Raw genomic sequence first — 130,342 nt, 5'->3', positions numbered from 1 at the left:
TTCCTCTTACTTTCTAACAAGTCCTACAAAGTCTGTGTAGCACGGCTTATCTACTTCTTTCACATAACCTTTGCTGACAGCTTTCTAAAGACTTCTACAATGCATTTAGAGGCCAGGTGGGCGGGCAACTCCTCCACCCCAGGTTAAGGCCTGCACTGTCTCTCCTGCTCCCTTTCTAATGTTGAACAATCCTACCAGAATATTATTCCTTATAGCCAACCTAAGTTTCCCACACTGCAGTTTAAGAACATTTCCCCCTCCTTTTCTAACTCTGGTGGATGTGGAGCACAATAATCTTCCTCTGTATAATTAGGGGAGAAAAAACTTCAAAGTATGTCCCAAGAAACTCTTTTGATATTATTTTGTCTTTCTCTTGGACAATATTGCCTTTTGTATTATTTATCCACTAGAAAGACAGAGTACATCAAATTTTGTCTCTGATGATGACATCCTATTTCTTTTATCCTTCCGCACACTTATCTTGTCTGAGCTGATGGCTCCTCTTTTAAAAGGTCTATGAAGGATTGAAAGAGTCAGCTTTAAGCTTGGTCAATTGTGGTTGCTAATCCAAACTCCACACAACATGGTAGTGTGGCCAACTCCCCTTAAGATATGCATGATCTTAATGGAGAAATCCAAAAGAGCTTATTAGCTGAGAGGATTTACATGTATTAGCAGCACACTTGAAGTGTCCGATTAGCACTGTGTTCTCATACTATATACCAACCAAGCCCTGATAAACAGTTCACTCACCTGAGACTGGAGCTCTGTCCCTCACAACCCTGGACACTGCAGAGGGCTCACAAAATGCACACGTGAGAGGGAGAGGTGGTTAAAGGAGACACTCAGAGAAGTCCCTGATAAGCGCTATGGAGGACCTACAACCAGGTCTAGAAGCTTCTTGCCTTATGTGCCTTGAACACTTAGAACAGTTCAACTGTTCTAAACTGTCTTCAACTCTCTTCCCTCAATTTCAGGAACAAGGAAAAGTTAGCTAGAGCTGGGATTTTTCTCAACAGATTATTTAGAATAGAACAAGGAGCAACTTTGCTAATGACTCCCATAAATTAAAACAGCAAATAAAAATCCTTAATGGACAGTCTAAGATCTGCTTACAGCTCCTGAGATCCATTAGAATGGAGTACATGTTTTATTCACTTGCTGTGTCTTGATCACAGTAGTGCCCTGAAGATGAGCTCCTGTAATCGTCCATCCATCTTCTCAATAAAGAACAACGCCAGTTTGACAGACTTAAGCTCCTGAAAAACAACTGATATATCTTCTGCAACTAAGCAAAGAGATCATTCTCCAACTTAACGTTGCTCTCGCATATCAAAAGGCCCCCTCACCCAATTTGGAAAGTCTGTTCAAGACAGAAGCCCTGATGTTCGCACCACCACCTCGCGTACTCCGCCTGATTGGCATTTAAGTCAGAAGTACCAATTGAACACTGACTTAGAAGCCTAATTCCCTTTCATTTTCAACCCACTCAGACAAGTAAGAAATTTCTGTACATATTTGTGCTTTCATAACCAACCCCAGACACACTGCTTGTCATGTTGTAAAAAGCACTATGAGATAAAAATAAAAGATTTATGATTTCTCCAAAGTTAATAAAGCAAAGGGTATCTCAATGAAGTAATTATTTTCAACTTACTTGCCACATAGCAATTTATGAGCTGCATCTAGAGGAAACTATACACACACACATCACACACACACATTTTTTTCTCCATTTTAGCTACTGGTGTTATAGATGTTATACAAGAAAAAAGGCAACCAATGGCGGCAATCTAATATATTGCTGGTGGTATTTTAAGCTGGTGTATTTTTGCAGAAGGACAACAATTTGAATTATACACACACACACACACATATAATTCAAGAGCCCTGAAAATTTGACTCAGTAATTCCACTTCCAGGAATTTATTCTCAAGAAATTATGAGACTTCCACTCAAAAACTGAGGTACAAAGATGTTCATTATATTTTATAATCATAAAAAATTAGAAATAACTCAAAATAGCAATGATAAGGAAACATTAATAAATTATAGCACAACTACAACATAAAATACTTTGCATCCCTAAAAGCATATTTTTAAATAATATTTGACATGGGGAAATGCTCATGATTAATGCAACAAATACAAAGCAGTGGCTAAATAGGATCCCAACTTAAAAAAAAAAAACAAGATATATGTTCCTTACTGTACATGAAGATTCTAGGTGGAAATACACTCACCCAAATATTAACAATTGTAATCTCTAGGAAGTAGGGTTACAGGTGATTTATATTTTCTTATTTATACTTTTTGTATATTCCAACTGGTCAACAGTGAATGTGTTTAATGTTATTGATTTTAATCAATCATTTTTCCATCTCCCTAACCTGTCACACACTAGGATTCCTGAACCTGTTTATACCCAGACTTTGGGAGACTACACAAGAAGTTTGCCCAGGAGAGTCCCTTCCATTTTTGCTTGTTGTTCTGCCGTTAACCACTTCCATACTCAAAGGTGTCCTAGTTTACGTAATAAATTAATGGTGACCCTATCTCAATGGAATTTGTAGGGATATAAAATTTCTAGGAGGTGTCAAGACTCTAATGCGTGATCAGTCTTCGGTACAAAGACATGCTGGAGCTCCATTCCAATTACAGAGGAGAGACTGAGAGAGGCCTCATCTTTACTTATCTATCTGTTGCCATTTCAGAATAGACTATAGATAGCTTTTTATCCACCTTGAATTATCTTTAACTCTAAGGAGAGGGAACAGGTGTGGCTTCAGCTTCACGATATCAACATGGACACTCAGTTATTGATGCTTATGTGAAACTTGCATTTTTATACATTGGAAGAATGAGGGTTAGCAAAGCTGAACAAGTAGTCTCTACTGGTGTGGAGCACGGCTGTGTTTTAGTGTCTTCAGTTTGTTGTAAATAATTAAATGAACGGATACATTTTCCATTTCCATAGAAATTAGAAAAATAATAATTCACCTGTATGATGATATACTGTTTTATTTTCATTATTCCAGGTTGGTCTAGGAACCTAGAATCCTAGGTGGATTTAAAAATACATAATTTGTTCTGTTTTCTAGCCAAAGTCAAAAATAATAGATTATGAATTAGTATTAACTACTCAAAAACTAAAATCAGCATCTTTAGAAATTTTTCTTCAAAAGGCAATTGAATTTATTTGTGTTTTTTTTGCCCATTTCCACAGCCCTTTTAGGAGGTACACCATGCAACTAATTCATTTAGCTATATCTTCAGAAAAATAAACCAATCCATGACAGTTTATTGTGGATTTTTTTTATTGCCATGAGTAATTAGACCAAAATCACTACAATCATGCAATATGGAAGCAGTTTTCCAGTATTTTTAAGCAAAATTATTTCTTTCACTGTTTGACGTATAGTCTTTTGTAGAACACCGATGTATAAAAATAAGAGAAGCTGAGCTGCTTAATCTTACCCCACAAGTCTTTCTCTTCCCTGACTCCCTCACCCAACCAAGTGCCCACAGCACCTCTGCTGAACCCAGAGCTTCAAGACGTGGTGTATAAACACACTGTGGTTTTTCTCATAGGAGGTTGACTTTATCAGCTTCCTAGCTTATTTCTAAATCATAGTGGTCCCACTAAAACTCTCAATCAAAAGGATTACTCCTGTCCCTTTTTGAACTAGAACCTTTAATCCAGCTCCTCTCAAACTCTGCTTAGAGAAATGATGCTAAAGAACATTGTTGACGGGTTGGCCTGGTGGCTTAGCAGTTAAGTTTGCACGCTCCACATTGGCAGCCCAGGGTTCACCAGTTCAGATCCCAGGTGCAGACCTATGCACTGCTTATTAAGCCATGCCGTGACAGGCATCCCACATGTAAAGTAGAGGAACATGGGCACGGATGTTAGCTCAGGGCCAATCTTCCTCAGGAAAAAAAAAGAAGAAGAAGATTTGCAGCAGATGTTAGCTCAGGGCTAATCTTCCTCAAAAGAAAAATAAGAACATTGTTGAAAGACAATGTTAGAGTCAATCTCTACACTTTGCATCAAGTCAGAACACATCAAATTCACCTGCACAGATCACATCAGCTTAGCCTTTCACGATGGTGCCTTTTCCGAACTGACATTTAATGATATTAGACATTTTTCCTAAGGTTGCTTTAAAAAAGAACATTTGCTTCAAAAAATAAAGCTGAAAGAATTGCTTGTCAAATCAGTGTTCACTATTTATGGCCCCATGGGATAAATCTCTTTTAAAAATCAGTACTAGGAAAAATTTACCCCTGAGGAACCTATTTACTTTCTTCTTTTGGCTAACAACAATAAGATAACTGATCATATCTCCTCTGTCATCTTGGCTGCCAAGAAGCTCTGAGTTAAATCTGAAGTTCAGTGCTAAGATATATGTTGGGAGCTTAGATTTCATACTTGGATTCTGCTGCACCATGGAGCCAATTTTCTACTTTTACTTACATTTTATTTTTCTCATTGTGAACTCCTTCAAATTCCAGATCGGACAAAAATTGCTCATGACCCACTAACACTGTAATGGTATTAGTCAAAAGCTGTAAATCCAGCTAATATAATCAAGTCAATATGGCTTCATCACATCCATAACGACATCATTAGGTTTTGTTGGACGCTTTTTGAAAACATCACTTATTTCTTGCCTGATTTCAGAAATATCTCCACGCTTCCATGAAAATTAGCAAAACTGGTTCTATCCTAACATATGCACGTTATCTCAGTAATCTATAATGTTATTAGTCTAAAATTAAAAATCTCAAATTGAGGCTTTCTTACTATCTCCTGACATCTTCAGATATCAATTTCCTCACAACTATTATTCTATCCTTTCCAGTCTGAAGATCATTTTCCTCTTTTAAAGGTAAGTCTAATCTAATAACAATTATTTAGTGTTTACTATGCACAGGCACTGCTCCAAGTATCTTACAGGCAACACCTCACTAAATTCTCATAACCAGTATTACCCAATTTTAGAGATGAGACTACTACAGCCAAGTGAACTGAAGTGTCTTACCCAGGGTCACACAGTAGTAAGTGGCAAAGCCACGATTTGAACCCAGGTGGTGTGACTCCAGAGTTCACGCTCTTAACCACTATTTTATATTGCTTCTCCTGAACAGGATATAAAAATAACTGGCTTGAATTCTGCTGTAAGAGATTAAGTAAAATATTAATAAGAAAGTTCCAATAGTATGACATATTTTGGAAGGAAGATACCAGGAAAAGTTTTGAAAACAATTTTAATGGCTTCCAAGTAGGGCAGCATTTCATTTTCTTGAGCTGTCTTAAGCGTGAGGCTGCCTGAAGATAAGAATGGGGAAGATATTCTAAAGGTTCCTTCTTGCTCTGTCACTCTAATTTTTACACTTTTGAAAGAAAAGAGTTTTATGCAAATGATGAGCAATTCCCAAGCTTCTGTTTCCTCAACTACAGTCCTGTGTAATTTTTTAAAATAAGTAAGTCTGGTAACTATAGGAGATTGTAAAATATTATTACTACTCAGATGCCGTCTTTGTGCAGGGGCAGGGATGGCAATACAAGGCAATAAAATGGAAGAGGGACATTCTCAAGAGAGAAAATCCTTTTGAACACATCTTCAGCAACCAGGGAAAACACACCAGCACCCAAAGGAATATGGGAAACTTTACACTACATTTAAGCACAAGCACATTTTCTACTTCTTAACTTAAAAAAGGAAAGGACAGCATTAAAATGTGCATACAAATAAACAGGCCATTTATTTACTTCTGCTAATTAACATCTCTTGAGATCTCCAGGGTCTCTTAACATCTCCAGGGCCTCTCTCAAAGGATGTTCTCATGGCAGGAGAACCAATGATTCAAAAATTTGCTGAGTCTAAAGGGAGAAATGTCAGAGAAGAAAAGACACCCTAAAAACAAACATGTTAATTAAAAGCATGCGATAAACACCAACATCTTCCACCTCTACCCAGTACCCCTGGGAGGCCAGGGAAAATAGCCTTTCTGCTTAAAACTTTTAAAGGGCCAAATTAGTATGAATTCTTCAGAAACAGTTAACATTTGCTCCACACAGTCATTAACTCCAGGAAAGGCAGCTCATAAAATGAGAGCTAAAGAGCAGAAGTAGAAACTTCTAATTGCTCAGATTTAAAATATATGAGATGCGATGAGTGTCACCCTCAAGAAAGTCTGGAAATGCCCTCGTCTATTTCCAGTAGTCTCAATGGAGAAAGAAGAAACTAAGACAGGTGGGAGGCATCCAAGAGGGAATGGCCAAGGTTGGGAGAAGACCAGTCAGGAACAGGATGGGAGACTGGGTGAGGCAGTGATGCAGCAATGCCCCAAAGCACAGTCTTGGTAAAAATATGAAGTGAAAGTGATGGGACTCAGGACACATTACCCCAAAATACCCCACCTTGGCGTAATGAATATTTTATTTAAGCTGAAGGAGTTTGAGAAAACAGCAGAAGCAGGAAGGTCTCTCTGACCTTCCCTCCCACCTTCCCTTGTCCTCAGGAGCAGGTTATCAGACTTCATGTGAGAGGAGCCCTCGCGATACCCCGAGGAAAGGAGCATCTTTATCTCCAAGGCAGAGGGACACCAAGAAGACTCTGAAGGAATAGGCTATACTAAGTGTCCCCCAGTTTACTACACTTACCTCCTACTCTTTGTCTTATGGTATCTTTCCACAGTTGTCTACTTTCCGTCAAACCTAGCATAGAAACACTCAGGTTTAACTGTTTCTTCGGGTCTTCATTTCCTTATGAAGACTCTTGTATCATGTAAAACTGATATTAAATAAATTTCTACACTTTTCTCCTGTTAGTCTCTGTCAGTCTAATTTTCAGACCCAGCCAAGGACCCTAAGAGAGGTGAGGAAAACTTTTTCCTCTCCTACAAAAGTATGAGGTAAAAAAGAACAGGAAAGGAAAGGGAAGAATTAATAAGGAGGTATGGGGAACAAATGAAGGTGGAAAGAAAATTAAAGTTGAACAAATTAAGTCAAAGAAAAAATTTTTACGGTACCATTCTGGATTTCCCCTGACTTTTTTCTTATAATATGTATCTATATCTTAAATGTATAAGCAATATTGCTATTGTTAGTGCCATAGAGTCAATTCCAACTCCTATCAACCCTGTGTACAACAGAGCGGAACCCTGTCTGGCATTTTTGCACCATCTTCTCACCTCCCAGCACTGTATCAGACAATGCTCCACTGATATTCATAGGGTTTTCATGGCCAGTTTTTTTGTAAGTGGGTGGTCAGGTCCTACTTCCTAGTCTGTCTTAATCTAGAAGCTCTATGGAAACCTGTCCACCATGGGTGACCTTGCTAGTAATTGAAATACTGGTGACATAGCTTTCAGCAACATGCAGTCACCACAGTATGACAACCAACAGATGGGTAGTGTGGTTCCCTGACTGGGAAATGAACTTGGGCCCCAACAGTGAGAGGCCAAATTTCAACCACTAGACCACCAGGGCTGGCTAGAAGCAATATTACAAGTTTAGTATAATGTTAAGCCATGGTTTTAGAGGCAGACGACCCTGGGATCAGGTCCAGCCTCTGTCACTGAGTCGCTGTGTGAACTTAAAAAGTCACTTCAATGCACCAAACCCTGGGTTCTTCATCTATAACATTAATAATAAGAGTAATCAAATGACTGTCATTTTTCCATAAATCCATTTTCAATACATATTTATGGTAAAAATATAATAAAGTTATCTGCAATTTTATCTTCAGAAACTAATTTTTCACCTAACATCATATCAAAGCAGTTTCCACGTTGCTAAAATTTCATAAGTATAACTTTTAATGCCTGCAAAAATTCTCTTCAGTGGATGCATCACATCCTATAAGGTAGCTTTCAGTTTCTCCTTTTTATAAATAACGCAGTTATGAACATCTGCATGCTGATGGTGTTTCTCCATACTTTGGATTATTCCTTTAGAGAAGAAGAGCTTCCCGGTAAAGGAGTGCTGAATCAACAAAGGGCATGAATACTGCTCTTCTCTTTTAAGAACAAGGAAAGGAAGTAGAAATCTAGTTCTACCCTTACTAATCGAGTATCTGATCAAGCTGGTATTACTAATTACCATGATCTGTAACCAGTGCTTCAGTTTATGTCATTCTGTCATCTTTACAGAGGCTCCTGTGTTCTTCAAAAATTATCTTGAGTGATGTTAGCATCATGGTGGACTGAGTTGTTCCCTTTTTCTCTCCCCTCTAAACAGACACCTTTAACCAATAGAGGCTTCCCTACACAGCACAACAGGACACCTGAGAGATCCGTGCAGCTATACATGTGAAGGTGGGTGGACTGGATCCCTAGGAAGCAGTGGAACTAGGGGAGAAGTCCACTCCCCCTCCCTGCCGGCAGGGAGGGACCCAAGACGTGGATCTTTACACAGCAGCCACCAAAACTGTGACTGAAGGCAGGTGCAGCTCGCCCCCATGCGTGAAGACTTGCAGAGCAGTGGTAGCACAGCCGTGGGACCACCCACTGTGCTGCAGCAGCCCCACCCATGCCAATGGTCCCACTGAGTGATGGTGGCTCAGCCTGTGCAAAGGTGCCCTATCTGAGCAGCAGCCCCACCCACGCAAGCAAGACCCACATGCTGAGTGCAGTGGCCTGGCCTTCACGCACAAAGTCACCCTGCCAAGCACCTGCAGCCCAACCCACACAAATGTAGAGTGGCTGACTGGCATAACTGCAAGCAGATGGGGCAGGAACAAAAAAAAAAAAAAACAGCCTCTGCCACCCCCAATGGTGGCAGAGGGAATCTGCAACCAAAAGCAACAAGATCTATAGCAGGACCAGTGACCCAGTCCCCAGCAGCAGCAAGCCCAACACCAGTTCCACCACTAGCAGAGGCTGTATATAAGTCCGAAGGTCCCTAAGCCCCCACCAGTGACAGTGACACATTTGAACCCAGCACCCCTGCCAGTGGTGTAACCAGCACTGCAAAACAACCTGGGAACAGCAGTGTAAGCAGTGCATGGGACAGCAGCATCCACAGCCACAGAGAGCCAGTGGAGGAACACAGACCCAAGTGACCATAACCAAAGTAATCAAAGCTGCACCCAAATAAGGAAAGGTGACTATGACTGCAAATGTGCCAGCAGAGGAACAATTCATCAAACACCATGAAGAACTACAGTAACACTGCAGAGCAGAAGGAAAATGACAGCTCTCCAAGAAACCAAACCTGAAGTCACAGAAGACTAGAACTAACTGACAGAGAATTCAAAATAGCTGTCATAAAGAAACTCAGGGAGTTACAAGAAAACTCAGAAAGATAGTTCAATGAGCTCAGGAATAAAAGTAATGAACAGAAGGAATACTTCACCAAAAGGACCGAAGCTCTGAAAAAAAAACAACAGAAATTCTGGATATGAAGAACACAATTAATGAGATAAAAAAATGTAGAAGGCACAAAAAATAAAGTAGGCCTTATAGAGGAGAGAATCAATGACCTTGAAGATAGAAACCTAGAAATACTTCAGGTGAAGAAGGAGAGAGAACTAAGATTCAAAAAAAATTAAGAAATTCATTGAGAAATATCTGACTCAATTAGGAAAAGGAACATAAGGATTATAAGTATCCCAGCCAGAGAAGAGAGGGAGAAAGGAGCAGAGAGCTTGTTCAAAGAAATAATAGCTGAGAATTTCCAAAAACTAGAGAAGAAATTGGACATACAAATACATGAAGCCAACAGAACTCTTAATTACATCAATGCAAAAAAGACCTTCTCTAAGGCATTTACTATTAAAACTGTCAAAAGTCAATGAAAAGAAAAAATATTAAGGGCAATAAGAGAGAAGAAAATAACCTACAAAGGAACTCCCATCAGGTTTCATAGGATTTCTGAGTAGAAACCTTACAGGCTGGGAGAGAATGGAATGAAATATTCAAAATACTGAAATACAAAAACTATCAGCCAAAAATACTCTATCTAGTGAAATTATCCTTCAGATATGATGGAGAAATAAAAGCTTTCCCAGATAAATAAAAGCTGAGGGAGTTCATCGCCACTAGACCTGCCTTATAAGAAATAATGAAGGGAGCCCTTCTACCTGAAACAAAAAGACAAAGGTTTACAAAGCTTTGAGCAAGCAGATAAGTAGACAAAATCAGAAAATTGCAGCTTTCTATCAGGACAGGTTAGCAAACACTCAATTATACCATAAAAGAGAAAGAAAGCATCAAAAATAATGATAAATACTTCAATTTAGTCAAAAACTCACAACACAAAAAGGAATAATTTGTGACAACAAAAACGTGGAAGGGAAACAGGAGAGGGATGGAATCTGCTTAAGTTAATGGAGATAAGAGGCTATCAGAAAATGGACCATTTCATCTATGAGATCTTTTATACAAACTTCATGGTAACCACAGTGCAAAAAAATCAGAGCAGAGTCACAGATCATAAATAAAAAGAATATTGAGAAAACCATCACAGAAAACCACCAAATCGAAATGGCATTCAGATATACATGGGCAAAGAAACAATGGAAATATAGAGAATTGGAAAACAGGAGATGAAATGGCAATATTAAACCCTCACATATCAATTATCACTCTGAATGTAAATGGACTGAATTCTCCAATCAAAAGACACAGAGTGGCAGGATGGATTAAAAAACAAGACCCAGCAATAGGCTGCCTTCAGGAAACACATCTCAGCTCTAAATACAAACATAGACTCAGAGTGAGGGGATGGAAGGTGATACTCCAGGAAAATGGTAATCAAAAGAAAGCAGGTGTAGCCATACTTATATCAGACAAAGCAGACTTCAAGATAAAAAAGATGATGAGAGATGAAAATGGGCATTATATAATGATAAAAGGGACATTCCACCAGGAAGGCATAACATTTATTAATATATATGCACCTAACACAGGAGCACCAATGTATATAAAGCAGCTATTAACAGACATAAAGGGAGAAATTGAAGGCAACACAATAATAGCAGGGGACCTCAACACCCCATTTATGTCAATGGATAGATCATCCAGACAAAAAGTCAACAAGGAAACAGTGGCCTTAAATGAAACACTAGACTAGATGGACTTAATAGATATAGAACATTCCATCGAAAAACAGCAGAATACACATTCTTCTCAAGTGCACATGGAACATTCTCAAAGATAGACCATATGTTAGGAAATAAGGTAAGACTCAATAAATTTAAGAAGACTGAAATCATATCAAGCATCTTTTCTGACCACAACACTATGAAACTAGAAACCAACCACAAGAAAAAAGCTGGGAAACTCACAAATATGTGGACACTAAACAGTATGCTACTGGACAATCATTGGATCGACAAAGAAATCAAAGAAGAAGTCAAAAAATACCTGGAGACAAATAAAAATGAAAGCACAGCATATGAACTCTTATGAACTGCAACAAAAGTGGTCCTAAAAGGGAAATTTACAGCAATACAGGCATAACTCAACAAACAAGAAAAATTTCAAATAAGTAACCTTAAACTACACCTAAAATAACTAGAGAAAGAACAAACAAAGCCCAAAGTCAGTAGGAGGGAAATAATAAAAATCAGAACAGACATAAGTGAAATAGAGACTAAAAAAACAACAGAAAGGATCAATTAAACTAAGAGCTGGTTTTTTGAGAAGATAAAAAAAATTGACAAACTCTTAGCCAGATTCACTAAGAAAAAAAGGAGACTCAAATAAATAAAATTAAAAATGAAAGAGGAGAAATTACAATGGATATCACAGGCATATGAAAGATTGTAAGAGAATACTAAGAAAATCTCTGGGCCAACGAATTGGATAACATAGAAGAAATGGATAAATTCTTAGAATCACACAATCTCCCAAAACCAAATCCAGAAGAAATAGAGAATATAAATAGACCAATCGCAAGTAAAGAGATTGAAACAGTAAACTAAAGCCTCCCCAAAAACCAAAGTCCAGGACCAGATAGCTTCCCCAATGAATTCTATGAAACATTCAAAGAAGATTTAGTACCTATCCTTCTCAAACTACTGCAAAACATTTAAGAAGTTGGGATTCTTCCTAACTAATTCTATGAGGCCAGCATTACCCTGATACCAAAACCAGACCAGGACAACACAAAGAAAGAAATTTACAGGCCAATGTTGCTGATGAACATAGATGCAAAAATTCTCAATAAAATACTAGCAAATTGAATACAACAATACATTAAAAGGATCATATAGCATGATCAAGTGGGATTTATTCCAGGGAAGCAAGGATGGGTCAACATCTGCAAATCAATCAATGTGATACACCACATTAACAAAACGAGGAATAAAAATGACATGATCATCTCAACAGATGCAGATAAAGCATCTGACAAAATCCAACATCCATTTAGGATAAAAATTCTCAATAAATTAAGTATACATAGAAGGAAAGTCCTTCAATATAATAAAGGCTGTATATGACAAACCCACAGCCAACATCATACTCAATGGTGAAGAACTGAAAACCATTCCTCTAAGGACAGGAACAAGACAAGGGTGCCCACTCTCACCACTCTTATTCAACATAGTACTGGAAGTTTTGGCTAGAGGAATCAGGCAAGAAAAAGAAATAAATGGATTCATTTGGAAAGGAAGAAGAAAAACTCTCACTCTTTGTGGATGGCATGTCTATATACAGAAAACTCTAAAGAATCCACCAGAAAACTATTAGAAATAATCAACAACTATGGCAAAGTTGCAGGGTACAAAATCAACATACAAAAATCAGTTGCATTTCTATACACTAATAAGGAACTAGCAGAAAGAGAAGTCAAGAATACAATACCACTTAAGATCGCAACAAAAAGAATAAAATACCTACGAATAAATTTAACCAGGGAGGTGAAAGACCTTTACACTGAAAACTATAGGATATTATTGAAAAAAATCGAAGAAAACATAAAGTAATGGAAAGATAGTCCATGCGCATGGACTGGAAGAATAAACATAGTTAAAATGTCCATATTACCTAAAGCAAACTACAGATTCAATCCAATCCCCATCAGAATCCCAACGAAATTCTTCGCAGAAATAGAAAAAAGAATCCTAAAATTTATATGAACCAACAAAAAAACAACAATAGCCAAAGCAATCCTGAGAAAAAAGAACAAAGCTGGAGGCATCACAATCCCTGACTTCAAAATATACTACAAAGCTATAGTAGTCAAAACAGCATGGTAATGGCAGAAAAACAGACACACAGATCAAGAGAACAGAATTGGAAGCCCAGAAATAAAACCACACATCTAGGGACAGCTAATCTTTGACAAGGGAGCCAAGAACATGCAATGGAGAAAGGAAAGTCTCTTCAATAAACGGTGCTGGGAAAACTGGACAGCCACATGCACATGAGTGAATGTAGACCATTATCTTACACTATATGCAAAAATTAACTCAAAATGGATTAAAGACTTGAATGTGAGACCTGAAACCATAAAACTCCTAGAATAAAACACAGAGAGCACACTTTTTGACATTGGTCTTAGCAGTATCTTTTCAAATACCATATCTACTCAGGCAAGGGAAACAAAAGAAAAAATAAAGAAATGGGACTACATCAGACTAAAAAGCTTCTTCAAGGCAAAGGAAACCATGAGCAAAGCAAAAAGACAACTCACCAACTGGGAGAAAATATTTGCAAATCATATATCTGACAAGGGTTAATTTCCAAAATACATAAACACATACGACTCCACAACAAAAAAACAAACAACCTGATCAAAAAATGGGCAGAGGATATGAATAGACATTTTTCCAAATAAGATATACAGATGGCCCACAGGGACATGAAAAGATGTCAACATCACTAATTATTAGGGAAATGCAAATCAAAACTACAATGAGAGTTCACCTTACTCCCCTCAGAATGGTAATCATTAATAAGACAAGAAATAGCAAATGTTGGAGAGGATGTGGAGAAAAGGGAACTCTCACACACTGCTGGTAGGAATGCAAACTGGCACAGCCACTATGGAAAGAGTATGGAGGTTTCTCAAAAAATTAAAACAGGAATATCATAAGACCCATCAACAGATGAATGGATAAAAAAGATGTGGTATATATATACCATGGAATACTACTCAGCCATAAAAAAGAACAAAATTGTGCCATTTGCAACAACATGGATGGATCTTCAGGGTATTATGCTAAGTGAAGCAAGCCAAACAGAGAAAGAGAATTATCATATGATTTCACCCGTATGTGGAAGATAAACAAACACATGGATAAGAACAGATTAGTGGTTACCAGAAAGGAAGAGGGTGAGGGGAGGGTGAAAGGGGTAAAGGGACACAGGTATGGTGACAGATAAAAACTAGACTACTGGTGGTGAACATAACACAGTCTATACAGAAAATGATATATACATCTGAATGTACACCTGAAATTTACACAACGTTATGAGCCAATATGACCTCAATAAAACAATTTTTAAAAATTATCTGGAGCGAATTCCAGATTCCAGATCAATAGTTAATTCATGAAGCCTTCCCAGCACTCTCACCGTTGCTTCACTGATAAACACACTTACACACACACAGTACTGATGCAGTTTCTCTAGAGAGTCATTTTCAGCCCCTGTCTGCAATCACTAGGCCTTCCAATCAATATGAAGTGAAAAATTGCAGGCCAGCATATTCAGCCAGAATTCAACTATGAGATGTTTGTCCATGGCATCTGGTATATTATTTAATCAAGACCTTTGTGACAACTTTTTCCATTGTGGTTTGTGATAAATGCAATCAATCAGCAAATATACACAGATCAATCATCTAACTACTTTGAATTGTCTGGAAACTTGGTTGAAGTGCAAAGAAAAAGAAGAACTATAATCAATGTAATTAGTAATGCTGGAGGGAAATCAGACTTGGATGTTTTAAGTATGCAGGTGTGAAACATGATGTCTTAGCTATTCTTTACTGTCCCTGCAGGCCTGCTGTATTAACTTTAAGTCAAAAGTTCACTTGATAGTTTCTAAAGACACTGCCATTTTTCATATTACTATCTGCTACTTTATATTACTAGTATTTATCTGCAAAGATTACATCTACCTCCTGTCATATATAAATCTCATACTAATAGCTTCTTAGACAAATAACTTCAGGAGTGTGTTACTCTGGGTTTAACCACAAACCTTTGAAAGGTCATGATATGCAAGAGAGAACTCAAAAATTGAACAGAAAATCATTTCCTAAATTTGTAAAATAGTTGTGCCCATCTGGATTTTGCATGAGATCCTCTATTCTAAAGCACTTCAAGTTACTCAGTGAGATAGAGCGGTATAATCCCATTATACAGATCAAAGAAGAATAAAACATAAAATGTGGTTTAACATGCATTTTAGAATATTATTAAATCATACACCAAAGCATTTTGGAATAGGAAAAAAAAAAGATACGCAACAAACGATATATAACTCATTTTTGCAGATTCCAAGAATGGAGAGCGCAAATCAGAGGCATACATATTCTTAATGATGCAGAAGTCCAATATTTTGGGAAAAACATGGTATAGTGGAAAATGTCCAGGATTTGGAATCAGAAGATCTTAAGTTTGCGTGTGCCTCCATAATTTAACTGTGTGACTTGGTCAAGTTCATAGTTATCCTAACCTCTCTGAAGATTCCTCATCTGTAAAACGGGATTCCCTCTCTCTATCTCCCTGAGTTTTGTGATAATTAATAATATTTGTGAAAGCACTAGGTCAATTATAAAGTAATCCATGGATTCTAACTATGAATCATGTTTCTTCGACCTTCTCCAAATGTCATCAGCATTTCCACTTTAGAAATCAATTTCCCTCACATCTTGTCACTATCCAGTTCAGCATGGATGGTTCACAAATATCACATGACTTTCTCTGGTCTGGAGATTAAGAATGGTTATTTTCATCCATGCAGTGGGTCCTTTCTTTGGATTTATGGGTTGAATTGTAGATTCCTTCTAAGGATTTGTTTCCTCAAACATCTTCAAAGGCATTGGGCATGGAGAGATAATCAACACAAAACTTCCACCTTTAAAGTGTTCCCCCATCTGATAAACCAGATATTTAAATAAAAATACATTTATTCAAATATCCAAATTAATAAATATGTAAGCAAATACTGTGGGTGCATAGAAAACAAAGCATTTAAACTTTGCCTGGAGGTCACAGAGGCTTCACAAAGAAGACGACCCTTGAAGGATGAGTCTCTAAGGTCCCCGTTCATGATGGCCTTGTCACATTATTTCAGAACCTTCAATGAGTAGAAACAATTAGGTTCATTTACACAATCACTTCTCCCTTCAGATCTTTAAGCTTAAGTCTCCTAGAAGCACACACTGTCACCTGCATCCAGGACTATCAGGAAAGAAGCAAATAGACATCTGTAAAGAGTTAAACATAACTTCCCATATGGAGGTAAGTTGGCATCTGTTATGTCTTGGGCTTTAACTAGACAGAGCCAGTCTTAACATGCTACCCTACAGGTTATACAACATTGGGAAATTTATTACCTCACTGAAGCTGACTTTCTTCATTAGAAAAACACGAGAGTAATGGTGAGGGACAAGCAAGGTGCCTGGCATATCATAGGTTCTAGCTAAACATGTATACCTTTCCCCCACAGCCTCCTAAGCTTGGTCTACCACAGCACTTACTGACTGCCTCACTCCCTCCTCGACCACAGGCTCCCTGTGGACAGGGCCTGCTTCTTACTCATCTTTGTATTCTAGTCCTGGTGTTAGAGGTGATGCTCCACCATTTAGGGATTAATATGCCATCAACACTCGAATAGAAACAGAACAGCTATCTCCAAAAGAAATGGATACTATTATGGAGAGTATACACAGAAATATAGTAATATAATTAATTTTAATATAGCAAAATTAAGTTCATTCATTTATTCAACAAGTATTGATTAGCAACTACTGCATGCTTGGTACTTTGCCAAATGCTGGGGATTCAGCAGTAAACAAAATAGACAAGATGCCCTGCCCTCATGGAGCTTCCGTCCTCATGAAGAAAATGTACCATAAGTAAATAAGATAAGCAAAATACACAGTATATGAAATCATGGCAAGTGCTATGGAAAACACGGAATGAGGAAGGGGGAGAAGGAGGGTCAAGATCTTGGGGAGTTGGAAGCTTCCCTGAGAAAGCGACGTTTGAGCAAAGACCTGAACAAGGTGAGGGAGTGAGCAGTGCATACATCTCAGGGAAAAGCATTCTAGGCAGAAAGGACCGAAAGGCCCAAAGCCCTGAGGCAGAATTCCCTGTAACTGTCTGAGTGTGGCTCTAGTAGGGTGAACACGGAAGAGATGACTGAGAGAGACAGGCACGGGAGCCGGTGGGCACTTGATCCCATGAGGCCTTGTGGACCACAGTGAAGACACTGGCTTGTACTCTGTGAGGTGGGAGCCAATGGAGGGTTTTGAGTAGAGAATTGACATGATCTGAGTAATATTTTAACACTCCAGGGACAGGGTGGAAAAAGGGGGCAACGATATAAACAGGGAGGCCGGCTGGGAGGCTCTGTCCACAGCCCAGCTAGGACAGGATGATGGCTTGGACCAGGGTGACCACAGTGAAGGGGTCAAAGTCTGGATATGCTTTGAAAACAAAGCTCACAGTTTGGATATGGGGTGCAAAACAGACAGAAGTTAAGAACTAATGCCTAAATATTTTGAAAGACAGAATTAATTTAATGTAATATGAGTTATTCAAGGTTCTGAAAACTTATCATGTAAGTGGCAACTTCTGAAGAACAAAGGATGCCTGCTGGCTAGGATCTAAAAGGGTGAAACACAGCACTCACCGTGGAAAAATAACCCTTTAACCACAGCCTAAAAAGCATAAAAGGTATAAAACGGAGGTGTACTCAGTAGAGTTTGGTGTCCCCACCTCCCTAAGAGAGCAGGTAAGAAGATGCTCATGCTCAGATGAGGAACAGTACCAAGGGTGGTGGGAGGGGCAATACAAGGAGTCAGAGTCAGGGTGTGAAGGGAACTACTGGAAGACAGGAATACTCCCAATCAGTCAAACAAATGGAAGCCTGGAGCTCCCTAAGGTTGCTAGACACAGTGTCCCTCGGTAGCAAGGGCAGGAAGAAGCAATGAGGAAATAAAATCCCCTCCCTGGAAAGGTGACCAGTGACTCTGGACTTGGAAGCAAAAAGGGTCTGGCACTGTTTTTAAGAGAATCCCAAGGAAGCTGGTATCCACAACTCCCCTCCCCGCCATCCCCAACCCCAAACCCCACACACCAGCATATAACATTCCAGAGAGAAAAAGTAACATTGTATATAATCAAATCATCAAAAGTCTCCATAAATTGATAGTGATGTGTGTGTGTGTGTGTGTGTGTGTGTGAGTGTATGGAGAGAGAGAGTCTACTTTTCCTGTGACCATGGGAAAACAATTTTTCATTAAAAGAGGAAAAAAAGGAAACTTTGAAAGAGCTGTGATCACTTCAAAGTAACCTCCCCCTTTCTCAGCATTATCGTTACTTTGTGCCTATGGGAATGGGATAGTGGAGACACACAATAAATGTGAATGAATGAGGGAATGAAATGTTACATCACACACTCCACAATTCACCTAACAAAGGTGTATGTTGCACTTTGTTTACTATAAATAGATGAAAAACAGATTCTACTCCTTCCTTCCCCAAATGGAAGAAACACACACACACAGCGTTGCAGTCTCCAGGGACCTAAAATATACTAATTTTCAAAATTTGATAATCCAGTTCCCATAGCAACCATAAATCAGACTATGGAAGGACACCTGAGAAGGAGATTCTGGCTGGAAACATTCTTTGACCACTGAGAAAAATGAAAGCAGAGCCAAATCATAGTAACCCAAGATGGCATTGTTTTAAAGGCCTCAAGCTTCTTCTCTTTGACAGTATTGATGCTAAAGTAGACAGCAGGTCCACATGCTAAGGAAATCTGGAATTCCAAGGAGAGCACGGCAGAGGAGCAGTGCCCACCCGGATTGCCTAGCGTCCTGCCCCACAGCCTCCACCGCACCTGCACTGGGGAGGTCAGCAGTGAACGTGTACCAGGTGCTGGCTATGCTCTTTTGGGCAAGCCCGTTTCCTAACAAACACAGCACGGTGCATTTTCACAGCATCTTTCATCTCTTTCACAATTCAAAAGCACATCAAGAGAGCTAAATTTCCACTCACTTCGACTTCAAATAATTGCTAGAAAACCTTCACAGAAAATTCGAGTCTCCCCTAACTTGCTCAGGAACAACCCTATGAAGGAATGTGAATCTCTCCTTCTATGTTACTCCAAACAGACTATGGGAAACTTCAACCCTTGTTAGTATTCATAAACTGGTCATAAAAATTAAATAGATTGAATTGGCTCTAAAGTTACCAGAAGAATAGAATCTTTGACTTACCAGGTATGCTTTGGCCAGTCACAAACACACTCTGGAGTTCTTTACTTTTAAGCCTAGAATTTACCCAATTAACTGGATTGAAAAGAGCTTGTATCAAAGGAAAGTTAGAGTTCAGTCTAATTTGTTACAACACTCCCTTCTAAAATTCCTTGACATAAACACATTGAGTTCTCTCTCTGGTGCTGTACCTTTTGTATCCCTTCATTGGCTTGCCAGCTCCTGTCCCCTGCTATCTTCTTTAAAATTTTTCCCTTAGAAAATTCAGTTCACTTTCATCATTTCATGGTGATCCTTCTCAAATGAGCCACCTTCCAGGAATTTCCATGTCATTGTCCAGCCCAGTGTCACCTGTTCTTTAGCAAACTGGTTTCTTCTTCCAGCTCACTCCTTTCTCCATTCACGTTTCTAGCACAGTGGTCTCATCAACAGGTAACTTCCCAACAGACCACTCTGAGTCCTCAGAGTCATTTCCCACATTTCCCACACATCCTGTATTCATGTCTGCATTCTGAGAACAGTAGCCTACAGAGGCATTCTTCTGCCCACTTCTGGCCTTAAAGAGAGGAAGATAGACGATCAGAGTCATTGTTTCTAATATCACTTCACTAATCAGAGGACGGCACTCTCCATATTCCAGCCTAACCAAAGCTCTTTCAGGTCCTGTAAAGTGTCAGACTCTCACAACTCCGAAACTTCCACACCTGCTGGCTCCTCTACTTAGAAAGCTCTTCTCCCCTGTTCCCTGAACCTGGCTAATCCCCATCTATCTCCCACCTCTGTCTTGCCATCTCTTCCCCCAGGAAGATGCCATGAACTTTTGCACAGAGTGTGGACCTCTACTCTCCGTATGGGAGCATGATTGCTCCTTTAGTTACTGGTGTCCCTCAGTGGAATGCAAGCTCTTTTGGGCAGCCATCCTACCTCTACTGGCCCCACTCTAATTCCAGCCTGTAGCATATTGTTGGGCACATAGTAGGTGCTGAAAGAATATTTTTGAATGAATGAAACAAGTTTTCTATTATCTAGCTTCATGTTCTTTCCAAGACACTGTTCTGCCTTTGAAAGCATTCAAACGAAAAGTGTTGTCAATGATCACACAGCGAATAGCTTGGTCAACATGACTACTGAGTAGCCAAGCTTGTAGGGATTTCCCTCACTGAGGAGGGTCTCTAAACTGTGGTCTGACCTGCTGAAGAAGCTACTGAGATGACCACATATACTCCAGGTCAACACCATCACTCACCCTGACCAATATTTTCACGCACACTCCTGACCCAGACCAATATTTTAATGAGAGTGTCTCAGCCAAAGGAGGCAAGGTACCTCCCAATGCTTTACGTCATGGTCAGCCAGAAGATATGAATGGAAGAGTTGTGGCCATCTTGCTTCATACACAGTCGCAGACTGGAGTTCCTTGAGAGTTTACTCGGCTTGTGGCCCAGTGCCAGACACAGGATATACTGAAGGAAATGTGATAAACAAATGAGGGGCTCTTTTAATTCAGTGCCTAGTTCTGCCCCCTGTGCTGGCTCTTTCCTCACTAATATAAAATGCTTCATATTCACCCATATTTCACAATAATCCCACTCACTCAACCCTATGTCTCCCTCCAAACATCGTCCTAACTCTTTGAATTCAGTCAAGCCGCCTGAAAAAGTAGTCTCCACTTGCTCACGCCACTCTCACCTTCTATTCATTCCTCAGACCACCGAACCAGGATCTGGGCCCCATCGCACCAGGACCACCAGCAAACTCTTGTAACGAAAAACAAAGGACACTTTCTAGCTCTTACATGGCCTGTTCTTCCTGAAACATTTAATACAACTCATGTCCCTTCTTAAAATTCTGGCCCACCTTAATCTTTATAATTCCCCTCAGACATGTTTTCCTCCACCCCTTTGACAACACTTATTCTATGTTCTTCACTGGTTCTTTTGTTTGTTTGTTTGTTTTCCAAATTCCCCTTAATCATTATAATATTACAGTAAAGCTAAAGCTAAATCTATTGAATTTTTACTACACGTCAGTCCTATTATATATACTTTAATATATTAACTCATTTTATGGTTCACAACCATCCTATGACTCAAATATGTGTCATCTCCATATTATGGATGAGGAAATTGAAAAACTTGCCCTAGTAACTGGTGGAACTAGGATTTGAACCCAGACAGCAGAGCTCACACCCTTAATATTCCATACTGGTTCCTTAAATGATGGTGGTCCTCAAGAGTCCCTCTGAATCCACAGATAGTACCTGAGTAATCCTGCCTCCATTCCCTGGGTTCATACTTGTATACCCAGGCAGTCCCCAAATCTATTGTTCTAGTCCACTGCTTCCTCTCAGTTCAAGATCCACATATCCAACTGCCTGCTGAACACATCCAAAATAAACTCTTCCCCTTTGACCTAGCCTCTCAATCGGCTTTATTCAGAGCATTCTTCACTTGCAGAAGAAACCACCATGCACCCAGTCACCTAACCCAGAAATAATGATGTCATCCTTTTCGCCACCCACTCTCTTGCCTCCCACGTCCAACAATCAGCAAGTTCATCAGTTCAACATCTTCATCTCTAACACTTAGTTCAGATCCTGATCATTTCTTACCACAATTTAAGGCTCTTCACACAGCTGCCAGAGTGACTTATCAAAACCACAGCTGTTCTCTTCACAGCTCCACTGACAATATTTCCAGTAACTCCTCATTCCTTCAGGATAAAATCCCAACTCCTCAGCATAGCACACAATGTCTCCTTGATAGACCATGGCTATTTCTCAAGCCTGGTTCCACATTATACCCTAACCTCCATGACCCGAAACATAGCATGCTTGTTCTCTAGTCCCCAAAACCTTTGTACATGCAGCCCCTCCTGAAAGCTGCCTCATCACCCTCCTTGCCCTCATCACTCACTTATCTTCTTAGGCTCATACTCATTCTGCATCTCCGCTCAGGTGTATATGCCCACAGAGCCTGGCCCACTTCCCACATGCCCCTGTAGACCCCTAAGCTCACTTCTCTCCCTGTATTCATCATACTGAATTGTAATTACCTTTTTAGTTTTTTCATCATTAGACTGGACTTCTCTGAGTCCAGAGGGCACATCCCATACCTCTTTACATTAAATAAGCATCTAACACTGGATCCACACAAAATAGGTGCTCATTAAATCTCTATCAACTGAAAACAGCTTTTGGAAGCTGGTCCTGCTCCTCCCTCTGAATTAAACAGTCTGATGGATACAAAGCTAACTGCATTTCAAGTGAAATAAGCAGATGGCTTTGAATCACATCAGCGCCAGCCAGGGAATATATACTCTTTTCCTTTAAAAACATCCTTAAATGATCACTCTGATTATTGATCCTTTCTTCTTTACAAAGAAAAAAAGCTTACTTTAAAATGGTCAATCTAAAGAGAGGAGAATAATGAGAGCTCTATGGCATGAAGATAGCTAAGGTATACTAGTTCCTCTTTGATATAGCATCAAGAAATACACTGAATCACAGAAAATAATTTTCTGGATTAATATGTATTTTTCCTTAAATCATCAAATAAATGTTTTTTTGTCCTTTCTGGAAACAAATCATTCTCAAATATATTATACATTTCTCTACTTTTATAATCAAAGAATATTTTAAAATATGCTCACAGCATAGTGAGTGAAGACGATTTTAAAAAGTAAAGTATGATAACATTTTGTTGAAACATAAACATACATATTTACATTTGCAATTATATTACGTAGCTCTTTCAAAATGTTAACAGTGGATATCTCTGGTTGTGAGACTACGAGACTCTTGTTATTTTATCTCATCTCTATATTCTAATCTTTCTGCAATAAAATGTATTAATTATATAATAAAAATAGATGTTTGTAGGGGCCAGCCCAGTGGCCTAGTGATTAAGTTTGTATGCTCCACTTTGGCAGCCCAGGGTTCATGCATTCAGACCCTGGGCATGGACCTAGGCACCACTCATCAAGCCATGCTGTGGCAGCCTCCCACACACAAAATAGAGGAAGACTGGCATAGATGTCAGCTCAGTGACAATCTTCATCAAGCAAAAAGAGGAAGATTGGCAACAGATGTTAGTTCAGGGTCAATCTTCCTCGCTCCCCTACCACCAAAAAACCCAGATATTTGTAAAAATTAGGACTACATTTAATCTAAAATTTTATTGACAAGATAAATCTATCATAATCAAGTTCAATATTTACTGATTGATACACTTAGAGGCCAATCAAGCGAACAAGATGTCCTAACCTAATCAATCCAGAACATAATGCTTTCCAAGTTCTTGGGAATATATTTTAGTGTTTTTAGCCCCTCTCTCTATCGGTCAACAGCCATATCTTCTTTTTTGCTATCAATTCCTGCTTCTAGAAGTCCCCTTTCCTTCTTTACAAGTAAGTTGTTTATAAATTTGCTTAAGTCATTTGAAAAATATAGTGATCCTTTCTCGGGACCTTGAAGTATAAAATCCAGTATTTTTTGCATGCATACAGACTTTGTGACATCTATTTGCACTGTTTACTTACTGTAATAGTTAGAGGATGTTTGGGCTTTTGAATGTGGTTCATATTCAAGTTCCAGAGCAACCAGCTATGTGATCTTGGACAAGATACTCAACTTTCTGAGTCTCAGCTTTCCCATCTGTAAATAGGGAGAGCAACAACAATTGCATGGAGTTGTTATGAAGATTAAATGAGATAATGAGGTAAAGTACTCCACATAGAGTTTAAAATAATAGCCAGTACCCATAGTGCTAGCTTTTGTTATTTATGTCACTATTATTGTTTGCTTCTTGATTCTCAATTATTTTCCAGGTATACAGTCAGCCAGATAATTGAGTTCTAGGTAAGCAAAATATTTCTATCTGTAAACAACTGGTTACAGAAATAAGAATCACCTAAAAGCCAAGTCAGGTTAATCTCACCCTTAGGAGTAGAAACAAGATGATAAACATTAAGGTGTTTAGCAATTTACAGCACATTTAAGATCTAGAAATTAAACACAAGACTATAACTCTCAATCACTAACTACAGGCCTGAAGAAGCCATGTTTACGGCGTACTTATTCCTGACTATGCTTTTAGCAGTTAATTTGGAGCCAAGTTACAAGACTGAAGCCCACATGGTATGGCTAGCTCTTCCCCCGACTCTGGGATGCTTCAAGAACCTTTAAACAGAGGAAATTGTTATCTTTTTTTTTTTTGATCATCACAGGAATAAATAATAGCAACCCATGTAGAGAGTACACACTGACACATTCTTATTGAAATACAAACGAACCATAAAGATTCTTATTAAATATAAAGTTTGGTGGCACTGGTGGTCTTAACAGTGGCCTTACAGAGTTGTCTTCAAGTGGCTCTGGTCAGTAGCATATTATAGGTCAGAAAACTATTTCAGAAGTAAATAGAATTTTTTTTTTAAGATTTTATTTTTTCCTTTTACTCCCCAAAGCCCCCCTGTACATAGTTGTATATTCTTCGTTGTGGGTCCTTCTAGTTGTGGTATGTGGGACGCTGCCTCAGCGTGGTTTGATGAGCATTGCCATGTCCGCGACCAGGATTCGAACCAACGAAACACTGGGCCACCTGCAGCGGAGCGCATGAACTTAACCACTCGGCCACGGGGCCAGCCCAGTTAATAGAATTTTTTAAACATACTTTTCATAAGAAAAAAGTAATCAATGTTCATTATAGAAAAGTTGGTAAAAACTGAGAACTGTAGATGAGAGACTAAAAATTATCCATAATTCACCACCAAAAGATAAACACTATTAAAACAATTTGATGCATTTCCCTCCTTTTGCACTTATGGTCTTTATATTTATACATTTATATATAAAATCATGCTGTTATAGGCATTTGCATCCTGCTTTTTTGACTTATAAGCATTTTATAGAGCATTAAAGTTCCTTGTAAACATTGTTCTTAATAGCTGCATTGTTCCACTGTAAGTTCCACTGTAAGGATATACCATAATTTACCTGTTTCCTCATTGTTGGACATTTAGGCTCTCGCCAATTTTTTTGCTAACACACAAAAATTTCAAAGATGGTTTTCAAGAGAAAACAAGTTTTATTTTGTAGGCAAATGAAGTACACAAGGAAAGAGACAGTGATGATACGTTAGTATAACGGAGTCACTGCTAGTCTTGGGTTCAATCAGAACAGACATTTATCTTTCCTTCAAGCAATAATTCATTTTAATTCAGACTTTCTATTTCTAGCTGCTTCCTCACAAATATGTTTTCCATCTAACACAATTGCAAAGACTCGTCCATAAAGCTCACTTTTTTGACAGGTGGCATTTAATTTGTCTGTAGGTCAAAAGCCCTACTATCTCTTGTTGCCACACTGAATGGAGGCAGACAGCCTCACTTACAATCCCGTCTGTGTGTAACTCTCCTCCTTTGTGAGAACAGTTACTTCTTCAAGTTCAACTCTCAGCCAGATGGTCAAATGCAAAAGTGTCTTCTGTGGGCTTCCAGGGTCCGTTAGAATTAACTCTTCTTCCCAGGCTCCTAGGCTCTCTTGAAGTGTCTGTATCCATGGGGACCAAAACTCCCCTCTCAAGGGACTCCACTCCACCTTAAGAGGACCTCTAGTTCCTTCAAAACAACCTTTTCCCTTTATACTAGAAAGTCATGCCAGAAACATAAGTACCCCACCTATGCCACCAGATGAAGAGCTTAGAGTTTGAGATAATTGAAGTAGTCACAGCAAGAAGCAAAGCATTGGGGAGGCCATTAATAATGCACCATGTGGTCATGCAAATTTCACGCACGAAAGAGAATATTATAAGCATATTTAATAGGAAAGGGAAGGACTTCAGCAAAGTGAGTTAGACATTTCAGTTGACTCTCCTTGGAAACTAATCCCTCACGAGAGTCAAAACAGCTCTGGGTCTATAACAAACGCAATCTAGAAAATACAGCAGCTTGTTAGGTCAAAATAGGGACTTCACAAAACAAAATAAAATTTATGAAAACGTTAAATAGGGAAGTTTGTGAGGCAGAGGAAAGCAAAAAGACTTCAAAATCTACTTCTATTAATGTTGAATCTGGAACTAAGGGGTCCAGCAGACTGATCCTACCCAGGCCATCATCTCACCCTTCAAAGACCAGGACACGCTCTGGAATTAGACATCATAGAAAGTACCCAAGAGCGGAGCCAAAGAAGTTTTATCCTCGCTGCACAAAGAATGAAATTAGAATGAATAAAACACCTAAATTGTAGAAATGGGTTTGTGTTTTTTTTGTCTTATCACTTTCCCTAAATAATGACTTTTCAACCTTAGAGGCATAGTGCAATTGCAGTGTTTGTTGCTCAGATGGAATGAAATGAAATAATACAGAAAGCCCTTGTCATGTTGCCTGGTATGGAGCTCTTCTTCAATGATGTCAACCGATTCTATTTCTTCCATACAGAAACAATGGACTTAAGAGAATACAACAGAACTCATTTTTTCATGCATTACCCTTAATGGATCATCTAGTCTCTATTTTCTGATTAAGATGGGAAGTTTCTAAAATGATTAAATCTAATTACTTTTGTTTTTACTTTTGATAAGGGATGTTACAAAATGTTGGGATTTCAGATTAAAAGAATCCATTAGTATTATGATAAAGCTCTTTTTTATTTTTTGAGAACACAAGAAGCTGACCTTCTTTTTTTTACACTAACCAACATCCAAAATTTAAACAAACAAAAATAGATGAGTACTTCTTTGCTTAAAAGGAAGTCCTATTTTATAAAAGAATTCTGTTGAAGTAAGCAAACTCCTAAAAGTTTAAATTACCTTTTGAAAGTCAGTATGTTCTTCAAATATACTATTTAGAAATACAAGGTAAAACTATCTGAATTCCTTGGGGCCAAATTGTTTTAGAATTCAAATTTTCAGATTTTAGAAAGGCAATGTGGTGCATATGTGCCCGGAAGCATCTGGAGAGTCACATCCTAATCAAACACATTAAAATTTTTCAGGGAAACTTAAAAGTTTTCATATTGAATAAAATAAATAAAGTCTATAGTTAGACACATGCCAGCTTGGTGTAGGTTTTGCCACCAAATTAGTTTGTGTCAAATAACAACAACAAAAATGTATCTGCTGGTGTTTAGAGCGTTTGGACTTCAGAATTATGGATAAGGGAATATGAAATTATTTTTGATTTGAACACACACTGTCAGGTAACTTAGTCAACTGTGTAAAGTGAAGAAGGGTAAGTGATTTAAGAAATAAAAAGGACAACGTGTATGCTGATATAATGTAGATAAAACACTAGTGGAAATGGAAATAGCTTTTATGAAAATTACAGGACAAAAAGAGTTTGTGAAATTGTATGTACTTACTCAAAGAAAAGTACTTCAAGAGCCTCTAGTTCAGATTTGACCTGCAAAAGCAACATCTTGGCATAAAATGCCTTAAAATATACTCTGATCATTATTTATTACCCACTAACCAAAATCTTCTGGCTATGAGTCCAAAGCCACATTTTTTGAAGGCAAATTCAAGTACTTGAAAATTGAACACACGGTGTGTGCAAAGGCCATGGAGGCACGTCCAGAAACTGACAACCACCAACACAGTTCACCTCACTCTTCAGGTTTCTCAATGCACAGAAATCACATGGCAAAAAGGGTAAGGAGATATATGCTTCCAGTTACCACTGTTTTCATATAATCCGCATCCCATTATCACTGCCAAATCCCAGGATTAAGAATGGCTCCTTAACACCCCGAATAATTTATCGTGAGATGATCTTGGGTCTTCCTGGTTTTTAACGCACTTTGATGGTACAAGGCTCTTGGATCATTTTGATGTTAGTCTTTGCCCCTCTCCATCTCAGTTTTCCCACAGAAAATCAAGTATTTTCTCTCTATAAGCAAATGAGAGGGTTTCATTATTATCAACCAAAAACGTTCTTTAGAGAAAAAGACCTTTTAACTACATCTTATCAGGGAGGGCTTAACACACACTAGAGTCAAACAGAGAAACTGTTGTGCTGGGCAGACAGTCCCCTACATGCAAGTGTTCAAGTTAAATAGCTGTATATATTGAGTCACATTAGGGACGTATTTTAAGACTGGTTAATCCTTGAAGCACTTGTATCTCTTGGAACATATACCAAAGTTTTAACAGACAAATGAGAAACTAGGGAACAGAGAGGTTAGAGTCTCACCCAGCTAATTTGTAGCACAGCCAAAACAAGAACTCCTGATGCTTATAAATAATTTAAGTTTGGGGAACATTTTTTATCTAAGGGGGCAATACAGCGGGAGCAGAAACGTGGGTTAGATTATCAGTGACTAGAACAACTGATATCACACTTCGACCTCAGTGAAATTGAAATCTAGCTGTAGAATTAATGTGAGCCACTAAAGAAAAGTTGGCGGAAAATGCTCAGCAGGACTTTAGGAGACCCTAGGATCCTGACGAGGTAGAAGAGGGGGATTTCTCTGGTGGTATTGAGATGGGGCCGTGCAACAGCTTACCTGGGCACACACTCAGCCCCTCCAAAGAATTCCTCAGCCGTTCCGTGAGCCAAAAATATATTTAGAGCCTTTGCAACCATCACTAGGTCATTAGAGTAGACTATGAACTTCCTGGTCCCTTAAATTTTAATGAATCTGAGCCCTTTAAAGGTGGCGCTGAGAGCAACTTTAGCTGTGAAACAATTAAAATGTTAATGGGGTTTCTGCCTTAAATAGATTTATGAAAGACAGAGAATGCTGACTGAGTTGTTTCCTGGCCCTGACTTGTTACTGTCAGTTGAATTCAAGCGAGATGTGCTTTATGGGAGATGCAAGGCACACCTTCTGACAGCTGCTGCCTATTGTGTTTCCTATTTCAAAATTCATTTCAGTATTGCATTTAACATGCCTGAAGCCCAATACAAATTCTCTTCTGTTATCTCATAATTGGCCACCGTGTATTGCTGTGTCTTGAGTTTCTATTTGTTTTATTTTACATGTGGTATTCCAGGACATTGAAAGGAAACCCGTGTTCATTTTTTGCTCATCTCGATAAAGAGAGAGTTCAAAAGTTCAAAAGATAAGAAGTAGTTCTCAGAGTGAGTAAACCGTGAAATGCACTGGAAAATAAATTTTTGATGTCAAGATACATTCCCAGTTTATTCATGCTGAGAACAGTTTTCTTATCTTTTGGACTTCGTAAGCTGGGATAGCCAAAATTTGTTTAAACTCCACAATAAAGAAGCAAAACAATTTGACTATTATTTGATTATCACATGCTTTTGTCTATAAAAACTGTAAGCAAAAATCTGGAAGTACTGCGAATGAATACGAGTATTTTGAGCTCCAGAAAGGAAAAATTATTCAAAATTAGGTTGCCTTTCTCCTGGTTGGAATCCACTACACTAAACCATGAAAATAGTTTTCTTAATAATTCAGAGAAACCAAACCTCAGGTCTCCTGGGATTGCCTCCGCCCTCAAGAGCCAAATCCAGTAAAGTTCAGAATTACTGTCAATTCCTAATTAACCATATCAGTGAGGAGGAACATCAAACACCATGAAAACTGTCCACTGAAAAGTGACAGAAAACATTTCCCAGATCAGGAGTTGACAAGCCACGTAATTTACACACATGTAACTGATTTTACAAACAGCTGGCCGGAAACACCTTTACTAATTCCAAACACGTCCTCATCATTATTACATCATTATCAAATAGATTTCTTTAAAGAAACTAGAGATCTTCAGATACCTATGACAAATAAAAACGTCAGTTAGGATTGCTGAGACAAACAGACATGCAGTTGATCCAAGCCGAGGGACCTGGGAGTATTTGTGAAATAGATGACTTTTGTGCTGGGTCTAGAGACTGGCCTGGAAGAGATGGGGGAAGAAGTTCATTTATGGTAAGGAACCATAGCTGGAAAGCGTGGAGTGCATTTGGGGACCCTTGGGTATCCTGATGAGGGTAGAACGGCAAGTGCGTGGGGGCACTGATGGCGATACCAGTTAACTACAATGTATATCATTCCCAGAGGATACCCTCCCTTCTAACAGCCTCCAACGCCTTGCTGTGCTCTGCTCTCTTCCTGTAATGAATGTTCTGTTCTCAATCCTATCTCACCTTCAAATGCCACCACTTCCATGAAGCTTTCCATGATTTCCTCTCATGAATTTGGTTTCTCTTTCCTTTTCAATTACAGTAATACTTTGCTCTAAGTCCTTTATGGTCTTTAACTATCCTACAACAGAGAACACAGTACTTGATTAGAAGCTCCTTGGGGGTGGACACTTTATCTTATCGAACTTTACAGTCTCTACAGAACCAGGGAAAATGCCTTGGTGATTGTGAGTTGAATTTAAATTATGCCCCAACTGTAATTAATTCTGCTGGAGTAGGACAGCAGGAACTCCCTTCTCCTATCATTTCTGGTGATGGGAATAACAAGGTTGAGAATGATAGAAGATACACAGTAAATGCTTAGTCACACAAGAATGCAGACTGCCAACACAGGCAGCCACTCTATAAGAGTTTCCATGTCTTGTCACCATGACCAAAAGTGATGGCTGCTAGAATTCAGTTCTCAACCAAAACAAGGTTCTTCCACTGGGTCTGTTTAGGTAACTCTAAGTCAACCAGTTTTTTATTAGTGACACTGTCTACTTTCCAAGTTCCTATTTTATTCAACTTTCCTAAGACCTTCCACAGCACTTGCCACTCCCTCTTTCCTTCTTCTAAGGTAGTTTATTAATCTCCTCGTTAGGTGATTTTACATCTGTCCTCTTCTCATATATTAAAATTTCCCAGGTTTCCTTCTTCAATAATCTTTTCTCTTCATTTTTATATATACTTGTCTCCTGCCTCCTGTCTTCAACATCCACATAGAGCTCTCGCGCAGACACTCTCCCGGCCCTGGACCCATACGTGGAGTTTCTCCAGCACAGCTCCATCTGAAACCCCACAGACACATAAGTGCCCAAGTGGTCACTGCTGACCTCATTCTCTTCTCCCCTAAAACTCTTCCTTCTCCTGTGTTTCCGATTCTCTCTGTTACTCAGAAGCCACCACCAGTCTCTCACTCCCTCACTTCCACACATTCATCAACCCCTCTTGCTACTAATCTTTCGAATATGTTCCTTTCATCACCACCACTATTTCTTTATTAGACTCACACCACTCCCCCCTCTACTATAGAAACAGCCTCTTAATTGGGCTCCCTGCCCCTAGCTTCTTCCCTCTCCAGCCAATTCTTCATTCCAAAACACAAGTCAGATTAGTTACTCCTCTGTTTTCCATCGGTCACTTCCAGGCTTCTCATTGGTCCACTTCAAAGTCCAAATTTCTCAATTTGATATGCTAGGACCCTCCTGAGCTACCCTCTCTCAGCTGCCCTAAACTCATCTTCTGCTATGACCCCCTTCATATTCTTCCCTCCAGACATAACATTAAGAAAATGATGTCCTAAAAGGGAGATCTTGCCTCCTCTTCTTGCACATGCTCTTCTCACCAACTAGAACCCACTGCTCCATCACCACCTTTACCACCCACCTAACCTCTCCTCAAAAAATCAGGTTAAGAAAAATAAACTCTTGAAAACCTACACTGAGGCCCTGGACTCTTTCTTTCTTCCAGTTAGGTTACATGTTCCAGCTTGCCAACATTTTTTTGGTAGGCTCTGGTATGTTCTTTGGTCTCCCCTGGGATCTATGAGTTGATCAAAGACAGAGGATCACCTTATCCTCTCTGTATCCCCAAAGCCTAGCAACGTAATTGGCCCTGAATAAATATTTCTAGAATAGAAGTAACAAGAAAAGAAATCAGCCACATATTAAGCAAGTGGGTTAGTGATTTGATTTCAGCTTCAGAAGAGAAAGGACAGATACCTGGGATTTAAACACAGCCTCTGAGGTCAGCTCACCAAACCTCTGTGTTCATCTAGTTCCACAGTCTTCTCAACAATTGAAACAGAATGGGAAAATCAATGCTGGACTCAACAAAATAGAACAAAACTGGATTTTAGCCTTAGCAAGCCCATACTGCTGAAATTGGGAAAGAAAATATTAGGGGTATTGGGAGACAATTCTTCAAGTCTCTTGCATTTCTACATATCTTGTGAAGAAGTTTTGATGGCTTTTCTTCTGGAAGGATGTTTGTATAGCAAACAGCCTTGGAAGATTTAGAGAGTGTCTCCTGACAGGGCTGAGAGCAGAGTTGTTTCCTGAGCAGGATAATAAAGATGATGTCTCCCTCTAAGGGCAAAAGTTGGGCAGGTTTGCTAGCAATCCCCTTATAATTGGAGATTTTTTTTAAGACCTTGGCTCTTCAGTTGTGACATAAATCAACTATGTGCACAGTATCCATTTGGGCCACTTCTAAATGCCCCCATGGAACTTAGGGGTGGGGAGGCAGGGGCAAGGGAAGCCAATGCAAATATGAAGCTCACACTACCTGCTGTAGAGTGACTAATAAAGTCCTTTGTCTCTGACCCAGGAGTCTCATGTCTTCTATTAGCACCTATGAACTATGGCAGGCTAACTTGTTAGCTTGCAGGTAGAGTAAAATCTTAGACACATCATAGTTCTTGACAAGGAGAAGAGAACTAAAGACAAATTTTAAAAATTGCTCAGTAGGTGTTTATAAATTGAATATTGCCAGAAAGATATGATTTTGAATACAATGTAATAGTTATAAGTACAGATTCTAGAGTCTAACAGCCTGGGTTCATATCCCAGCTTTTAGTCTTATTAACTACATAAACTCTCCTGAGTTACATACTCATATGCAATTTCTCCAGAAAACCTTAACTTCTCTGAGTCTCAATTTTCTTATCATGAAATGTGGATACTAATATTACCTTCTGATGGGGTTGTTCTGAGGATTAAATGAGTTAAAATATGTAAAGTACTTAAATTGTTCCTAGCATATAAGTGCTATTTAAGAATAATATTTTGATGCTTGAACTTCATTCTACAGATAATCAAAAGTTTTTTGCTTTTTTTTTTTCCGTGAGGAAGATTGTCCCTGAGCTAAGATCTCTTGCCAATCTTCCGCTTTTTGCTTGGGAAAGATTATCCTTGAGCTAACATCTGTGACAATCCTCCTCTATTTTGTATGGGGGATGCCGCCACAGCATGGCTGATGAGCAGTTCATAGGTCCACACCCAGGATCCAAACCTGCGAACCCTGGGCCACCAAAGCAGAGCCTGCAAACTTAACCCCTACACCACTGAGCTGACCCCTAATCAAAGCTTTGAAGAAAGGAAATTATGTTACTAGGTCTTTGTTTTAAAAATCAACTTTGAGTTCGAATCCTGGGTGCGGACATGGCACCGCTCATCGAGCCACGCTGAGGTGGCATCCCACACGCCACAACTAGAAGGACCCACAACTAAGAATATACAACTATGTACCGGGGGGCTTTGGGGAGAAAAAGGAAAAACATAAAATCTTTAAAAAGAAATCAACTTTGATTAAAATTAAATAGTCTAGGCAGCCAGCCCAGTGGCTCAGTGGTTAAGTGCACACGTTCCACTTCGGCAGCCCAGGGTGCGCAGGTTAGGATCCTGGGTGCGGACATGACACCGCTTGGCAAGCCATGCTGTGGTAGTGTAGCAAAAAGAGGAGGACTGGCAGCAGATGTTAGCTCAGGGCTAATCTTCCTAAAAAAATTAAATCGTCTATATAATAAAAATAAAGAAGACTGAGAGAATATGAAAGAGAAAACAAAGAGACAATTTAATAGTCTCAGAGTGAAAATAGCACTGCTGGGCTTGAGTGTTGAAGAGAGGAAAGAGAACCAATTCAAGAGATGTTTCATTGCTAGTGTTTACAGGACTTGGCAACTGAAAGGAATATAAATGTTAACTTAAATTTATTCAATTGTCATATACAAAGGCCTTTTCACAATCATCTCACCTAAAGCTCATGATGTAACTACAAGGTAAACTGGGAGAAAAGTGACAGATACAGATTTCAAATATGAAAGAAGGGGAAGATGAGCAAAGTACCTAAGAAGGAGAAAATGTAGAGGGAGACAATGATGACTAGAGATGATCTATGGATGTTCTGAGTCTGAAACCCATGGAGATGATATGTCTATAGTTGAAAATGTAAGTCTGAGGCTCCAAAGAGAGTAGGGGTAGATGTACAGATCTGGGTCTCATCAGAAAAGAGCACATGCTGGAAGCCAGTGGAAGGAAAGAGATAAACCAGGTTAAGGGGTGAAGAATGGGAAGGGGAATAAAGGTAGCAGGTGGGAGAATGCAGGGGACAGTGGAACATGAGAACTACAGATGATACCAAATGTGCAGAGGAGAAGCACAAACGAAGAAGCAGAAAAGTACGAAATAGGAATAGCCAGGAATATCACATACTACAGAAAAATGAGAGTAGGGTGAGTCTGAAAAGAAGGCCACTCTGAGAAGGAATTTTAGTAGAGGCCAGACTGTAGCAGGTTAAAGGATCAATGATAAGAAAGGAAGCAGCATCAAAGAGCTGGTCTTGCGAAACTACAGGCAAAGGAGAGAAGAAGCAAGGTCAAGACAGATCTACATATATAGACACAGACATACCACAAACATGGAAGAGAGAGATGCAGAAAGGGAGACTTGGATACATTGGGGAGAAGAGGCAACAAGAACAGTAGAAAGGAAGGAATTGGCAATAAAAGAAAGAAAAGAGATGACGGACAGAGAAAAGTTTTTAAAGACAGGATCTGGAATGTACAGGGAAGGGATTACCTTGAAAAAAGAAAAGATTGGGAAACTTATTCCCAGCAGACACAGAAGAAAGAAAAGTAAAAATATAGGAAAAAAATACTGAAGCCAAGGATGGAAAGCCTGACAAAGTTCATATAATATAATGCCAATTTCATCAATAAACTACAGATTGAAGTTGATTGCCGAAACCACGTGGCAAAGGTGAGGTTCAGGTCTACTTAGGGCAACAGGAAAAAGTGCTACTGTTAAATGTAAGTAAACAGACTCAGACTAAGTAGGAAGAGCAGGGAGCCTGGTAATCTGAAAGCCCAGGAAAGAGAGGTCAAGGGCAGAGGGACACCACAGGGAACAGGGATTAGAACGAGGCCTCTGGAATCAGACAGACTGGACCCAAGGCCCATCCCTTCTCAGCTACGAAACTTCACGCCAGTTCCTTAACCTCTCTCTGCCTTGGCATCCTCATCCGAAAAACAGAGATGATGGTATTATCTACCTCATATGATTGTTGTTATGATTAAGGCTTTAAGAAATACAAACTTCTGGAAATAATGCCTTACCCATAGAGAGCACAGCCTTCTCTAGCTCACTTTATGCTCATTTTAGTGTGGTTGATCTCACAAGAAAGAAAAATATTTTTGAACTAATTTAGACAAATGGGTAAATGATGGACTACCGGCCATGCTTAAATTATTTGTAAATTTAAAAGTGGACTGTTATTAGCCCCAGACATCTTTAATTGGCTCAATTTCAGGCTTTTTCATAAGGAAAGTAAAAAACAAAAACAAAACAAAGTGAAACAAAGTCCAACATGGTGTGCGGTGCAGGAGACAACTTTGTCATTTCCCCTTCACAGGTCTGTATTATTATAGCTTCTTGCCTTTCTCTACTTCTAAATTGATCGATTCTTCAAAAATCTAGATCTCTGCCACTCTCACCACAAGCTCTCATATCAGCTACAGACGGCCAACGTGAACCATAGGTCTATATACAGCTGAGGGAAGCAGGAATGGGATGGATAAACAGCATCACATCAGACACATCTGGGATTTGTATGTCAGACTGCCTATGTTGGATACTTGCATTAGGGAATGGACGTGAGAAGTCCTAAACAGTATAGGAGACTGCTGAGTCACCAAGTGGCCACACCTTTTTAAAATTCCCCTCAAGTATCAGAGAAATCTCAAGTCCCTGAAGCTTAAGCCACTGGATCTGCCTTTACGCACTTCTGCTGGCATGATACCTGCAACACTTCCATGTTGACTACTTTTCATCATGTTGTATACAATAACTATGCACGTGTTTACAAGAGAGCATTACAAAGGATAAATTTTAATAGAGTATGTTACAGCCAGTCATTTTCCTTTGATGTCTCAAAGATCTGGAGTAGAGTTTATTTCCTTCTATGTAATCCTTCAGAAAACATTTGCAGAGTACCATTAACATAAGTAAACTCTTCAATATCCCTTTATCAAAATGCCATCACCAGTTACAACTCTCCAATTCATAATGCACTTACCAACGATAGTTTTCCCCACTCCACAATTCCCAGTTTAAGCCTAGCCCATCATTTTAATAGCCTACAGCCATGAAAGAGCAGGAGAATTTCTAATGAAGAATCTCAATGAAGAGGAGAATAATCAGACCTTCCTTGCGAGGAACTATCCTACCCATTGCACGATAACTGGCACCCCAACCCCCTCCATACCCAGCACCAAATGTCAATAGAGCCCTGTAGCTTTTAAAACAATCAAAAAGGCCCCACATTGGAGCCAGTCAAGGGCCTAGCGGTTAAGTTTGGCATGCTCTGCCTTGGTGGCCCAGGTTCCAGCACAGACCTAGACCACTCATCTGTCAGCAGCCATGCTGTGGCGGTGGCCCACATACAAAAAGAGGCAGATTGGCAGTGCATGTCAGCTCAGGGCAAATCTTCCTCAGCAAAAAGAAAAAGAAAAAGCCTCACAGGGTTCTCAATACCCGTTGGGCAGAAGGTACCAGGGCCACTCCAAATGAGAACCTCTAGTAATGATAAAAAGAAGGTCTGAAAACAGAGGCTGGGCCTGGGTGTTCTGAAATGGACCATATTTGTTAAGAACTTCAGCACTGGAACTCAAACTACCTGGATCCAAATCTTGTGAATTCTGGAGAGTGAATTTAACCTTACTGTGTGTCTTTCTTCATCATAAATGGAGACAATAATAGTTCCTGCTTTGTACGGCTATTTCCAAGATAAAATGAAACAATACATGTAAGTTAGCTAGAAATTTGCCTTGCATCTAAATAGGAATTCAAATGAATTAAGTATTATCTGTGATTTCCAATGTCTACTTACATAGTAGGTACTTAGGTACTCTTTGTGGAATACTGATTTCATGAATTGCCCTAACCTTAGTCATACAAGGTTTCCTAAATGTGTTAAGACATGGTCACCAGACAGATCAATTATCATTAGAGTTTGAGTATCCATTTTGTCACACATCTTTTGCTTTGTTTATAAAATTCCCTTTGAAAATGAGCTTACCTGTGGAGGAATGTACCATAAATACAACGCCTTAAATTTAGGCTGACCGTTATTTATTTGCACAGTCATTTCCTCTTTTCAGCTGTCACCCACGCCAGCTCCAAAATTTGCTGAAGTACCAGATCAGCTGCATAAAACTTTTACCTGTGTTAATGACCTATAAGTGCCAGTCAGTAAGATGATGCTTCCTCATTAGTGGTCCTCACCTCATTAGAAGCCTGCTCTCACTGATAATGGACCTCAGAGGTCAATAAAAATCTCAGGAAGAATTCTCTTTAATTTAATAGATGGACAGGTGTGTGGAAGCCCAGTGCCATACGTGGTTATATTCCACATGCCCACAACAATTGCAACGGCATCTGCAGAAGCCTGGCACGAAATCCCAACATGGTTCCTGCTGAGGAAACCATTAAGTCTGATACCTGGGAGGACTAAATACAAACTTGATTGGATTTTTCCCATCCAGATTTCAGGAAGTACTAAGAATCATCAGAGCGATCTCAATAATTCCCCAGAAAGAGCATTGCTATTAAATATCCAAGAATTTATATTGGTTTTAATATGTGATCTCATCTCACCTGATAAATAAATGAGCTGAGGCGGCAGTGTCCTTTAGAAAAAATGCAATGTCATCCTTCCAGCCTTTTCAACAAAAGTATCAATATTGAAACACGAGGTAGAACAGTTAAGCAATGTCAAAAGTGATGCAGTATTTCTGTTATTTCTCAGTGCCCCCCACAGAGGTATTATTTGGTCTCATACGCATGGGTGTCTTTGTGACTACCTAATGCCAACCCAGAGTCCACTTGAATAACAGCACTTGTACGGCTAAGAGCATTGCTAGCAGGCAAGCTTGCTAAAATGCAGTTTCTAAGAAGCGAAGGCTTAGGTATGCACAAGCTATCCAAAGTCAGATGTGTTTTCTGAGATAAACTGGAAAGGAAAAGGCTAAACCAACCTTCTCTTCAAAATAAACAAGACACATCTTATCAATGCAAGAAAAATCGCCTACCCAGAAACTCCGTGCATTTCTGCCAAATACATATTTACAAACTACATAGGCAAGAACTTGTTCCGTGATGCCACCAACACCCTGGCCAACTCTCAAGATTTATAGTTAGTGACATTTGCAGGAACCAGGTAGCAAATTGAATCTCACAGAAGAAGTATGAAATATGGAAATACAAAGCGAACCCAAAAAAGAGTATTTTTCTTACAAGAAAATGTAAAGCCCCAGAAAGGTGTAGATAGCTTTGTGTACTTATCTAAACCATTTTTTATTATAAAATGTTCACATTTCAGAAAATCAAAGATGATGCAAAGAAGTAGCAAAGATGTTTAAATGTTCAAAATACTCTGGTGTCTATTCATAACCGTTCGAGAGCAGAAAGGAGAATCAGAATTCGATGTCTTCTCTCTCAGACGGTTCGATGATGATCCCCCCATGCTACAGAATTCAGTGAAAACTTCACCAGCCAATCAAGCCGACCAGGCAATTTGTAAAGACCTAGACTTCCCCTGAGCTTCTCATTATGTTCGACACAGTGACCAAGAATTAATATCTCCTAGCCTTCATCTCTTCTAATCTGGAAATGAAACCATGCCCCATTCTCCGAAGACGTGCTTCAGTCGTCTTTGCACTCCTCAGTTCTCTCCTAACGAGGCTAGCATCTAAGTGGCAGCGCATTCACTCCCTGACATCCTCGTCTCCCCAGCTCCTCACTTCGGCAGATGAGCTCTCATCAAACCTGTGGAATAATCCACTCCTTCGGACTCGGAGATACTTCTCAAAAAAAAAAAAAAAAAAGTACACGAACTCATCGGTCTCCGGAAAGAACGTGTCAAGAAATTCCCTGTTCAACATGATTTCCTTCAAAACCCTTTCAAAAAGTGAACCTGTCATTAGCCAATTACTCTTCCAAACAGGAAATTAACTGAAACACACACATACACTCACACACCAAGCACACACCCAAATCTGGGGGAAAATTCTGTCAGTTGCTGAGAAAGTATCAGTCAGGTGGAAAGCACACAGTCCCGGTCCCGGTGTCTGCTCCGGGGCTGGCGCTCCCGAGGACGCGCTGGGGACAGCGCTCCCTCTGCGCTCAGCCTGGGACAGCCCGTAGCGCCCGCCCGGTGCCTGCCGGCAGCTCCTGCCCTCCATCCCCTCCCGGAGGGAGAGGCCCCCGCCGCAGGGCCAGCAGCGCGTCTGGGGTGGGGCGGAGGCGCACGGGGACCCGCTCTCCCTACGCGTCCCGGAGCGCGCGGGCGCCACTTACATGCCCGGCCGGAGCTGTAGGGCGCTGCCTGGCGGCCACCCGGCGGCCACCCAAGCACAGAAGCCCCGGAGCCACACTGGCGAGGTCATCTCGGCGGGGCGGAGCAGCTCCAGCCGCAACCCAGGCTTCGCGCCGCGCGCCACGCCGGCTCCGCCAGTCCGAGCCCGCCGCAGAAGTTGGGCTCGCCGGGCAGAAGTTGGTGCGCGGGGCTCTCGGGGCCGGCGAGCCGCGTCTGTCTACGGAGGGCGCGGCAGCAGCTCGGCCCACCAGGCATCGCCGGCTCCTGAGCGCGGGAGGAGCGGCCGGGCGAGCCCCCGAGGCGCAGTGGCCGCCGAGCTGCGCGCCCCTGCTCCGCCGGGAGCGACTGGAAGCCAGCGAGCCCGGCGGCCCGCAGCCCCCGCAGCCGCGGTGCCATGGAAACGCGCTCGCCGCCCTCCCGCCCCGGCCCTCCGGAGCGCTTAAAGAGACAGCCCCGCCGCCACCACGGGCTCGACGCGTTGCTGGGCGTCCCCACCCGCCCCCTCCTCTCCACCCCGCGCGGCTGGGAGGAGGCGCGGCGGGGGCCGGACGCTGCGGGCTGGGGAGGCAGCGAGATGCAAAATCAGGGGCTTCGCTCAATACTCCCTCTTAACTCTGCTCCCCACCTCTTCCTACCCAACCCCCCCCCCACCTACCCATCCAACACACACACCCAAACCCCGCCAAAGAGGAGAAGCAGCTCCAGCGTTCCCCCTGTACACCAACCTGCTCAGAACCAAACCAGCTGTGCATCTGCCACAAGCAGAGACCAAAGGAAGGCGGACTTTTGATTTTCATTCCGCTCGCTGCCACCCCGAGTCTCGAGAGTCGCTCAGAACACAGGCTGGGGGAGGTGTGTTTGAAGTGGGAACCAAACGGCAGTTGATTGAGTCAAATCTCCTGCCAAATCGACAGTTGCAGGACACATCGTCGCCTCGTCCAAAAATCCTCGTTACTCAATGGGATAATCTCCATGCATTTTATTTGGCCACCATCTCACGCCCTTCAGGCACCAGAGTTATAAGGAGAAGGCAACGCTTTTACAAACCTACTCCCTCCTTGCCTTCGAACCAGCTCCTCTTTCCCCAAATTTACGGAAGAGCAGCCAGTTGCGAGTCCCCGCAGCCCTCCCAGAAGGGACAGCGTCTGCTCGGAACGGGAAGCTCGGCTGCGGTGCTGGCCCGGCTGCCTGGGACGCGCAGCCAAGCGCAGCGCGGTCGCCAGCAGCTCCGGCCGGAGGCAATGCCTCTGCCCGGCGCCAGCTGCTGTCTGGAAGGCCACAACCCTCTGGAGTCTGTTTCGAGAAAATAAAAATCTATGGTGCATCGTGCCCTCCAACAAGGTCGGCCCAGGCTCCGAAGCCATAATCTGCAGTTGAGCCCCGCAGAAAATGGATCAATCTGCAGTGGCACAACTTTTTTCTTTGATTCCTAAACTTGCTAAAAGTGGCTCTCCAATGACTCATGCATTGTCAGATACTTAAAGAGGTACCACCTGATTTCCTCAGTCCTGGGAGCCCTAAAATGGTCTTTCCCAGTGGTCCTGCGGAATTAACCATCTGGCTCTTAGTTTCAGTCTTCTGAGGCTTTGTTCGCCTTTCTTTTCTTTCTGCGTTTTCTGCAACCAAAGAAGCGATTGGGCATTTGCAGGAGGAACTGAGGAGCAAACTTCTGGGCTTCTCTGAAAAGAAAGAAAAAGGGGAGGGCGACACAGAACCACCACTCCTGAATTCCTTAGCGTTCTGGGACTGAGCCCTTCTGGGTTTGTGGAGTTGGAATTCACACCACCCTGCAGTGTCTTCTATTTCTCTTAGTCATGTCTATATTTTTAACTTTTGTATTGAAGTTTAACTTAAAGTGAAAAAATCATAAATATACAACTAAATGATATCTCTATCTTTTGGCAAATATCTTTAACAAACAGAATTTTAGAGCCATTTGCCCAAGAAGAAATCATTATTTCAACTCCCTTAGTTAATGAAAGAGGGATTCATTCCTTCTTCCTTTTCTAAAGACTGGTTCTACATGAACCAGGCCTTCTCCAATCCCAGAGAGAGTGGACTTGGGGACATTGCTGATATCTGTCATAGAGATGCGTTGTCACTTGGCTAACTCTTAATTAGTTCTGATAATGGCAGGCCCAGCATGGGATGCTAAAATACATTGATAATTTTAAAATCTATTTTTAGCTTTTACTTTTAACTTCCCATGAACCCCTTTGCCACCTTTGTTAACAAGTAACTAAGTTTACTGCTTAATTTCACCTCCTTTTATTTTTCTTCTCCCTCTTCTGGTGAGGTACTAATGAAGAGAGAAATGACCAAAGGCAGGCAGGGCAAGGTGGGGGAGGAAAGAAAGAAAAGGAACCTGAATAATACACAATAACAGTGGCTCCTGAACTGAGTGTACTGACTGTGTAAGATGGGGCTGTTTTTCTCCTCTTCTGGGTGTGAAGTATCAGTGGAAAGATTAATCCTCTCTATTGATTCGATTTCTAATTTGTCTTTTGGTTGAAATCTAAAACCTCCAGATTATGCCAATACAGTTTCATATTAATTGTTCTAATGAAAATGTATAGCACACCTAAAGATGACAGTGTAGATTAACGGCACCCTGAAATTTCCTGTGACTCGCTAAGCCTTTCTGTGCTTCCAGACTAGTTTTAACTCTGCAGGGCTCTATCTGCAGCTAATCTCATTCCCTCCTGGAGCGGAAAAACTTTCTAATCATTTTCTTTCTTTACATGACATAAAGTCTTGCATAAATAATAGACCTCCTTTATTACAAGGCTAAATTTTTATGTAAGCCACAGCTGAAACTCAGAACTGTTTTAAGAGCTAAAGAATAATGTGGAAACAAAGGAATGTGTGTAAATTATCTGACTGTATGGTTGTTTATTTAAGGACAGCTTAGGTGCATGGGAAATGAATCAGTAAACTGAAAATCACAAATTAGGAAAGTTTCCTTTTCGGTACATTAGTTTGAAAGCATGTTTCTTATAGATGAACATTTAAAGCACTTTGAATATGTCAGGCTAAATATGATTAATATTTATTTCATAAAATATGGTTGATTACACATGATTCTAGGATGGATAATAATAAGAACACAATGCCATGTAAGCAATTATCATTAAATGGAACATGCTCTTCCAGTATAAGGGTTTAAAATTTTGCCATGAGCTAGGAAACCTTAACTTGAATTCAGCTCTCCTTTTGCAGTCTGTTCATACACTTTAAAAACAATTGGTGATTTGGTTTGATTGGTTGGTTATGCTATTCTCTAAAACAAGGGTGCATTATGAAATGTTAGTTACAATCTTACGCGTTAAAAGAGCAATGCAAGTGATTTGGGGATGTTATGAACACACAAAGTGAAGCCAGATACAGTCAAAGCAATTCACTCAGCACTATTGCCCAACGTGAAAGAAATTTTAAAACTAACAAGGCAAGAGAATGAGCCAGATACACAAAGAATCGATTTTAAAAATTAAGAGAGAGAGAAGTTTTGTGTTGATTGCATCCCTTGCTCAGACAAGAATTTCATGGGGGAAAAACAAAACATCATGAATTGGGTTTTATTTTTGTGAATGATCTTTAACACTGTCAACCTGGGCAGGCTCTTAAAAATGGATTTGAAATGGCAGACAACTGTTCTCTCTGAGAGGAGTCCAAAGGATTTGAGGGGACCTCCAGTGGGAATGCCACATGCCACCCCACTCTTTCTAGACCTGCATCAAAGGAGTAATAAATCTAACCAGCTTCTCCCTTGTTAGGAGGAGGCGGGGTAAGCCAATTTCATGCTTTATGTACGCTGGTTGTAAAAAGGAATGCTTACCTAAAAAGAAATAGATTCCAACCAGATGTTCTCAAATCTTCCTCAGCTGCTGCTTGAAGCTGTACAGTCACTGCATACTTTATCTTCTCGTCTATCTTCTTCTAATTGAGAAATTGTTGATCCATGCAGTTCGACAGGCAGGCTGCTGCAAAAACCTTCCTGCCAAAGCTTTTCAGCCCTGCTCTCCTTCTGCACACAAAAACTTCCAGTGTCTGTGTGGGGACGGGAAAAGAGAGCAGGCCACTTCATTCGGCAGGTGCTGTGGGTTGAAAGAGGAGGAGGTCAGAAAGCAGTTCTTCAAAGGACAGCTTCTGTCACCTGAAAGAGTAATCAATTGCCATTATAGAAATGTCTACAAGCACGAATGAGCCATGTGCATTGAAATCTTGATGTCAGGCAAAATAGAATGAGACTCACCCAGGAACCAACTGGGATTGTCACACCAAAATGTGAATAATCATTCTCACTTTGCTTTCATCTGCCACTAAATTTTGTCCCTACAAACCAATAGCTCTCTCTCTTTTTAAGGAAAATGATACATTCAGCATAAAAGCCCTAAGATATCTGCCTAGTGATTTATACATAATTTCTTAGTACTGTATTACTTCTTGGCTATAAAGAATTGACCAGTCAGGTGTGAGTTATAACAGAATTACTAACTCCAGAATTTCATACATTTATTAGAATAAAATTAGAAGATTAGCCCAGATACACATTGACTTGAACTTTTTGAGAAACCATGCCATGCATAGCTAATGCATGTGTGTGTGGTAAAAAAAAATGTAACATTAAATTTACTATCTTAACCATTTTTAAGTATACAGTTCACTAGTAAGTATTTCACATTGTTATGCAATAGATCTCAAACTTTTTCATCTTACAAAACTGAAACTCTATTCCTATTAAACACTAACCCCCCCTCCCCGTCTCGGCCCAGCCCTTGGCAAACGCCTTCCTGCTTTCTGTGTCTAGGATTTGACTACTTTAGTTAGAGAATTGTCTATCAAATCCTTTGCCTGTTCCCGATCAAGTTATTTGTTTTGTTGTTGTAGAAGTTCTTTATGTATTCTAGATATTAACCCTTTATCTGATATATGATTTGAAAATATTTTCTCTCATTCCATACATTCCCATCACTCTATTGATTGTTTCCTTTGATACACAGAAGTTCTTCAGTTTGATGTAGACTCATTTACCTATTTTTATTTTTGTTGCCTATGCTTTTGATGTCATCGCCAAGCAATCATTACCAAATCCGATGTCCTGAAGCTTTTCCCCTATGTTTTCTTCTAGGAGTTTTATAGCTTTAGGTCTTATGTTTAGATATTTAATCCACTTCAAGATAATCTTTGTATATGGTGTAGAGTATAGGTCTAACTTCAATATTTTGCATGGAGATATCCAGTTTTCCCACCACCATTTGTTGAAGAGACTGTCCTTTTCCCATTGTGTAGTCATGGCACCCTTGCCAAAACTGGCCATATATGCAAGGGTTTGTTTCTGAGCTCTCTATTCTATTCCATTGGTCTATATAGCTGTCTTTTTGCCAATCCCACACCATCTTCATTACTGTTGCTTTGTAGTATGTTTTGTAATCAAGAAATATGAGGCCTGCAACGTTGTTCTTTTCAAGATTGTTTTGGCTTTTTGGAGTCCCTTAAAACTACTTGTGTGCAAAGAGGTTTTTCACTATTATTTGAGTAAAGCCCACTTTTTCTGAGTCTTTTTTGTCAAAGAGGAAAAAGCGAACACCAAAATCCCTTCCCTGGCAACTTGTATTCTGAATCCCTGTTTTTTGTGTCTGAATGCCTTGGGTAACTGATCAGATCCAAACCACCACCATCAAGGCCTCGACCACCAATTGTGCTCAGAATGCTACATAGATCTGATGATGAAGCAGCACAGATGGAGCAACATAGCCTGACATGTGCTTGACAGTGGACACAGTTAACTAGACCCTCACTGCAATAAGTTACTGATAACGTGCCATAGCTTACCTTTTGTAAAATAAGCATTTATACTCAGGAAAGATCAAAACTAATACTTTATAATATAGTTTTCCATTCCTTTTCCAACCCAATTTGGATAAATCAGAAGAGGCTTTCATAAAAGTGGATAAGTGAGCAAAATAGTGGCTAATGAACCTCAGTGTAAATAAGTAAAAATAGTAACCTAAGGAAAAATTATCAAACCCAACATGGTCTCAGCCCTATCCATTTCACCCCAAATAAGAAGACAGGAAGCATTGCCAGCTGTTCTCCAGAAGGTTAAGCCCCAACTGTGGCTGACGCCTCAACTCACCAGGCCAAAGCTAGCATCCCTGAAAGTTCATCATCTTACATTTCATTCAAACATAGTGCACATTTGCACCTGGAATGTTTTCTTAGTTTTGACTGTGTGTTTTATGTAATATGTGAGACAGCCAGCTTCAGCTTACTATACAGCTAAGGAGCAGTGGTATCCAAAATGCAGTCAGCACACTATCAAGAAAGTGCAAATATAACCCTCAGAATGGGGTAAAATATTTGCAAATCATATATCTGCTAAGGAACTAGTATCCAGCCTAAAGAATGGTTACAATTCAGCAATAAAAAGAAAAATGGGAAAATAATTTGAATAGATATTTCCCCAAGGAGATATATAAATACTCAATAAGCACATGAAAAGATGCTCAACATCATTAGCCACTAGAGAAGCTCAATTAAAAACCACGAGACAATTTCACATCTACTAAGATGGTTATAATAAAAAAGACAATAACAAGTGTTGACAATGATGTGGAGAAATTAAAACCCTTATACATTGCTGGTGGAATGTAAAATAGTGCAGCCACTTTGGAAAATAGGTTGATGGTTCCACCAAATGTTAAGCATAGGGTTACCATATAACCCAGCAATTCCACTGCAAGAGAATGGAAAATATATGTCGACGCAAATATTTGTACACGAATATTTATAATAGTATTATTTATACAAGCCAAAAGTGGAAACAACTTAAACGCCCATCGATTGATGAGTAGATAAACAAAATGTGAGATATTCATACAATATAATATTGTCCAGCCACAAAAAGGAATGAAGTGCTGATACATGCCACAACATGGATGAACCTTAAAAACCTTCTGCTGAGTGAAAGAAGCCAAACGCAAAAGGCCACATATTGATTTGTGATCCCATTTATATGAAAGGTACAGAACAGACAAATCTATAGAGACCGAAATTAAATTAGTGGTTACCAGCAGCTGGGAGAGAGGGGGAAATGGTGAGTTACTGTTAATGAGAATGAGGTTTCTTTCTAGGGGGATGAAAATGTTCTGGAATTAGGTAGTGGTGACGGTTGCACAAGTTTATGAAAATACTAAAAAGCACTGAATCATACACTTTAAAAGGGTGAATAAACAGTAGTGGAGTGGTTAAGTTTGCACAGTCTGCTTTGGCAGCCCAGAGTTCACGGGTTCAGATCCCAGGCACGGACCTACACACCGCTGATCAAGCCATGCTGTAGTGGAATCCCTCATACAAAATAGAGGAAGATTGGCAACAGATGTTAGCTCAGGGCCAACCTTCCTCACACACACACACACACACACAAAAGGGTGAATTTTCTGGCATGTGAATTACATCTCAATTTTTTTAAGTGCAATTTGCAGACCAGTGCCAAACTGAAAAATGTTTCACGCTGGTCCCCGATGAGATGAGAAGCTTATGCCAGAATGAAAGCAGACCACATCACTAAACCCACTACTTAGTTCAGCTGACATTTTTTTTCATGGCAAGACTTTCTCAATGAAGTAAGTAGTCCACTGATTTTCCTTCTGAGGTAAGCTCCTTATCATCCTTGGAACCAGGTAATGAAGTCACAGCCCAGCCACTTTGAGTAAAGTAGCTATAATCTGCATGCCTGACTTCAACAGTGCACCTGCCACTGGTTCCATGACACACTGATGAATGAATTAAGACATTCACAATTTCTGAGGAAACCATTCCACACTTATGTCCTATGTATTGATTGCACATGGTAACATAATTCCAGGTCAGTCCATCAGGCCTCTAAATGTCAGGCAGTAGATTGGGTAACAGAAATTAAGAAGGAGGAGCAGGAGGAAGAGGAAGAGGATGAGAAGTGGAGAAGGGAAAGTGAAGGAGGAGGAAGAGGAAACTAAAATAAGGGCTATAAAACAAGGCAAATAAAACAAGACAAGGGCTATATGCTGTAGAGTTTATTCTAAGGGAGTCAGACATGTGACTTGTCCAGTGTGATCACAGTTGATAGTATAACGAGAGAAGTAGGAATAAAATATAGAGGAAGGAGAGGTTACTTTGGGGCAGGATATGCTTTCTATATGGTCAGAAGTCTTCTAGAGAGCATGTATATGAGTTGGGTCATAAAGATGAGTAGGAGTTCAGCAGGTGCACATCTCTGAATGTGAAAGAATAGAATTAGGGTTAATTAAGCTAAAGGACCACACATATAAACTGTTGTTTGTCAAAGTGTGGTTCCCAAACCAGCAGCATCAGCATCTCTGAAACCTTGTTAGAAATAATTCTCAGGTCCATCCTCTAACTACTGAATCAGAGAGCCTGGAGGTGAGACAAAGCAATCTGTCTTAACAAGCCCTTCAAGTGATTCTGATGCACACTAAAGTTTGAAACTACCATTTTAGGTAAATATAGCAAATAGTTTAAAAAACAGATGCTGTCTTGAGGGAAAAAAAGCATAGAGAGTGTTCCAGTTTAACACAGCAAAATTACCATATTGCTTTATCTCTTCTCCTACCTAAACCTCACTAAATGAAGAGTCAAGAAATGTTTCAAGATATTATCCACCAAGACAAACGGGAAAGGAGAAGCAACTGGCTAACTATTTCAAGAGAAGTTTGGAAGACAGAAGCCTGATGCAGAATTCCTAACTGCCTTGGTGGATAGAAGTCACAAAAGTTATAAGGTAGGTGCCTGCAGAAGGCAATGTCTCAAAGAGAAGCGAGCCAGTTCCTCAGAGAAAACTCCAAGGAACTTGGTACTTGAAGGCACCCGGAAGAAGGGGGTGATGCTTGAGCCAAAAATGAGGGATCTTGTGAAATGTGTAGAGTAGTTAACTCTCTGATGCTCCCTTCTCCTTGTGCCCCTCAAGAGACAGGTGATGTATTTTCCAGAAAAACTGAACTGCAGAGGTTCAGCTTTGACACAGTGAAAACAGGGGTGAGGCAAAAGGCTGAACATGAGAGCATTAGGTGAAAGCCTACAGAATACACTGAGGCCCCTCACGGCCATTCTCACTCATGGTCCCCAGAAAATCTGTATCTGAGTATATATCTCACACCAGACAGGAAGTTGGACAATCGTTCTCTGGAGACCCCACTGAAAAAGCCAGTGATTGACAAGCTCCTAGTGAAGTCTACCACTTGAATAAGCCCACCCACAGAAACAGAGCCTCCTGCCAGTAATCTTTGTAGTGCTTCCTCTTAAACATGATCAGCTGAGGATCGCCAGATGTGAAGAAAGCTTCCAGGACATAGAGACCTATGAAAAGAACAGATAAAAGGAATCTGAAAGAAAAGGAAAAAATGTCCCTCCCCTTAAAATTATATTATCTTCAGAAAGAGAATATATTACATTCACATACACAGAAAAAAAATCTTTTGCTATGAAAAAGGAACACACAGAAAATGAAAAATAGCTTTTGAAATTAAAAATAAGATAATTGCAATGAAAAAAATTCGATGGAAGGGTTAGAGATAAGTCAAGGAAATCTCCCAGAAGGTAAGAGGGAGGTACAAGAGAGAGAAATTAGAAAAGAAAAGAAAAGAAAATTAGTGGATTAATCCAGGAGAATCAGAAAAAAGCAGAAAAGAGAAAACAAAGGGAGGGAAATTATCAAGGAAATAACTTAAGAACCAAAAGACATGAATCTCCAGATGGAACAGGCCACACGTTTCCCGAGACAAACAACTCCCACTGACGCACATCTTGAAACTGCAGAACAGCAGGGACAGAGATAGTACGCACACAAAGGACATCACTCAGAATAGCACTGGGCTTCTAAAAGAACCACCAAGTGGTATAAAATAGGGGAACCATAACCTCAAAGTTTTGAGGGAAATAGTTTTCAACCTAGAATTCCATACTCAGCTGAACTACAATCAAATGTAAGAGAAAGACATTTTCAGACATACAAAAACGCAAAAAATTGACCACCCACATAGCCTTTCTTTGGAAGCCTCTGGAAGAAACGTATCATAAGAAAGTGAAATAAGAGAGGAAAATACTGAAATTAGAAAATAGAGGCTGTGACACTTGAGAGGCGAAGTGAATTTCCAGGGAGGTGCAAAGGGAATTTTTCAACCCAAACTGTGAGCCAGAACTCAAAGGCATCCTACCAGCTGGGAGTGAGTCGGGGGCGTGGGGTGAAAAATCTCTGAAAGATAAAAGGAGAGAGGCTCATTTAATGATTGGGAGTTATATAAATTATTTCTAATCTTTAGAGCATTTGGGGAGGAAATTAACTACCAATAAATGAGAAAAAAACAACATAAGAAAATGATTAACTGTAGGAAAAAAAACATAATTTATATAAGAAAGGAAATATCCTAAGCCATTATTCGGTTTAGCTGTAAACAATATGCCATACAAAAAATAATGTAGACATTTGTGCCGATTCGTAACAGAACTACTGGAAGGTAAAGGAAAGGAAGGTTTAGGAAGTGTGGGTTTAACAGATCCAAAATGGGAAGGAAGTCAATAAATACAGCCTAATGCGATAAATTAAGAAATAACAGAATAGACCATTCTATCAGATAGTGGTATATGTATGGAAAAATCAAGAATGTTATCGGATAGAAAGAGATAGGAGAGGGAGGCCGTTTTGTAGTGTGATCAGGCCTTTTCTGAGCAGCTATCTGAATTCTTAGAAGAAGCCAGCCATGCCAAATCTGGGGGACCGATATTCCAGACAGAAGCAGTAGCAAGTGTTAAGATTTGGGGGCAAGGATAAACTTAGTGTATTCTAGGAAGGCAGGAAGACCGGTAAGCACTGAGCAAAGTCAGTAATATGGAGAACAGTAGAAGAGACATATCCAAATGGGAGGAAAAGCATTTGAGCTTCAAGATTGTGTTACATCTAAGAAGACTCCGTGGGTCAAAGAAAAACAAAGCCATACCACTTCTATTTATCTTATTTCATGGATTTCTCCTGCCCTGCGTTATTCCATCCTACCTTGTTCATCACATTAGTACTATCAGTCGTTAACATCACGGGGCCCTGTATTGTGGTGAACACTCAGAGAAATGTCCTTTTGGCTAATAGCTCTGAATCTTTTGCATGTATGGGAATCAGTCTATTACCACATTACACCATGCCCCCTCTGTTTCGCTCTACTCTACTCCATCTCACATTTCTCAATGTAATCTTCATCATCCCAATTTCCTATTTGCATTTTAAATAGTAATAACCTACAAGATTTCACATTTTCTGAAAATACAGGACTCTTGTGTAGAAATTAAAATCAGCTGGCTGGGCAATGTTCTATTATTAGTAAGAATTGTGATTTTTAGAGTTGTGGGTTAATTGCTAATAACTGTATGCAATATTTTCCCTCAAGATGTTTTCTATTGCAGTAATTAACTGAGCAGCTGGGAGAGCAGACATTAACCATTTGTCTTCACAGTAGCCCTCGCTGGGGACTCTCCCAAAACCTTTGCACATGGCTTTATTTGCTGTTTGATGGGTAATGTAAGAGGGAAGCATAAAAGACATAGGATGTTCATACTTTGGAATGGATATCCCGTTTAAAACAATTCTTTCTTGTTGAAAGGATTCTTTCTCACACCTCTGATGAATAGATTAGGAGAAACACGGAATGTCTTTTAGACACATGGACTTATTTGACTAGTTTTTATGTGCATAGTATCCTCACATAATGAAATTTTGTCTCAATGATTGTGTCAGAAACCTGAGCTACCCTGAGATACCACTGCTTTATCTGTTTACAGATTAGATAAGAGTAGTAAAATCTGGTTGATACTGAAGAAATCTGTTCAGTAAAACTTCAGGAACCCCCTTGCCTGATAACCCTATTCGTTTTCATGATTCCTGAATTCCCCTTTGGTTATTAACTCAGCTCTGGCCCTTGATTTTAGTATCATGAATCTCCCACTAGGAATCTTGGTGCTTATTCCTTGTGTAGATTCCTGTTTACTGTCTGATGTGGCCCTGCTCTCAAGACCACATGTAGAATCTGAAGTTTGGCTCCACGTTCTCCTAACTGACTCTGCCACTGCCCGCCTCTGGCTCTGCCAAGTTCTCTCCTACAGTACGTCTTTCATTAGTGCGAAGGCATTCATTCTTTTTTTTCACAGGGAACATTTTAACATATCTTTTTAGAAAAAATGAAATGTCCCAAACCATGAGCAGAGACTAAGTATGAAATTTAACAAAATAAAATAAAGCTAGGCTTTTAGGAAATTTTTAAGCATATAAGAATTTTTTATCTTCCCTTTCATTGAGTAAAATAATAAATTTACTACTATTCAGATCCCATTGTTTGTTTCACCCTGTTTTTCTGGAGGCAACAATTTTCTTTCTTCTTAAAATGATTTCTTTTCTCTAAATCCAGAAAAGCTCGTGGTTATCCTGTCTTGAGAATTTGGTTGTAAGAGCCTCAATAGAAAGAATGCTACCTGGTTTACACTAATTCCACAGAAGCCACTCAAACGAAAGTATGCCAGGCCCTCTGACGAACAAGACAGCCCTCACTTTCCTTCTCCCTCTGAAAAGATAGGAGACCCTGACCCCCCATGCTGTGGTTGGCGGTGGCTCAGCACGACTCTTTGGGGCCACCTGCTCGGTGTCAGTGCTCAAACGGGAGATTCACCCATCAGAGACTGTGCTCCTGAGGCTGACATTTGCAAGTCTCAAAGGGGATTTTGAAGAGTGTCATCTACCAAGAGTTTGAAGGCAAATGAGGCTGTAGTACAATTTAAGGGAAACTTTCCACACTGGAAATCCCACTGGGAGCCTAGGCCACTAGCTGGGAGAAGCCTGGAAACAGGGTCACAAGACAGATTCCAGGAGAACCTAGAGTCTGGTGCAGATCCATTCAAGAGGGCAAGTTTCCATGTAGTTAGAGGTAAGATACCAGGCAGAGAAGTGTAAGGCTGTGGTCCTTAGGGTCAGCGAGAGCTTCAAGCAAAGGTAGAGCAACAACCTGGGAGCTCTCAAGGGAAAGAAGCTGCTCGGGCCGCTGGTTGTGGACAAGGGAGCTCTGAGTCACTCTGCCTCTTCCCCTAGAAAAGCCTGACTCCGTGGGCTCACTCTCCCTGTACAGCATTCAGACCTAAATGATGCTATCTGCTTAATTTTTTATAAACAGTGCCTTGCAGGGAAATGCTTTAATGAATCCTTTTTGATTTACTGGTTGGTTGAACCAATTTTGGAAAAGCCCTGCAAAGTATGAATTAAAATACAAACTGAATTTAGAAAACATCAGCTTGCATATTCCTAAGGAAGATAAGCTCTTCCTAAGTTGCCCTCACAATTTATTCTCATGGCAAACCCCTTCTGAATATGAATAGTCTCCTAGCAATAACTAATATTGAAAGCAAAAACAAAAAAATCCACAACATTTTCTGTGGACTTGAAATTAATTTCTTATGAAAAGATCTGAGTTGTTTCAAATTAATATCCAAATATTTTAGTTTTACTGTCCACTTTCCCCATCCAAAATATTTTCAGACATGTTTCCTTAAGATAGGAAACATGTCTTATACTTATTTATATCATTCAAAGTACTGTACCAGATTGTATTGAGTGAGGTCATGTTGAATGAAATGTTTTTAGTTAAAACTAAAGTTTTCTAAAAGCCAACCTAGAAAACTATTTAACAAAAGAGCTGACTCCTACAGTCGTTCTTACGTTGGTTAACAGAACAAAAAAAGGAGGGGAAGCATAAGATAATAGCAATGCTTCTTTTGGCTAAAATAAAAACACAATCCCACTTAAGAAATGAGAACCAAGGACAAAGGTCTTGGCATTTGGCAAGTCCTTCATAAGCAAGGAAACACACGAGGTTCTGCTACAATTCAAGAGGCATTCTTGTCAGTGTTTTAAAGAGGGTAGAAATTAAGCTATATTAAAGCTTGTCTTGGCCCAATTGTAGAATGAAAGTGAGGCGTCCATGGAATGGTTCCAGAATAGGTTTCAAATCAGTTTGAATCCAGCTATTTGGGCCTTATTAGGACTTCAGGGGACAGCCAAGAATTACATTTAATTCATTATCTTGTTCTGAAAGCGCTATAGTGGCAGCTACACAAATTGAAAGCAGCATTTACACAAGCTAATACCTATGGTATCTTTCCAATTTATCTTTTGGGCATTATCACCTCCCAGTGTACCTCCTTGAAAGTTTGACATGTGGCTTGAATTCTCATTTTGTAGGATGATAGCTATTCACCTCGAAGAGAACACGGACGAAAATGGCCCCGCTAAGAATGCTACCCGAAATGCATTTAAAAGATTTGAAAATAGCTACAGTCTTGTGGCAGAAATTGTGTTATATATAAACTTACCTTCTAGGCAATTCATTCTTTCTAGATTGATGCTGTGGCATTATCGACTTAATTCACTGCTGTTTGACTCATGTCTAGCAATCTGGTATAGACTCTACGTGGAATTATTGCCCCCCTTTGTGAAACATTCAAGACCACTGATTTTTATTTTCCATTATTCTTGAAAAGAGAGAAAATTTAAACAATATGTTTGTCTTTGTGAGGTGAAAGTAAATATAACCTGTTGAAATTCAAAATAGGAAAACGTTCCTTTAGGAAACTAAGAGAGATGATGCATGGAGAAATGTTGCCCACATATAGAGTGTTAGCGTCTCCTTTTAGAGTGTGCACTCACAAAAACCCTGCGTGGATATTAAGTTGACAGTCTAATCCTAGAGTGTTTTATGTGACCAGACACTAACAACAGAGAACATTATATTGACTCCCAGATATCAGGCAATAGAGCTCCAAGCAACTTGTATTAATGCTTTGTATTGATGTATAACCTTTCTTCCAAAAAGTACAAAGCACTTCCTTAAAATTGCCTTATTGGGTTCTGTAACAACTCAGCAATGCTCAGTATCTGAGACCACATGTGTTAAGCTGAGATGATACCTTAAGTTTCCTGATTTCTAATCTAGTATTTCAAATATTTAATCATTTGTTGTCCTTTCAGTTTCCAAAAATGCCAAAAATTATCCATTCTATACAAGACTTGAAAAAGGTTATACTTCAGAGGAGATTCTTTCAGAGTCTACACATCATTAAGGAAAAATTTAAAAGTAGATTGTATGAGAATTCAAGTGACTTTTTTCTTCAGTTAAAGATTTATGTCTATCATTGAACCCCAAACATTCCTTAAGAATGAATGTTAAGGAAAGATAAACAAAACAGATATTTTTCAGTAACTACACAAAGTGTTCCAAAAGTTAAGCACACTTTCTACTAATTCAAAATGCTTCACTAATCCTTTAACTGCAGAAAATTTTCACCAGACTTTAAAAAAGCTGAGGATTAGCTATATAAGAAATATTTAGGATTATTTTAATACAGACATCAAATGGAAGAATAGTTCTTTCTTTTGGAAGGTAATTACGTCTTGCTTTCTTATAATATTATTTCGAGTCTCTGACTTTACAACATGCAGTGTCTAAATTACAAAATCTGCCACCAGATGTAATGAATGTATCCAGAAATGAACACAAAGATCAAACTTTATACAGGTGCAAGGGAAAGAGAGTTTTGGCAGTCCCCAGCAAGGCATACCAGTCCAGGCCTCAACCATTAATTTGCCTTCCGCCTTTGTTGAGTTTATTACCAGGCGCTAAGGCCTAACCCAATGTACTGCCTTCCTCTGTTCTTTCAGAACATATCTTTCCTTACCTTCCTCTTAACCACTAGGTATTTTAATGATATTTTATATCAATGGGGAGGAAAAACCCTTTCCTAAAGCTAGCAGCTGACAGTTAGCATCTCATTGAAATTTCCCATGGAGGAGCATTGAGCATGTCCTTTTTCCTTCAGTTTTGGTGAGATGTCTGATCGCTTTACCAACACCTGCTACTACGATTTTGTTTGCCCTTTGGATTAAAACATAGCAAAGAAAAATATATACATTTCACTTAGGTTTAAATGACCACTAGCAAAATCATGTGCCATCTTTGCCTTTTCCAGATTCCGTATACTTTCTCTTACATTTGGAGCAACAGTAGGTTTGGTTAATAGCCTCCTTGTTTTCTGCTGTTAAGGGAACTGAAGTGTCATTAACACATATTAAAGTACCGTTGATTCCATTAGGGCCAACAAGCACTAAATCCCAATTTCTTTTTAAATAAGCATTAAAACAAATGCAGATGTCCTTTATTAACAAGTAACATGCTGAGCAACCCTTATTGCAATAGTTTAGTATATGAGAGATGTCTTAAAGACCAAGTTGGAATCTTAAGGAGCTGAAATGCTAGAACTGGGGTACAATGAAGGACGAGTGAAGGAATAAATATCCATTTTCTACATGCACAGGAGCCTATGCAAAGTGCCATTTTTTATCTGTCAGATTAGAATCATAATCACTTTTCACCTTCACATGTCTCTGCCTTCATATACTATGACACAGATAATGCCAAAGTAGGTAAGAGGCACAAGCTGTAGAGGAGCGTAAACCAATTTATGAATGGGAACCTGGGCCTAGGAAACGGGCACGTCTCATACACGCTGTTACTGTGCGGCTTCTCCATGTGGTCCCCGTGACTGGGTGTTCCCACAGAATAGGAAAGCATATTCAATTGAGAAGCTATTTCACAGGGAAGATTATGATGTGCCTGGGTAGTGGGTCTTCTTAAAAGCTGTGACCATTCTAGGGAACTTTTTCATACCAGGAGAACTTAGAAGATTTCAGTGTAAACCTTAGGGCCAAATTTGCAGCAAAAACAAATATGCTTCATCTTTTTGCACTAGTCTCATCCTTTAGTACTATTTATATCTTTACCCTTTCCCTCCTTGTTTTTCATCTCTTCTTTACCTATTTCTAGTTGGACTGTGCTGTTTGAACGTAATCCTTGAAATCTGTATTTGATACACTTTTTTCAAATAAGGAAAAAAGGACAAAAGTGAGAGATATTAACTTGTTTTGTTTACTGCTGCGTTTGCAGAACCTAGAACAGCGCATGGTACATACGAGAAACTCAATAAATATTTGTTGAATAAATGAAAGTATGTTTGATGACAGATAGGTAGACAGAGATGAATATATAGATAATACTGGTAGGAAGCTAGGAAGGAAGGCAGGAGGGAAGGGAAGGAGGAAGGAAGGAAAGAAGGAAGGAAATGCCTGTACATTTAGGCACATACACAGGCTCACAGCTGTGAAGATATTATCCTACTTAAATAAGTTCAGGAGAGTGGAGTAGGGCTGGAAGCCATAGAACACTGAATGAAATAACTATAGAAACTAATAATTTGCCTTCTACAGTCCCATGGATGCTAACAACAGACAACACTCTTTGTCAGAGACAAAGAACTTTATTATTCACAGCAAAAGGAATAGCGGGGGCGTCAGTGTATTCGTGCTGGCTCCCTAAGTTCCAAATTCCACGGGCTATACGGAGAGCCAGATAGAACCTGAACAGAGAGAGAAGTGTGCCACGGGAGAGGAACCACAAGCTTAGGGAATCTGTCACTTGCTTTCCAAGATGGCCACTTTTAGGATTCCCAGGAAGATGAATAAAAAGGGCAAAAGCATAATGGAATATACATTTGCTGTAGTACATAGTTTCAGAGATGAAATTACAATGTACGATTAAGAGAGAAGCTGTGGCTGTGGGAGCTAGAAGATTGGCCAAACAGAACAATAATAGCGGAAGGTTATCGGCACATTCATCACACAGACTAGCCTTAGACATCTTGCAGTACATCCCGAGGTCCCTGCTCAGAAAGAATCTATTATTATAGATGGTTTGCTCATAAACACAGGCACGTATAAAAGTTGGAGTGTAATGTAGTGTGACAAGAGGTGTCGGCCTCGAGTTACAAGGGGGTAAGGAAGTGTCTGGGGGTGCAATTGATAAGCCACTTCGTCGAAAAACACTGGAGCTAAAGTTGAGTTCATTTCCTGGTTGTTCACATGAAGGTTTCCGTTGCACAAGGAGGGGTGAAGCGGAGTACGGACTTAGCATCCACACCCGCAATGTAACGTTCTCTAAGTCAACCTCTCAGGGAGGAGGGGTGGGAGGGCGCTTGTGTGGGCTTCCTGCAGGACGTTCTCTGCTAAGCCCTTCCCTGGACTCTCACCGAGAGCCACCAAGGTTGTTACAATCTGCTTCCCTTCTTAAAGAACCTTTGCAAACATTTTGAGTATATTCTTTTTAGGAAAAAAAAATGCAGCTCATTATGTTTGGGTTTCATGCGTAGCTTCTTTCTGAAGGATTTTGTTGTCAGACAGCAGGGAGGTTGAAAACAGAGGGCCAGTAATGAAATTTAAAAAGGAACATCTTTTTATCTCTCAGGGTTTTAGTGGCTTTGGTCACTTGTTTATCTCCTGAAATTCTAGCTTCTTTTTGATATAGAAATCTTAATTTCAATTCACAGAATATCAAAAGCAAAACAGAGACCATGGTCTTTCAGATGAGCAATAAGCAGCAGGCTAAATGAACTCCTTTGCATATTTCCTTGATGTGTTAGTAGTCTATAGTTAATAACTTGTTATTAGCATTGCTTTAAAAAAAAAATCCCCCAAAACTACCGCTTCACCTGTGTGAAACTGTGAAATAACCCAAAAATATTTGCTACAAATCTCCCAGATTTGTTTTCCTGCACAGGTATTCCCAGATCCAGGATGCTTCTGTCAGCGCATTTTTTTTTTACCTACCTAGAGCTGCACGTGTCATTCCCGTCACTCGGTAGGTGCAGGGTGGTGTCAGTGCCATGGAGTGCATTCTGACTCCCAGTGACCCTGTGGACAGCAGAGTGGAACGCTGCCCGGTCTTTTTGCGCCATCCTCTCACCTTCCATATCAGACAATGCTCCACTGCTATTCACAGGGTTTTCAGGGCCAATTTTTTCAGAAGTGGGTAACCAGGTCGTTCTTCCTGAGTCAGTGTTAGTCTGGAAGCTCCACTGAAACCTGTCCACTGTGAATGACCCTGCTGCTATTTGAAATACCGGTGACAGAGCTTTCGGCATCACAGCAACACTCAGCCGCCACAGTATGACAACTGACGGACGGGTGGTATGGTTCCTTAACCAGAAATCTAACCCAGGCCATGGCAGCACCACATCTTAACCACTTGGCCACAGGGCTGGCTCTAGGCACAGGAAGACATCCTCAATGAGTTAGAAGGGTCTCCTCTGGACTGTGCCTTCTCCTGTTCATTGCTGCCATCAGCTTATTAAAACTACACAAACTGAGCAGTTGTTTTGGTTTGAGTTTTAAGAGAAAATAATTACAAATCTCCAAGACATTCAACAGACACAATTTGATAAATATGTCCATATTTGTTGACAATATCTTAGGCGACTTTGTTCCCTTACCTGTAAATAAATAAATCTAATAGTAAAAATTCCAAAAAGAAGCAAACAAGAAGCTAAATATCAGAAGCATGAAATTAAGCTTCTTATTTCACTTGTAAGTTTTCTCTATCTTGAATCATATTCCAAAGTGCGTTGAATGTCTTCACATTGCCCCGGTCTTGGGGACAATTCTATCTGGCACTCCTTTGCTACGTAGCCAAGAGCAAGAAGGTCTTGATTTGTTGAAGTTTCAGAGCATCTTCTTTCAGATTGTCTTCCACCTGAAATCTCCTCAGGTGGACTGTCTTCTACAATAGGGTGAACAACTTCAAAAAATGTATAACGTAAGAAAGGTGTGAATGTCGCAAATATTTTCCACTTATACTTTTTTCATTAATTATTGTTAAATAACAAGTTCAGACAATGACTGAATAAACTGACAAACCTTTGCTTCATACTTGCTTAAGGACAAAAAATATTTATAATGGGGAAAAAGAAAACACATCCGAGTCTCTCACACCCTGGTCAGAGACCAGAGTGGCAAAAATGTGTTCAGGAAAAGTATTTCATTTCTTTGCCTAGGACAGGGAGAGGTAGATGAGCCTGCCTAGGAGCGAGGTAGAGAGGTGGATCTCTAGTGACCTTGGGGAGCCATTTTGACCATCTAAGATTGTAGAGATAATGCATATGTGTTACGGAAAGTGGCTGTGATATAATTTGTTCTTATTAATTTCACACGTTTGAGGAGATTGGTTGACATTTATGATTAAGCTTTACCCACCAATATTTATCACCTTTGTCTGCAAGAAATCTATTTGCCATCACAGTGACTTCTTTTGGCGTGCCTTAGGTAGTAGTGTCCTTCCCTAGTTTAAGATAATTTCAAGGCTTTCTACCTTCTAAATTGTCAGTATTATTAGAAGGAATTCAAGATTTTGATGACAGTAAAATTTGGAAAAAGGAGATATTCTTACTTTGGTCTCAGAACATTAGGCTTAATATATCTCATCCAACAGGTATAGCTTTGCATTTAGCGCATCTGAGTCTCCACAGGGTACCTCATATTCACCTGATAGAATTAAATTGTAAGTTTTGTCACAATAAATTAGAAACAGACCTTTCTTGCTCTCAGAGCTCTCTTGACTCACACAGTGTTAAAAGAAATTTCAGCTCTAAAGGACAGGCCTGCAAATATAGGTGACATAGGGAACTGGCCCCTAAGACGTGAGGAAGGAAGATGCAGAAGGCAAGAGAGATGAAAGAGAACCAATCACAAAATTTATCCTCTCTTCCCACTTTTCCAAGGGTGAAGTCTGGTTCCATTCCTCATCACTTTTACCTGGAGACTCAGTATTATTCATGTGAGAGATTGGCTTGGGAATGTTCGCTCCCGGGAAGACGAAATAAAGATGACTGCTACACTTTAACTGTAAAAGATTTTAAAGGACGCTAATATTAGCATCAGCAGTCTATGGTGACCAAGACAAATAAAATCATTCTAAGGGCAAAAAGAAATACTGAGCCTGCCCCATAAAGCAGGCAGTGCATCTATGCGGCCTGACTGCTGTGGTTAGTTTACACCGGCATGCACGCCAATTGATTAAAAACAGGAGACTCAATTTTAATGGCATACATATCCTTATGCTAATCGAGCTGCCTGATACATGTCTCCAGCATTTATCAGCATGAAGAGAGATATTGCCAAATGTCCAAGGGAGAGGAAATAGGGCCCTTATAAATTCAGAGTAAGAGAGCTGAGAGGGCATCTAGACCAGGCCTGTTGCGAGCCTCATAGGTCCTTTCCACATTTTTTACTGCCCTCTCCTCCCCCACACTTTGGTCCAGGGGTCTTTGCACAGAGTGGCCACTTGGTTTGGTTGAATGTAGTGTTGAATAGAATGGTATCAGAACTAAAATTTAGGAATCGATGATTTGATTCTTAACCAACCTTTTGCCAATAGCTGTATGAGCTTAGAAAAATCGTTTAACATCTCTACCTCTTAGTTTTCTCATCTGCTTATAACACGCTGGAAAAGATAAATTCTGAGGTCCTCTCTAGCTCTACAGTGTGATGAGCTGTCCTTAGGAAGGATACCTGTTCAATGGACCCCTGATGTATTTGTCTCCAAGCTTCTATCCTGGTAATATTATGGGGGTTTTTATTTCCTTCCCCTCTCTCTTCCATGTGCTTCAGATGGACTCTACCCCTGGTTATTGAGTTAGGCATGTGGTCAGCCCAGGTCAGTCAGAGCAGTGAATTCCTCCAGCCGCAATGATTTGGCAGGCATTGTCATATGATCCAGTCAGAGCCAATAAGACACAATTGTACTTTGGACTGCTGGGACAAACACTTCTAAGGGTGAGATGAGACTGGAACTCCTACGACCAACTTATCAAGACAATAGGCAGAAGGCTGAGCAAAGAAAAAGGGAGAAACTGAGCATCAACACCATCATTTGATCCCCTGAATCAAACTTCACCCAAAGCCAAAACAACCTGTAAACTTTTCCACTGTATGAGCCAAGGAGTTCCTTCTGCGCTTGTGTCTGATGTAGGTAAACTTTTGGTCGGTGGAAATGGAAAAGTCCTTATCGTTAATAGTTAACACATGCCCTACAGAGTGTTTCACAACCTTTTGCAACCCATGAAACTTCGTAACTTAGAGCAGACCTAATGGATCACCTGCCTCATTCATCTGTCACCACAAAAACAAGGCCACATAAATTGGAAGAAAAGTTTGCCTCAAATGTGTGTTTTATTAATGAAAGTAAGTTATTAATCTCTATCTAAAAGTGAAGAAGGTAAAAGTCATACGATGAACCTCTCTATAGCAGGCTTGGTCTCCAACCATTTGATAGGCTTTCAAAGGCCACCAAGAGTATTCAAACAATGGCTGACCTAAGGAAAAGAGCCTACTGCTCATTGAGTATCTTTGATATTCCATGCAGTTATTGAATAAATACTTGTGCATTACTTCATGTCTACTTACTGATGCCCTTCTTTGTTCACTCTTTCAGACACATTTTAGCAAAATCCATCTTTTTCAGCAAGATATATGCCTATGTTTCCCACCATGTGCCCCTTGGAACCCTAGTTCATGAGATAGTTCATGTACAGGTTCTTCACTGAGTCAAATAGGAGTCTGGGAAACAATTCAAAATCTATCCTTCTCTGGAATATTTATGTGAATATTGGATATCAAATTCTCTGATTAGTCTTTCTTCCCATTATTGAATGCAGCACTTCCTAAATTATTTAGACAAAAGCCATTCAGTGCCCTGCCCACAATACCTATAAACACTTGAGAGATCCAGCATTCCACAGAACCAAATTTTGGAAACACTCATTTAGCTCCTGTTTTCAGAAATTACAAAAATTTGTGAGTGCAATTAGAACTCAGAATCAAGAGCTTAAACTCTTCCTCTAATTGAACCTATATCTTTTTCATTTGCCTTCAGATTCCATTATTAGGTTGACTCATATGAAATTGTCCATATTTGATGGTTTCTGACCCACATTCCAACTCTCACCCTCTCATTGGATATTTTTCATTTGCTCCCAAGTCTATTCTCCATCCTTCTCCACCCTACTCTGTGTCCTGCGGGGTTGACATTTATGGAATTCCTTGCTCTCTAGCTTCAAGTTGGCTTTGTCCAATCAGAGCCACCGGAATATGGGGAGGCAAGAGGGAGGGAGGCAAGGAGTGCTCTTGCTCCAGCTCTCTCTCCATCTCAGGTTGCTTTGGGTTATATGCAAAGGCTACACTCTCAGCAACACTCTGTTTTCACAATTCTTTCTCTGGTACAGAAGTTCTCAACGTTGACACTATTGGCATCTTGGGCTGAATAATATTGCATTATATGCATCTGTTTAACAGCATCCCTGACCTCTACCCACTAGATGCCAATAGCATTCCCTCAGTCATGACAATCCAAAATGTTTCCAGATATTGCCAAATGTCCCCAGGGTCAAAATCCCCTCTCCTCTCTCACCCCCACCATTGAGAACAACTGACAGCTACTCTCTCCAGGTTTATTAACACTTCCCTCCCATTGACCATTCAAGCCTAAAGGTAGTAAACTCCCCTCATTGCTAACACTGCAGCACATTTCTATGCCTGGTTGGTTCCCTCTGCTTTTGCAAGTATCTGTTTGACTGAAATTCTCCTCAGTTGAGTGTGTTATGTGTTTGCTTTTGGGATACTGACTGATAGACTCTCCATCCTCCCTTAATCTCACTAAACTGCTTACTGTCCACCACTGAAAACTTGTTCACTTTCCTTGAGTCCTCACACAAGTCCTGCTTACAAGAGAAGTGGAGGCAGCATTAACTGAGAGCCCACCACATGTCAAATCTGGTGGCCAGTGCTTATATATTGCAGTAATTATTAGTGGTTGGTTGTCTCGCCACGGTCCTTTTTTTTTCCAAAAATATACCCTAATTCGGATTCAAGTACTCATCTTTCTACACATAAGCCATGTGCTTCAGGTAGAGCCGACCCCACTGCTAGCTTCAGAGACTGGTTGTTCAAAAGATAATCTCATTGTCCTTGCAAGTGTTGGATTCAGGAACACAGGCCTGAGCCATTCAGTGAAAGGCATTAATTAAGACTTTGGCTCACAAAGGAGCATATGTTTCTTTATGTAGTATAAGGTCTAGAACTCCTGCAGCCTTCTCAGTACTGATATGAGGAATAAGTTGGCATGGGTAGGAAGGCAGAGTTAGAGAATTGCAAAGAAATGGGGCCATCGATTCAACCATACCTAATCATTGCCAAGCTTCTGGGCTTTCTCAATTATGTTATCCAATATACTTCTTCATTTTGAAGAGAGTTTGAGTTGGGATTTCTGTCACTTGTAGCTAAAAGTCTCCTAGCTGAGCCATTCATTCAATTCATTCAGCAATTGCTTATTTTGTGCTTACTATAAACTAAGCGCTGTTCTGCAATGACCCAAACAGATCAAAACTGATAAACAGAGTTATGTAGTCAATCATCATATCACTCTAAGAGCTAGATGTAAGTCTCTGATGCTAAGAGAGGAATTCTCAGCTGAGAGATGTTAACTGGCTTATTTAAGGAGATCAAACTAGAAAGTGTTGGAACTGGACTACGTCTGTCTGACCACATAGTTTTTCTACTCCATCCCTCTCTGTTTGAATCAGCCACATTAAGTCATCCAGCTACCACTTAATCTAGACCAGTATCCACACAGAAGAGACACAGTGTAGGCAAGTTTTGATGAAGGGGAGGCATTTAGATAATCCAGGTGTCTGGAGTAGTTTCCATGAGTTTAAGGGAGAAATATGGAGTTGTCCTCCCCTGATGACTTGGCTCTACTTTGACTCTTGCTGATTCTGCGGAGCCCTCTGAGTCTTCCCTACCTTCTCCAACTCATAGCCTCAGAGCAAGCCCAGTGACTCTCAACCTTCTGCTTCCCTGTGGGGGCCAAGAAAACGTCTATATCCTTTCCACGTCACATGGAACTTTGCACAGTTATGGCCTGCTTCCAGTTTTACTCTATCCCTGCATTTCAGTGGGAAGCCAGTGTACAGCTCTGCTTTCAGATTTCCTTTCAAAATGGCCACACTCTTCCAGATGCCCCGTTGGGTTTTCACCCAAGAGAAAGGAAGGTGCACACCCACGTCTGACCAATTGCCTCCCCTCGTTTCTTAGCCTTTCCTCCTTCCCAGTCCCACATGGGTGGAAGGGGCAGGATTTACACTCCCTGTATGTCACGTGTTTTTCTTATTTCACATCCCTGCCTCTGACCTCTTGCTGGGACCACAGGGTGTTTGGGTATGGAGAAAAAAGCTACTTTTTTTTATAACAATCCTCATGACGCATTCCAGAAATATTTTCCCCACCTCATTACAAATGCCAGCACATTGACCACATGGAAGTATTTTGAGAATAAAATGAGGTTGCATAAAAGCTGTTCATAAAATGTAAAGGACCATAAAAATGTAAGATATCACAGTCTTATCATTAAGTCACAAAAAAAAAAAAAAATCCATTTAGCCCTATATTCCAATTCCAATGTATTTCTGTACTGAAAACAAATTATGGCATTAAAAGATGCCAACTATATACCGTTACAATATGGAGCAAGAAACCAATCAATGGATTATATGAGTAAGTTATTAGTAAATCTTTGACTCATCAAATAACATTTTAGAGTGAGAATGTCTTACAGATTCTCACCCAGTGGTCTCAGCCCTGGTTGTACAATAGAGTCAGCTGGAGGGGACTGAAATAATCCAGATGCCCAACGCCCACCTTCAGACCAACTAAATTAGAATTAAATGTTCCTTCTTGAGAAAAGTGACATTGCATGAAAGAAATAAAAGGAGGTTATTGATCTAACGTTTCAAATTTTAAACTTAGAGTGCCTCTGGAAAATCAAGACCTCCACACAGATGAGTAAACTAAAGTAAAAACCCTGATATCGCTCAGCCAGGCTATCATCTTATTCTCAGAACTGGAGAAATAAGAAGTGATTCTAACTAGACATCGTTTCACTTTTAGAGAGAGAAACATGAAGACATTGCCAGATTTGTCCAAAGTTTTTCTCCACAGCCTACTTTCTAAGTCCCCTGAGTTACCTTGGGACTCTCAAAGACAGCGATGGCATCCCGCACCCCTTCAATTCTCTGCCCTTGGACTCACGCTTTGCAGCCTCAGCACACACTTCTCTGCCCCTCCCCCAAATGAAAGCACGACTTCAGAGAAATGGGAAGTCGTTCTTCCTCACTCTCAGATTGGCCTAAAACACCAGCTTGATCAGAAACACAGGCACCTTAGATAGAAATAGCCCTGGCTCCCTGGCTCCCAGGGCCAGAAGATAAATGGGGCGGAGGCCAGAGCAGCGAAGGAGGTGCTGTTGGAACCAGCATCCACGTAGCAAAGTGAATCATCGCTGCCATTCAGAACATGTCCAAAAGAAACCAGGGCTCACGGGGAGAGGAAGCAGGTTTTTTTGTTTTCTGGGTTTTTTATCCTGTGCCTCTGTAGAAATAGTCATGAGAGCAGCTGTGCTTCCTCCCTGAGAAAGTCATTCTAGCGTTTGATTTTCCCTGAGGAGGAAGCAGATGGAGAAAAGCTTCACTTGCACATATGTGGCTGCTGCTGGCATTCTTGCTGCTCCTACTGACCCTGGATTATATGGAGACATAAGGCTTCCGAGGAGGGAGGGAACGATTATTCCACAGGCTTTTTCAGACCTGCTGACCTAAAGCCCCAAGGGTGCATTAGTATTAGGGGTTAATTGTGGACTCTTTGAAATTCTTCTAAAGATGGTGGCAATAGGCTATCATTTTGTGTAAAATAGTGACACTTCCTGATCCCCTAGTACGCATGACAGGCATAACAGGAGTAACATGCAAGGTAGCTAGGAAGATGAACAGCACAGAGCTCCTGGCCACAGCGTGGTTACAGTCAAGTCCTCTCGCAGCACAATGATTGCAATCATAGGCTGTGTTTTGGCATAATGGCCAACATCTTTCCTTTCTGCAGACAGAGTATTCTCACCTTCACGTCACCCTACAAGAAGCACCTGCTCTGTGCTGGGCACATTACCCAATTCACATGTTAGGTGAAAAAGCAAAGAAAGAAAAAGAAGAGTCTTCCCAACTTCGCTTCCAAAGATTTAAGCCTTGAGGACACAGGATGCATAAAACATTTGCTTGAAATATAAAGATTCTCCTTTTCTGAAGCAAGGCGGAGAGATGAAAGGGGAAAGGATGAGGGCAGAGAGTTTAACAAGAAAACGAAGAGAGGTCCAAATCTGTTAAAGCCATGCAAACTGAAAAATATTTTCAGCAAAGGGCAACCATGACATTGTTCGGGCATCCAGGAGATGAATGGGAGCTGAATTTTCATCCTCAGACTACCAGGCCCACAAAACATTACATCTCTCAAGATAATGTGAGCAGTGCCTGCATCTGTGGAGAATTTTCCTTCATAGGCAACCAGCGCTTTGGCAAGTAGGTACCCAGCAACTGACATCTGTCCAGACCCAGAGACTTTTCTTTCCCCTTCTTATGTACCTCACATAGACACACCTTTGTCACATCCCAAAGAATGAGAGAGGGCACTGGTACCTAGCAGGGTGATAATGGGTCCTAAGAAGTCCTCACACCTACTCTCCAGCAGTACTTGGGAGAACAAAACAAAACCTGGCCAAGATTCTCCTCGAGCAAGGAGATTGGTAAACATATCCCATTACAAATGTCACAAGAGGGATGTTATAAGCACACATAGAGTAGAATGAGAAAGAAAAAGAAAGGGTCATTCATGTTTCTTGGACCTCTTCTTTAAGGAGGTGACACTGGGAACCAGTCTAGAAAGATAAGTGGGTGGAGGCCTTCCAGGTGGAGAGTGCAGCAAGAAAGGCATGCCATCCAGAGAAGCAGAAGAACTGGAAAGTTGTGTGACGTAAAACTCAAAGAAGAGGGAAAACAGAAGTAGCGGTCAATCATGTCAAATGAATCCGAAATTTCCTAAGAATCTAACGGATGGAAAAGTGTCCATTAGACTTAGCCATGAGCTTTAGGCACAGGAGAGCCCTGATGACTCTGCTCAGAGCAATGTCAGTGGGTGGTGAGATTGGAAGATAGATTGTGCTGTACTGAAAGGTGAACTAGAGGAGAGGAAGTGAACAGTGCACCTGAAGAACACTGGCTCTCAGAATGTGTCCCCTGGACCAGCAGTGTTAGTGTCACCCAGGAACTTGTTAGAAATGCAAATTCTCACACACGCACACACACAGGCCCCAGCAGTCGATCTGGGTTTTCACACGCACCTCCAGATGACTCTGACGCTTGCTAGAGTTTGAGAACCGCTTGTTCTTGTGATGAACTTGAGATATTTATTTGATAATAATGAGTAGGAATTTATACTAAGTATTTACATAGGAATATTGGGGAGGAATTTATAATGATTTTTATTTTTTTATTTTTAATGATTTCTGGTAATGGTTAAGGAAGCTCACCCCAGTAGATGAGACCAGTAATAGGTATACAAACCCAGGAAATTCCTAGAACGGGTGGCTAAGGAGTTGAAGGACCCACCTCAAACCCAGACAAGATGACTCGGGAGAAATTCAAGACAGCAGACTTAAATATATTTTTTTTGAGGAAGATTAGCCCTGAGGTAACATCTGCGGCCAATCCTCCTCTTTTTGCTGAGGAAGACTGGCCCTGAACTAACATCTGTGCCCATCTTCCTCCACTTTATAGGTGGGACATCTACCACAGCATGGCGTGCCATGCAGTGCCATGTCTGCACCCAGGATCCGAACTGGCAAACCCCGGGCCACCAAAGCAGAATGTGCGCACTTAATCACTGTGTCACCGGGCCAGCCCCCAGACTTAAAATTTATTTGATTAAATGTAACCAATTTTGCCCTTTCTGGAAACAAGAATTTGATTGAGCGTACAAAGCCTTCTAGGTAGAACAGAGGTTCAGGAAGACTGTGAGAGGGTGGGAATTACTGGTAGGTGAGTAGAGGGGAGGCAGCAGTCAAGATGGGGGATGAGGGAGTAAGTGGTGATGATGTCAAACTAGCAAGAGCTGAAACAAAGACAGCACAGCTGGACAACCCTAATCAGTGTCAGGAGAGGTCACATACCGTGGGCTGAGTCAAGGTCGCTAGCCTATAGCACCTGAGCCAAAGGAATTCTACTCTGGGCAACTGGGCTGGTCTAGCACCATGTTCTGAGTACCCAGGACCCTAGAGTTTCTTGCCCCAGTGGCTCCAAGTTTGCCTCAAGAGTCTGCACTGGCTTTTCCCTGGGTCTTAGTTCCCAAAGGCCAGCAAAGGAGTAGCCACTGGGTGGCTATCTGCTGGTGATATGGATTGAACTTGTGCTGATGCAGGCTGAAGTGTTCACAACATTGATGTGAGACCCTTGGCAGAGCAGAGAAAGAACCAGGGAGGAAAAGAGATGGTTAGGGGCTAAAGAACACAGACATGAAAGCTGGGCACTATGAAGCTGGTTCCTTCTCACAAGGAAAGTGGAGAATTCTAATTCTAACCTGGCCTTCAAGATTATAACAAAGGTATATTTGTCCAGGTAGGAAGAAAGAACATATTTTAATCAATAATATATTAATTCCTTTTTTGTAAACACTTAGATGATATGTGGGGCTCAATTTGCACTCTTTCCTGAGGCCCCACAAAAGTTAAGAGTGGGCTTGCTAATACCTGCGGTAATTGGTCATAAATATCCTAGTCATGATAAGAAATATTTTCTATTGTAAATTAGTATATTGGCCTTCTTATTTGTAAATAACTCTGTAGTAGGTTTTGTGGTTATAAACCACTTCCTTAACATGCAACCAATGGCATTCCTTAGTCCTATGTCCTTGAGAATTAGATGCAAACGACGGGGACCATATGAAGACAATGGCACCCATATGCTCTGCATAAGTGCTAGCCGGCACCTTGGATGACTTTGATATCTGGTCTCTAAGAATCGGAAGAAAGAAGAGCAGAAAAGAGGGATGAACTAAAGGAGAGCTGAAGCCAGATATAAAGAACTCTTCTTTTTAATACATAGAAAAGAAAAATGCCAGCCATTACTCAGCCTCATTTTAAAGGTGTAGAATTAATAGCAAAAAAGCAAAAGTTCTGATGCATCAATTTGGAAAAAGCTGTTATCAAGTACTAAGTGTCCCTTAAGTAAAATTATGGGAAATTGGAATAGAAATTCAATATATTTCACAAATAGAAAATTATGTAGGAGGCATAAAAGGAACGTGTTGGAATCTACCTAAGCTCTAAAAATTAGGACTATTCTACTGAAACCGTTTCTTTACTACTTACCAGAGACCACTTAAAGTGACTAAAGCTGACAATGTATGTGGCCACTGTGGTGTTTTTAAGGCCGACCGCAGGTGGAAGTGCCCCAGGGCCTGAGGCAGGTAGTAACGGAGCTCAGTGACAACTCCCACCATCAGAGGCAGGTCATCTGCACTGTCCTCCTCTGAGGACTCTCCAAGCTGAGATTGTTTTTAATGGGAATTGTTTATTACAAAGGTAGACAATTTTAATACTTTCCAAAGCCAAAAGGAAGCGCTTAGAACTTGAAACATGTCAAAATAGTATGTTGGTCTCTGGCATACACAGCTTGAAAACACAATTTTTCCGCTTGAGCTAAAAATCACAAGGAATATTTTAGACCATGGCTCAGTTTCTTCTAGATAAATATTTGAGCACCAGCAGCTACAAACTGAAGGAATACCATCCATACTTGTCAACTCTGATTTTCAGAAAGACCCCAAATATTATCTACTCCACCCCGTACTGATTTCATCTGAAGGAGTAAGTATAGAATAGGAAAGAAAAATGTCACAAACAGGAAAAGGAAAAAAAGTATAGACAATATAGTAACACCACCAATATCTCACACTGGGCTATCACACTTCTGTATTTAAAGGATATTTACATAATTCTGTTATTTGTTTGTTACAACCAGCCCATGAGGTTGGTGTTACTACATTTATTTTACCGAAGGAAAAATCTGGGTCCAGGGTTAAATTCTTGTCCCAGATTCCACAGAATAGGTATGAAGATTGGGGTGGAATCCATGAAACAGTTTCTAGTCCTGTAGTCATAAGACTGATGATTATATTGATGCTGCTACTGATGATTATATTTAACATATTTTGATGTGTGTTAAGTGTTGAGTATGATAGCATATAATCTTCAAATCAATGAGGTAGGAATAGTTACGGTCTCGATTTCATAGGCCAGGGGATAGAGGCTAAGTAACTTGGCTGAGCCACCAAAGTAACAAAGAGTCAAGAAGCCAGAACTGGCCAGTTGTGCCTACCTCTGCTCTTACAGCCCCATGTTCAGCGCAGACAGGTAAAAGTCGCCTGCCCATCTTTGGTTTTCAAACATTCTGAAGGAACAAGTCATGGTTATCTTTTTCTGTTCTTCACTTTAGTATTCTTTCCTGCTCCCCTTCCTTCATTCCACACAAGTCAACCTCAAATCCTTTGAAAAGAAGAAGTAGCTTTCTTTGTGCACTTGGGCCAAACACCAACCTCTTCCCATCCCCAACCATCTTTCCATTGGCCTACATTTCCTTCCAATATATTTTTGTTATATCCTAAGCAATTAAATATTGGATCTTTTTTAAAGCACATTTTCCTATTCCATGTTACAGAGACTCTGTGAGATGCTGGTGTAAGACTGAGTCTGCTAGTTACCTACCAATATCTAGTCTCTCCTTCCTCCATACAAACAGAATGCCAGCTTTGCGCCCAGCTGTAAGTTATATTTCCAAGCATTCTTAAGGTAGGGGTGGTCATCAGGCACAGTGATGGCTAATGAAATGTAAGCACAGGGTGACTGGGGATATCTGGGACAGTTCACTTTCCTGATGAGGACACCACCCTTTCTCCCTGTGTCTTTCTTCTTCCTCCACTTGTAATTCTCAGGGAAGGGTAGAGATCACTCATCTGGGATCCATGAGGTGACCATGTGGATAGAAGACATACTCCAAAAATGAGTGAGCAGAAAGAGAGAGAGCATCCAGACTCTGATGTTACCAAGAGCCACCTAACAGTCCTGGATGGGTGATCTCTGGTCTATTTTCTACGAGAAAAAAATAAGCTCTTGTTTGGATATTGACTACGATCTATTTTATGCACTGAAAACAATCTTACCTGACACAGTGCGTTAATACTGAGATAATAGTGTAAACACATTAGTACAACAAGAACAAATCTGATAGTAACAAAATCAAGGGCAATTGTATCAGAAGAACACACACTGTGGTTTCAGGGGTGTGAGTTTATACTCCAAAAATAAGAACTCAAAGCTGATTCCTATGGGTTTGTGGAAAAATGAGACATTTATTGACAAGAGGTATAATCAATAAAGAAAACAATGAGACACTAAGTGAAAACACAAGTGAGAAAAATGATGTAAAATGTACAATAAACATGTTTATTTTACTCATGTATTTTTTCTATGTCTGTTTAACCCTATATAGTACTAGAAAATATCAATAACCTAAATTCTCTGGGTAGAACTCTACTTAAAGACAAAATTATGAATTTTGGAAGTGCTTTCACTGGTGCCTCTAATTTTTTGCTACTCTGCTACTGATTTCTAATGTTCTCAGCTCCCTCTAAAATCTCATGACTTCTGATGTGTTGCCTTATATGTGTGTCCTGTGGCTCAGTGAAAGACAAGACCCAAAAGTCTTTGCCCTTCAGGACACTGCATTTTGCTAGAAGGACATGGATGTGCTCAAGTACCCTAATATGTTAATTAGAAAATATGCGACCCCCCCACTTACATAAAATATCCATGAACACTTAACACAAGTTTCTAGTAGGCTTTAAGACACAACTAATCATGGGAGTTTCAGGCACCACGGCACCCCGATGAGCCTTCCAGCTCCCCTGAAATGACCCTTTGTAGGGAGCTGCCTATTTGTGTTTGTGGAGCAAGTCCTGTCCCCATGGGAGGAAGCCATCACATAGGCGATGGTTTGACAAAATGGCAGTCATCTCTGACCCCTGGCCCATGGACAGCCTCCTTCAGGATACCCCAAAGGTGACCTTTCCTGAACTTTTCCTACTAATCTCTGCATGGTTCTCTGGTGGGCACTGCAGAACTCTAAAATTATCTTCCTTTGGCTTTTTAGCATCTGGTCCCAAGCTTTGAAACCCAGTGGTTTCTTTTATTCAGTGCATCATTTTCCTTCACTAACTTTTGCATCGTGTTATTACACTTGTTTGTTGAGTCCCTTAGGATATATGGATTTAAATGGCTATTAAAGGAAATTTCATTTCTATTTAATTGAAAATTATTGGTCAGACAAGTGTCCTATGTAATTGTTCACATGGGATGTTAAAAAAAAAAAAATCCATACTATATTTTCCCCAACCTAAGCAGAACTGTATGATTTTCTTCAACTTTGATATGCACTTCTTTTCCAAACAAGCTGACCTCGCCAGCCTAGTTTAAAGCTCCAACTGGGAAAAGGGTTTTTGCCCTTGAGATTCTTTTGTGACTCCAGCCTTTATTTTTTCAACTGACTTAGTGGATGAAACGTCTGAACATTCATTTAAAGTCTCTGTGATGCATGATGCTTAAAAATCAAATAAGTCTAATTCCACATGGTTCTTCTTAATGACTTTTTATAACTGCAGCTATTTCATCCTTTGTTCCCACTTGTTCCTCACTTTAGAGAACGAAATTCAGCACTTGCTAAAATACAGTACCCGACAAACAATTACACTTAATGTGTATTTGCTCTTTTTCTGTCTCATATTGTATTGAAGTTATGGATTCAGACAGAATCTCTTTGCAAATGTGGACAGCAGCCTGCACTCAGTCTTTTCATTCTGTCATATTCCTTTGTTGATATCTCTGTTTTAAGATGAGTTTGCCCCATGCATCACCAATTGTCTTTTGTTTTCACGCTGCGGGGAAGCCTGGGCTAATCCATATGTCACTATGAGACTGCAGGCCTCTCTGTTTGACAGGTAGCAGGCCTGACAGCCATCTATTGAAAATGCATTTTAGACAGCAATCTATTGAAAATGCATTTTAGACTATCATTTTTCCAGTCTAATTTACTCTTAATAAAATGACTTTGAAGACAAGGGGTCTACTCTGTGTTGGTTTGCTTCTTTCAGATAATTGCATTTTGAGAAAGACCCAGATCTCCAAATATGACAGTTTTCACAAATACAAAAATGATGAAATTCCCTTGGGAATAAAACAAGCTAGCTTCACAACAAATAGCATCTTTTAGCCTAAGCCATCCCAAAGCACTTTGGGAACTCTGGACGTTCAGATGACTCCCCAGGGTAAGGAAGCAGCCAGAAATGCTTCCAATGTCTAGAGCAAGACACAGCGACTCTGTGCAGTGGGAAGACACAGCACCCACCCCCCATGCACACACATCTTTGCAAAACAAGAAATATTTATGTACTTTCTGTATATGTACATGCATGTTACAGTTGTTGGCAAAATTTTACAAAAGAGTATACCTACAAAATATCATAAAAGTGTATACGGGGGCCAGCCTGGTGGCGCAGCAGTTAAGTTCACATGTTCCAGTTCCGCAGCCCAGGGTTCACCAGTTCGGATCCCAGGTGTGGACCTATGCACCGCTTGTCAAGCCATACGCTGTGGCAGGTGTCCTACATATAAAGCAGAGGAAGATGGACACAGACGTTAGCTCAGGGCCAGTCTTCCTTAAAAAAAGTGTATTTGCAAAACTAGTAGCATCAAATTATTTCCTAACATGACTTCACTTTTCAAATTCACTTCACGCTGTGCATTTACTCATAGATCATTTCTTCCCCCTCCAAAGAAGAATAAAAATAATAAAAATTAATATCTACTGTCCATTTATCCCTTTACTGTCACCTTGGCCAAGTCATTAAGCACTTAATACCCAGATCTCCAAATATGAAAGAACAACTCTTTAAAGATTTTTCCATGTTAATGGTAATGGATGGTAATTAGTCTTTGGGTGGAGAACATGATGTAATCTACACAGAAATCAAAATATAACGATGGACACCTGAAATTTATATAATGTTATAAACCAATGTTGTCTCAATAAAAAATATAAATCATAAAAGAAAAGATTTTCCTCACATAAAATTTTGACTAAATTTTGCCAAATGGACACTTGATCACCCAGTAGAAAGTGTGAACTTATAAAGTGTGTGGTATTTTTTAAGCTATTGAAATATTACTAAAAAAAATAAAACTTCAAAATTTTTCAACCTATATCATCCTCCACACAATTGTTAATATGTTGATTTAAGAAAAATATCTATTCTGCAGTTAGAACGTAATACCAAGAAGATATATTTTAGTTAATTTTATTAACTGTTTTAGTAATTTAAATGATCATCCATACTATTTTTGCTGTATTGATGATAATTAAATTTTAAAATTGAAGAAAAACGATAATTACATTTTAAAATTGGAGAAAATAGTTAATTTTACTCTTTTGTTTAGTTAGAATGTTGAATGTATAGATTTGTTTTCACTTGTCTTAAGAGGGAGCTACTGTATTTCTATTCTCGTCAACACGCAGTTCTGTAGCAAACAGCGAAAGGGACAGGGAGGCAAACCCTGCTGAAAATGACAGGATCCCCAGGAATATTCATGTCCCTCATTTCGTAAAGTCCATCATAGCCTTTTTTTTTTTTTTTTTTTTTGAGGGACATTGGCCCTCCGCTAACATCCGCTGCCAATCTTCCTCTTTTTGCTGAGGAGGATTGGCCCTGAGCTAACATCTGTGCCCATCTTCTATTTTATATTTGGGACTCTGCCACAGCGTGGCTTGATGAGCAGTGCTAGGTCCCTGCCCAGGATCTGAACGGGCCAACCCCAGGCCCCTGAAGAAGAGCGCCCAAACTTAACCACTATGCCACGCGGTGGCCCCCATCATAGCATTTAGGCCAGATTCTAAAGAAGGAAAAATATAAAAAAATAAAGACCTTTTCCTGAGAAAGTTTGTTTCTTTCTCTCTATCTCTCTCCCTCCCTTTCTCTCTCTCCCGATAAAAATCCAACACCACACATTCTGGGAGGTGGGAGCGGGAGTTTTAATTTCTGTTGTACTTGCCCCTGGGCCTGTGCTTGATCATCTCAGAGGAGCGGAAGGTTCCGGCTCTTTCTCCTGAAGGCGCGGTGACGGCTTAGTGCTTGGAATATAGTGTTTTGGTGCCATCTGGTGGAAACTTCGCAGGATAGCAGCTTCACTTAAGGATCTAAGGAAATGTTTCTGAGGAAGGACAGAAGGCAGGGCCAGAGGAAGGAAGAAATTATTAATCTTTGCAAGTCATAAAGAATGTGGACCCGTCATGAGACAGGCTGGGACTTACTGGTGAGGAGGTGGCGGAGAGGCGACAGTCGATGGGGGCGGGGTGCTGGGGGGGCGGGTGACGGGGGCGGGGGGCGGGGGCAGTGATGCAGCCAGACTAGCGAGAGCTGAAGCAGGGCCCGAGCAGCCGGACAGCCCTCATCAGTGGCAGGAGGGGTCACACACTGTGGTCTGAGTCAAGGTCACAAGCCTAACGCACCTGAGCCAACTGATGGCGACTCTGGGCTGGTGCTGGGCTCTGCAGGAGGCAGAGGTCCAATCTGAGGGGCCAAGGGCACATCCCGGGATGGCGCTGGGCAGCCGCCATTGACTGTCAGTCTGTGAAGACCACGTTTCCCCCAGGAAAAGAGGGAGCTGTGAGTGGGGAAATCAGAGGTAGGGAGTTGGCAGGAGCTCAGTTGAAAAGTCAAAGCTAAAACTCCATTACCAAAAGTCTTCGCAGTCTGAAAGGTGACAACTCAAAATACACAATTTTCTCTACCATCATCAACCCAGTCCTTAAAAACCCAACTATTCCTAGTTTTCCTTTGTCAATGATGCAAACCATTCAGTTTCCAAGTCAGAAACACAGAGTCTGCTTGATGCCACCCCCATTTCTCATCTCTCATATCCAGGCAATCCCAAAGTCCTGCTGATTTCACCCCCTACATAGCGGGTGAATCTGCCCGGCTCTTCATCGCTGCCACGCCTGGTTCAAGCAGCTACTCTTTCCCCTGGTTGACTGAATAACCTCCCATCTCCTCCACCTCCTTCTGCTTCGCTCATTTCTAATCTGCTCTCCATAGTGCAGCCACGGCTGTATTTTCAATATTTTAAAATATATCTGATCAAGTGCTACCACCCCTGCTTAAGTTGCTCCTGTCAGAACCCCTTGCCTTTAAGATAAAGATCAGGTTCTAACATACTCTGCAAGACTCTGAGTGACCAGGCCCCTACCTTTTCACTGTTAGTCTGGACCCTGCCTTCTCTGGTGTGCTCAGCTCTAACTGTTCAGGCTTCCTTTACAGCCCATTCTTCTTCCTACCACAGGACCTTTGCATATGTGGCTCCTGCTGTCTGGCACTCCTCTCTTCCCCCTTCATCTAGTTAACTCTTATTCATCTCTCAGAACTTAGTTCTAGGTCACTGATTTGCCACTGGCCTTTTTAAATCATAGCCCCTCATCTCAAGTTCTAACAGTTCCAAATTCCTCCCATTTGGGCAAAAGTCACACTCGCAATTTCACTCTTAGAAATTACGTGACTATCCTTCTCCTCCACTAGAATATAATTCCCATGAGGGCAGAGACTGCATGTACTTTGGTTCACCATTGTATATCCTGGGACTATCACAGTCCCTGGACTAAGAGATATTTGACAAAGGAAGAAAGAAAAGAGGGAGGAAGCAAGGAATGAAGGAAATGGTAGGAAGTTATCAAAATGATTACTATGGTAAAAACTAGAAGTTTTTCTAGGATTTCAATATACAATTCATATTTTTCTTAAGCAGACCATCCTGAGCCTTCTTTCTGATCCAGTGGATCTTGCGAACGCCCTCCTGTCATCCCTGAATGCTGAGGGCCCAATGCAACATTGAGTCGGGCAGTGCTGCTCAGGTGAGACAGCCGGAGGCCCAGGCCCGGCTCCTGCTCCGCTGCTGGGAGCTCTCAGGCAGCTGCCTTCCCCTCTCTGAAGCTCAAGCTCCTCACGCACACACGGGGGGGTGGCGACAGCACCCGCCTCACGGGGTTGAGAAGGATAACCAGGTGGTGGAATGGAGCGCCCAGTGAGTCCTCACTGACACCAGCTTCTCCCATCACCCATAACTGAACCCTGCTGTAGCACGCGTCACCCCTGCGTGCCAGCGCCAGACACGTTTCCTTTGCCTCTGTTCCACTCCTCCCCCTTTCCTGCTGCCCGGGCCCATCATGGCAAAACCCTCCTCGTCTTCAAAGGCCTAATTCAAGGCAACCTCCTCCAGGAAGCCTTCCATGCCCCCTTCACAAAATCCACAGATGTTTAGTTAACGTGTCCTGTGTTGGCCCATACACACTTTGTAAACCCATATAGGGCACTTACAACAGGTATATGGGACAAGTGCCAAGTTGTCAAATATTTATTTTTCAGAAACACTTGAAATCTATCTATAGTACAAGGTGCCTGATTTGGAACTAGATAAACATGTCTTTTTGTGCAATCCTCAAACCTGTTATTTCCAACTATAGCAACAATGATGACATTTATTTAACACTTGCCATGCGGCAGCACGGAGCTGTTTTAAAACCCACCCCCGGGGACAGTCTGGGGAAGTAATAGGACAGCATGCGATAGAGTCTGTACTGCGGGCCACCAGAAGGAAAAAGGAGAAGAAAACAGGAACCGAGGGCGGGAGTTGCTGGCTGGAGGACAACACGCTGCCTACATCTGTAGGAGATTCCCACGGGGCCCTGAAGGATGCACAAAATGGCCCAGGAAAAGTCAACGTTAACCTCCTGCCAGGCTGAGCGGGCACAGTGCCCTCTTACCACAGTACCAAAGGAGTGAGAGCTTTTGTTTCCCTCCAGAGGAGAAGATCTAACTTTAAATCAAATTTGGGGTTTCTATGTTATATGAGATGACACCATTTTCACAAGTGAAGTAGGGTCTGCAGCCTTGAGTATCTGGAAAAACATTTTTTTTTTTTGGATGAGGAAGAGTGACCCTGAGCTAACATCTGTGCCCATCTTCCTCTACTTTGCATGTGGGACACCGCCACAGCATGGCTGGATGAGTGGTGTAGGTCCATGCCCAGGATCTGAACCAGCAAACCCAGGCCCCCAAGACAGAGCACACTAAACTTATCTACTACGCCACCGGGCCAGCCCCCTGAAACAACTTCTGAATATCTCAAATGAAGAAGGAGATTCATCAGTCAGCCTGTGTTTTCAGCTAGCAGCAGAAAAAGGACTTCCCAGCTGAATAAATTCTAAAAGCACAGTTGGAGATTAAAATAAAGATGATTTCTGATTATTTCTCCTGAGTCCTGCTTGTTCAACATAGCAGATATACACATATTGTTTACTCTGATCTCATAGTACTGTGAGGTACCAGGATTATGAAGTGCCATTCCCATTTTAAAGATGAGAACACTGATGCCTTGAGAGTTTACATAAGTTTCCTCAAAGACACACAGCAAATAAACTTGAGCTTCATGACTGGAGCTCAGGATTTGAGCCCAAGTTATGCTTAACTCCTCTGCTAAAGGTGCCCCAATGAAACATTATCTCATGCAAGCACACTAAACCTTTAAATGTGTTTTAAATAAACATAGTTTCCTCTCTTCCCTTAAAATGGGATTCTATACCAAAGCTCATTTTATTGGCTCATTGAAATTTTGGGAGGCTCCACCAGAAATCCCAGAGCCCGAGGTCCCCTCCCTAGAGCACCAGGAAGCCAGGCATCTCCTCTCCGCCCACGGAGGGGCTGCCACCAGGCTGTGGGTAAAGATTGCTCCTTCTCCAGATCCCATAAAATTGTCTTCCTTTTTGAATCCAGGAAAATCCCACTTTTGGTCTCGGGGAACTTATCTCTCTGTTTAATTCTCTTCTCCTAAGTAGCCTGAGGCCAGAAGTTCTTTGCATTAAAAAGTAGGATTTCCAGTTTCTCTTTAAAAAATGAGAAGTCTTGGGGCATGCACCACGGCTGAGGGATTAAAGTTCTGCGCCATCCTACTCTGACCTTCAGCCATGCTGTGGAGGCGTCCCACAAACGAAAAATAGAGGAAGATGGGCATGGATGTTAGCTCAGGGTCAGTCTTCCTCAAGTGAAAAAAGAGGAGGATTGGCAACAGATGTTAGCTCAGGGGGAATCTTCCTCAACACACAAAAAATTTAAACAATAGGAAGTCTTGGTCCTCCCTGGGCTCACGTCCCACAGAAAAAAAGCTGGAATAGTGCAGCAGCGACCTCCTTTGCCCAAATCACATGCCCTCCAGCTCACCACAGACCCATCCAACTCACTCTCCCCATCACTTTCTCTGCCAGACCTGCCTCAGTGTAGGATTTGTTAACCTTGGTTTAAGCTTTTGGAAGCAAAAGTCAGGAAGGTTTGCTGTGACTTCTTCTACGGAAAGTGTCATAATCCTCCTCAGTAGGACGAAGCAGAACAAGCTACCTGCCTTTCTGGATGACAGGGGAACAAATTCAGGGAAAGAAGGGCAAAAACCAAAATTTGATCCATCTGCTAACTCTCCCTAGTAAAAAAATTTACTTCCCTTCTTGTACACCTGAGTTGGTTGTCTGAAATGCACACCTGTTCCCACTGAAACGTAACAGCTGTATTCAACATTCTGCGCTATATTAGGTAAGCCTTCAATAAATATTTAGTGAATTAAGCTGTTCTGCTGTTCCAAATTTGAATAGTACAAAAATATTTAAGATCAGCGTCCGTGACTAGACACAGACAAGAGTATTTTCTAGAAATGTTAATCGTAGCTAGGCTCACATGCACTAACAATTTTGCCAACTCCCATCCTTTGGAATTGCAAAGTATACAAGTGAGAAAGATGCATTTGATTGATGGCTAAATAATTAGTTTGCCGGGCCCTAGAACATTATTAGAAAGGGAGTCTTTAGAAAGCTGTCACTTTATCCCAGATGTGCCATCTATACAAATCAAATCCACACAAAGTAACAAAGGATTCCAAAGAGTTACCTGGATAAATTCGGTAACCTGGCATTTCCTCTGGGTAACAATGCTCCTGACTTGTCATTAGAAGAAGGGTTTATGCTCTTTGACTGAATTTTCAAAGTAATTCCATGTATGTATATCTGACCCAAGAAAGAGAAAATGATAGCAAGGAAGTGCTGGAAACAATGAGAGCTCTATCATAGGAAAATGTTTGAAATGATTCATTGCCCTCATGGCTAATTATAGGCTGCTTCTCCAAGAGTTCTCTCTGATGTTGGCTTTTGCTAACAGTCTAGTCCAGCCGAGCAACATCCTGCCAGCTTTCCAAACCACCCTCCTTCTTCCATTTTTACTTTTTCCACAGGACGAAATACTTCAAAGATTGAATCATATGAGGCCTATGCGAACAAATGTTGGACCCATTATATTTTCAGATCTCATTTGCTGTTTAGAAGCTCAGATCCTTTCTCGTAGACATTATACTGGCTTATCAGCTGGGCTCGGCAGACACAATGGTAGATAATAACTGGCATTCATTGATCATCTATCGAGTGCTAAACATTTTGTATGTGTTTTAAATATTATTTCATTAATTCTCACAACAACTTGTGAGCTAATCTGTGCCAATCTTCCTCTATTTTATGTGGGATGCTGTCAAAGCATGGCTTGATGAACGGTGCTAGGTCCACGCCCGGGATCCCAGTCTGGGAACCCCAGGCCACTGAAGCAGAGCACACGAACTTAACCACTACGCCGCAGGGCCAGCCCCAACAACTTGTATTTTATAAAGGTGGGATCAAAGCTCGAGAAGGTGAAGTGACTTATTCCAAGTCACACGGTAATTGAACTATGAGTTAAAAGCATCTCATCTACCTTCAACTCATGGTCCAGTTCACAAAGTAGCCCTAAACCCAAGGCCTGCTGGTGCTTGTCACACTCTCTAAGGAGGCCCAGAGAAGAGCCACGACTTTAAGACTTCTGATTAAGGGGTAGAAGCTGCTTTGTTCTTGTACTTGCTTGAGGGAGTAAATCAAGTCTGAAATACAAGATCCAGAGGATTCATCACCAAAAAGCTTTGACTCAGGGAAGGCCACCCTGTCATCTGCCAACATCCGCCTCAAGCTGCACCCTTGGCTGTGGCTGTGTTGTTAGGGGATGGAAGTGCACATGAAGTGCTTTCATCTATTCCTTTTAAAGGACTTAATTAGCGTCGCCTAAGTACACCCTGTAGCATACATGATCTATCTGTCATTTTATCTCAGAAATGAGAATTGCTGAGATCTTCCTGGGAAACATAAAGAAGGAAAGCAAAATGAAATCTACGTTTTCCTATCAAATTTGCAACTACCCCTTGCAAAATGTCTCACTCAGAAAAGAGACATTTAGAATCATGTTTGTAGAGGGACACTTTAAGCCTGGGAAAGGGAGGAAAAGGCGTCTCAGTTCCGATTCAAAGGCAGGTTTCTGCGTATTCCAAGTTTGAGCCCCGGTCCCTGGAGATGCCTGGTAGGTAGGTCGTTCTTTCACATGCAAATCTATGTTCGGCCACAGAATTTCAGGAAGTGAGGTTATTGAAGGGAGAATGAGGCTGGGGGAATACGGGAAACTTTGTGTGGGCCAGATAAACAGTTGTTTCTCCCTAGACTAGAAAAAAGTAAAAGAAAAGAATTTCTCGAAATGGGCATCTCTAACCACTCGTAGCAGGTCATCTGGGAGTGCTTATTAAAAACACACCTGCCTGAGCCCCATCCTCAAGGTGCTGCGTCCAAATCTCTGGGGGAGGCGCCCATGAAACTGGATTCTTAACTAGAACTTCCTAAGTGACTCTGATGCACACTATATTCTCAGAATCTCTGGAACAGAGAATATTTAGAATGTTTACTGACTAGAATGGCTTGTCTCAAACCATATTTTGATAGATGTAAAATTTAGTGTTAGTGATAACTTTTATGTTAAAGTCAATTTATAAAATACAAATGTAAGAAAAATACTGAACATTTGTTTGTCATTATTACATGTCAAGTGCCCCTCAAGGAATGGTGTGCCACACAAGAAAACACAAAGAAAGCTCATGAGCAAGACTGTGTATAGGTGGATGTGACAAGTCAGGTGTGCCTATCTTTGGTTAGGCACCATTTGCTAACTAACTAATGCATACCGTCCATCTACGTTTGGTTATGCATTTGAACCAGGCCCAATTCTAGGTCCTTAGCCAACACTTCTTGACCATCCAAGGCCAAAATAATAGTCAATATTTACAGAGCAATTCTCATATAGCAAACACCATGCTGTATGCATGAGTTCATGTAGTCTCCACAACAACCCTCAGAGAGATTTTATTATTAGCCCCACTTTACAGATAAAGAAGCCAGGAATTAGAGAAGTTAAATAAATTGTTCATCATCACACAGCATAAGGAATTATACAGCCAGGACTCAAATCCAGTTCTGCAGATTCCAGACTAAAGATGAACTTTCTCCTAAAAATAATTTCTCCCTCCACTATGCTCCATTTGTCACTCTAAGCTTTGTATCACTGCTGAAGTTCCACCATCCAGAGTTCTTTTCTGGAGGGAGACGGATTGCTAATCAAAGCATCAGGATTCTCCCTTTACATTAAAACACTGATAGGCAGGGGATGAGAGCTGTCAGTCCTTCAAACATTACTGTGCATGGGTCATCAGTGGATCCTGTACACAGAGGGTGGAGGTGTGTTTGGGGAGCACTGCCATGGTCCAACGGATGGGACTGGGAGGATGGCAGAGTAAAACCCTCCTACTCTTGAGGGAAGTCTGCAGGTGCTGAGTGCTTGGGGTCCAGAGAAATGGGGCTTAATCTGTAAATGCCCCCACTGTGATTTGCCTAGAGTTGGTCTTGGCTGTGTTAAAGTCATGTTCTACTTCCAAACACATGTTTAAGTGACTTGGGCTTGAGGCCTAGCTCTGTCGTATTCCAGGTGGGTGAGTTTGGCCAAATCTGTCCTTGTTAGAACTTTGGCTCAGTAGTCATGCTTCTTAAGGTCTGGGGCCATTGTCAACAGTCTTAGGAGAGCACATGGCCCATAGTGTATAAAACACCGTGGGGGTAGGCTGGCCCTACCTTAAGCCTGACTCATAAAAGGAAAGTTTCACTAAGATTTTATTGATGAGCACCCACCTACCCACTCTTTCAATGTTATCTCTTATGGCTGCCTCATCTTATCTCTCCTGTGTCTCTGCTAGTTTCTGTATCCTACATCCCAAAATGAGCACCAGTAAGTAGATGTTTCTGATATTTGCCTTTTCATAACCTCATCTTTCTAACCTCCACACTATATGATCTTACCAAAAGCAAAATTTTTAAAAAACACAAACAAACATAGCCTACAACCAATCACAGATCTTTTCAAGTTACTTAGTCTTCATATAATATATAGGAAACTTTGCTCCCTACAAGGGCTATAAAATGATATAGGTAAAGAAAATATAGAAGGTGGTATTATTATTCTAAAGAATTAGCAGACAACATAGAAAAGCTGAGGTTTTAGAGTCAGGTGGCCTGGGTGGAACCCTGTTTAACCGTTTACTAGATGCATGATCTTGGGTAAATTAACATCTCTAAGGCTCAGTTTCCATGTCTGTATTATGTACCCACCACTTAGGGTATTGTGATGATTAAATATGATAATGTAGAATAAATATTTTTTATAAAGCCTACCATAAAGTAAGAGCTCAATAGATGGTGGCTAATATTATTAAGAAAAATGTCAGAGTTAAATATCTTTATCTACTTACCAAGAATTATGGAATACTCATAAGAGTCTCATTTCTCTACGTCTTCTTATGAGACCTTCAGTAATAAAATGATTCATTTCAAAAAAATGAGAGAATAGGAAGAAAATTATCCTAGCAAACTCACCTAATCTTTCTCCACTTCCTCATCCATAAAAAGAAGTAAGAACACCTGTCAGTGTTGTGTAGATAAACTTAGTTCGTCTACGTAAAAATACTTCATAAATTATATGATACAGTATAAGTTTAAGATATTTTTATTTCTTATTTGGGATAGAGGTGATTGAAAAAATAAGAAGTAGTTTTAAATATGGGAAGAAAGATCACTCAATAACACCCCATCAAAAAATGGCATTTTCTGTCTAATTTTATCCGTATTACTTGTGGTCAACCTACACCACTTTTTTTTAACTTATCAATGGCAATGATAAATTATGAGATTAAAAATATATTAACAACTGGGAAAGAAGAAACCATCACCCTCACAGGGTCTCATTTCTTCTATAATGTAGTTCCCCAGCTAAGTGTGATGAAAAGAAAATCACCTAAATTTCTAAAGGGACTTACCTGCCAGCGCCTGTCTTTAGCATCTGGAACAGACCCTCGACCAACATCCTTCCTCCACGAGAGACAGTGGCGCCTGTGGTATATTCTAGAATTAGTATTTAAAAATAACATGGACTTTTGCTTAGCTTTTTATATTGGATGGAAACATTTTCATCTAAGAGGTATTTTACCAGCACCAATTTGAAATTTTATTTATTTAATTATGCTTCACATATATAGTGAAATATGGCAAAGTGAGCATTTCTATAGAAGAATGAATTTTTATCCTACATTCTTACAAAAAAAAAAAAAATTATTCCTAAGCCTTCTTCCAGAAAGGCTATTTGGGGTCCGTGTGTAGAACCCAGATGATTTCCCTTCGTAGGTTGTGGGTGGGACCCGCTCTGCCAGGCTGATGAGATTATTATAGCCTGTACTTCAGACTTGAATGTTTACGTATCACAGTTTATTTATTGAAGTGGGTGCACTATTTTTAAACTCTCACTCTCTCTTTTTTTTTTTTTTTTTTTTTTTTTTTTTTTTTTTTAAAGATTTTATTTTTTCCTTTTTCTCCCCAAAGCCCCCCGGTACATAGTTGTATATTCTTTGTTGTGGGTCCTTCTAGTTGTGGCATGTGGGACGCTGCCTCAGCGTGGTTTGATGAGCAGTGCCGTGTCCGCGCCCAGGATTCGAACCAACGAAACACTGGGCCGCCTGCAGCGGAGCGCGAGAACTTAACCGCTCGGCCACGGGGCCAGCCCCTAAACTCTCACTCTCTCTTTATAGAGGGAACAATTTCCCTGGGAGAGAAAGAATATTATTAGCATGAAAATTAAAAGGTGTGGTGATTTAAAAATAGCACAGTGATGAAAAGAAGGAGTTCTAGGGTCCTACTGCTTGGGTCTCAATCGGGCTGTGTGTGCCATAGCTGTGTGACTTCAGGCAAGTTTCCTAACTACGCTGTGTCTCAACACTCTTATCTTTACACTCTTGTTGCACATGCACACAAACCCTTGTGGGATGTTGCTAGATTAAACTGATTAAAGATGAGGAACTTCAAAAGCAATAACGAGACCCAGTAGAAGAATTTATATATGAGCATGAGCTCTTTGTACAACCAATTTGACATGACATATTTGCTTTCTAGTAAGAAGGCAATAGCCTGTTTAACTTTGCTCAATGTAGGCTTTTCAGTTAGTCTCTAATTTTAGTCCTAGAATAATTTCTTTCAGGAGTGAAACTAAAGTTATTACCCTGGGGCAGCATGTTTTAACGTACCTGTGTGTTTCTATGCACAGTGGTTATTGCTACAAGCGAGCTAAAGTTCTTTGCCTCCTGTTGATTTCAGGAACATCCAGACTCGATGAAAAGTAAGCATCTGTGTACTGTCTTCTGTGTGCCCCGTGCTGCCCAGGGATGATGTTTTACATCTTACAGGTAATCCTTCCTTCGAGGTGGTGACAGCCTCGTCCAGGTGTGGGTAGACTCCCAGCCATGGGCTGAAGCCAGCTCACTGCCTGTGACCTAAGAATGGCTTTGATTAAATGGGTAGGAAAAAATCCAAAGAAAAAGAATATTTCGTGACACATGAAAATTATGTGGAATTAAAATTTCAATATCCATAGATAAAGTGTTACTAGAACACAGCCACGCTCATTCTTTTACATATTGTCTATGTCTTGGCTGTTTTCGTGCTACAACACACAGCTGAGTAGTTAGGACAGAAATCACATGGCCCACAAAGCCTAAATATCTAGTGTTAGCCCTTTAAGACAATGTTGCTGACCCCCCCAGCCTAAAACTGTCCCAGAAAGAAAGCAAGACTGGCACTCTAACAAGATCCTGGCCAAGGTTCTCCTAAGTGAGGATGAGCTGGTATTTATCTGATGACTGTGGAATAATCTTCTGCTACAAGACAAGAGACAAGTAAAAGAAGACCAGTTCTTTGCCAACTAAAACTCTCTACTTGACAATTCTTCTTCCTAAGAATTTTTCCAAACTGTCTTATAATGATAGTTTGATCTTCATTATACTAAGTGGGGACTTATTTTGGTTATTCCATTACAATATTACACAGACAGCAAGTCAGAAATTCAGGCAATTGAGACCAAACCCCAAACCCACCCCATATCCCAGGCCGTTGATGACATGCTAAATGTCTGCCAGCTCAGCCCTCTTCTGGGAAAGCGGCATAGAGAATTCCTCCCCCAAGAGGAGTTGCCATGCTGGGTACCGTTAACATTCATCAACTTACCGCCTACTCTCTTCCAGGCATTGCCCTCGGTGCTGAGGATACAGGGACGATCAGGAAAGCAATGTCCCTGCCACCATGGAACTTAAAATGCGATGGAAGTGACAAGTGATAAACAAATGAATAAATAAGGAAATGCTGAAAAATGCTAAGAACCCAAGGTAAAAAATACCGTGAAATTCCACTTGTCTGAGATACTAAAAGTAGCCAAATTCATAGAGACAGAAAGAGAATGGTGGTTGCCAGGACTGGGGGGAGCGGGGCTGGGGGGTTAATGTTTAGAGGACACAGAGGTTCGGTTCGCAAGGTGAAACGAGTCTGGAGATGCGTGGTGGTGATGGTCTGACAACAACGTGAAAGTACGGGACACCACCGAACTGCGCACTTAAAAACGGCTAAGGTTATAAATTTTATATGATTTCTATTTTACCACAATAAAAAAAAAAAAGTCAAGAAAAGAAAGACTAGAGATAAAGAGATGGTCCTAAAATCTTCAGTAAAGAGGAGAGAAAAAAAGACAGTCATGCACAAAAAAGGGAAAAAAAAAGAACAATTTCTCATCAGGAACATTGGATCCAAGAAAACAATGAAGAAAAATATATTCAAAATTCTGTGCTGAGACAATTTTCAACTTAGACGTCTATACTCAGGCAAATTATTAACTAACTGTGAAGGTGGAATAAAGTCATTTTCAGACAAATACACACACACACACACGCGCACAGTATTGCGATGGTGACCGGCTAAGTGGCTGCAGTTTCTGTTAACGCATTTTCAGTTTCTAAAAATGTTTTGAGTAGGTAATTCCTTCACATGGTTCAAAAATCAGAATATATAGAAAGATATATGGTAAGGCTCCCCCTCCAATGCTCACCTCCATATTCTCAGACTGTTCTCACTGCTCCTCCCCAGAAGTAACCACTGTTGTTGGATTCTCATGTACCTTCCAGAGTGTCACCATGCATATATAAGCAAATGTGAATATAGATTCTTTCTTCCTCTTCCCTTCCTTTAAATGCTTGGTTTAAATGAGGTGGTTAGGTAAGGCCTGAATAGCAGGGAGATTGAGCCATGTGAAGATTTGGGAGGAGAACATTCCAGGCAGCAGAAAGAGGGAGACCGGAAGCTCCAGGACAGGAACTGGTATCGGGTATTTAAGTCAAAGTGATGGATGTAGAGTGAATGAGGGAGGGCGTGGCAAGAGAAAAGGTAGAAAGGAAGGAAGAGACCACTGACTCTGCTTGGAGTAATAGTTGGTAGCTGTCTAAACCTGTCTTCAATGAGAAACTTCCTGCCATGGTAGCCACCCCTGCCCACCTGCCATAAGGACCGTTGCAATACTTCAACCTCAAAAAAAGAATCTCATGAACCCCCGCTTGTTCCAGGAAACGGTCAGCTACAGAGAAGCCCTCACCCCTAACACGAAACACTTTCTCTTTTGACATGTCCGCAGACAGTTCACTTGCCCCCTTGAAGCCAACCAAGCAATTCTGAATGCACCTGAAGTCTGGATAGAAAGTTTCCCCACTTCCAAAATCCCACCTTAATACCATGCTTGCCTGTCAGAGACTGTCTTTGTGTCCTGTTTTTACTTTATAAATGTATCTTCCTTCCTACCACCTCAGAACTCCTGCTGAAACAAAAGAGATAGCAGATGGGTTCCCTTGCCCAGTTTATGAACAAACAGCTCCTTTTGTCCCTGACACAGTTTTGTCTTTGACGTCATGAAACAGCTAAAGCTTTGGCCTGAGCGCAGAGCCCCATCTTACCCCAGCTCCTAGGATGGAGAGGGCAGAGGGGAGGGAGAAATCAGCAGATGCTCGTTTTATTTTGTTTTATTTTAGTATTCTCTGTGTGTCTTAAACTCTTCTATCTCCCAATACTCTTTCTAAATACTTATTTTAGCCCCAAATTTAGCATTTAGAGGAGTCTGGTTCTTTTCAGACTGAAGACCTCTATTTTGTCCAATATGTGCATAGACAGAAACTCATGAAACTTTCCAAGCTTTATTTAAATAGTTCTCTGATGTGGTTTCCATAAAGCAATATTATGACTCAGTGTGCATATTTAGAGAAATTATGGTGATTTCTTTTAAAATTCTAATTGCGGTTTAAATGACCTAATTGCTATTCAAAATCAGGCACATTATACACCCAATTCAACATACTTCTTTAAAATATTGCCAAGGATTAAAATAAATTATAATGTATCGTGCATAATTGTACCTTAATGATGTATTTCTGTGATTGGTTTCCAGATTCACTATTCCTGTTATCTTTGTAAACCGTCTTCTCCACGCTATTTCTTGCTTGATAAAGCGGTAATGCTGAAGAGATGAGACTCCTGAGTTTTATTAATGTTGTTATTATAAAAGTAATGCATACTTAAAAATTTAAAACAGTATGGAAGCGAGAAAAGTAGGAGGAGAAATTTGTCCCTGTCCTCATGAATTCTACTACCATGAAGTGATCAAGATATGACATATGTGTGTGTACATGCATGCACACATGTGTGTATTAAAAAAAAGTCAAGAGTGGGACTTTATGAAGATTTTAGCTATCTGCAAAATTAGAGGGCACACAATCCATTCAGACTGCCCTCACTTCTGACACCAACTGCAAGTTTGCAGGGATCCCAAAACCTGCCTCAGGTTTGATAATTCTCTAGAAGGACTCACAGAACTCACTGAAAGCTGTTATACTCGTAGTTGTGGTTTATTACAGGGACAGAATTGCGGATGAAAATCAGCTAAGGGAGGAAGCACATAGGGAAGAGTCAAGGGAAGTGTCAGACGTGGAGCTCCCATCACTCTCTCCCCTTGGAATCAAGATGCATTACTTTCCCAGATCAATGTGTGAAAATACACACAGAAAATTGCCAACCAGGGAAATTCACCCATGCCTCAGTGTTCAGAGTTCTTATTGAGGCTCCATTACAGAGGCATGACTGATAGATTCATTGCCCGCATGATTGATCTGAGACTCCAGGTTGTCTGACACAGCATGACCCTAAATAACATTGCTGGGTTTTCTGCTGTGGTCAGCCCCCACCCTAAGATTATCTGGGCATAGCCAGCCCCCACCATATGTCACGTTGTTAGCATATCTAGTGAACCAAGGTAAGGCAAGCAAAGATGTTCCTACCAAGCCTGCCATTCCAAGGACTTGGTGATTACATCCCAGAAGCCAAGGTCAAAGGCCAGAACTCTTTCTGGGTAAGTTAAATCCTCACTACACAGGCTTCCAAAGTGAAGAACCATTAGATGAGTAAAACATCCAAACTGAATATTTTCAATTGATTTCAGACATTATTTCATGATGTTCCTTGGAGGAGGGAAGCAGTAATTGTCTTCTTGCCACCATGCAGAGTATCAGGAGGTAGTGGGGGAGAAAGGGATGCTATTTGTCTTATGCCTTGGCTGTTTGTCACTGTAAGTCTCTATTTCACCTGATTCCCTTCTCTCCTGCTCTGCCTCCTCCAATCCACTGCTGTTAGTGTCAATCACTAAGATGTCAGTGTGAGTTAGGGGTCACCCAAATGCCCACAGAGCTGGGTAAAGAAGTGAAGTTCCCGTTTGCTGTCGATTCAACATTGATGTAATTCATTTGCGTATTAAACATAAGAGAATATCCTTCTTTTCCAGAAAGAAAATCTGTTTCCATACTTTTCCATTGACCCTTTTTTTCTTGAAAGGTGTAGACCTCTCAGAAAATCCTTTCTTTCCCTATTTTTGACAAAGTGTGCAGAGAACAGTCTCTCTGCTACAGTTAAATAAACAGCTCGGCCATTTTGAAGCCTGACCCTGACTCTTACTTTCAGAGTCAAGTGAACAATACAGAGTGCTGGTGATGGTGGTCCCTAAAGTACATCTTCTCATCTAAAGGAGTAATGGCCACTTAGCTCTGGCTGATGGTTACATGATGAGAATGACAGAATACTTTCCCAAGAAAGGTAGAAAATCTGAAATCACTCAATTCATTCATTCGTTCCTTCATGTGAAATTCACATAGCATAAAATTAACCATTTTAAAGTGAAAAATTCAGTGGCATTTAGTACATTCACAGCATTGTGCAACCACCAACTTTATCTAATTCTGAAACATTTCCATCACTCCATGATAAAACCCTGAAGTCATTGAGCAGTTACTCCCCATTCCTCCCTCCTTCCAGCCACTGGAAACCACCAATCTGCTTTATATTTCTATGGATTTACCTATTCTGGATAGTTCACATAAATGAAATCACACAATATGTGATCTTCTGTGTCTGGCTTCTGCAATCATTCCATTTTAAATGTGGTCACAAGGCTAACAAACAATGAACAATGGCACTGGGTTAGATAAACCAAACTCATGTTAGGGCAGATATGGCCCACTTACTGAGAGATAATAGCCTCAGCCCTGATGCAAAGAGAGAGAGAAGAGGCCATAGCTAGAAGTTTGATTAAGAGGAAGGGGCCTGGCAAAGATGTTCTCTAGGAGGGCAAGCAATGAGCTAGGTCACCACTGATTCATAAATCCAGTCAAGGATGTAGAATCCTGTAGAGAGAGCTTGTTAGAATCATGCAAAGTCCAACGTTCTAGAGAGTCCTAAAAAGTAGAAAATGGAGAAAAGTACTGTAAAGCTGACAATCAAGTAGATTCCAGACTCAAGAAGCATGGAGGATAAAAAAGGAAGGTTATGGGGTAGAATAGAAATGTTAGAGACGACGCCGATTGGAACTCAACTTGAAGCACAGTTTTGCTTTGATTCTTAACATTTTAGTCCCAGTTTCTCCATTAGAAAAATGAGTATAATACCCCATTGTGCTGGATTGTTGTTAGAAATATAGATATTATTAATACAATACCTGGCACAAAGATAAAAGTCATTAAGTAAGAATTATTATAATAATGAGACTGGTGTCGACAAACAGAGTTTAAACCATTAGTCTTAGGATGGACATTTGTTCTCTGGAATGATTTTCCATCCCTGCTGGGTGTGAGTGGAACATCATACACAGGTAGAAAAGATTCTCAAAGGCTGTAGTAGGTCCTGGTTATAAGGATTGAGACATGTCTTACAAAAGCATACGAAGCAGCATTGCCACTAGTTTAGGGGGATGGTCATGAGATTTTAAATTAAATCTAAAACAATTTTACTCACTGGAAAGGATGACAGATGGACACTGTGACCCCCTGTAATCCTTTTTAGTTGTAGAAATGGCAGTTAGTGGAGAGATTAAGCTTGTCAATGTCACACTGCCAACTGGACAGATCTCAAATTTAGAAGGACAACTTCTGTGTCAGACTAAGTAGGTCAAATTTTTGTGCCTTTTCCATAAAATGCTCTCTGCCAAGCAGAGGGTGAAGATTCAGGGGCACTTGTTGGTTTGACAAAACTTAGATTTAACTTTTCAAATACTTTCAGTTTCTCAACTTTTAAGAGTTAAAGAGAATACAATCAGCGCCTCCATAATACAGGCAATATTTGATCTATTTAAAACTAACTTTGCATCATAAAGAAAGAGATTGGAAGACATGAGATAAAGTCTTAACTGCTATATAATCTTAAATAATGCCCATATTTTTTAAATGCAATGTGCTCTGTATAATGTGAAAATGAGGGGAATGACTATATTTTACTTCTTAAAATTCTATTTTCTCAATGGCTCTGTGTGCAGTAATGATAAAAGTCTAACATCCTTTCCAGAAATTGTGTCTCTATTTAAGTAACTGACTTGAGTTAGTTGAGGGGAAAAAGTCTCGTTTTTGGAACTCAATATACCAAAGAAAAGAAAATCAAGTCTGAAACTGTCATTTGTCTCCTGAAAAATGAAATGCATGGGTTTGCCATGTGAAGTCCTTTCCTTAGGGTTTTTGGGGTTCCCTGACTTGGATGGGAGTCTATTTTCTATTTACACTCATGATATATAATTTTGTTCTACAATTATTTGGTTAAATGAAATGTTTTAATTACACAACAAATAATGGTAAAGTTTTACGAAACATGCCATAAATTATGAAGGTTGTATATGAATGGCTGGTTTGTGTAATATTCAATTAAAAAAGCAGATGAAATCCTTAAACACGTCTAATCCTGAGGGGCACTGGGCATGTGATCAACATTCTGAGACTCTAGGATAAAGACCTGTCAGAACCACTGGAATTTTGGCAGTCTGGATTTTAATATTTTTATTTGTTTTTTTGGTGAGGAAGATTGGCCCTGAGCTATTTATTTTATCTTGTATGTGGGTCACCACTGCAGCATGGCTTGATGATGAGCAGTGTGTAGGTTCACATCCAGGATCCAAACCTGAGAACCCCAGGCCACCAAAGTGGAGTGCAAACTTAGCCACTATACCACCAGGCAAGCCCCTGGATTTTAATTATTGTCTTACTATGTTTTTAATTTTAATTCCTATAAATATAACCTAACAGATAGTCAACAGAAAAAGATACCATTTCCCCAATATCCAGGATGAAGATGAATAATGCAGAGAATCAGAAAACATCATACCAACTGCAAGGACTTTAAATATCAGCTAGAAAGAGTTATAATAAAAGTTGGCTAATATGTGAAATACAGGTATTTTGGTATTTGCTTCACACATTTATACCTTATGAACCAAGAATTATACCTCCAGTAATATAAAATCAATTCTCAATAAAAGCTATATTTAATTTAATTATATTAGTCTTATTTTAAAAATGAATTTATGTGACGGTTTGAGACACAGACAATATAATACAATTTTTTAAAAGATGGCTGAGGGTGTTGGCATAAAGGAAAGATAACATGAATATAGTGGTACACAGCCTGGAGGTGGTGTGGTCCATGCTGGAGATGGATTGCAGAGTTGAGTATGAGCTTCCTAACAGCCAAAACAGATGCAAACATGTAATTAGTTACAACAGGGGTGGCAAACTCTGGCCCTTGAGCCAAATCCCATCTACCACCTGGTTTCGTAAATAAAGTTTCACTGGAGCGAAGCCATGCTCATTTGTTTCTATATTGTCTGTAGCTGTTTCTCTGCGACAATGGCAGAATTGAGGAGCTGCAGCAGAGCCCGAATGGCCTGCAAAGCTGAAAATATATGCTGTCTGGCCATTTACTGGAAGAGTTTGCCAACCCCTGAGTTACAACATTATGGCATCTAAAAGATTTTTAAAAATTCACTGGGTTAGTGAATTTTTTAAAAACACAACATTTTTTCAGTTATGAAAAGCCGTTGGTAATAATTACAATGTTTATCAATATTGATATGATATTTTTACCATGAAATTTATGCTCGCATTTCCATACTAACGGATGAGCAGAGTCAAGTTACACCGGAAATTTCAGTTAGCCAAAGCTCATCTATTATATAAATAAAACACTATCTATTCAATACCTCCCTAAAATATTAGTCTAAAAAGGGACGGCTCTGCCCGGGTCTAAAACAAATTCATTATCTAACAGCTATTCTTTACACAAAGATTTTTAAATACGGTCTTCTACCTTTGAAGGTGCATCATATTGATCATTAATTTCAGAGGAAAGCAATCTTTCAATAAAGGACATTACCTTCTGCTCCGTCCTAAGTACAGATCAACAGCAACTGTCACATAAAGGATTTGGGCAATACACCAAAAGAAGAGGATGAGAATGTCCATAGAGCTTCTTTAAAAATCTTTTTATCTGCTTGGACGTAGAGAAGTCCGGGAAAGAAAATAAAGGAGGCAAGCCTAGCGGTGGATCTGTGAAGAGTGTCCATTCTAATCTTTGACTCCTAGGAGTCTAAATGTGAAGTCTGCTTTACTGCCTGGCCATACCTGCTTGATCCAAGAGTTCACCTGACACAGGCCGGATAATCAGCCTCTCTGCAGAGAACTGGGAAGGGGCTGGGGATGTTGGCGCTAAGACACATCAATGGCGGCACCCAGAGAAATGAGCCTGGAGCTGTGCTGCTGAGTGAAAGTGCGGAGCTGCCCTGACTCCTGTCTCACTCAGGCTGGTCGTGCAGGTCTTCCACACAGCCTGTGAAATTCCCCATCTATCCCTAATTTCCATTACTTGTATCCAAAGGAAATTTATTTATTTACGTAGTATCTTCAGAAACTTAAGGATACTTATCACGTCCCTCCAAACTTTCCTTCTCCACATGAAACCTACTGACTTTATTAATCCTTTCCTCAAAATAATTTATTAGAAGAGAAAAATCCCAATAATCTAAACAACTAAATTTTTAAAAATAGGCTTTAATCCCAAACCCAGATCCAAGCCTCCTTAAAATCTTGTGTCGAGATGGGAAAACAATGCTTCAGGCATGGTGTGATCAGCACAGAGTAGGACAAGATTATCACCTCCCTTATGCTAAAAGCTATGCTTCTACTAAAGCAGCCATAGGTCTTATTCACCTTTTTTGGATAGACACATCACACTACTGACCTTACATTTAGCTAAATCAATCATGTTTTTTATCCTTAAAGCTGATACTCAATTATGTTGTCATTTTTGGATCCAGTTTTAAATTTATATTTATCCCTAGCATATTTGATCCTACTAATTGACTCATTTTTCCAGTTTGCCCAGATATCTTTGGATTAGTAATAATTAATCATACAGTTCCTGTGAGCTAGAAAACGTTAAGCATTTTACATCTTTTATATTGTTTTATTTTTCACAAGAATCGTATAGGAAATGTGTTTATTTGTCCCCAGCTTCCTCCACTCTCTACTCCCTCATCCTTGTGAGGGAAAAAGATAAATCTTTCAATTGGAGTTAATTTTCTTGGTGGAGGTGAATAGCAATCTTACCGTGATGGAATTGTACGCATAAAAAAATAAAAATGCTTCATGAAAAATGTGTGTGTTCACACTATGTGTAAATAGACCAGAACAGAAACAGGTAGGAAGGTCATAACTAAAAGGATAAGGAGACATCAAAAGAACAATCCATTAAAGACATAATAGATAAGGTGGACTTCATTAAAATTTAAAACTTCTGTTCTGCAAAAGACAATGTCAGGAGAATGAGAAGACAAGCCAGAGACTGGGAGAAAATATTTGTAAAAGACACATCTGTTAAAGGACTGTTATCCAAAATTTGCAAAGAACTCTTAAAACTCAACAATAAGAAAACAACTTGATTTATAAATGGGCCAAAGACCATAACAGACACTTCACCAAAAAAGATATGCAGATGACAAATAGGCATATGAAAAGATGTTCCACATCATATGTCATCAGGGAAATGCAAATTAAAACAACAATGAGATACCACTACACACCTATTAGAATGGCCAAGATTTGGAACACTGAAAATAGAAAATGCTGGTGAGGATGTAGAGAAACTCTCATTCAATGCTGATGGAAAGGTAAAATGGTACAGGCACTTTAGAAGATAGTTTGACAGTTTCTTACAAAACTAAACATACTTTTACCATACAATCCAGCAACTGTGCTCCTTAGTATTTACCCAAAGTAGTTAAAAGCTTATGTCCACACAAAAACCTGTACATGGATGTTTATAGCAACTTTTCATAATTGCCAAAACATGGAACCAACCAAGATGTCCTTCAGTAGGTGAAGGACAAACTGTGGTACATCCAGACAATGGAATATTATTCTGCACTGAAAGTAAATGAACTATCAAGCCATGAAAAGACATGGAGAGAACTTAAATGCGTATTACTAAGTGAAGGAAGCCAATCTGAAAGGGCTACAAACTGTATGATTCCAACCATATGACATTCTGGAAAAGGCAAAATTATAGAGACAGTGAAAAGGTCAGTGGTTGCCAGGGGTGGGGGCTGGGGCGAGGGATGGATAGGCAGAGCCCAGAGGACTTTTAGGGCAGTGAAAATACCCTGTATGATTCCATAATGATGGCTACACCTCGATACACATTTTTCCAAACCCCACAGAAGGTACAACACCAACAGTGAGCCCTAACAAACTGTGGACTTTGGGTGATGATGATTTGTCATTGTAGGTTCATCAATTGTAATAAATGTACCACTCTGGTGATGGATGTTGACAATGAGGGAAGCTATACCTGTGTAGGGACAGGAGGTAGATGGGAAGTCTCTGTACCTTACTCTCACTTTTGCTAAAACTGTTCCAAAAAGTAAGGCCATTTTTATTTTTTTGACAAAAAGGATAATGAGTTTGAGACAGTTAGGCAACTCGGCCAGAGTCACAGAGCCAGCAAGTGGTGAAGCTGATCTTTAAAACCCAATCTGACTGCAAATCCCATACATTTAACTGCCATGTTCTGGTGCCTCCAAAGTTTAACTAAACGATTGCTATCTAGATGTCGATTTTCTTGATCATCAAGTTTTCTAAGCAGATTTTCTATGTATTCATTTATATCATTAATTTAAAAATACTGCATAGAAGAAAGCCCAGTGGCAAGCTTCTAGAAACTCTTTTTAAGGCTCATATATTTATTTTAATCAGGACCCATGGGTATGTTAAATCCACTTCATTGGACGATTATCTACTCTGCATTTCTCAAACTTCCTCGGAAGGATAAAATAAGTCTTCTCCATACACTTATTGATGTCCAGTTACGTTGTGCTGCAATTTTCCCTGGATAGAGCAGTCAAACTAGTCTGTCAAAAAGGAGTTGTATAATCTTTTTGGAAGACAATTCAGACGTACATATTAACGCTCTGATTCAACCATCTGACAAAATCTCCCTTTGGGAATATATACCAAGGAAATAATTCAATTATTGTACATAAATCTTTTTCTGGATTTTAGGCTCTTAGAATTTTTCTATTTCTGTGTTATTTAGGAAGGTGAAAAAGCAAACAGAGCAAAAATAGAATCACAAATTATGTTACAACACACAATGAACTACTACACAGACTTTTAAATAATAATTTTGAAAACTATATTGACATGGGCAAAATCCTCATGACAAGAGAAGTGAAAAATAAAGATGCAAATGCATACAGTATGATTTCACTTTTTAAGTATATTTAACATATATATGATGTGTATTATACACACATATAATAAATAAATAAACTTTCCCATGCTTCATTAGTCTGTAGACCTAAATATATTTTTTCAATGTTTATATTATATGTAAACATATAAAATATATATATATATATATATATATATATAATCCTACTAGATTATCTAGCTTCTGCAAAGCTGTCCCCAAGTATTTCCGAAAGCATTCTGGAAGTGCACGTGAACATGTCACTTCAACCACTCCGATGCACTCTGTCACAGGGTTTCTTTGGGCCTGCCCTGCTGAGCATTGCCATCTCCTGCCGGCAACTGCCACCACTCCCTTTCACCAGACACTGTTCCCAGTGACTAAATAATGCTCAAAAAACCAATGCTTACAAGTTCCCAACAGCCCCAAAGGATAAGTTCCACCTTCCCTAAAATGTTCTAGATGCCTGTTTTCACGTATTATTTTTATGATGGTTTATTGATGACCTGGAACCTACAGTTCAAACAATTGAAAGGCTTAGCAAATGACTGAATCCCCAAATCCAAGTAAAATGACTGAGTTTTGAATGCTCAGACATTTGTCATAGGGCACGCCAGTAAGATTATGACCTATATTTTCTCAGGATTTCTACTTACCACCTGTTGGACACTGAGCATCTCATATTTTGTGGCATCAGTCAAGGAATAATGTTGAGGCTATATCATCAATATAATTATATCATCTTGTTACCATTTATTTATATCATCTATTTATCATCTTGTTCTTCCCAATAATTCACAACACTAATCATTTTTTCCATGAACCATTGGAAGATAGAAGGAGTCATTAAGATTCCTTAGGGTATCTTTCACATTTTGGTAGAGCTCCCTCCCCATAGAAATGTTGAATAGCGTCTTGTCTTTCTCTTTCTTAGCCATAGGTTAGGAAATACTATTCTTCTGTGTACAGTTGTATAGGTTGCACACTGCTTGACAGCAGACAGCACAACATCTATAGGAGCACCATTGCCCTTTACATCCTAGTCACTAACTACCCTGGTGGTCAAGCAGTTAAGATATGGGGCTCTCAACAGGTTCATTTCCAGTCTGGGAACCACATCACCCAGTCTCTCAGTTGTCATACTGTGGTGGCTGTGTGTTGCTGTGATGCTGAAAACTATGTCACATACCAGCAGGGTGACCCATGGTGGATAGGTTTCAGCAGAGCTTCCAAACTAAGATGGACTAGGAAAAAGGACCTGGCCACCCACTTCTGAAAAAATTGGCCATGAAAACTCTATGAATAGCAGCGGAGCATTGTCTGATACAGCGCTGGAAGGTGAGAGGGTGGTGCAAAAAGACCGGGTAGGGTTCCACTCCACTATACACAGGGGCACTAGGACAGCACTAACAAACAAGCACTACAGATTTGCATAACGTTTCATTATAAATAAATCCTTACATGATGGAAGTTATCATACATTGTTCTAGGAAGTAGAGTATCTCAGGTAAGGGAGTGACTGCTTAATTTGCAAAAACACATTGTGTGGACTTGCAGCAACTCTAGGACCGATTTAGTCACTTTTCAGTCCAACTTCGAATGTCCCTAGCTCGTACTTAGGTAACTAAGAGAGACTGGGTTGATATTGAATGATGCCACTAACCGAGCAGAGAAGGAAAGGATAAATTACACTTCAGAGTGGGAAATATGAGACTGGAGCTCAATATAAAAGTCAGGATGGGAAGTCTAGAGAGTTGAATTCGTGAGAGTGAATGATTCTGCCCAAATAGATGATGTACGTGTGAGGCACTAATATACTTAGGGCTGAGGAAATCAATAACCTGGCCCTGAAGAGGCGGAAAGGGGAAAAGAGTAGTCAGAAACACAGATAGAAAATGGTCTAAGTATTAAGAGGACTAAAAGAAATAATAGCATAGAAACAAAAAGAAACTCTTAAGAGGAATAGGCAATCCATACCAGCAAGAGTAAAGACAAGTCAAGGAGAACGAGGGTTGAAAAGAGGTCATTAGCTTTGATAAATACAAGGTCCTTGGTTGCTTCAGCAAGAGTAGATTCTGTGGAAGGATTGGTGTGGAAATTAGATTGCAATGAGTCGAGGATGGATTGAAAAGTGAGTAACTATTGGTAATAAATATAGACTAGATTCTTAAGAAATCTGGTTTTCAATGAAAAGAGACTGTTATTTCAAATGCAATTTCTCATAGAAAAAGAAAATGCTACAGTAGAGGTTAATTTCCTAGGTCAGCCTACAACACTTATTTGGTCCATAATAAAATGCGGAAACTTCAGATTTATGATTAAAACCAGAGGAGAGAAATGCTGCTGCAACACTTGTAATAAAACAAAAACCAGAATAATATATTTTTATAATAAATTGCATTTTTTGTGTCTTGAATGTTGGTAGCTGGGGACGGTAGGTTTAATTAAAGGATTATGAATTGGCAGATAGTTTTTATAGAAAGATTTTGATATGAACTTCCACAAATTGTTAAGGTCTTAATTTTTTTTAATTGTATTTAATTTCACTTTGAAACAAATGGTTGTGCTTTACTTTGATTCGTCTCTGTCCCTGGCATTAGTCCTATAGTTTCCAGCTCTATCTGGAGTTGTTTAGATATTTACAAGCATAAAAGAGGAAGAGAAAAAAGAGGTGGTAGTGAAAAGGTGCTTAAAGAAGTCAGTCTCAAATGTAATGTGCAGAAAGGAAGTCTCCGCGACTCTAGGCATCTTTTTTTAAGTACGTTCGTAGCCAAGGTGATCAAATCTCGAAACAGTCTATGGTCCAGTTTTTGCTTAAAAGGAAAATGGCAAAAAGAGCAAAATGGTGAAAGAGAGGGTAAAAGTTGCAGCGGGTCAACAGTGAAGGGAGAGTGAGAAGAAAAAGAGCAGCATTCAACTGACCAAGAAATTAAATTAATGTTTCAGAATAGATGAATTTCATGAGCTCTTCATGCTGTTACATAAAATACTTCAACTGCCCATTGCGTAAAATGAAGGGTGCTGAAAACTAGTTATCTACACCATCACGGCGAGAAAAGTCAACTGTCAAGGGGAACTTCTCAGATCTTAGTGGTTTCTCACCCACAGGAAAACTGGACTCATTTAAAGACAAAACTGAGTGTGGTAGTATTCGGAAGACTATACTTATGAGGCACTACAAAGAAAAAAAAGAAGAGGCGAACAAAGCAAATTGTTTGAAATCCATGCTGCATTGCTGTAAGGATCTCAACCTGAAAGAATTTAATGGGCCTCAAAATGTTAACATCAACACAGTTGCTACAAAATATAAAATAGGAAATATTAAGGAAATAGCTAAAAAGAATCTGCCTTACTTGCCCTAACCCTCTCCCCCCACCCTCCCCCCAAAAACCCCTCCAGGCTCAGCTTCCTTCACGGATGAATTCTACCTACTATTTAAGGAACAGACAATACCAGTTCTGCACAAACTCTCAGAATATAAAAGATGAGGAAATATTTCTCAACTCATTTTATAAGGCCAACGTTATTCTAATCTTTAAACCAAACAAACACATGATAAGAAAAAGGAGAGTACACACCAATATTCTCCATGAAAATTATATGTAAAAATCTTTAACAAAATATTTGCCAATGGAATCCAGCAGCATATAAAAAGATAGTATAACTTGACAACTGGCATTTATCCCAGGAAGGTATAATATTAAGAAAGGAAAAAAGAAAAATCATATAATCATAATAACAGATACAGAAAAAAAGCATTTTACAAGATGCAAACTTATTCCTGATTTAAAATTCCCACCAAACTAAGAATCAAAGGGAACTTTCTTAATCTAACCTAATACTCAATGGGGAAAGAGTGAATATTTTTATCCTAAGATTGAGAACAAGGTAAGGATATTCACCTGCACCCTTATGTTCAACACTGTGCTCAAAGTCTTAGGCTGTGCAATAAGGCAAGAAAAAGAACTAACTGGTCTATAAATTGGAAAGGAAGAAAACACTGTCATTATTCACAGGCACTATGACTGTCTAGAAAATCTTAAGTCGTCTACAAAAAAGCTGCCAGAACTAATAAACGAATGTGGCAAGTTGCAGGACACAAGGTCAATAAACAAATCAATTATATTCTATATACTAGCAAAGAACAATTGAAATTTAAAAATTTGCAATGGCATCAAAAACCATGAAATACTTAGGGATAAATTTAACAATAATGTGCACGACATGTACATTGAAAATTACAAAATATTGCTAATAGAAATTAAAGAATCTGTAAGTAAATGAAGATAAACCCCATATTTGTGGATCAGAAAGTTCAAATTTTTTAAGCTGTTTCCCCTAAATTGATCTGTAAATTCAACACAATCTCAAACAAAATCCAAGCAGGCTTTTTGTTGTTGAAATTGACAAGCTGATTTTATGACTAATATAGAAATACAATGAAGAACAAAATTGAAGGACTTTTGCTTGTGTAAAGATAGAAATACTGGTCAATGGAACAGATTGAGTCCATAAATGAGCCCACATATGAATGGACAATTGAGTTTTGACAAATATTTGAAGCCAACTAAAAAGGTTAAGGGTAAAATTTTCAACAAATGGTGCTGGAACAACTAGATAGCCATATACAAAAATGAACCTTGATTGTTACTTCACAGCATACACAAAAATGATTGTGAAATGCATCATAAACTTAAACATAAGAGTTAAAACTTTCAAACTTCCAAAAGAAAACACGAGAGAAAATCTTTGTGGCATTGGTTTAGGCAAAGATTTCCTACTTAAGACTCAAAAAACACAAACCACAAAAGACAAAAAAAATTGACAGTTTAAACTACATCAAAAATTTTAAAACTTTTCCTTTGTAAAAGGAACTAGTAAACTTCTTGTCCAGGCAAGATGGCATAGACTCATTTTTCCCTGCTCTTTCCTGCTAAATTCAACTATAAAGATTGAAATAAGACAAGAGGCAAGCAAAGGGGAAATCTGGAAGGTGGTAAGAAGAACCAATTTGGGATCTCAGGACTGGATTATAACACAGAGTAAGGGGATCTTACCCCTCTCCTCACCCAATAGAAGAAGGCAACTCAGATCTGGTGTTTCTCAATGCCCAATCTAGCAATAGAAGGCAGTCTAGGTAAGCCCACAGCATCCAAAGATCAAAAGGGGATCTGGATGAGCCTGATATCACCAGTGAGGAGGATGGAGTTCAGAGCCCTGTTCAGAATAATTAGCCAGTGCAATTAATTAATTAATCTCCTCCTCTCCAGGCCTGAGACTTCCTTCCTACAACTAAGTATGCTAGAGTGGCAGGGGGCACCAGCAAGAAGGACCCTGTCACAACAGGCTATCCAGTCCAGGAAGCCTCTTTGTCTTGCAGACCTGAGATGCTCCTTCCCCACTAAGAGACACCAGGCTGTCCAGCCTGGGGAAACCCTTCCACCCCCTCAGCACCAGCAAAGACCAGTGGGAACCCCAGTTCAACCAAGAAGAATAAAATAACACCACAAAGTCCCTGAAAATTGAGCTGTCATTGGAACCACAGCCCACAAATGTAGGCGAGGACCTGCATGCTAAACCTAAACAGGGTGACTGTCTGCTGAAATAAAAACCTCAAAGGAAATTTTGAAAATACAGAGAACTGAATGAAAACATAATGTATCAAAATATGTGGATGCAGCTAAAGCAGTGCTGAGAGGGAAATTTATTCCACTAAATGTTTACATTAGAAACAGGGAAAGGTCTCAAATCAATCATCTAAGCTCTTAACTAACGAAACTACAAAAATGAGAGCAAAATAAACCCAAAGTCAAAAGGATAGAAATGTTAAAGATCTGGGCAGAAATCAATGAAATGGGTAATAGGAAACCAGTGGAGAAGAATCAATGAAACAAAAGCTGTTTCTTCAAAAACTTCAATGAAATTGATAAACCTGTAGCAAGACTGACAATAATAGAAAGAAAAACGCAAATCACCAGTCTCAGGAGTGAAACAAGGCTATCACTACAGGTCCTGAGGCTATTAAAAATCATATGAAGGGAATGCTACAAACAACTTTACACTCACATATGCAAAAACTCAGAAGAAAAGGACCAATTCCTCAAAAATCACAAATTACCAAAACTCAACCAAGATGAAATAGTTTAATTTGTCCTTTAATCATTAAATTAATTTAATTAATAATTAAAAGGATCCCCAAAAAAGAAATACCCAGGTCCAGATGCTTTCACTGGAGAGTTCTACCAAACATTTAAAGAAGAATTAACACCAATTTTCTATAATTTCTCCCAGAAAAGAGAAGAAGAGGCAGCACCTCCCAGCCTATTTATGGGGTCAATATTACCTTGACACCAAAAGCAGACAAAGACAGTATAAAAAAAGAAAACCACCATGAAGTTAGATGAAAAACATCCTCACTAAAATATTAGCAAACCAAATACAACAATGTATAAAAAGAATTATATACTATAACCAAATAAAATTTATTTCATTTATTTTGAATAAACCTGGTTCTATATTTGAAAACCAATCAAAGGTATTCCATCATAACAGTGAAAAGTAAAACATGATATAGTCGCATCAATTGATTCAGAGAAAGCATTTGATAAAATCCAATATAAAGTGATAAAAACTCTCATCTAGTTGGAGATAAAGGAGAATTGCCTCAACTTGATCAAGAGAATCTACAAAAAATCTACAGCTCACCTCTTACCTAGTGGTGAAAGACTGAATGCTTACAGCAAGGCTAGACCTCTGATCTTGCCAGTCTATTCAACATATTACTGGAAGTTCTAGCTGCTGAAAGAAGGCACAAAGAGGAAACAAAAGAAATATCGATTAGAAAAAAAGAAATTAAACTATCCCTAATTGCAGACAACGTGATTGTCTAGAACAAGTGAGTTTAGTAAGGTCATAGGATACAAGATAAACACAAAAAAACCAATTACATACCTAACAATGAACATGCAAAAACCAAAATTAAAAACACAATGCTGTTAATAATTGCTCCAAAGAAAATAAAATTCTTAGGTATATACTTAAAACATATACGGGATCTGTATGCTGAAAATAACAAAATGCAGATGAAACAAATCACAGACCTAAATAAATGGCATACTGTGTTCATAAATTGGAAGATCCGATATAGTACACATGTCACTTCTTCTCAGATTGATCTATAGGTTTGATGCAATTCCTGTTACGATCCTAGCACATTTTTCTGTAGACAAAGACAAGCTTATTCTAAAATTTGTATGGAAAGGCACAGGCCCAAGAATTGCTAAAGCAATTTTGACAAAGAAGAATAAAGTGAGAGACATCACTCTATTCAATATTCAGGTACATCACATAGCTACAGTAATCAAGGCAGTGTGGTATTGGTGGAGGGATAGGCACGTAGATCAATGGAACACAATGGAGAACCCAGAAATATATCCACACGAATATACTTAGCTGATCTTTGACAAAGGTACAAAAGCAATTAAGTGGAGAAAGAATAGCCTTTTCAGTAACTGGCATCCATAAGCAAAAAAAATAAAAAAGCAAATCTCAAACTAAGCCACACAGCTTATATAAAAATTAACTCAAAATGGATCATTGATTTAAATGTGAACATAAAACTGTAAAAAAATATAGAAAATTTTTGGAATCTAGCAGGAGGCAAAGAGTTCTTAGACTTGACACCAAAAGCACAATCCATAAAAGGGAAAATCCAAAATTAGACTTCAACAAAATTAAAAATGTTTGCTTTCAGAAAGACTATGCGAAGAAGATGAAAAGACAAGCTACAGAACAGGAAAAAAACATTTGCCAACCACGTATCAGCAGAGGACTGCTATCTAGAATACATTAAAAAAACCCTACAAAAGTCAACAGTAAATCGATGATCTAATTAGAAAATGAAAAAATGATATGAACAGACATTTCACTGAAAAGAATATACAGATAATAAATAAACACATTAAAAGATGTTCAAGATTATTAGCTCTCAGGGAAATGCAAATTAAAACTATGATGAGATATCACTACACAGTAACAGAATGGCTAAAATAAAAAATAGTGACAACACCAAATGCTGGTGAGGATGTAGGGAAACTAGATCGCTCATGCATTGCTGGTAGGAACGGAAAATGGTACAACCATTCTGGGAAGTAGTTTAACGGTTTCTTCTAAGATTAAACACACAATTATCTCATGACCCAGCAATTGCACTCTTAGCATTTGTCCTAGAGAAATGAAAATTTATGTTCATACAAAAATCTGTACATGAATGTTTATGTCAGCTTTATTCCTAATAAGGAAAAACTGGAAAAACTCAGGTGTCCTTCAATGGGTGAATGGTTAAACAAACTGTGGTACATCCATATCATGTAATACTACTCAGCGTTTAAAAGGAATGCATTATTGATATACAGCAATCTTTAGAGAATTATGCTGAGTGGAAAAAAAGTCAATCTCAAAACATTACATATGGTACGAATCCATTTATATACCATTCTGTCAGGGGATAGGCATGAGTGAGGGCGGGGACGGAAGTGCCCTGACCTTGACTGTGGTGTGGATACGTGAACCTAGACATGTACACAGCTAGACATAGAACTGTCTCACACAAACACACACACACACACACACACACACACACACGAGGGAAAAAAAGGAAAAGAGAAAAGGTGAAAAAGACCAATTTCAAGTTACAGTTTGGAATAAGGCCACCTCTTTGAAGGTAATAAAAAAAGATAATCCTGAAAAACTTGGAAAAGCAAGTCACAGAGAGTGAAGAAATATTTAAAGGCACATATCTGACAAGGGACCTGTATCTAAAATATATAAAAACATATTATTATTTAATAATAGAAGACTACCAACTCCATATAAAAATGCACAGAGTATGAACAGACACAACCAAAGAAGATAACATTGTCAATAAGCACCTGAAGCAATGTTCAACATCATTATTTGTTGAGGAAATGCAAAATAAAGCCACAATGAGGAGCCATTCCACACCCAATGGGATACCTAATGTAAGACTGGTTGACAATGTTAAGTGTTGACAAAGATGTAGAGCAACTGAAACTCTCATAGATTTCTGGCAGGAATGCCAAATTGCGCACCAGTTTTGAAAACAGTTTGGCAGCTTTTTATCAAATTAAACACATGCCTCATCACGTGACCCAGAAATCTCACTTCCAGGTGGGATTTCATTTCATTATGCAAAGGAAATGAAAACTATATCAAACAGTGCAAATAAGGTATTCAGAGGAAGTAATATTTGCTGTTGCATATAACACCTTCAATCAATCTTCACACTTAAGAAGGCTGTTGAATAATACACTTCACCTCATCTTCAGGACAAATACATACAACAAGAAAGAGAGATTAACAGAAAAATACCAGATGGAACAAGATATCAGAGTGATTCTTGGTTGGGAGTTCTTTTAATTCAAATGTCTGCTTATTATATCTAAGTAACAAAGTTAGCAATCAGTCCATATTAGTGTTTTGCATACAGTTGATACTCATTCGATATTTGAGGAATTAAACTAAAGCAATCCAAGCCCTACTCTTCAAATCCAGTTAGATTCCCACATTTTACATGAAAGTATTTCTGTGAGGTCTTCCCCTACCACTAACCAACGCTCCTCTTTTCCACCAAAGATATTTCTTGTTCCCTAAAATTCTAAGATTGTTTACTGTGCTTCACTATTTGGAATTTAATACATACTACTTATTTGTGGTGTATACGGCACATCTCCCCAGCCAGGTTGTAGGTCCCGTATTGTCCCATGGAGTGAATTCAACTCTTTAATGTTCAAGGTGCAATCTGCTTACTCTAAACAAAGGAAACATTTTTTTTGTTTGTGTTTTTCATATATTTCATCTTCCGTTTCTTCCTTTTTTTAAAGATAGACTTTATTTTTTATAAGTTTTAGATTTACAGAAAAATTGAGAAGATAGTACAAGTAGAACCAGTATATCCTGTACCCAATTTCCCCCATTATTAAGATTTTGCATTAGTATGATGCATTTGTTAGAATTAATCAACCAATATTGATACACTGTTATGACTAGGTCCATAGTTTTTCCAGATTTCTTTAGTTTTTACTTAACGTCTTTTCACTGCTCCAGGATCCGGTCCAGGACGCCACAGTACATTTACTTGTCTTCTCTCCTTAGGCTTTTATTTGATGTGACAGTTTTTTAGACTTTTCCAAGCAAACCTTTTCAGAAATTTTCATCATGGGATAATTTTTCTCTTGAGAACAACAAAATGTAGGGTTTTTGTAAGGCTTTTTATCTTGCTTGACTGTTTCATAATTCTAATGGAGTAAAAACTGAGGTAAGAAACTCACATGGCATATCAGACTGCAGCTTATCACTAAAGGGCACTTAAGTGCCCTAACACACTCAAGGGCAAGAAACTAGTGAATAGAAGTTTATTTCCAGATACATTTTCTAAAGACACTGCCCTAGTCATTCCTCCCACTCTCCGCTTCCACATTCAGGGTCGCCACATTTGCTTGGGTAAGACTGTTCACGGTACAAAGGCTTCCAGCCAAGGGGTGGGATGAAATCTGGACCACACTCTGTTCCCCTAGCTATGCACTTATGGATTGCCTCTTCCTGTAGAAAGTTCTTTTGTCTAATTTGCACAAAGTTGCTCTTTGGGCTAGGAGAGGTTGGTGTTTCCAAGTACAGTTAGTTCTACCACCTAGTATTTCTTAAATTAACCCGTTCTTCTCCAATGCCCAAGTCAGTATCATCTCATCTCTTACCCACACTACTGAAATAGCCTTCTAATTGCAATGCACACATATGAAAGTCTTTAGCACAACATACAAAATCTTTTGCTATCTGCCCTCAGTTTACCACATTAGCTGCATTTATCCTTGCTGTTCAACATGCAGCCTGCAATCTAGCCACACAAGGTTATTTGAACTTAACACGGTCTTTCATGCCTCTAGAAAATGAGGCAAAAGAAGCCTAAGGGAGATCTGGAGAATCTTAGGTCAAAGGGACCTGTGACCCAGTTCCTAGATAAAACCAAGGAAGCATTAAGACGCTAGCTTAAAAATGGAGGTTCTGTATGTCTAAGCCAAAGGGCAGTAGACAGCCTTACAGAAGTGGCAGAATATCTGAGAAGGTATTGGAAATAGCTGAGAAGGAGGCTGACTTGAAGAAACGCTGTACATAGAAACAAGAGCAGACTCAACAGTGACCTTGAGGACCAATGTCTAAAGAACAAACTGAAACAAAACCACCTCAGCAGAAGTTATGTATTGACAGCAACTCAGAGCGCTAGATGGGAGTACCTTGCCACCACCAAACCCCAGAGCTCAGGCCTAACCAGGGCACAGAGTATAGGGGCACAAAAGTGACTGAGATTTAAGTTTTCATCACCAAATGAAATGAAAGTTTAATATAGATATTAGTCATATTATAGAAAAATAAAGTTAGAATTGTTGGACATCTGGGTTTGTGGACTCAACTACAAATCATTACTAAATGGTATCTAGAGCTTACTAATGTGCCTGGTACATAGCAGGTCCTCAGTGAAGGCTTATTGAAAGACTGAATAAAACTCATCATAATGATTTTAAGCCATCTCCAAGTTCTGAAATCCTGTTGGCGCTCATTGTCTTGAAACCCTCCCGTTTCCCACTAGGTGGCGTCCATTATCCGGAGTCCTTTACTTCCTGGCTCGCTACAGGATTTTTCTCCCCAGTGACCCATGGCTTTTCGTTTGCAGTTGGCAGAGGTCTTTTTGACTATTTCACTAGACTCTTATACGTTTTCTTCTTACACAAAACTCCTGGGATTTTATTCCCCCTGATCTTTCCCAGGCTGCCTCTGTAACTGCTGAGGAAATAGACTGAAGAATCTCGCTTCAGCTCCTTTAAATACCAGAGCAGCCGCAGTAAACACGTCCATTTCACTCTCTTAAACATGTCCTTTGGACACAGACTTTGCAGCATTTTTCTCCTTTTGCATATATTTCTCCTGCCTGTCTCACTTTTATGCTCCCCGTTTCTCCATCAGAGATAATATTCTATTTTAACTTTTCGTTTTCTGTTTCGAATTTTCTGACTTTTGGACAAGGACATAAGAAAACAGCTATGAGCAATTCCAAAGCAACTAGAAAAACTTACTAGAAAACAAGCTTCTCAAAATGTAATTTAAAAAATTTGAACATTATCGCATTTTCACCCTCTGAAAAACAAAACTGTAGGGAAAATCTCAGTTACTTGAAGATGAATAAATGAGGGACTAGGAGGATTAGTGAAAAATCCTGGAAAGAGGAGAGTGAAAAATAAAAGCTTAAATATGTTTAATTCTTCTGGCCCGGAGCCTGGGGGAACAGGCAGATGACATCACTGAATGGTTGTGAATGAGCTTTGTGGAACCTTGTTGTTTCTACTCCACGCACTCTCTGCCGCGGCGCCGTCCCAGGCGCTTTCTATCACCCACACATTCCAACACCTAAAAGCTGTTCTCTGCTGACTCCCAGCCTGTTCTCCAGCCCAGAACTTACTCTCCAGATAGAGACTGTGCATCTCACCTTGACGTCTCCTGAGGAACTAAAATTCAATAGGTCCAAAGCTTGACTCTACCACCACCAGCATTGCCCCTGTAGTCCTTATCTGGACAACGACATCATCATCCACCCAGGACAGAAACCTGGGGATTCCCCTCAAAGCCTCCTTTTCCCTCACCTCACACCTAATCAATCATCCAGTCCTGTCATCTGTATCTATATTTCATTTCTATCCTTTCCACTCTATTCTTAATAGCCTTCTCTTGGGTTAAGCCTCTATCAACTCTCACTAGGAGTAATGCTGCAAGCTCTTAACAAATTTCCCTGCCCCCCCACCCTCCAACTCCTCACCCACTGTCCCCAGATCGATCTTTCCAAAACACAAGCGTGATCATGCAACTAACTCCTCTGTTTAAAACCCATTCCAGCTCTAGAATAAAAGTCCAAACTTTGCTTGAAGTCCCTGAGTCGGCCCTTGCCTCCTACAATATCATTCACCAATGCTCCTGACCTGAACCCTGCATTCCAGCCTTCAAGACTACTTACATTCACAAGGGGCCCTGCTGTTTCATGTCCTGTGCTTTATTAATGCTCAAGTGACATCCTTTCCTTGCAATGTCCTTCTCTCTCCTTCTCCCACGTTCATCTAGAAGACTCCTGACTGTTCTTCAAGATGTTGATCATTCCTTCCTTTGTCCTGTCCTGGTATCTTTCTGTTGTTGTTGTTATTTTTTCTTTTGTAATTTTTTTTAAAAGTACTTATTTATTTATTTTATTGCAATAACATTGGATTATAACATTATATAACTTTCAGGTATACATCATAATATATTTCAAATTCTGTGTAGATTACATCGTGTTCACCATGTCCTGGTATCTTGTGTATAAATCATCTAGAGTGTCATCATATTTTAATGCCAATACTGTGAGTTCCCCGAGAGCAGGGACTGCTTCTTATTTTTGTGTTGTTTGGTGTAAGCACTGTCCCTGGCCCTACTCATCAATCAGAATATCTCAAGCAATGAATGAATAAAGAGGCAGGATATTAGTTATCAACATTTACTGACTGCTTAATAAGACAAGCACCATGCCAACAGTTTATGAACATTGTCTCATGTAATTCTCTCAACTGCTCTATGAAGTAAGTTCTATAATTACTCTATTCTGCAGAGGATGGGTTTCAGGAAGTTAAGAAATATATGCAAAATCAATACATGCAAATGATGGACTCAGATTCTTCACGTATTTGCCCGCCCAGAGCTCAGTCTCCTAACCTCAAGTCCATGCTGCTTTTCAAAGACTGAATATGAGGAAATACTACCCTAACTTTCAAAAATCTTTTTTTTTAAAAAGGAAGATCATAGATTATACAAGCTAACCGCTTGAGAGTTTAATGCTGATTCCAAGAAAAAAGCAAACGGGACTCTTCAGCATGGTTTGTGAGCACTTCGTAAGAGAAGTCTTACTAATGCCGTTGGGCATGACCCGGAATCAGAATGGTTTCTCAAAGAACGAGCAATCCCAAGTCATCTTCCTTCCCCTTCTTTACTTGACAGGAAACTAGAGACGGTGTGTGTGGTGTCTAATTCCCCATCATCCTCCCCAGCCTGCTCCATTGTGTGCAGCCATGCCATTTGGGGCTGGGTCTAAACCAGTGTTTCTCCAAGCACCCGTGTGTAGGACTACCACCTACAGTGCCTGTTAAAAAATAACTTCCCGTTTCTATGCACAGAGATTCTGAATCAGTAGGTCTAGGCACCCAGAAATCGTCCCTCAGGGGAAAATCTGATACAGGTAGGCCAAAGCCACAATTCAGAAACATGTGTCCAAACAAATCATGAGTACCCGTTCCTTTTCCAGGAACCTTGACTTAAGCCAATCAGGATCAGATTTTATCCTGGTAACAGTTACCAGTCTGGATGTGCATGCTAGGCTGACCAACCCTCCCTGTTTACCCATGACTTTCCTGTTTAGCACTGAAAGTCCCACATCCCAGGACACCTCTCACCCCCAAGCAAATCAGGATTGTTGGTCACTCTAAAAGTGATCTAAGAGGTTGTCCTAGTCAAACTGAAAGAATATAGTCATCTATTCACACTTTCTCCCATTCCCAGCTTCCTTCTGGACACAAACAAGAAAGTGTGTTATCCCCACTGCTTTTGGCAACCATCTTACAACCACAAAGGAAGCTGGCCTGATGGCAACACATGGGAGAAGGCAGAGCAAATGACAAACAGCAAAACAGAGTCACAGCCCTGGCTGTGCCATGCCCGGGGCCCTCCCTACCTCTGTGCGCTAATAAATGTCCTTATTGTTTATTCCAGGTTGATGGAGAGTTCCACCCTTGCAGGCAAAAACATCCTAACCAATGCAACTTGGCAAGTCATGGTGTTAGGAAGAAATATAACCAAGTCCCTTTTGGACAAAATGAAGATGTGCACTAAAAAACAGGACAGAAGGGTAAATCTGTCACTTTTCATTGTGCATAAGGAATTCCTCTGAGTTCTGTCTTATTGCAAGTTATGGGAAAAGTGTGTGAAAACCAGAACGAACATGTAAAATATTCTCTGAAAACTGGCACAATGGCCTAAATCTAACAAGATGAAATTTAATAGCCATAAATGTAAAGCTCTACTTTTCGGTCCAAAGCAGTCATTAATTTCACAAGAACAAGATGGCGGAAACATGGCTTAAGAGCAGCACGTGTGAAAGATTTAGGGATTTTGGTTGACTGTAAGCTCAGTACAAGCCAACAGTGTGATGTGGTTGCCAAAAATGCTAATGCGATTGTAGGCTGCCTTACTAGAAGTGTAACAAAGATTTCCCCCAGGCCACACCAGCCACAGTAACCTTTTACAAACCATGGTTTTTCTGCTTCTACAACCATCTGTGTTCTCCTGTTCAGCCCATAGGAATTCTAGATACTGTCCTCCAACCACCTCTTTCTGAGAATCCTTTGGAGTCCTGTAGTAAACTTGTCCGTCTACCTTCTTTTTGGAAATTATTTCAACCCTGGATTAAGCTAGCTGTCTGCTTTTTATTCTCGTGTTCAAGCTACTAAACACTGAAGAAAATCAGATAAATGATACCACTACAAACTCACCATCACTATCCCCAGCCAGTCCTTCCACACTTCTCAGCAATCTTTCATTATCCCAAGACAGGGCTGGCTCCTTTTCCCTATTATCTTTCACTCCTCGCCTGAAGACCCACACCCCATTTCTCCCTACAGATGACCTAGCCTCTTTCTTCATGAAAATATAACCTGAATTAACAGAGGTCATTTGCTTGCATCTGCTCCCTGAGGAGCTCAGCCCCACGATTTTCTGGACATCCCCATGGAGTGTCGACACCAAAATGAGAGAGACGGAGAACTTGAAGGCCAATAAGCATCTCCAACTAGACATCCTCTGAGCACCTCCATGATTTCCATGAATCCCTTTGGTCCCAAGGCCTCACTGCAGTACAAGGAACCAAAGTGCCGGGGTCCTCCAGGTGCCAGGTAGGGCCAGGTTCCAATTAACACTGTTACCTGGTGCCAGCTGGTGCCTCCATGTCTCAAGAAAAACAGAGGAGCTGGAAGTTAATGCCTCTTCTCTTCTCCCATTTCTACCTTCACCACTCCCCACCCTACACCCACCCAGAGCAACTAAAAGCAGCTTTTTCATCATTTTAGCAAAAGAAGAAGCTCTCCTGGAACCTGACTCATATAAGTACTGTTCCAGAGCCTATTTTTCCAATTTACCCATCAGGTCTAGGCAGGCCTCTGCTGAGCCATGAACACAACCCAGGGCCAAGATGAGTCTCCTCAACCTGGAAAAATAGAGGCCCGTGAACAGGGAGTCAAATTCCTGACTTTGCACATCTGAGCCTCTCCTCCCTGCTCTCCCCTCAGTGGAAAGCACTCTCTCCCCCAAGTTCACCACTGCTCTGTGTCTGACAGCTCTCACCTCCTCAGAGCTTGCTTCTCTCCAGAATCTTCATCCTCTCTTTGGGCTTCTTCTTTTTTTTGTATATATACGTACTCAAGTTTTTCCAAGCCCTCTAGAAATGAGAGAACAAGAAATTTTTAAAAAATCTTTTGACCCAGTGGCATAAACTAATAAAAATGTGCCCCAGAGTAGAATCTAATGTGCATCCTCCTCCCTAAATGAGCTCACATCCTTCTTTCTCCTTTGAGTATTTTAAGTGGGATTGGCTAAGCAAGCTCTCCTTTTTTGGAAGGGTTTGATGCGAGCAGGATAGTGAAGTGAACAGAGAAAGAGGCCAAGTGCATATTTCCCTCCTTCGACAGTGTTGGAGTTGAATCAGGAAACAGCCTGAATTCTCTGGACAGCAGCACAGTGTGGGCTCTGAGCCAGCCAACGTTGGCCAGACCATTCTGTCTGTTCCTCTGGTGGCTCAGCACTGACACATCTTTGTCCTCTTCAGTTCTAGCTCCTGGACCTCCAGAGAAGGGCCACCCTCACCCCAGCAAGCCCCTGATTCACAGGTCCTCCACCATCAGCTTAGTTTTGCCAATGTCACTAAGTTGTAGCCCTCATTAGCTTTTACCCAGCTTCCCAATGTCCCCATTCCTTCTCTCCTCAACCAATTTCCTGTTCCACCCCCTTCCCTGATCTAGGGAAATCTCTCTCACTGAGGTCCCCCGTGACCACTTTGTTGCTAAATTCCATTAACGTTCTCCAGGCCCCTTATTACTTGAACTCTCTGTAATATTCAGTGCTGTTTTATTTATCTTTTCTTGAAACTTTTCTTCTTTGGCTCCCATGAAATCACTTGCTTTAGTCCCTCTTTCTACCTCCCAGGCCATTTAATCTTCTTTCCTTAAGTCTTACTGTTCCCCAAGATTCTGGTCTTTTTCCTCTACTCTTTTCACTCTTCCCTCCATCCTCCAGTACTGGACCCACTTCCATGGTATCAGCTATAGGTTGCCAACTTCCAAAGCTACGTCTTTAATACCAGTCTCTCTTCTGAGTTCCTAATCTATTTTTCCCCCTAAATATATCTCGGATATCCAGTGAGGGACTTCAAATTCAACATGTTCAAAATTGACCCCAAAATCACATTTCCTTCACCCCAACCCTAAGCCTTCTCCTCCTCTTGTGATCTGTACCTCTGTTAATGATACTGTGTTCACAGATCTGGGTGCCGTCTAGAGCTTCTCCCTTTCTACCACTCATCCGCATCTCTTCTGTGGGTTAAAATCTCATATCTTCTCTAGAGGCCCAGCTTCCACGGATTTAGTTCAAGCCTTTATCATTGCCTAGATGATGGCAACCCCCTCCTAAAAAGTCTCCTTACCTCTGTCTAATGCCCCACCCACTCCCCACTATCTGTCCATTCTCCTCACTCTCCCCGTTATTACCAAATAACTTCTTTTTCCAATGATATGACCATCTCATTCCCTTGCTTTAATAGTAACTTATCACAGACTTCAAGACAAATGCCAGATTCCTTATCATGAACTATAAGGCCATTATCATCTGCTCTTGCTTCCATTTCCAGCCTCTTTATCTATACTCTCCAACTCAGTCCTTATCTGTAGCTACAGGAAGTTTTAGTTCTCAGAGCATTCTAGTATCATGAAACAATAAAAATATGAATAAATGGGAGATAATTAAACCTTTCTCCCCTAAAAAAATATCAGTTTAACCCCAAACCTCATGGTTAATTGTCTACCTGACCATTTCTTCCAACACTAGATTGTGTGGTCCCTAAAGGCAGTCGTGGATTTTTTTTTTCAGATTTTTATCTATAGTGCTTAGCATAATGCCTGGCCTATTTCAATAAATGGATGGGGGGCTGGCCCAGTGGCAGAGTGGTTAAGTTTGTATGCTTTGCTTCCACGGCCCGGGGTTTGCAGCTTCAGATCCTGGGCACAGAGCCACACACCGCTCTTTGAGCCATGCTGCGGCAGCAACCCACATAGAGGAAGATTGGCACAACCATTCGCTGAGGGACAATCTTCCTCAAGCAAAATAAATAAATAAATGGATGGAAGCAAAAACCCAAAGAAAAAACGAAAGAGAGAGAGAAAAACAAAAGGAAAACGTGCAAGAGAAATAAAGAAAAGAGAAAAAGAAAGAGAGAGAATAAAGAAAGAGAGAAAAAAAGAGAAGGCAGGAAGGAAAGATGGTTTTTAATGGCACTATTCTACAACTGCTTTCAAACCATCTTCTGCTCTTGGCCTATCTCTGTCTGTCTTACAAACACATGCAGCCCCTGAAGCTTACCATATAATTTTTTAATCAGGCAACCTAATAAAACAATTTTTATTTGAGAGACAGAAAGAATATTTGCTGTAAAGCATCTAAGAATCTTGTTGAAGAGCAAGCGCCAAAGCATCTGCAGACAGCTGGGGATTTTTTGAAGAAAAGGGAAGATTTTAGAAATTGACTAGAATTATTAACTTTGTGTCTCATTAATATTTAACCCTAGGTATATTTTTAGCAAACAGGAAAGAGAATATTAAAGTTCCCTTGTCTTCTAATTGAATATTTTAAGTATCCTAGACCCCCAGTTTGGCAAAACCAGGAGCCTGGAGTAACACCTGCTGAAGATTAAGCCACGTTAGATTCCCTGCTTCCTGTTTCCTGATCTAGAGCTCACACCACAGCCAGCACTTTCCCTTTGTGTGCCTCACCTTCCCTCCAACTGATATGTGGGACCTAGGATATGGCCTGGGACCTGGATAATGGCCCCATGGGGTGAGGCTGGACATGGGGAAGGGATGTGAGTGCCAAAGCATCCAGGAAAACTCCTCCTTGCTAAAAGGACTGTCATAAGATGCCACTAGCTCATATAAAGATAAGAGGGACGTCCCAGGACAACTTCTATGGGCTAAGGTGAAAAGCCTTGGGATCAAGATAATGTATACTCTCTCCCAATAGCACTCATATAATTTGGGATCTCATGAGCTCATGTTGGGAGGGAAAATACTACATTTTTGACCTTTAAAAACCTTGGCCAGAAATGTATACTTCCAAGAGGTTTGATTTGTTGGGTTGCTTATCTCTGGTCTTCGAGGAAAAACTAGAGAGATGAAACTTTACAAATGGCTCAGTGAACTGCAATCAATGTGGGAGAACATGGCTACAAAGTGGATGTAAGAGAGTAACGTAAGATGTAAGATGTAAGAGGGACTGAAGTCAAGGAGAAGAAAGGTTGGCAGGAGCCAGGTGAAGATTTTGACTGAGATGGTGAAGATTTTGGACTTGACTCTGTTGGTAATGAGAACCCATTCATTGAAAGCTTTTAAGCTTAAAAGTGAAACAGATCTGGTTTTAGGAAGCAGATTCTGGCAGCAGGTAGAAGAAAGAGAATGAAGACCAGGAGATCAGTTAGGAGATTCTGGCAATAATCCAGAGTGGTTATGCAGCAGAAATGAAGAGGAGTGGGTGAAAAGATTGTGAAAGATGACGTGAGTGGTACCATATTAAAGTAGAGCCAGGGCAGCCATTTCGGAGGAATTGCCTTCCATGTGTTATTTTCTTTATCTTCCAAACTGGACCAAATTACCACCATTCCAAGAAGTCAGTAAGGACAAAAATATCCTGTTTGTAAGGACTGATGAAACTGGACTTTGTTGATAAGCAAATCTCTAACCAATCAATGAAGTACAAGTCTAGCCTTCAATCTATGAAGCACAAACTTAGCCTTACCTCATCTAGCACCAATGAACTCTTCTTTAATGCAACTTACCTCATCTCCCTTCCTTTTCCCCATAAAAACCCTGAGCCCCTCTCCTGTAGTTGGGGTACGATTTGGGTTTCTACCCAAATCTGTGCTCCCTGAACTGGAATTCTTTGATCCCAAATAAATGCTTTTTTCTTTTTAAGACTGGCACCTGAGCTAACATTTGTTGCCAGTCTTCTTTTATTTTTCCTTCTTTTCTTCCCAAAGCCCCCCCCCCCCCCATACATAGTTTGTATTCTAGTTGTGAGTGCCTCTGGTTGTGCTATGTGGGATGCCACCTCAACATGGCTTGTTGAGTGGTGCCATGTCCGCCCCCAGGATCCAAACAAGCAAAACCCTGGGTCGCCGAAGCAGAGTGTGAATTTAACCACTCAGCCACAGGGCCGGCCACCCAAATAAATGCTTTTGATACGGATTCAGCACGAAGGTTGACTAAGGGAAGCCAAATTGTAGAAAAGAAACCGTATTGTAACTTTGAGTGACCTCTGCCTGACTAACCCCGCTGGATTCCCACCCTCCAGGAGATCTACCCACTCTGTAGATTCTCTGACCCCTGCTTGTGCATACCTCCCAGCTGTGATAAGATGATAGCTTTGTTCTTTTGAATTCCTTAGGAACATGATGACCCCCAGACAAAGAGTCTATGCTGATAGCCATCATCAATGACAACTGAAAGATCTAGTGTGGCAACTCCCAGTCTGCAACACCAGAGGGTCAACATTCTTAACCCCCTCCCCTATAACCCACTGGCCTATATCACTGCTTCAAGATTCTGTGTCCCCTTTAAGATGGTTCTTTAGGACACTAGCCACTCCCCCCTCCCATTTTCCAATTTGTTAGCTTATCATTTAATAAAATGCCCTTTCTCTGCCACCATCTTGCCTCTTGATGACTGGCTTTTCTCTTGTGGTGAGCAGATCGTGCCCTTTGTGCGGTAACAATTTGCTTCTTAAACTGGTTTCTGATTTTTATGGGGTGACAAGATCAATGACAGAGAGGGAGAAACTAAATAAGAGACATGGTAATGGTAGCAGGGGACCATTTCCCCTAGTTTCCCCTGACTCCAACCAAGCTGTCTAATTTCATCAGCTGTTCCCCAACCTAACGAGCACACGGTGCAGGGCATCTTTTATACCCTCTACCAATCTGAGCATTGAAAGCACAACTTCTCACCAGTGTTGCCCATTAGCAGCACCTATGGAGTCTTTTAATGCTAATAATTCCTGCGCACTGTGCCACGCTCTTTCCTTGTTGCCAATTCTGTTGGGTACTCTTGGTCAACAAAATCACTGCTTTCACAGGAAATCACATCAATAAATACTTGCTCCAGACACTCAAAAGATGAACATTCCTTAACTCTTCAGAGGACTCACCATAAATTTTTAAATTGTCCCAACACAAAAATAAGCAACATATTTGCCTGCCCAAATATTTGAAATATATTTCTTGTTTCATGCTTATTCCTAGTGTCCCATTGACTGCTTATGATGTTTTCTTTCAGATATAATTAAAATAATAATCAGTGAAGAATAGTGAAAAACATAAACTTGCCAGATTAATGAAATGATTTCAGATAAAATAACATACTTGTCCAGTCATGCTCTCACTTGACGTCCAACAGAATTATATCTGCTGAGTGTCAAACACTCACCTTCTGGACTCTGTCCCTAGAGAGTCTTATTCAGCAGGATTAGTGAAGGAGCCAGAAACTGAATTGTATTTAGCTTCTGAAGGGAGACAGGTTTTGCCATCCCAAAATACGTCTCTTTGGCATGAGGATTATTTTGAGCTAAAGGCAATCAAAACTCAGCAGATTCGGGAAAGCTCTTTGCCTCCCCCTCAACTGCCTAAATTTACATTGGAGTGGGAGGCCGTACAAGGAGGAGAAATGATACCAGAGACACCTTTTTACCTAAGGGACTTGTCTGCGTAACAGGCTAACCTTTGTTTTCCAGACACTTCCTCTCCCTCCTGTGACTGGCCTTCCTCCCCTTTGTAGCCCCAAACCCCTACCTGTTCCTTATCAGGATGTAATATGAGCTTCAAGCACTTGGTTGCCTTTTGAGTCTTTATATTTTTATGGGGCTCCCATACATACATAATTAAATTTGTTTTTCTCCTCTTTATCTGTTTTCTATTAATTTAGTTATTAACCTAGAAGGGAAAAAGAGAGAATGTCTCCACCCCTGCACCTCCCCAGGTAATTCTGATGCGGGTGGCCCATGGGCCATGTTTTGGGAAACATGCACTCTACCTTTTGCACTTGGTTCATTGTGTATCAGTAAAATGTGTCTGAATTTTGTCTCATCTACAAAGATTTTTGATGTCTCCCTCACTGAATCCAGGTGAAATAATTAGTTTGGAAATCAGGCTCATTAAAACTGTAAAGGAAAATCTTTTGACATTTTATTTACTTTGGGGGAGAAAATTCTGACCTCTTCTGCTGTAGGTAGGGCTGCAGACTAGTTAGAGACCAGGAGGCCCTGCTCTAATGCTGACTTCCGTGACTGTGGCGTGGCTGTAGCCCCAGCATTTGAGGATTTGCAGAAGGAGCACTCCATGCTCACGGGGGTTGCAAGAATATGGCATTTGCTGTCACACTCAGCTCAGGATCCAAGAGGTAATTTGTGATTCATGACAAGCATGGCTCTCAAGTCTGGGAGAGAAAGCTAGGTCAGGAGCCAGATGAAACAGTCAGAAGACACGGGCAACTGGGGTGGAAACCAGGCACAAGAGCACTATAACAGCCTGAGTGGACACTAGGATCACCTGCAGAATGTAAACAAAAAAAATATGAATGTCCAGCTCTCTTCCCAGATGAACTAAATCAGTAATTCTGGAGGTGGATCCAGAATAGATATTCTAAAAGTTCTCCGGGTGATTCTATCTGTATCTAGGTGAGATCCACTTTTCTAAATATCAACTTTCTCTGAATAGCTTGTTACCCTGACTGATGACGTTCATTGGCTCAATTGCAAATGAAAAGGCTCAAATTCCAGTACTTTGGTCAATACCTATTGATCTTTCGAGACTCAGCTCCTGTATTATCTCTGTAACGATGTCTTTCCTGAACCCAACCTCTTTCCATCCCAATCTCTTTTTTCCTGCATGCTATATTATACACTGTATATTTATGGTTTATCATTGCACCCATAAATTCCATGCACTTGTCTCCTCCACTGGGTTCCCAGAGGGCATGATTTATATGCCTTCATATCCCCACCCCACTTGGCATATAGTTTGGCAGGTGACAGATCCTCAATAAATCTTTATTGAATTTTTACGAATTCAATAAATATTTATTCTTAAATACATGCTTAACGACCATGTAACTCATTTTCAACATTTATAAAAGGAAGAGATTGAACTATATTGTCTCTAAATCTTCATCCCTTTGAGATCTAAAATTCTGTGATTTTTTTCCTCCCTGTATCGCATGAAAAGTATATACGATCCCAGAAATAATGCTTTAGTTCTGTGCTTCCCAAACTTTCATATGCATGCTACTTAACCTGGGGATCTTGTTAAAATACAAATTAGAATTCAGTAGGTCTGGGGTGATGCCCAAGATTCTGTACTGTTACTAAGCCCGCAGATCATGTTGGTGTACCTGGTCAAGGACAACACCTTGCGTGGCATCATGGTGATGGAGACTGATCCTAGCCTTCATTGAGTTCACGTCACGTATTATAAAGCAGATAAGGTGCCCCGTAGCACCAGACTGCCTGGGTTCAGAGGCTGGCCCTGACACTCCTGTGTGACGGGAGTTATTTGTTATGCAAGTCATCTTACCATATTTGTGCCTCAACTTCCTCATCTGCAGCAGAGGGATAACGACAGGGTTTGTGAAATTAACGAATTAATTCGTCTGCAATCCTTATAACATGCTTCATACAGAGCAAGCACAATACATATAAACGCTATAATTTACTCCTTTTCAGCCTGCTTATTTCAACAGTTATCAGTCTTATATGTCAGGAGCCCTGAATTTTTTTTTGTATTTAATCTTGAAAACAGGAGAGAAAAGATATTTTCCCCTCCTTAGATTGAGAAAGCAAATACTGGATCCATAGACCAAAAAAGGATCGGAAGAGAGAAAACAATTTAACTGTCATTCTCCAGGAATATCATTCTCTGCCTTTTCATCCCTCTACTGCCCCAGTGCAACCTTGAATATATGGAATGTTACTGCTTCAGAAAAGGTAAAATCCATACTAAAAAGAAACTCTGGTCTGAATATACAGAATGACACTCAATACAGCATAAATATCAGCACAAAAAAAACTACTTTTCTTTTAATAATAAGATGCAAAGCTCATTTCCTGACACTAAGATAGCAGTTCTTTGGTAAGCCAATGGCTTTTTAATGACAAATAGTAAACTCTTAGGGAGTTGTCAGAATGCTAGGAGGATCACCCCAACCTAAAATAATTTAATAGCAAGTATAGGGCTCAGTTTCAGAGAAGGAGGAAAGAATAAGAATCAGAGCAAAAAGAAAACAACACTACAAACAAACACCAGAAAATCTGGGTGTTATCGGAGCTTGTATTACCTTAAGAAGGAGAAAAGGAACAGGAGAAAAAGAGGCTCAGAACAATCATTACTGGATCTTTACTACGTGCATGTGCTTCGGGTATATCCGAGTTTTAAACATCAGTAACACTCTCTGCGGAAGTTGTTAGGAACCTCATTTTACAGATGAGGAACCTGAGAGGAGACGTGGATTTGGCAGAGCTGGGGTTTGAACCTACTCCTAGTGGGCACTCTATGACTCCAGTTAGTCCAACCTCCTGAAACAAACTTTGAAATGTTGACCTTGAACAAATGGATGGCCAGATTCCAGATCAGAAGATTGCAATTCCAGTCCTACAACCACGGCAAGCCAGGAGCAAGACCCCCAGCAGCAAGGGAGGAGAAACTCTATCATAGAGGGGAAGAGGAAGTTGGGTGGGCTGTTGTAAACAAAGAGTTGGAAAGGTAGTGACTTTTCATTGAGTTGTGACAGTCTCTCATTGGCTGAGCTTCTTGCCAGTCAAAAATAGGAAGTCTTTCTTCTTCCTGTTGGGTTCTGCTGTTGACATAGGGTGTGAGCGCTCCCCTTTTGGCCCCCGACTCCAATTAAAAGAGGTTTCTGTTTATTAATTTGACAGAAAGAACCTCCAGATCTGAGCTTTCTCAAGTTTAAATCGAGTTTGAGATCATATCATAAATAGCAAGCCAGGATAAAATGAAGTAGAAATGAAGACATAAAACAGCTGAAATTGTGCCAAGGATACATTCCACCTTTTAATAGTTTTCATTGAAAGTAAATCCTGGGACCCAAACAAGTTAGGCTTGTTACTAGTCCTGTGGGCTTGGTTTACATTTCCCCTGGATTCCAGCCGGGTGCAATACGGTATGTGCCCTCCCTTCTTTTGCTTTAAGGTATATTTGAAGAAGAATGTCTATCCTGCTGGACCGTGCAAAGTGCAAACTCACCAGTAGCTTGAATTCTGCCCCTGGCTGCTGCTTATGTTGAAACTAAGCCTGCCTGGGCTGCCAGCGCTGCTTTGAGGAACGTAAATTCCATCGGCCGGCCTTTGAGCCCTTGTGAAATGAAGGAGGTTAACCCAGTGGGAAAAATGAGCTCAGGGGCTTGAAAGATGATCGATTAAACACCTAGAGTTTAGTTAACCTAAAGTTCAGCCTATTTACTTACTCATTTCTAAGCAAAACAGTTAGAAAACCTGGCTTATTGGTTTAATCTTTATCTCTGTATGCCACAAGATCCTTTTCACAGCCCAATTTATGTACATTCACTGATTACATTACCCACTTTTTATGCTGAATCTAACATGTTCTGCTTGGTTTGACTACAATGGAGAAAAAAAAAAAAACCCATAAAAAACCTTAACTGTATTTAAAATTTTCACAGTCTGCTTTTCCCAGTTAGAAAAGTCCAATTATTTCTTATTCAATGTAAGCTCCTGTGTTAGACTAAAGAAAATCACCAATAATGATACTGTTAAAGGGACCAAATAACTTGGCAATGTTTCATCATTTTGTTTTTTCCTAAACAGAAAATTATCCAAATCTTTTAATTGTAACTTTACGTTTTCCACAGAATATATGAATAAAAGGAAAATAAAAGTTAGTTGCACTCTATAATAATTAATCTTAGTATGTCAGGAATTTTCAATATGCTGTAAAGAAGTACTTGAAATGGAAAACGACTGCAAATTCCAAAGTTTTTTTAAAACATAGCCTCGGAATAAGGTATTCTAATAAATATAGGGTCATTGTCAAATTGTGTATAGATTAACTATTTTCAAAGAATTAGAATTTTCCAGACATTGAAGTGATTTGGAAAATATGATTTTATCCTTTTTTGATAGATCAGAAGGTATTTTTAAATCTTATGCAATTTCAGGGTCACCATAACAAACACCAATTAACACAATTTAACTTGTTACTGCCAAAATACAAATGCCATTATTAAGAAAAATGCCAGATTAAGAGAGTGGTCAATAAACCATATTTCGCTGTAACACGTAATATTTTGGAAGATATGTCCCCCTCTTTGTATTTACATTTAAAGTATATTATTGAAAAATAACTATTTTAATGATCATGAACCTCCACACTCGACAGCTAATCAAAACACAGTTGCATATGATTTCTCGCCCCCTGCGTGCTGTCATTACAAAAGTGGGATTTGGCGTGATGTATGCCTTACTGAAATCTCATGTGACATTAAGAGCCAAACAAGTCAAAGGCCATGTCTCAGACACATGGAAGCAAATCTAAGGGATTTAACGTTTTGTCATAATCGATTTTCAATCTGTTTAAGCAGGGGAAACTCCCATTCAACTTACAATATTTAAGGAATCAACTAATTTTTCTATATTAACTGAAAACAAAAAACAGATATACTTTGAAAACTATTTGAAGTTATTATGAGTCTTGAGAGAAACATGCTTTTGCAATATTACAGAAGGAAATTTAACTTTCTCTGGAGGATTTGGAAGATTTATCTGGTAACTACTTGATATATTGACTATGAAGTGTAGCTTTTTTTATAAATGGACAGCGCTAATGCAGTCAGTGCGTTCACAGAATGCATTAAACACCAACCAAACTTTAAAGCAGACATCTTGACTGGAACGTATGCATTCATTGCATCCATTATGAAACTAGACATATTCTTAACCTTTCAGTCATAGAAATATTTTTAATACATTAAATTCCTTTGTAATAAAAAATAATTAGGTGGAAAGCTGATTTGAGGGTGGGAATAGTAAGGACGTTCTGCACATCAAAAGGATGAAAGGGAAATTCTTGAAACTCCTGAAAACCTGAAACTGTTGGAAAACCACAGCTTCTTAATTATAGAATAATGATGACAGAAATCAAAACTGTCACAGAATCAAGAAAGAGCTTCATGAAACCAGTTATCTGGGAAGCAGTTCCATAAATGTGCTCTCTGCAAGGTCTCCATAATCTATACGTGTTGGAGTTATGGCTCTATTATCCCCATTGTCAGATAAGCTACATATTTCTATCTTTGTTTTCTGAAGCCCATCTTCAAACTATATTTTTACTAAAATATGTTTACAATTCAAAAAATCGTCTTCTAAGATGATAATGTTTATATAACCAACTTGAAAAGATGTATTCATCAAAAGTTAAAAATAAAACATGTTCTATGGAAAACAGTATGGAGATTTCTCAAAAAGTTAAAAATAGAAATACCCTATGACCCAGCCATCCCATTACTGGGTATCTATCCTAAGAACCTGAAATCAGAAATCTCAAGAGTCCGTTGCACCCCTATGTTCATCGCAGCATTATTTACAATAGCCAAGACGTGGAACCAACCTACATGCCCAGAAACTGATGATTGGATAAAGAAGATGTGGTATATATACACAATGGAATACTACTCAGCCATAAAAAAAGACAAAATTGGCCCATTCACAACAACGTGGATGGACCTCGAGGGTATTATGTTAAGCGAAATAAGCCAGTCAGAGAAAGAAGAACTCTATATGACTCCACTCATAGGTGGAAGTTAGTATATTGATAAGGAAATCTGATCGGTGGTTACCAGGGAAAAGGGGGGGTGGGGGGAGGGCACAAAGGGGGAAGTGGTGTACCCACAACATGACTAACAAAAATGTACAACTGAAATCTCACAAGGTTGTAATCTATCATAACATTAATAAAAAAAAAAAAACTCAGTATTACAACAACAACAACAACAAAAACATGCTAATATTACCATTTTTCTTTTTTCCTGTTCTTAATTCTGTTTTTGAACAGATAGTTCATTCACATAGTACAAAATTCAGAAGCGAATAATATTTTACAAACTTCTATGTGTTGTTGAGACACATGACTATGCCTGAAGCAAGTCCTAAAAATAGTAAACTTCCATTAGTGTCATGTCTTGCTTCTCCTCCACATCCTGTGAAAATATTTCCACCCTCTCGTTTTTAACTCTGTATTTGTATCTTCAGTATTCTGAGGCATTGCTCTAACCAATATGCAGAATTTCACGATGATGTGCTTTATAAACTGCGTAGCATTTAAGTTCACACCTGTAGACTTAGCCCATCTCTTTATTCTAATGTGTTGCCCCTTCTAGGCACCGAAATGAGTACTAAAATAAGTTGTTTCTCCATCCCATGGGGCAATATGGATAAGGAGTGTAATATAATTATGGTAGGCAGTGCTTTCTTGAGAAAGGTGTGATAATACTGAGAAACATGCCTGGTTTTAAAGTTCTTCTAACAAAAAATGTTTGCCTTTAAAATTTTACAAGCAAAAAATATATTACAAAGAGACCAATTAAAGACAAATGTACAAAACGCTAAATCTAGCATGCAGTCCAGACTCACCCTGTTCCAGATGAGGAGATTTCGGCCCAGAGAAATGAAGCAGTTTGCTCAAGATCACAGAGCTAACTAATGACAGATCTGAGACTAGAACCTAATCTCGGGACCCCTAATCCTGGTCACATTTTGCTCTCAAAATTATTTCCTTTGGGCCTGCCTGGTGGCGCAGCAGTTAAGTTCGCACGTTCTGCTTCGGTGGCCCAGGGTTCACTGGTTTGGATACCGGGTGTGGACATGGCACCACTTGGCAAGCCATACTGTGGCAGGCGTCCCACATAGAAAGTAGAGGAAGATGGGCACGGATGTTAGCTCAGGGCCAGTTTCCTCAAAAAAAAAAAATTATTTCCTTTAATGCACATTGCCTTTGACTCTCCTGCAAAGATAGTATATATTCAAGTTAGGAATCTCTCACATCTTTTGGGGAAGAAATAAGCAAACAATTTTACGAAGGCAATAGATAAATTCATGGATGATATATTAACAGTAATTTAAGAAAGAAAATCAGAGATTATTGCAGACTACCAACAAAATCTCCCGCAGATATCCCCTTTCTGCTCTGTTGGAACTGAACGCTCTAGAGTGATGGACACATCACTGAGTTCACCTCAGGGCTGGCTGTCCTTAAAGCTGACTTGCTTGACCCCCCCCCGCCTTCTGTGACACCGCCTTGTCTTGGCCAACTTTTTGATTCCATTCTTGGCCTCACTCCTTCTCTGCTCCTATAATCATAGCCATTCCTTAGGGCCCTCTGCTGTTCACTTGAACTTCTCTTTCACTGTGATCCACCCATTGTTACTGTATTTTTCTCTGTAGCTGCTTCCCAAATTTCCACTGTCTGCTCTTTCGTTGACCTTTATCCTGGGTTATATTTCTAACTGCTCATGGAAAATCTCCATTTGAATGTCCTGCAAGTACCTCAAATTCAAACTTGTTTAATAATGATGTTTTCCCCTTAAAAAAGATCTCCCTCCTGACTTCGAAGTTTCTATTGTTCTTCCAATAAATCAAATTCAAAACCTGGGAGCCTTCTTTGATTCTTCATCTCTGTTTCCAGCGCACATCCCATCCCTCAACTTTGTAAATTGTTTCTGTAATCCATCTCATAGTCCTCTTCTTTCTCCTACCCCAACTACCTCTCTATCATCTATATATTACCTAATGCTGGACTATTACATAAAATTCTGAAATCTTTCTTTTGTCTCCTGCCCTGCATCCCCCTCCCTGACCCCTTGTTTAACAGATCCTTTCACGTTACCTCTAGGTGAGTCTGTAAAGGATACTTTAAATCACTTAACATTCTGCTACTCAAATCCTTCAAATTCCTTCCCTCTATATCCAAAGTGTTTAGTCAGGCATTGAAGGCCATACACAGCCCACTATTTTCTCATCTTCCAAGCAAACTTTGAACTTTAAGGCCTGCTCCACGCCGCACACCTAATACCAAATAGAAGTGAACCTACAAAAGCCTTGGTCCCGAACCACTTTCTTGACTCATGTCAATTGACTGCCTGCTTGTGGTCCTTACAGCACTTGCCCTTGCAATGAAACTTCCCTAGACCTGATACTCTTTGCCATCCCTCTGCCTTCAACTCTTCAACTACGTCTCCTCAAGCCTCTTATCTTGACTGCCACGTTGAGCCACACAAGACAGACATTTTTCTTTATTCTGGAACATTAAACCTTGCCACAGTGCTTTCACAGTCTTCCTTTTCTATCTACTCTGGGGTTTGCTCTGTCTACTCAACAATTTTATAGACAACTACTTCTGGCCATGAGCCTTCATTCCTGAACATACAAGCCATGCAATGTCCCCTATGTAGGCTCAAGCATCTCTGTCTTTGGCTTTGGTTAACACAGGCCTGGAATGTCTTCCCCAACCCTCTTCATTGATGGCAGTTTTTCTCATTTCAGTGGCCGTTAAAGTTACCTGGGCATTATCCAGAAAGAACACTACCTCTGAAATTCTATAGCAACATTATCAAATAGAAATATAATGTGTACCACTTATGTAAGCCACATATGTAATTTAAAAATTTTAGTAGCCATATTAATAAAAGTCAAAATAAAAAGATGAATTTTAGATTTTATTTTATTTTATCCAACATATCCAAAGTATCATCACATAAACATGAAATTAACATTACAATTAATGAGATATTTTTACATTCTTGTTTTTCCATTCTGAGTCATCAAAATCCAGTGTGTGTATCTCTCTCTCTCTCTCTCTATATATATATAATTTTTTTTTTTTTTTTTTGCTGAGGAAGATTCACCCTGAGCTAACATCTGTGCCTATCTTCCTCTATTTTGTATGTGGGTCAACACCACAGCATGGCTGACAAGTGGTGGTCCACGCTAAAGATCTGAACCCGCAAACCTGGGCTGCTGAAGCAGAGCATACTGAACTTAACCTCTAGGCCACAGGGCTGGCCCCAAATCCAGCATATATTTTATAGTCATAGCATATTGTGATCCAGACCAGCCACACTTCAAATGCTCAATAGCAACATGTGGCTAGAGGTGACCATAATGGACAGTATAGGTCTTTCCTTGTCCCCAGCTCAATCCACAGGGCTTCATGTAGAACCTGAAGGAAGTGACAATGTACCTTGTGTCCCACAGGGAATTCCTGAGAACTGGCCACAAAGTTAGGGGCTGAGGTTTGACAAAGTATCTGAATCCTGTCTCAGTGGGTTTTCTGGAGGTTTTATCTTCTTTCCAATCCCATAATCTTTGGGAGATGTGACAGAGCAAAAAGCTTCTGCATTCTTTCCCTAAAAATAGAGTTTTATGAGCTGACATCTGAAGGAGAGTGAGGTCAGTCCCACTTGATTCATGTTTGAGAAGCCAGAGGTGCCATCGCATCATGTTTAATCATGAGCAGTTCCTTGATTAATCATCTTGATACTAAGATTAAAA

General features: G+C 40.1%; 1 long non-coding RNA gene across 3 annotated transcripts; it reads right to left on the bottom strand.

Moving 5' to 3' along the window:
* Nucleotides 1–43,769: 43,769 nt before the first annotated feature.
* On the bottom strand, nt 43,770–115,019 carry LOC111768982 (uncharacterized). Of its 3 annotated transcripts, XR_011428749.1 has the most exons (7): nt 114,800–114,971; nt 86,428–86,673; nt 85,171–85,243; nt 76,388–76,542; nt 75,931–76,089; nt 74,338–74,486; nt 43,770–44,028 (listed from the first exon to the last, which is right to left on the bottom strand). It is a non-coding gene; the product is annotated as an uncharacterized lncRNA (long non-coding RNA). The 3 variants fall into 3 exon arrangements; XR_011428750.1 differs by lacking the exon at nt 43,770–44,028 and having other exon boundaries at nt 72,160–74,486; nt 86,428–86,683; nt 114,800–115,019; XR_011428748.1 differs by lacking the exon at nt 43,770–44,028 and having other exon boundaries at nt 72,160–74,486; nt 114,800–115,001.
* Nucleotides 115,020–130,342: the final 15,323 nt, after the last annotated feature.

This window comes from Equus caballus, chromosome 19 (assembly GCF_041296265.1).
Source record: "Equus caballus isolate H_3958 breed thoroughbred chromosome 19, TB-T2T, whole genome shotgun sequence".
NCBI classification, from domain to species: Eukaryota; Metazoa; Chordata; class Mammalia; order Perissodactyla; family Equidae; genus Equus; species Equus caballus.
Note: the sequence above shows the minus strand (reverse complement) of the source record. Positions and strands in the feature narration are given on the sequence as shown.